The sequence below is a fragment of the Capricornis sumatraensis genome, chromosome 3 (assembly GCF_032405125.1).
Source record: "Capricornis sumatraensis isolate serow.1 chromosome 3, serow.2, whole genome shotgun sequence".
Taxonomy (NCBI): domain Eukaryota; kingdom Metazoa; phylum Chordata; class Mammalia; order Artiodactyla; family Bovidae; genus Capricornis; species Capricornis sumatraensis.
In genome coordinates, this window is record NC_091071.1 from 16,139,565 (window position 1) to 16,261,460 (window position 121,896).

The window sequence follows — 121,896 nt, forward strand, 5'->3', positions numbered from 1 at the left end:
AAAAGGACAGTCTATGGAGAGGCTCTTCTGTCCATGAGATTCTCCAGGCAAGAATACTGGAGTAGATTGCCATTCCTTTCTCCAGGGGATCTCCCCGACCCCAGGGATCGAACCGGCCTCTCTTACGCCTAACCTGCATTGGCGAGCGGGTTTTTTACCACTAGCGCCACCTGGGAAGCCACCTGGGAAGCCACCTGGGAAGCCACCTGGCGCCTTGGGGCAGCACCAAACACCTAGGGAGTTCCTCCGCGGGCCCCGCCCCCTTGGCTCCAAGTCCCACCTGCAGAGCAGGCGTTGCTGGAAGCCCCCCAACCCAACCCCACTTACTTTTCGTGATGGCCGCGGTCAGGGTGGTCTTGCCATGGTCTACATGGCCGATGGTACCCACGTTCACATGGGGCTTGTCACGCACATAGGTCTTCTTGGCCTCCACAGCCAGGCCACGGCACAAGATGGGCAATGCTGGGGCCTTCAGCTGCCGCAGAAGACCCTGCAATAGTGGTGCTGGGCCGGCGCCGAGACCTGCCGGGGCAGATGCCTGGAAGTCACGGCGCAGGTCTGAGCCCGGCCGCTCCCGACGACCCCCATGTGAACCCGGGGCGCCGTGGCCCTCCCCGCCCCCTCACCGCTGAAAAGGGGCGTCGCGCGCAGCAGGGTGGCGGCCGCCATTGTGGTCGTACTGGCGCCGTAGAGAGTACCGGGCACGGGGACCGGCGCGTGCAGCTGGGAAAGGGCAATTGCGGATGGAAGTCGCTTCCGGCGGAAGTTAGGACCGAGAGGGCAAGTCTGGGCCCCTCTAGCCTCCAATCTCTATGGCCCTGTGAACTTCCGGGCGCGCGACAGCACCCGTCCAGGAAAGTGCTGATGGTGGTAAGGTGGGGAAGCTTTCCACGGCGCCCTCCAACCTCGCGGGCTCAGGAGCCACGCAGTTCTCTCTGGTGGCGCCGGGAGGCGATGTGGAGCATCTCATAGCGCGCCTACGGCCTGGAGGCTCATGGGCGTTGTAGTTCCCAGGGCCGTGAGCTGTACGGGCACGTATCGTGGCAGGGCGAGGCCAGGTCCGGAGGGACGGTCCAGGCCTTCTTGAAGCAGAGGCAGCGGCCCCGGCGTGGATGACTCCGGAACGTCTTGGCCCCGAACCACTTGGAGTCCAGTCCGACTCGCCTCGCGGGTCTGACGACAGATCTGGCGGCCTTGTGTCGCAGCTGGAGGTAGGACCAGCCGCTGCGGCCAGGCTGAGGGAAGACCTCCCGGGAACCTGTTGGGGGTGGGTCTCTAGTGTGACCCACCTCTCTTTTATGCCTTTGTTTTCTTATCTGTGAAGTGGGAATAGTATCTACTTCACAGGAAGATCCTGGCTTCTAGCTCTGAGAGGAAATGAGCTGGGCAAGAGGCAGAAAAGGGGTCCAAAAGCCTCCGGGTCCTACAGTCTTTGACACCCTCCCCTGGCTCAAATGCCCTCCCCCCTGGCTCACAGCCTGCGGGGACAGAGTTTCCTGTCCACCCCTGTCGCCCCTCAGCAGGCCAGAGAGTAATTCTCTGGATCGTCGGTCAACCCACCCGGTTTTACAGATGACCTGGTGAGAGACCAACTTCTTGTGCCTTTAAGGGCAGCCTGAGTCTGTCTTGTTCCCGCTGTGTCCCTGGCACCTACCACAGGGCGGGGCACTCAGTGCGTGCTCAATTAATGTCTGTTGACTGAATGAATGAGTGCAAGGATAGTAAATGACCTTTAACTTTCACATCCATCATCTCATCACCGTGGGATGATAATAACAGCTGCTTAACCTTGATTAATGTTTCCGAAACTCATCAGCTCCTAAGACTCAGCTGATGGTGTCTGTTTCAAATAGATTCCTTAATTCCTCCCTTGGAGATTATGATTCAGTAGTGTCTGGGTACAGACAAGAAAACCATATTTATTTTTAATACTCTTCTTAAACTCATAGTAGTTTGGGGGACTCAGAATTAGAGCTTTTCATGGTTCAGGCGTTGTGCTTAATGTTGCTTCACATTCAGTATCACATTCAATGTTATCCTGTGTGATAGGACCCCATTTTACTAGTGAGAAAACTGAGCATCATGGTAATTAAGGAACCCAACACAGCTAAACTCCGAAAAAGTGTGCACTTAGCCACTTCACCGAACTATAATTTAACTGTCATTTTACAATGAGAAACTTGCTAAGTCTTCTGTCTTCCTGGCCCTCTAAACCCATCAGCTTTGATGAGAAAGGGCTTGTACAATATGAAAGGGTTCTCCTTGTCCCCAACCTGAACCTCAGTCATTCCACTTCTAGAAATTAATCCTAAGACACTATCAGCCACTAACCAGGATATGAAATATTGGGGGCTGGTACTTAAATTAATGCTTTCTTTTTTAGTGATGCTGTATTCATTTTAATGTGTATTAGTTTGAAAGAAAGGCTGGCATTGTAAATGTTGTATTTAAAAAAATGTTGAATCAATTAAAAAAAACAACACTTGGTAGATAAAATGGGTGATATGAATATATGGCAAATCTGGGGAGAGGTGTATGTGAATGACTGAAATTTGCAAAACACAGTGCTCAGAAAAGAGTCCAGAGGGAGAGAATTTTTGTAGAGCTTTTGCCTGTTGCACCCTATGTCACAGGAGTCTGGATTTGCAGATAACAGAATTACATGGGCGGGTTGGAAAACTGTGTCAAGGTGGTAGGCAGCCTACAGAATTGTGGAACGGGCTGGAGAAACGGATCCTAAGCCATAGGTCTGATCTGACCTGATAAGAAAACTGCTTCTACTGACACTGCCACCAGACACTAAATGCCAGGACTTAGGCTTGTCTGCAACAGCTGCTGCTCATGGTCCTGAAACCGCTTCTACATCAAGAAAGTGACCTTTGGGACTTCCTGGTGGTCCAGTGGTTAAGAATCTGACTTCCAGTGCAGGGGACTTGAGTTCAAGTCCAGATGGGGAACTAAGATCCTACATGCTGCAGGGCAACTGGGCCTATGTGCCACAACTACTGAGCCGGTGGAGTGCTCTGGATCTGTAAGCCACAACAAGGATCCCACGAGCCACAACTCAGACCCGACACAGCCATAAATGAATAAATATTTTAAAAAGAAGGAGGAGACAGACCACCTTCTGACTCTGGGAGTTGTTGGATCAGGATGGGAAGCCTGGAATTACCATGCCCATCATGCTCCCATCCATGGTGAAGCCAAAAATCCAGAAGTGGGCAAAGAGGATCTTAGAAGCCTGGACTCTACATGGTGTGAGATGACAAGTGTCTTTATTGTTTAAGGCAGATGGTGTTAGAGTTGTCTGTTACTTAAAGCCAAATACACCCTAACAGATAAGTCTGCCTTACAGCACTTGGACGTATTTCTGGGTGTCACTTGTCTGAGACTAAGTGACTTGAGTCAGGTGAGGACTGGGCTTCCTTTATCTCCATATACTGTGTGCCTGGCCATAGCAGGTCTCTGTGCATACTTGCACTTGAACTGTTCACGAGCCTTCCAAATCGAAGGGTGCTACCACTGTGATGCTATGAACCTAACATACCCCAAACAGGACACTTTGTTTCTCCCATACTCTCTTTACATATCTGAATAAATGGCACCACCTTTGTCCTTTTCCCCCAAACCTACATCTGTCTATTACCCAGTCCCACTGGTTCTCTCTCCAAAATAAATCTCAGTGTAACCGCTTCTCTCTCTCCCCTGTCAACACTGGGGTTCAAACTGGGATCATCTCTTGCCTAAGTTACCTCTCCAGTGGGTCCTCCAGCTTCTGTCCTTACTCTCAATATCTGTCAAATCCATCTTCCACACAACCAGATCAGTCTTTAAAATGTGAATCAGAAATGAATCCTCCCTCAGTGACTCCTTAGTACACGTGGACTAAAATCCAAACTCCTACTTATTTAAATGGGTGAATTGTATGGCAGGTAAATTATATTTCAGTAACATATATATTTTTGTCAGTAAACATTAAGAAAAAAAAGTCCGACATCCTCCCTGGGGCCTGTGGTCTGGCATGGGCATGATCTAGCCCCTGTCCACCTCTCTGATCCCCATTTGGTACTTTCCTCTCTCTCACTCCAGCCACACTGGGCATCCTTCTGTTCCACAAACACCCCAGGATTGCTTTTACCTCAGGGTCTTTGCAAATGTGCTTCCGTCTTCCTGGAATGTTCTTCCCTGGAGCTTTCCCCACAGCTTGTTCCTTCTCGTCTTCCAACCTCACATGTCACCTCTTCTGACACCCTCTTACCAATGGTCCTCTTATTTTCTTGATAGCACCTAAATATCCAAAATTATCTTAGTAGTTTGCTTGTTTGTTGGGTTTTGTTTTTTGTTATTTTTTTCTCTCTCACCAGCTCATGATACTAAGAACTTTTATTTTTTATTTTAGGAATAGTGTCTAACACTTAGGTCAAGAAACATTTGTTGAAGGAAGAATTTGTTGAATCATTTCAGTTGATCATTCAGTGAAGCATTGTGTTGGGCTTAAGTTTCTGTGTTTTCAGTGGAAAGCAAATTTTGTATTCACATTCATTTAAAAAATACAAGCGAATCACTAGAACTTCTGAGGCCTCTGCTTTATAAAATGGGGGGAGTGAAGAGGTAAAGCTTTAGGATCTGTAAGGATTTTTTTTGTAGCTGTAACTTCTAAAAGGAGGTGGGGTCTGCTGTAATTGAAATGGGTTCTGGGCTGACCTATAACTTAGTGGCAAATTGGGGACTAGGACTTAGAGCCTTGTCCTTGGTACCACTCAACAGACTTATTGGAAACTCAGGGGCATCTTTCACTCTTTTTAGGGGCTCACAAGTTACAGACACTTCTGTCACTCAGGATATTCCAGCCAGCCTGGCAGTGTCTCCTCAGAAATCCCTCTGGACATTCTCCTTGGAATTAACCCCACTGCACTGCCTTGGCTGGGTCAGCATCACCCCCCTCCTGGACCACTGCACCCATCTCCTCTCTATGTCCAGTCTCAACGCTCCCATACTGGCCCTGAATATCCTTCCAAACACAGAACTCATGTCACTCAGATGTGACTGGAGACATTCCAGTTGGAAACACTCTGTGAAGCTCACACAAAAGCTGCTAAACAAAAGGCACTTGAGAGGCTGCCTCAGTGCCTTGGCCTTGCATAGCTTCTTAGAGGAGGCTACACTTTGGCGCCTGAAACCAGAGGAGGAAGACTGGCAGAAGTGGGGGAAATGGCGTGTGTAATACCAGAGACAAACCTAAGTGAAGGTGGAGTATGTTAGCTGTCAGAGTGTTCTGATTGAGCAAAGCATGATTTGCTTGGAAGGACAGGAAGTTCTGGCCAAAACACTTAAGGCTGAATTTGACATCTCCATCTCTTGGGGTGGGGGAGGGTCCAGATGACCTCCAGAAGAAGCCGGTAAGCAACCAATTCCCCCTCAGTGAGAGACTCTGGTTTTCGTTTGAAGAACCACCCTCTGCTGTGCTCAGCCCATGGAGTTTGATTGGAGCTCAGCCCATCCCAACCTCAGGTGATTGATCGGTCCATGATCCAGTGTTTACCAATCAACCTAATCTATCCTTCACGGTCACAACTGTCCATTCAGGGTTAGTATTGTGTTTCAGCCCCCACTGGTGACCTGAAGTTCAGTTCTGGCACTTACTGCCCAGAGTTAGCAGAGACCCCACAAGGTAAGGGCTCACTCCACAAGACTGCCCCCACTTCAGATGCCAGCTGCAAGTGGGGTCCCCTGGCCATCTATCCTTGGCAAGCACCTACAGATCCGGGAGTGTCCATGGGCCCCCTGAGGCTTGATAATTTGCTAGAACAATTCACAGGGTACAGGAAAGCACTATACTTACATTTTAGTACAGTTATGATTGTATTTTATAATTAAGGATACATCAGGAAGAGCTAAATGAGGAGCTACATAGGGAGAAATCCTGGAGGGTCCACGTAGACTTGGGGCATAATACTCTCCCCACACATCAGTGTCTTCACCAACAAGAAGCCTCACTGAGCTTCAGTGTCCAAAGTGTTTACTAGGGGTTTCACTACTTAGGCACAATGGAGTAAATCACTGCCGTGTGACTGAGCTCAATCTTCAAGTCCCCTTCCCTCCCTGGAGATCAAACTGGCTCAAAATCCCAACCCTCTAATCATAAAGTTGGGGCTTCTGCTGACCAGTCCCCATGTTGAAGCTATGTAGAGGCTTGCTATTAGTGATTTCATCAGCAAAAACTCAGGTGTGATCGAGGGGGCTCACAAGTAACAGACACTTCTGTTACTCAGGAAATTCCAAGAATTTTAAAAGCTCTGTGTTAGGAACCTGCAACAAAGACCAGACAAATTCCTTATTATACAAAAGATGGGCACTGGGTGACCCAAGCTGAGCTGATGAGGTGCAGCCCTACTGCACTTGAGCTAGAATTATTGGAAAAGCTATGATCTGTCTCTGCTGGGACCATGAAGCTAGTAGAATGTAAACTTGGGACTCTGGTGGCCATCTTGCTCCCTGGGAGAGGGCAATCTGCTTGAGAAGGAAGATAACCGAGAGGAAAGCAGAGCTAAGAGACAGGGCAAGTTCACATGGACCCTGTTTGAGTCTCTGGCTCCTGGCATGCCTCACGTCATTCTATCTCTGATTTTTTTTTTTGCCATGCCACATGGGGTCTTCCTAGACCAAGGATGGAACCATGCCCCCTGCAGTGGAAGCACGGAGTCTTAACTGCTGGACTGCCAGGGAAGCCCATACCTCTTACTTTTTAATTCTGTGAACCAACAAACTCCCCCTCTTTTAGGACCTTAAATGGAGTATGGGAGGCGGTGGTCCGATTACTTGTAGCTGAAAGCATCCTGAATGTTACATCCCCTGTTCCTAAGGAGGAAGAAGTGTTTTACTTTTCACATTAACAGCTTGCTTAACTGGGCTCTGGACCCATCCTTCCCCTGGGGTGGTAATTGAAACTTCACTCCTTCAATTTCCATCCCTTCTACTGGATCCTCTCTCCTAAGACTTCAGACAGAAAATCCAGCTTCCCTCAGGATATAAACAAACAAGCAAACCTTTCCATCCTCTACAATCCTCCATATCTCCTTCCCTTTTTGGCCAAAATGTGTAGGATAACTTTACATTCCTACCCCCACTTGTTAACCTTCCATTCATCCCTCAGTCTGCTACCATTGGCTTCTGCTTCCTTCACTTCCCTAAAAATGACTCTCAACAAAGGCACTAAGCAATCTAAGTCAATGTTTTCTATAGGAGACAAAGGCAAGGCCCAGTCCCATGGATCCCTTGTCATTTGTGTATAAAGTGTTTGCTCAAACCACCCCACCCCACCCAATTTACACGCATGCTCACACGCACAGGCTCTTATTACCACACCCCCTGGTCTCTGGTGTGTGGTGTTTTTTCATACAATTAGACCTCTAGATGTTTTTTCTTTTTCTTGAGAACTGTCCTGTCCTCAGGCTACTGGAAGCTTTGCCTTGATGAAGTGCCTGAGAATTGACATCTCCCAGGGGAAGCCCTAGTTAACAGCTGAAGAATGTTGGTACAGGAAAGGTCCAGCTCCCTTGTTTCTGGATAAATCTGAGTCACAACTTACATCCAGAACTTCCCTGAGGAATCAAGCTGAACTCTCACACATTCTCTGAGATCACACGTTCTCTCAGTTTCCTCTCCTGCCCCTCCCACTCTTTTACTAGTTTCTCCTGGTAGCACTTTAAAAAAAAACATCATTTGCACACAAATTCTCATCTCTGGGTGTGCTTCTGGAAAACCTGATCCAAGACATCCCGGCACTTTCTACTTTTTTTTTTGCCTGCCCGTTAAATGTGGTTTCCCTAAATTAAGTTCTAGGCTCTCTTCTCTCTACAGGTATTACCAGGACAATCTAATTCATGTCCATGGCTTTAAACACTACTTGTGTCTGATCACGGATCACACTGCTGAGACTGTAGATCTGTCTGCTGGACAGCTCCACCTAGTTGTCCTCAGACATCTCTTACACCAATACAGTAAGTCATTAGGCACATGTGACTATTTTAATTAACTAAAAAAACCCTTCAGTTCCTTAGTCACACTAGCCACATTATAAGTGGTCAAAACCCACATGTGGCTAGTGGCTACCACACTAGGCAGTCCTGATAGAGAACATTTCAGTCATTGCAGTTTATTGGACAGTTTAGACAATATTTCCAAACCTAATTCATCATCACTAGCCCCTTTCTGTATTCCTCACCTTGTCTCTCTTCTGGACAACAATGGGCCAACTACAGAGAAAGGGTGTGTGAACCTGTCAGGGAGGAGGGGGGTGATCACAGAACTAGAGTCCTTTCCACTGACATCTTCTGAATTGGAAAGACGGATGGATGAAGATGGTGACGAAGACCTTAACAAAGGCCATCTGGTGAGCTGATGCTAATACGGTTAGAGCTGGGGGAGAGATGGGGACTAAGACTGGCTAGGCCAAGACTTTGTGTTTCAGGAATAGCAAGCGATCCAAGCCAATCAGCTAAAGTCAGTTCTGGAAATTTTACTGCAAATCTCAGAGGAAAAACATACCCCTACAAGAGTTGCTAGGCTATTAGGACTTAGGTTTGGAGCTACAGAAATCTATTTTGCCACTAAGAGAGGCACGGGGAGAGCTCAGTCTAGAGGTGAACCACAGGTTCCTGATATCTTTTGGCCCTTTTATTCAGCTGTTCCTGAAGAAACTTGATCCATTCTTTTCAATGGCTAGAGTCCAAAGAGTCCCTTATTGCTTAGGCCAGTGGAGCTGGGTCAATGAGAGATCTGAGTGACTAGGATCTCATCGTGCTCATGATTTCAACTGCCCTCTACTACACCTTAATACCGTCTCAATTTCTATATCTGGCCTTGATGTCTCTCCTGAGCTCCAGACTGTATGTCCAACTGTCTCCTGACGTCCCACAAACACGCCCAAAACTGACCTCATTGTTCCTACCGCCCCCACTTCCATTTCCCAAGCTGAGAGATGGAATCTCCTGGAACATCCAGTACTTTGTCAAAGAAACCACCAAGGTCGTAAGTTCAGGCTCCGCCTCCTCTCAGGGCCTCACCAAGGTCACCCGCATCTTCCCTCCCCCAGCTCCTTGGGGGCGGTGCCCTCGAACCCCTCAGCGGCCCAGGACGGCGCTCTAGGCTGCGGCGGGCCCTTCAAAAACCCTTCTCAACTCGCTGGTTTCCGGTACCTGGCTCCTCTAGCCTCCGTCAGGCCCTCGAGACTCTACTCCACTAAAGTCCCTTCTCTATGGTTGACAGCTCTCCTTTGTCCCGACTTTCCTCCGGGAGGATGTTCTGGTAGGACCCAACCCTTTCTTATGGCTGTTCCTGCCGACCCTGGTAGGTGCAACTGGAGAAGTCACTGAGCCCTCCGAGACTCCTACTTTCAGCTCTGGAAGGGCCGCACGCTGTGGGAGGATGGCGGAAGTGAGTATGAAGGTGCCCTTCCTTCTCCCCGCTCTTCTCTATGGTCGCTTCCTACGGTGACGGGAAAAAGGGGGTCCCGGCGCCTGCGCAGAACCGGGCTGGGAGCTAGTCGCGGAGTGGGGGTGGGGCAGGAGCGGGAGCTGCCGCCGCCGCCGGAGCTAACCGCGGGGACCGAGATGCAGGTGGGACCGGAACCGGAACCCCCCTCTTCAAGTCCCTCTTCCCTCTCCGCGACCCGGCCCCGGCGCTTGCGGGGACCCTTGGGTGGGGGCGGGCGTGGGGGGTGGCTAGAGGCAGGAGGGGCTCTCGGCCCCAGAGAGTGCAGCAGACAGGGCTGCTTGCTTGGGGGCTGCGGCCCCGGGGAATGGGCGGGTAGAGGGTGTCCGGGGAGGAGGGTCGGGTCGGAGTGGATTGACCACCGGGTCCGGAGGGTCCGAGCCAGGAGCGGAGCCTGCACCCTCCACCACCCGCCCTTCGGGAAATATCAGAACTGAGCCAAGAGGCAGGTGCAGTGGGAAAAATGTATCTGAGTCCCGCTTGACGAAAGAGAAACTGACTCACCAGCTTAGGGCCCGCAGGGTCAGCGGGCCTGAAGGGGGGCTGTGTCTGCCTGTGGTGCAGAGGGTTGGGTGGGCCGGTGTGAGCTGAGGTGGCCTCTGCCTGGAGATTGGGCTCTCTGTTGTGTGTACACCTCTTGGCTCGGTTCCCCCGTGCTCCATGACTCTTTCATCTCCTGGCGTCTTCTCGTTGGTTTGGAATTGCCCCTGTGGTTGGAGCCATCTGAGTGTGTAGGGTCCAAGCCAAAGAGAAAGGGGAGGGGGCGCTGACCTGGGTCTGAAGAGGAGTCTGGAGTTTGGGGAGATTCGCCTGAACTGCCTCCACCCCCTTGGTGCCAGTCATCTTCAAGTATAACATGGGGGAGGAACACTAACAGAGGAGCCATGGGCTTGTAAATTCCCTGCCCAGCTTTGCCACTTGCTAGTTGTAAGACCTTGGGAAGGCTCTTCCCTTTGCTGATTTCTCTTTGAGAAAATCAGAACCCCATAAAGATAGTAATAACGACTGTCATTTGTTGTGTACTTACTTTGTGTCAAGCCGGGACACGTCCTGTTTAATTCTACCAACAGTTCTAGGGGTTAGGGATCATTAGTCCTGTTTTATAAATACGAAAACCAAAGCTCAGAGAGGACGTGTAATTTGTGCAAGATCACCCAGCTAATAAGTGGCAGTGATGGAATTTCATCCTAAGTCTAACTCCAGAACCTATGGCCTTAACCACCAAGCTAACCAGCCTTTAGGGCACACTCCTCTGTGAGAGAAGAGGAAGGTGAGAAACCCAAGGCCCCAGCTCTCTGTTTTACCTTGCGGCCAGCAAAGACTCGCCCAGACCCAGCCCACACTGCTGTTGCCTCTGGGCCCCAGACTGGAGGGCCACCCAAGAAGTGGGCTCTGGCCCTTCCAAGCCTTCCAAGCTTTCCAAGTACAGTGCTTGGGTACTGGGCCCTGGGGTTGGCTTTCATCGGTCTGTCCTCAATGAGCAACCTCCGTCCTCAGTGATGGACCATGGGAGGCAGGGTCTCTTAAGCTCCACAGGCCTGGCTCCCCTGCAAGCTGGGGCAGTGAGGGGCAGTGACTTGAGACGGGCACAGTCAGTGCCTGGGGACGAGGGCTGTGCCATGGGAAAGACAGGAGACTTGGAGTTCTGAAACTCTCTGAGCTCCGGGTTCCTCTTCTGTTACAGAGGTTGTTAAAACCTCTCGCAGGGAAAGGTAAGAGCGGCAACTAGGAAGCAGGTGATAAATATCGAAGGATCATTTTAGAGAAGGGAGGGAAGGTGAAACAGATTCCTGTTTAGAGGAAGGCGCTGTCCAGCCGTCCATCACACCTGGAGCTGAAGCCAGGGAATGTGGATCAGGGAGGCAGCAGGAGGAGGGGTGCAGGCTAGACATTGGAGTCGGGGACAGGTGGGGGTGGGTGGTTGGCTGGGGCCTGTGGGGCGCAAGGACTTGGGGAGGGGCAGGGAGGCAGTGTGGTGTGTGTTCCCAGTTGCGCTCAGAGGAGGGGGTCTGGCCCCGTCCCACCTCAGCAGTGACTCCATATATGTGCCTCTTCCTTCTGCAGCTGCTGCCGCTCACCCCGTGTCTTCTGGCCGCTTCTCTCTTTGCCGCCCCTCCCCACAAGCTCCCCCTCTCCGCCTCCTGGGGGCCATCATGAATGGTGCCCCTTCCCCAGAGGATGGGGCCTCGCCCTCCCCTCCCCCGTTACCCCCACCGCCTCCCCCGAGTTGGCGGGAGTTCTGCGAGTCCCACGCCCGGGCGGCCGCCCTGGATTTTGCCCGCCGTTTTCGCCTCTACCTGGCCTCTCACCCCCAGTATGCAGGGCCAGGGGCCGAGGCCGCCTTCTCCCGCCGTTTTGCCGAGCTCTTCCTGCAGCACTTTGAAGCGGAGGTGGCCCGGGCCTCCGGCTCCCTGTCGCCACCCCTCCTGGCTCCTCTGAGTCCTGGTGTGGAGGTCCCGCCACACGACCTGTCCCTTGAGAGCTGCAGGGCGGGCGGGCCCCTGGCTGTGCTGGGCCCTTCTCGATCATCTGAGGACCTGGCCGGCCCCCTCCCTTCCTCGGTCTCTTCCTCTTCTACGACCTCCTCGAAGCCGAAGCTCAAGAAGCGCTTCTCTCTCCGCTCAGTGGGTCGCTCGGTCCGCGGTTCGGTCCGCGGCATCCTGCAGTGGCGGGGGACCGTTGACCCGCCCTCTCCAGCAGGGCCCCTGGAGACAGCTTCGGGGCCCCCAGCGTTAGGTGGGAACAGCAACTCCAACTCCTCTGGCGGGGCTGGGACTGTCAGCAGGGGACTGGTCAGCGACGGGACGTCCCCCGGGGACAGATGGACTCACCGTTTCGAGAGGCTGAGACTCAGTCGGGGTGGGGGGTCCTTGAAGGATGCTGCAGGCATGGTGCAGCGGGAAGAGCTGTTGAGTTTCATGGGGGCTGAAGAGGCTGCCCCTGACCCCGCAGGAGTGGGCCGGGGAGGAGGGGCAGCGGGGCCTACGTCAGGGGGAGGGGGTCAGCCTCAGTGGCAGAAGTGTCGCTTGCTGCTTCGAAGTGAAGGAGAAGGAGGAGGAAGTCGGCTGGAGTTCTTCATACCCCCCAAGGTGAGGCTCAGCGGAGGTGGGGTGGCTGGGAGCAAGGGGTTGAGCAACCAGGGTGGTGGCTTGGCCCACATACCGAGCTATGCTTATTGTTTGTTTTTTTAAAAAATTTGTATTTGTTTATTTGGCTGTGCTGGGTCTTCGTTGCTGCATGGACTTTGTCTAGTTGTGGCAAAGGGGGGCGACTCGTGGTTTGCAGGCTTCTCACCGCGGTGGCTTTTCTTGTTGCGGAGCCCGTGGCTCTCGAGCGCTCCGGCTTCTGTAGTGTCGGCTCGTGGGCTCTATAGAGCACAGACTCAGTAGTTGTGGCGCACAGACTTAGTTGTCCCGCAGCATGTGGGATCTTTCCGGACTAGCGATCAAACCTGTCTCCCCTGCACTGGCAGGCAGATTCTTTACCAATGAGCCACCCAGGAGGGCCTGGGTTTTTTAAAGCTAGCTCCTGACTCTGGGTTAGTCGCTGTGGGCACGACAGAGAAAGCAGTGTTACTTGTCTAACGCCCTTTGGGTGTGGAAGGAAGGCCGAATCCCTGGAGGGAGGGGAACGATTGTCTCTCCGCACCAACAGTCTGGGTCTTGTTCTCGCTCGCGACCTAGGCGTCTCGGCCTCGACTGAGCATTCCCTGCTCCACCATCACCGATGTGCGGACGACCACAGCCCTGGAGATGCCTGACCGGGAGAACACCTTTGTGGTTAAGGTAGGAGACCTGGGCTCCCTGCCCTCTTGGAGCACTCACGTTAGAGAGAGAGCTCTTTTCAGACATTGAATCAAGGGATACACGTACAAGGAAGGTGCCTTGAGAATGTGTCCCCAGGGCGGTGGCTTTTCTGGGAGGGGTGTGAGCAGGAGAATGTCCTTGCTCCTGTTAGGGGTGCATTAGGGCCTCGAGACCTGGAAGTGGCCTGTGGGCCTCCTCTTGTCCCCATAGGTGGAAGGCCCCTCGGAGTACATCCTGGAGACAGCCGACGCGCTACATGTGAAGGCCTGGGTGTCTGACATCCAAGAATGCCTGAGCCCAGGGTGAGGAGCCCGACTTCTGTCACTGAGGGGCCCAGGGGTAGGCTTGGGGAGCAGCTGTCTGCCTCTCCGCGGTGACTTGTCCTCCCAGCACAGTTTTCCCTGTCTCTGCAGACCCTACCCTGCTACCAGTCCCCGCCCCATGACCCTCCCTCTGGCCCCCGGGACCTCCTTCCTGACGAGGGAGAATACAGACAGCCTGGAGCCGCCCTGCCTGAACCACTCGGAGAGTCTGCCCAGCCAGGGCCTGCTGCTGGGACCCAGTGAGAGCAGCGACCGCCTTTCGCAGGGTAAGGGTGGGGCCTCAGAGAGCTGAGGACCCTGGGACCTGTTATGTAAGCCCCTGGCCGGCAGGCCCGGGCCCTGGCCCTCTCTCCAGTTTCCGCTCAGCTGCCACCCACCAACATTTGACTTTTGTCCCTGAACAGACCCAGCCACAGTTTACCAGTTAGAACCGTCATCATCACTGCCCCGACCCAAGCCCCAAGCCCACCCTTCTCCAGCGTTCTATCCCCGCCCTGTCACCTTCTCCTTCACCACTTTGGCCAGAGATAATGGTTCTCTTCTCCAAGCTCGCAGAACGCTGTGCACATCTTTGTTGTTTTCTTGCTCTGCATCTCCATGCATATGTTGATGGTACTAGGATTTCTTTTGAGTCCCAACTTTTAAACACACACATACGCTGTCCGTACACATAGACACAAAAAGATGTGTCTACCTGGCCCCAGCTCACCTTTCTAGACTCGACTACACTCTTCTGATCCTCCATTCTGAGCTTCAGTTTCACTGTACCTTGCACACAGCCTGTGTAAACAAATGTATTAAAGAATCTAGAGGCCAGAATGGACCTTACCAGGTCTTCAGTTCTGATCGCCTCATTTCTCAGGCAGCTAAGAGCAGAGAGGAGAAATGGCTTTTCTGAGGTCATCCAAGGATCACTGACAAAGACAAAGGCTATGCCAACTTGATCCTGAGCCACAGTGCCCTGCACCCCGCATATTCCTGTCCTCAGCACTAATATGTAGGACGCACCTGTAGGCTCCTGCCTGCTGCTCAGCAGACACTCAGGAACTCCTAGTACCTCCTCGACCTAGGCTAGGCTCTGGGCAGGATGAGGAGCTCAGAGCTGCCCTGTGGGCTCACGGTCTAGCTGAGTTGACATCACTCCTAAAATACAGGGCTCCCACCTGGTGAGCCTGAACAGGAGGCCTTGGGAACTGGGGAGGAAGAGAATCAGGGAAGGTGGGCTAGATGAGGAGTTCTGCACAGGGGAGGAGAAAAGAACGTGGCTTGGAGAAAGGAGACGGTGTGAGCAGAGACCTGAGGTGGGGAGAGCCCTGGACATCTGAGAAAGTTAGGCGGGATAATTGGGCTAAATCAGAGGACACGGGAATACAGGGTAACTTGAAGATCAGGCTGGTTAGGTTGACGGAATTCACAGAAGTAGAATCTTTGATGCCACTGAGAGTTGAGGGCTTTGTCCTGTAGACAAAGAAAGTACCTATTTTTAATGTGAAAATACTTGAGGGGTTCTACCCCCCAATTCTGCAACTATAGAGTTGCAGTAATTTCAACTGTTGGTTCAGAAGAGATGTGGGCACATTTGGATTCTAAGACCTTGTTGATATCACTGCAGCCCTTTCAGCAGTGTGTGAAGTATAAGTTAGGAGCCACCGATGAGAACCATCAGGCTCAGTGCCTGAAGAAGGAGCCAGCATTTCGGCCAGCTGACGCCAGTGCCCACAGGGTAGCCTGGCCGCTGGGGAAGTGGGTCCGGCAGACCAGTCCTCCCAAAAAGAAGCTTCAAGTTCTCAGTTTTACTCTCCCCTTTTTCTTCTAGGGGCCTACGGGGGCCTGTCAGACCGCCCTTCGGCATCCATCTCCCCCAGTTCCGCCTCCATCGCCGCCTCCCATTTTGACTCAATGGAACTGCTTCCCCCAGAGTTGCCCCCACGGATCCCCATTGAAGAGGGACCCCCAGCAGGGACCGTTCATCCCCTCGCAGCCCCTTACCCACCCCTGGACACTCCGGAAACAGCCACAGGTACCAGAGGTGTGAGTGTGTGTCTGCTTCCAGGCCTGGTGCCCACCTACCTAAAACTCTTGTCTTGGGATCCTCAGGGGTCCGACCTGGGGGGCTCGGGAGTAACCCATGAGGGAAGAGCAAGACTTCTCTTCTCCTTGGGATCAGGGTGGCTTCCCTGACACCTGGTTTCCTCCCCTCTCTCTTTCCTGAAGGGTCCTTACTGTTCCAAGGAGAGCCAGAGGGAGGCGAGGGGGACCAGCCCCTCTCAGGGTATCCTTGGTTCCACGGGATGCTCTCTCGACTCAAGGCCGCCCAGCTAGTGCTGGCTGGAGGGACTGGCTCCCACGGGGTTTTCCTGGTACGTCAGAGTGAGACAAGACGGGGTGAATATGTCCTCACGTTCAACTTCCAGGGCAAGGCCAAGGTGAGTGCCTGAGGAGGAGGCTCCATTGCAGGCAGCGGGCCTGCGGGTCGAGTGGGGGGATGCTGCCATCGGGGGAGGAGGGTTGTGTGACTGGTAGGGCTCAGGCTCCCGTTTTATCCCACTCGTCCCACCCTCAGCACCTGCGTCTGTCGCTGAATGAGGAAGGTCAGTGCCGGGTCCAGCACCTGTGGTTCCAGTCCATCTTTGATATGCTCGAGCATTTCCGGATGCACCCCATTCCCCTGGAGTCTGGAGGCTCCAGTGACGTTGTCCTTGTCAGCTATGTCGTGTCCTCCCAGCGACAGCAGGGTGAGCAGAGCAGGTCTGCAGGGGAGGAGGTGCCCGTGCACCCAAGAAGTGAGGAGGTGTGTGTGCCAGCAAGACGGGGTGGGGGGCCCAAGGAGGAGAGCGGGGGCAGAGGAGATGCCTGTGTGTTGGGTCTCTCGGGGAAAAGGAGCCCATGGGGACGTAGGAAGGCACCAGGCTCCATGCTGGAGCCGGGAGGAAGTGGGGAGCTGGGTTTCGCGCATTCCCATTCCATCAGCCCGTCTGTTCCATCGTCTGTCTGTCTCCTAGACGCGTCCTCCCTGGCCTTGTCTTTGCCCTCCATCACAGCCTCGCCTTGGGCCTGCCCTTCTTGGGGGTGCTCGGTCTGATCCCCCTCCCTCCTCCCTTGGTGTCTGATGTCCCTGTCTGATCTCTCCCTTTTCCCCACCCCCAATGTCCCATCTGTCCCCACGTTGCCCCTCCCCTACCCCCCCAGGCCGGGAGCAGGCCGGGAGCCATGCAGGGGTGTGCGAGGGAGATCGATGCTACCCCGATGCCTCCTCCACCCTCATGCCCTTCGGAGCGAGTGACTGTGTGTAAGTGTGGTCCTCCTCTCACCGCCGCCCATGATCCATCTTCCATGGATGGGGGGATTGCTCAGGAGACGGGATCTGGGGGAGATAGCACATGGCTCCAGGGAGGGGATGAGCGAAGGGGAGGCTGCTCCAAGAGCTTGCCTCCCTCCACCATCAGTCTGTCTTCTTACCGTTCCTATCCAGAACCGAGCACCTCCCATGACCCACCCCAGCCCCCTGAACCCCCTTCATGGACAGATCCCCCACATCCTGGGGCAGAAGAGGCGTCGGGGGCGCCAGAAGTGGCGGCAGCAGCAGCCGCAGCAGCCAAAGAGAGGCAAGAGAAAGAGAAAGCGGGCAGTGGAGGGCTCCAGGAAGAGCTGGTCCCCGTGGTTGAGCTGGTCCCCGTGGTTGAATTGGAAGAGGCCGTAGCCCCAGGCACAGAGGCCCAGGGAGGCGCTGGATCTGCTGGGCCCCCCGGGGTGACCCTGATGGTGCAGCTCCAGCAGTTACCACTAGGGGGCGACGGAGAAGAAGGGGGCCATCCCAGAGCCATAAATAACCAGTACTCCTTTGTGTGAGACACCCTACCCCACCCTCTCTCTTCTTGCTCCCCAGCCCTCAGTTGGTGAGATTGGGGCTGGGCTGAGACACAGAGGAGCAGTGAGAATCCCCTCGCCACATGCTTCCTGACCCTTGACGGCCAAGGGCATGTATGTTGGTACAAAAAGGTTCAAAAGCCCTAACTCCCCAGTTCATACACTACAGGTGCCCCATCCCCTGGGCAGGGGATTCAGGCTCCATTACCTCCCTAGGGGCTCTTACAGTCAGCCCCATCCCTGGGGGCCATTTCCCCATTAACCACCCCTCAGCCCAAGGAAGGGTGAGGGGGAAGGGCTGTCAGTTATATTAAGGTGGTTGTTCTTGTTGTTTTAAACAAAATGGAGAAGCCTAAATAAATAAAAGGGTTTATCTCAGTTCCATTGTGATGGCTGTGGCCAGTGTTTGCAGTGGGGGGCTGGGACTGGCGGGTCAGGAAGGTAGCCCACTCAGTGTTGCCAGCTTCAGAGCTGAGAGGCCAGAGGTCTGGGTCATCTTGAGTCCCTGTTGCTTCCAGACCTGAGCTTTTGGCCCATTGCTCCTGGGGGGACTGTCCTGTTTCTTGAGGGTTAAGTGCGGAGCCAAATGGTGCTTCTCAGGGTCTCCAGCCAAGTTCGCTTAGTGGGACAGGACCATGAACAGCAGGATCGATGATCTCCAATCAGTACAGACCTTCCTGCTCTGAATTCTTCAGTTAAGGCTTCTTACCCTGGGGAGAAAACAGGCCAGGAGAGATTGTGAGGGGCTGGGCTAGGGGCACGGTGGCTGTGTTGGGAGATTGAATGTGGCCACCACAGCCTAGCTGCAGAGAGCCCCAGGGGCAGGCTGACCCGCCCCTCTTCTCAGAGCCAAGCTGGAAAGCTGAAGGCTGGATGATAAAGAGTGCTGGCTTCCACTCTTGCCTTTGCTTCTCATTTGTGGTATGTCCTGGGCAAGGTGTAACCTCTCCAGGCCTCAGTAGCCTCATCGGTAAAATGGGAAGGTTCATCTAGGTTGAAGCCACTGACATGATTTACTTGGCCTGGATGATGTTTCCATTGGAATTTCACATAAAAGTTCAGATCACTGGTTCTTCCCAAAAGTCAGAAGATCCAGCCTCATGTGGTACCCGCCTTCCACATCTGCTCCACTCCCACTGGCCCATTTTGCTCAAGGAGGCTCCTAGCTGGGCCTGTGAGTGTTTGAATTTGCGACGTCTCCCTCTCCTCCCTGTACCCCTCCCCCACAGCACCCAGGCTCTGCTCTCTGGACTGAATTGCGGCTGTGCCTTCCTCCAACTGAGGGCACCCCTGGGCTTCCCAGCTCTGCAGGTGCCAACAAGGAGGAGCTGGGTTCTGAAGAATCCCACCTGTTCTGTTGGCCCTCTCCCTCCCCACCTCCATCTGGCTGGGCCCCTTCCCATTCTGCCTCCCACTTCCCTTCCCAGGCACTGTGGAGGCTCCACGCTCACGCCCCTCAGCCTCTGCCCCCACCTCCAGGAGGCCCTACCCACGCTCATGACCTTGCTATTCTGGGCCTTGCGTCCTGTTGGGAGATGGACAGGAGACAGCTGGGCTCATGGGCCACCCAGCCTGGGGGCTTGCCGGGGGAAGCTCTCCTGGTTTCGTCTCATCCTTGGGGCTCCCCCAAACCTGGGCCTAGGGAGCCTGGGGATAGAATTGGCCTTGCAGAGGGAGGGAGATGGATTGGGGATCTGGATGCTGTGTTCTCCGAGTGAGGTGGTGAGAGAAAGCTGTGGCGCCCTAGGGTAAGCAGGAGCTCATCGTCTCCTAATCTAGCAGCAACTGCTGCTGTGAGGCTCCCCCTCCCCGCCCCCCTCCAAAGCCTGCCAGCCTTCAGGGCCTCGCCTTCTGAAGGTGGGTGGGCAAAGGGTACCAGGACCCCCTCATTCCCCCTCCCCCACCCCCCCAAGATGTGCATATCTTGGCTGGAGGAGCCTAAGATACTGTTTCCCTCTAAGCCTGTCTACTGATGTTTCGGCCGAAGTTCCGAACTGATGGGGAATGGCCAGGCCATGCCTCAGTGGTCCCTTAGAAGTCCACCGCTCCCGTTCTCAGCTCCAGCCCTCAGGATGGGATGAACACCTTCCAAATCTGGGCCTGGAGACCCTGGCGTAATGGTGTGTGTGTTGGGGCGGTGCTCCAAAAGAGCATGCGCCTCCATCCCAGTTCACACCCAGCCTCCCTGACGGTGATCCTTTTGCAGCTCTTGGCTGGTGGCTTTCCCTTCCTGGCTGCCATTTCCCCTCTGGGAAGTTGAGGGAGGCAGAAATGAATAACCTTAAAGGGCCTCGTTGGCAGCAGTGCCCTGTAAAGCCTGCGTCCTTCCCTCAGCCTCATGGTCTGAGTCCCTTGAAGCCACGGTCTGTCCAGTCTTCCCCTTCTCCATGTTTGGGCATTCCTGCTCCTTTAAGACAGTGCCCCTGTCACTCCTCCAGGGGGTGGCGGGGACAGGCCAGCCAGCACCAAAAGGCTTGATACTGGCCTAAGAAGGTAGGTGCTCGGCCAGGTGGAGGTGTCTGGCAGTGTGACCCCCAACACACATGCCTCCTTGCCTGAGCCCCCCAAACTCCCCCAGGTCATCGCAGGATTCTGCTTCAGGGAGGGATTTATTGGACCCATGAAGTGGGGGAGGCAAGGAGCACCGTGTCCTTAAGTCACCCGAGAAGCCACCCTCCCCTCCAAGTGCAGGCAGAAGAAAGGATGAGCTGGTGGGGGCAGCTAGATCCTGCAGTGCCAACCACCCCTGCTGGCCTACCCACCCCCCAAAGTGGGGCTCCCCTCTCCTTTGCCCCACCGTCTGCTATACCACTGTCTGCTTGGGAACGTGGGTGCCAGACAGGGAAGCAACCGTGAGAACTCTTGCAGCGGTCCATGTGCCTCACTGTGGACTTAGGAAACTGAGCCCCAGACAGAAGGACTTTAGGCCAGGGCTGCTTCCACGAGGCTGCTGCTTCACCTCACTGACCTCGCACCATTCTCTCATGGAACCTTCCTCTTCTCTGCCCCCATTTCCTCCCCTGCCCACGCCCCAGGCCACCCTCTGTCTGCTCCTCCTGCTGCCCTAGTAGTGACCAACAGACGCCCCTATCCCAGAGCAGGGGTGGGGGTGGGGGGTTCGGAGCAGCTGCTTCTCCAAGGAAGCTGACACCGAGGCCAGCCGCTCAGCAACAACTTGTGGCTTTGCACCCAGCTCTGGGCCCCCACCCACCTGGCTGCCGCCTGCCAGCTCCCTGCTGTCCATTTTCCCCACTGCTCCTCAGACTTCCCTCTGACCCTGGCAGCCTTGTCTCTAGTCCCCCAGGTCTGTCTGTCCTTATTTCCCCTAGACCTGTCCCCATCAATCTGCCCGCGTTCATTCCCTGCCTCTGGAGCCTCTGCTTCCCCGGCCCCTGCCTTTGATGCCCCTTCCGTCGTGCCTCTGCCCATGGGGTATGCCCAGCGCCTGAGCACACAGTTCCATCTTCTCTCCCCTTGAGCACAGCTCCTTCGGGGCCAGGGTGGAGTGCAGACCACATGCCATCCAGGGTCTACCATGTAAACCCTGTGGATTGAAGAGAGCACAGCGTGGGACGAGGTGACCCTCATTCCATGACTTGGGGTGACCCCTGCCCCCATTCTGAAACTTTGATCCCTCTCTGTCTGCCATCAGCACATTCTGTAGGCTCTTGGGTTTCCCGGCTGCCTGGGTATCCCATTTTCTTGGGGGGGGGGATTCCCTCTCAAGGATGGGGGGGCCCTGAAGGCTCTGTTCCCAGAGGTTGAGTTAGAGCCATGGGGGGGGTGTGGTGGTTTAGGGGAGAGACAAGCAGTCCTGGCTCTGCTCACCAGGGCCTGGACACTAAATCCCTTGTTGATGGCTGCAGCAACCCCTCCCTAGGGTAGGGTTACCATCTTCTGCCTTGTCCCCTTGACCCTCTCCCCTCCCTGATTCCCCTTGTCCCTCTAGAGCCACTTCCTCTGGCCCCCAAAGGATGTCTTCCCCCTTTTCAGCCCCCTGAGGGCTGGGTATCTCTGCTGCCATTTCAACAAACTCAGTAAGGAAGGCTGAGACTGCAGCAGTAGAAGTAGGTTCAGAGGGGATGAGATGGGAAGGGGGTTCGAGGAAAGGGAATAGAGAGAAGTGGGCTGAAGGGGAGAACTGGAAGGGGTGACTCTGTAAGAAATTCAGTGCAGCTCAAGAAGTCAGGGCAATTGGGGAAGGGCTCAGCAGCAGAAGACAGAAATTGAGGTCTCTCCCTGCCCCCTTCCCTGGGGCTGGGGCCACCTTAGCTTCCCTCATGAGTGACATCTCAGGCTGCAGCCCCACTGTTCCCCCTCGTCAGCAGAAATATCTCTCTCTTCTGACCCCTCCTGCTAGAGTCCCAGCCAGCCAATCCCTGGTCTGAGGGAGGGGGGAGCCTGGCCCCCCCCCACTCCCTCATAAGGACCAGCTGGGGGCTGGGGGGGTGGCCGGCTGCTGTAAGTGGAACGGGGGTCAGAGCTTCGTGAAGGGAAGAATAACCTGGGGGGGGGAAGGAAAGAAAAAGGAAGAAACCCAGACAAACAGGCAGGTGGATACACTGAGGAAGGCCCCCGACGTGTGAGAACCCCCCCAGAAGGAAGACACCGCCCCCTGGCCCCCAGGAAGGGAGCACCATGGAGGCTGCGCACTCCAAGACCACAGAAGAATGTTTGGCCTATTTTGGGGTGAGCGAAACTACAGGCCTCACCCCGGACCAAGTTAAGCGGCATCTGGAGAAATATGGCCATAATGGTAAGTGTTCCCTGGAGGAAAAGGCTGGTAACACCCTCCTACATCCCTACAACATACACACACAGACACACACACAAAGAGACTCACTTACACACACTGACACACACACTCTAAAGCCTCTCCCTCCAGGGTATCTTAGGGAAGAGGCAAGACCTGGTCACTTGAGGGCAAGGGAGGGGAGGATACTGAGAAAGCAGGATCCCTGAGTCCCTGAGTTTTGGCAAGTTTTTTGGGACAACCTCGGTGAACCTCAGCTTTTTGGTGGCCTGATTCTCTTACCTTAGTCACAAAGTCCTGGTTGTGGGTGGCATTAGACTGAATGCCAAATGAATAATGTCCTTTTCTTCTTTTTCCCCGGGCAGAGCTCCCTGCTGAGGAGGGTAAGTTACTGGAAGCCCTGAGCTCTCACAAATGACACCTCCTTCCCTCTGGGCCCCACTCCCTTCTCCCTGTCCTCTCCTTCCAATTCCTGGGGCAGATGTTCCTCCCCAAAGGTTAGAGTCTGGCTGGGGGCAGAAGTTTCCAGGCACGTTCTCCTTGAGGCATCCAATCCTTGAACAACTGCCCACCACTTTGAGGAGCCTGTTTCTGGACTTCGGGCCAGCTCCCTCAGCCCTTTTCTCAGTACCAAATGGCCTGCCCATCACCCTAGACCTTTCCTGCTCCAGGCTGGACTCCAGCCTGCACCTGGAGTCCCTGCATTCATCCGTTAGACCTTAACACCGCCCCCCCCCCACGCCCCACCTCCCTCCCCTCCCCTTGCCTCTGCCCTCAGGGAAGTCCCTGTGGGAGCTGGTGTTAGAGCAGTTTGAAGACCTCCTGGTGCGGATCCTTCTCCTGGCCGCCTGCATTTCCTTTGTAAGTGTGCTGCGCGGTGGTGCGGCGGGGGAGGCGGGGCGGGGGGTCAGGGGGTGTATCTAGGGGCTGGCCTGAGCTGTGGATTGGGGGGATCTGGAGAATCTGCTCGTGGGCAGCCCCAAATCAGAGGCTCCTTTGGTCCAAGCCCTCAGCATCCTGTGCTACAGACTAGAACTGAGGGAGAGGGATGACGCTGACTTGCATACTCCTCTGTCCTCCCCCACACCCCGCAGGCAGGTTTTATTTTAAGCTTTAAGGATGTTCTCAGCCAAAACATTGAAGCTAAGCCGCCCCCGGAGCTTCAAGGGCTCCGAGGGCTCGGGTTACCCCCCCAGCGCCGGGCTCCGGGGCTCAGATGCTACTGCTGTTCCCAGGCCACCACGGCTCCCAGCATGCCCCGGGGCTCACACACGGCTCCGCCAATCCCCGAGCGTCCCGGAGCTCCTGCCCCTCCCTCCTGACGCTGATTGGTCGAGACAGAAACTCCCTCCTAGAGGCGGGAAAGAGCTGCTGGTGGGAGGGGAACTCCAAAGGCGCTCAAAGGCGCAGACCCCTCACCTGTCCCTGGGCCTCACCTCCCAGCTCCCCCTATCAGGGCTGGAACTCCAGGGACCCCCTTCCTCGTCCACTTGACCTGACCCTCCCCTTCCTCCTCAACCTCAGGGCTACCCCCACCCGCCTCCAAAGGGCCTGCCTCGGCTCCTGCCCTGGAGCTCCCCTGCGCACCTACCAGCCTAGCAGTCCCGCCTGCATTTTGGACTTCCTTTCTTAACATCGTAGTCCTCCTGGAAGACAGGACTCTGGAGGCAAAAGCGTCTCCTTGTCCCCTGGTCTCTGTAGTAGAGGCCCCGCGGGCCTTTGAGTACTAGCTGGCAGAACCCCACTTCTCCCTTCTCAGATTTGCTCCTTGACATTTGCCTGTGGCTGTTGCCTGGCAGTGGCAACAGCTGGGGTGGGGTGTGTACAGAAGGCCCCGTAACACTATCCCCTCCTCCTGCTCCCTCATGAAATTGGAGCTTCCCTGCCTCAGGCTGTGGGGGAGGGCTGTGGGTGGGCAGGGCGCCTGCGAGGACCACAGGGTTTTTTCTGTCGGGTTTTGGCTCCCGAGGGATGGATGTGGCTTGAGGGTAGTTGGCCTGGGTGTCCCCTGAGCTTCGTTTACAAGCCAGCAACTTGGTCAGGGAAACCTGAAAGCATTCCCAGCTAATCCCCGAGCTGTGCATGTCTGTGCCCGCCTGTTCTCGCTGAATAACAGCAGTGGCTGCGCTTGTGTGAGTTAAAGGAGTGGACCGTGTAGGCACTTAAAGGGATGTGGGGCTGCAGTGCCTCCGTGATGCCCCGCCCACTTGTTCCTGCACGTGTTCTCATCTCTGTCTGCTCCCTTTAACCACCTGAGGGGCTTTATTATCTGTTGATCTCCTTCCCTTGCTCCCCAGGTGCTGGCCTGGTTTGAGGAAGGCGAAGAGACTGTCACCGCCTTTGTTGAACCCTTTGTCATCCTCTTGATCCTCATTGCCAATGCCATCGTGGGGGTTTGGCAGGTTAGCTTTGACCCCACCCCACCCCATTCTTTCACAACCTGACACTGGACCTGAGGCCAGCCTCCCTCCCTGTCTCCTCCTCCATCACTTACCCTGGGCTTGCCTAGTATCTGGTCCTTTTGCCCAGTCCAGGAGACTTGGTATTCCCACTTTCACTTGCTGGTTGTTCAACCCTGGGCAGGTGCCTTCATCTCTCTGAGTCTCAGTTTCCTCATACATAAAATGGGACTCATAATCCTGTCCCTTGAGTTGTGGTGAAATTTAACAAGATGATGAGTGTGAAAGTACCCAGCCCTGTGTCTGGCATGTAGGAGGATTTCAGTAAATGCTCATTTGATATCCTTCTTCCTCTTGCTTTCTACCTCCCTCTGCTTTTCCTATCCCCTGCTTCCTGATTTTCTTTGATTCTCCTTCTTTCTCTTCCCAAAACCCCTGTAGTAGTAGTAGCAGTGTTAGTTGCTTAGAGTTGCAAAGAGTTGTCCAACTCTTTGCGACCCTATGGACTGTAGTCTGCCAGGCTCCTCTGTCCATGGAATTCTCCAGGCAAGAATACCAGAGTGGGTAGCCATTCCCTTCTCCAGGGGATCTTCCCAACCAGGGATCAAATCCACATTGCAGGCAGATTCTTTACTGTCTGAGCCACCAGGAAAGCCCCTAAACCCCCTTACCTATTCTCAGCTATGAGTGATGGTATCCTCACTCATCATGTGAAGTTTGTCCGCTGCTGTAGGCCAGGAGCCAGGACCACATAACCTGCCTCCTTCTCTGTGATGCCGCAACTTCCCCCACGACTCTGGCCCCTGCTCCTCCATCTCTACCCCACCCCATCCTCCTTGACCAGTCCCTTCTCACTCCACCACCTTCTTTTCTCTGCTGACCCTCCTCTCCTCAACCCTATTCCCCCCAGGAGAAGAATGCAGAGAATGCCATCGAGGCTCTGAAGGAATATGAACCCGAGATGGGGAAGGTCTACCGGGCTGACCGCAAGTCAGTACAGAGGATCAAGGCTCGGGACATTGTTCCCGGAGACATCGTGGAGGTGGCTGGTGAGTGATGGGAACGAGTGGTCCAGGATGGGTTTTGAGGCCAAGAAGATGTTGGGGGTAGGGTGGGGGTGGGGGCCGCTCAGCCCCGATCCCGTGTCTAAGAGGTAGCCAGGATGGTGTCTGGTAGTCTTGGCTTCTCCTTCTCAGACTCCTCGGGGGTCACTCCAGGGCACTGTGGCCACGGCACATCCTCTCCACCAGAGTCTGAGCAGGAACAGCCAGTCCTGTCCCCGAAGCTGCAGGCAGACCCCTTGTTCCCCCTCCTCTCAGCCAGCCCTTGCGAGCGACAGGTGGAACCCAGTCCCTGCCAAGGGCCCCGTCTCCACCCCCTCCTGAGGCCTGGCTTCCCTCTCCTTCCACCCACCCCCAAGCTTGGTCAGCTTTAAATCTTGACCTCTCAGTGCCCTTGAGGCCTCTCAAAGGGGAAGGAGCGACAGTAGAAGGGAAGGGGGGGCCAGAGGCTCGAGCCCCCGACCATGTAAGGGAAACTCAGGCCCCAGCAGAGAGCACGGGACCTGGAGGAGGGGAGCTCAAGGAGGGCCCCGCCTCTCCGGCGAGGGACACTTAATGCCTGACCAGGGAGGGGTGGGGGCCAGGAGGCTAAGATTACTGGGATTCTGCCCCCTTCAGCGGTTTTTATATTTGCCCCACACCAGCCTTCCCACGTCTCCAGGCCCCTGGCATAGGGAGCCGTGTCTTTCTAGGTCCTGCTTCCCTCCACCAGACACCCAAGTCTCTACCCTGGGAAGCTTGGAGAAAGGGAGGGCGGGTGGGCTGAAGACCCCAGTGCTGCATCCCAGGGCCCATCTGCCACCGTGACACTTTGGAGTCAGCGCCATGAATGTCTATAAATATCCCTTTGGCTTGGGTGACAGGGTGTCCCGCCCAACTCCATGCTGACCTCCTCCCTTCTCCGTCAGCTTCCTCTGGCACGGGAGGAGGAACCTTGGGAGCAGGGAAAGGAGAGCAGTCAAACCCCATCCCCGGGACCAGCCTTGGGACCAGGCAGGATGAGGCTAGGGGGCGGTTCTCTTCCTTGGAGAGGTCTCCAAGTCTGGTGGGGCATCCGCCATGTCTCTCAGGTGGTTTCTTAGGCTGACCCCCTCTTTCTGTGCCCATCCCTTGGCCTCCCCCCACTTTTCTCAGCTATCTGCTGTCTATGGCTCCCCCCTGCCCCCCCACCCTGCTGAAGCCACCACCACTGCCTTGTTCCCTGCAGATGCCCCTTCTCCCCAGCCCATCTCCCCAGCTCACTCACGCTGGCTTCCTGCCTTCCCTTGATGCTCAGACCATGGCCCAACAGGCTTCTGATGTGCATCCATCCCCTCTATGTGGGCCTGGCGGGCCTGCACCCTCTGCTTCCACCGCTGCCCCCTGTCCTCCTGTATCTTCGCTTCTCACACTTCCCTCTCCTGTCTTCTTACTCCTCCTTTTGTCTGGGTTGACACTGATTTTCTCAATTCCCAATTTTTTTTTTCCTGTTTCTTGCTACCTTCTCCAGCTGTTCCACTTTGTTCTCGTCCATGGATACATGTCTATCTGACTTACCCTAGTTTTGGGGGGTCGGGGCTGCCTCTTGTGGTATGTGGGGGTCTTAGTTTCCCAACCAGGGATTGAGCCCGCAACCCCTGCATCAGAAGCATGGAGTCTTAACCATGAGCTGCCAGGGAAGTCCCTGACTCATCCTGTTTACTCTAGTTCTTCTCATGCCTGTCCCTCCTCGCCTTTCTCCCTCTCGTTTCCCTCTCTGTTCTGCTGTCTCCTATCCTCACTTTGAGAGCTTCCCTGGTGACTCAGTGGTAAGGGACCTGCCTGCCAATGCAGGAGACTCAAGAGTCGTGGCTTTGATCCCCGAGTCAGGAAGACTCTCTGGAGGAGGGCATGGCAATCCACTCTAGTATTCTTGCCTAGAGAATCCCCATGGACAGCAGAGCCTGGTGCGCTACAGTCCGTGTGGTCGCCTAATAGGGAGAGGAACATTTGGCAGGGAGACAGTGGGAGCGAGGGTTAGAGGGATATCCTTGCTAGGATGATAGGAGCATAGTCCAGGCGACCCCCTGAGACCTGAAGGAGGAGGTGAGGTCTTCAGACGAAGATGGGGTTTTCTCCCTTCTCTGCTGACTTCATGCCCCTCTTCTCTCTCCACAGTGGGGGACAAGGTCCCGGCAGATATCCGCATCCTCACCATCAAGTCCACCACCCTCCGGGTCGACCAGTCCATCCTGACAGGTCTACTGGCCAGGGGGCTGGGGGCGGGTGGTTTGCATCACAGGAGGATTTGATGCGGGAGGAACTGAGAGGACAGAGAAAAGTGACCCCTGGCCGTAGGGACCCTGTCCTGGCCCCATCGTGGCAGCGATGTTTGCCCTGGTCAGCTCTGCTCACAGCCTGAGCCTGGAACATGGGGTCACAGGAGACAGTGGGATGTTTGTGCCCATCTCCAGATGGCCGATAACTCACCCCTTCCACACAGATATGTGGGCACGGTCACCCAGAAAACCATCCTGCCTTTTCAAAAGCCCCCAAGTGAGGAAGCATAGGTTCTAGGATCAGATACAGGGTTCAGATCCACTTAAAACCTCAGCTGCTTCCATTTCTGCCCTGGGAGAGAGAGGAGAGAGCCAGTGAGCTTGCTCTGTGGTTCAAGGAGGCCAGCTGGGCTGGCTCAGGGTGATTGCCTGAGCTCCTGCCCTTCTGGTGAGGGAGAAAAGGTCCCCAGGGTGGGGGCCTCTCCCTTCCACGAAAGTGCTCTCCAATTGAGAGCGCACTTCCACGTACATCCGCTTATTTGATTTTCACCAAGACTGTGTTCTGAAACGTACACGTCATTGTCCCCATTTCACAGAAGAGCAAACCGAGGTTAAGTCATCCAAAGCCATGCAGCTCGTGAGTAGTCAGGCAGGGATTGGGGTCAAGGCCTTTTTTCTCTAAGGACAATGAGTTTCCCATCTGCCTCCAGGGGCTTCTTTTCAGAGTCCAGACTTCCTCCAGGATTGTTGCTTGGTCCTTCCTAGGCTGAGAAGAGAGAGAGTTAGGGGTGGGAAGTCTGAGAGAAGGACATGACATCATCTGAAAACCCCTCCGGCCCTTCTCCGCAGGCGAGTCTGTCTCTGTCATCAAGCACACAGAACCTGTTCCCGACCCCCGAGCTGTCAACCAGGATAAGAAGAACATGCTTTTCTCGGTGAGCCCTTCAGGGCCAGCTGTCCTGTGCTCCAGCCAGGGGGCCTTGGTCTGGGAGAGATGTGACGGCAAGGGAGGAGATGAGGCCCACAGCTGGGGGCGGGGGGTGTGCTGCAGCACGAGGGGCGTTGTCCGACTCCCTGCCTCTTTTTTCCCTTCCCAGGGCACCAACATCGCAGCCGGCAAGGCCATCGGCATTGTGGCCACCACAGGTGTCAGCACTGAGATTGGGAAGATCCGTGACCAAATGGCCGCCACAGAGCAGGACAAGACCCCTCTGCAGCAAAAGCTGGATGAGTTTGGGGAGCAGCTCTCCAAGGTCATCTCCCTCATCTGCGTGGCCGTCTGGCTCATCAACATCGGCCACTTCAACGACCCCGTACATGGGGGCTCCTGGATCCGTGGTGCCATCTACTACTTTAAGATCGCCGTGGCCCTGGCTGTAGCTGCCATCCCCGAGGGTAGGGCGACCTCTCTGTCTCCTCCCGTTTGCTCCTCTCATCTGCAAAGACCTTTTATCCGAATAAGATAACATTTACCAGTCCCAAGGATTAGGACCCGATATCTTTGGGGGCTGCTCTTCAGCCAGGTGGCACAGCTGTTAAAAGAATCTCTCTGCCAGTGGAGGAGACGTGATGAGACGTGGGTTCAATCTCTGGGTCAGGAAGATCCCCCTGGAGAAAGAAATGGCAACCTGCTCCAATATTCTTGCCTGGGAAATTGCATGGACAGAGAGGCCTGGTGGGCTTCACGGTCCACAGGGTCCCAAAGAGTTGTATACGACTGAGCACGCGTGCATGCACACACGCGTGCGCACGCATGCACACGCACACACACACACGGGTCTCCCTCTGTCCCCCAGTTTAGTTCCCTCACCCCCTCTTTTACCCCACAGGCCTTCCTGCAGTCATCACCACCTGCCTGGCCTTGGGCACCCGCCGGATGGCAAAGAAGAACGCGATCGTGAGGAGCCTGCCCTCCGTGGAGACTCTGGGCTGCACCTCTGTCATCTGTTCCGACAAGACGGGCACCCTCACCACCAACCAGATGTCTGTCTGCAAGGTCAGGGCAGGGTGGCAACTTCCACTCAGATGGCAGGTGAAATGGTGGGGTGACTCCTTCATCACGGGCCTGAGAAATGCTCAGAGGGCACAGGGCGCCATCCTGCCAGCTATGAGAGGGAGCAGAGTAGCCCATGTGTCCTGGGCAGACAGCTCTCTTGGCCCCCATCCATGTGCCAGACACTGCCGTGTGTTATCTCTAATCCCCCACAGCTGCCCCAGCAGGGGAAGGTTTTGTTACCTAGTTTTCCAGAGGAGGAAACTGAGGCTCTGGGAAATTCCATGCACAGTTAATAAGGAGCAGAATTGAGTTTCAGACCCAAGTCTGTCTGGCCTGGAGTACCTGCCTGTGCACCAGACTACCCTCCAGAGTGGTCCTGTGTGACGGGGCAGGAGGAACCTGGTCACATGAATCCCAAATGGCATTTCCTAAACCAGGGCCCTTGATCTTGGGCCTTGGACCCTTTGGCCATCTGGACCTCTACATTTAATATTTTCAGTGTATAAAATAAAACACACAAGATCCTGTTTTAAAAATACACTGGATTGGGAATTCCTGCCGGTCCGATGGTTAGGACTTGATGCTTTCACTGCCATGGCCCAGCTTCCATCCCTGGTCGGGCAACTAAGATCCTGTCAAGCCAGGCAGCGCAGGCAAAAACAGAAATAAAATGCACTGGATTACAGAGGAAACCACTGATTGAAATACAGCAATCAAAATATTTTAAATCGTGATTTGATAACACATATGCTCCTTTAATAATGTATTAAGTAGCAAGTCCAGCAGTAGTTCTCATAAGTGCCGTAACGCTGAGGCAGGGATGAGTATAAATGCTATTTTGAGAGCCCTGAAACAATGCAACGTGATAGGAGAGTGTTTATGATTTTATTGGTAGCCAAGTCACAGGTTTTGCTAATGCTAACGTGGTACATTGCCCACATTCATAACTGGACGGAAATGCTAAATATCAGAGAAAAAATGGAATGTAATTTTAAATTTTTTATTCATTTTTAATTGAAGGATAATTGCTTTACAGTATTGTGTTGGTTTCTGCCAAACATTAACATGAATCAGCCATAGGTATATCTGAAAAAGATGTTAGTTTTGTTTTGCCATCAAAATTCACAAATCCCTTGGTCTGTGGGGTCATCCATGGACCCGAGGCAAAGAACCCCTGACCTAAACACAATTCTCTAGACTAGCATGTCTGTGAAATAGAAATTACTGTCCTAAGAATCAAGGCCTCTCAGACCAGGCACAGAAAGGCTGTACCATAGGCCTGCTGGGATTTGAAAGCCTCGGAGAAGGCCGACTGTAGAGAGGGTGGATTTCCCTCTATTTAACCCAGATTTTCCCAGACTTTGCTGGCCGCAGAACCATTTTATCTTGGAATGTGTCTTAAGCCCCATCCCTTCCACACTTGCTCTGGTGCAGGGTGGGCTTCTCACCTCTGTGCTGCGTGACCTACATTCCCTCCAAAGCACAGGCATCAAAGCCAGGCCACTGGGCTCCTGTCATGTTTCATAAAAATGAACTCATTGCCCCCATTTGAAAAGTTAAGAGATTTCATAGAAAAATAACCTGAGTTTCTAGTTCTTCCTGCAAAACTGGAAGATCTCGCTGCAAGAGGCTGGAGCTGTAGATGGGTCACGTGCTGACACGTGGACCAGTGGCCGCAGTCCCCAGAACATCTTGTGATGCACCTCTTATTTTACCAATTGATCTGGAGGGACCTTCAGTGTGACCGGCAATAACCTTAAAAAAATAATAATTTTATTTATTTATTGGCTGTGCTGGGTCTCTAGTTGTGCGAACTTTTCCCTTGTTGTGGTGAGCAGGGTCTACTCACTCATTGCAGTGTGCAGGCTTCTCCTTGTGGTGGCTTCTCTTGTTGCTGAGCTTGGGCTCCATGGCATGTGGGCTCAGCAGCTATGGCTCCCAGGCTCTAGAACACAGCTCGACAGTAGTGGCACACGGGCTTGGTTGCTCCGTAGCATGTGGGATCTTCCTGGATCAGGGATCGAACCTGTGTCTCCTGCATTAGCAGGCGGCTTCTTTACCACTGAGCCACGAGGAAAGCCGTGCAATAATTTAAAATATATGTATATATTCATTTTATTTATTTGTCTGCGTGGGGTCTTAGTCATGGCACCTGGGACCTTTGATCTTCACTGCAGCATGTGGGCTGTCAGTGGCAGCACATGGGATCTAGTTCCCTGACCAGGGAGCCAGTCCAGGCCCCTGCATTGCGAGTGTGGAGTCCTAACCACTGGACCACCAGGGAAGTCCCGTAACTTATAAGGCCATGGACACAGAATAAGAAAAATGATTTGCAAGGGAGTGGTGGGAAAGGGGAGGATGCAGGAAGGAAAAAGGAAGAATGAGTGGGGGGATGGTGAGGGGAAGTTGGGTAAGTGTGTGCAGCTGGCCGGACAGGGATACTCGTGGCCCGGCCCTCACCTCGGTGCAGACTGCCTTTGGACACAAGGAGAGTTAGCCATGTGTGCGCACCCCCTTCTCTGCAGATGTTCATCATCGACAGGATAGATGGGGACCTCTGCCTGCTGAACGAGTTCTCTATCACTGGCTCCACTTACGCTCCTGAAGGAGAGGTGTAAGTCCCCCCAAAGGTCGTCTTCCGTTTCCCTGTGCCCCTTCCCCACCACACACACAAGCACACAGACACACACACACCTCCTCTCTCCCCCGGGGCCCTCCCTCTAGTTTTGTCTTCCTGTTTCTCTCCTGTTCTTCCCTGGCCTCGTTCTCTCTCCCACCGCCGCGCATCACCACGTTGGTGCCACCTCCCCCGTCCCTCGCTGCTTTCCCCATGCTCTCTCTGCATCTCATTCCCCGTCTTCTCTACCTGTCTCTTCCCCTTCCTTCCTCCCTGCCCCGCCGCCAGCCTGAAGAATGATAAGCCAGTCCGCTCAGGGCAGTATGACGGGCTGGTGGAGCTGGCCACCATCTGTGCCCTCTGCAATGACTCCTCCTTGGACTTCAATGAGGTAACCTCTCCTCTCCTGAAGCGGCCCCTCCTTCCCCCTCGAGCTGGCTGCGTCCAGGCCTCCCCGACAGGCTGCAAAGAAGGGGTCTGGGGGAGGGGGTCCCTCGTACCAAGCCTCTCCTGGGTGTAAGGGGAAGAGACTAGTTTGCTCCCTTCCCGTTCTAGGTGGAAGGTGGGAGCAAGGGGCCAGGAGCCCAGGGCACCTACTTCCTCTTCCTTCTCTGCCCTCTCAGACCAAAGGTGTTTATGAGAAGGTGGGAGAGGCCACTGAGACAGCCCTCACCACCCTGGTGGAGAAGATGAATGTATTCAACACTGAAGTGAGAAACCTCTCGAAGGTAGAGAGGGCCAACGCCTGCAACTCGGTGAGTCTGGGCGCTCCCTCCCAGTTGTCTCCACCCTGTACAGGCCAGGACCTAAGGAACCTCAGGAGATGGGGCCCCGCAGGACCTTGTGCTGGGAGCCAGCCCGAACAAGCAGCCGGCCTGACCGCAGCTTTCCTTGGCGAGGCTGACTTTGGGTGGGGCCTCCTGACCCTCACTTACACCGCTCTTCTGGTGCCCAGTTGGAGCATCCCTGGATGCATGGACAGTCACCTTCTCCACCATGTTCCTAGTGGAAAGGGACTGAGCGGGTCCCAGAAACCATGAGTGACCCATCCTGGGACAGCCCAATGTCAACTGCTACCAACTGCCTCTAGGAACACACTCATTTTTTAAATCAGATCTCAAGACTTGATTTGCGGCTTCCTTGTGGCTCAGATGGTAAAGAGTCTGCCTGCAGTGTGGGAGACCCCGGGTTCAATTCCTGGGTCGTAAAGATCCCCTGGAGAAGGGAATGGGTACCCACTCCAGTATTCTGCCCTGGAGAATTCCATGAACAGAGGAGCCTGGTGGGCTACAGTCATGGGGGCGGGCTACAGTCCATGGGGCCGCAGAGTCAGACACGACTGAGTGACTAACACGTTCAAGACCTGATTTAGGATTTGAGAAATATGACCACCTCATATGTTCTGCTTCCCTGATACACAAGTCAAAATCTGAGATTATTACTCTAAGTTCCCACTGTTAATATTTACTGAATGTCTATATTGATTTCCTCAGTGTTGTCTTATATTTCCCACACTGCCCATTCTTTTTTTTTGTTTTTGGTAAAGGCAAGATGCTTATTGGTGTTTTAATATAACAAAAATATTGAAAGCCACCTAAGTGGCTTCAATCATTTAAAAAAATTTACAAATGATAATATGAACATCAACATATTTTTAGTCTTATTTACTGTTGCTATTATTGTTTTGTGGAGAAACTTTCAGACTGCATTTGGCACATTGATTTTATGAGGTGCTTAGTACTGCATGCCAGGCACCAGCTCACCACTGTCTAACAACACACAGACCCATACATGTGGTTGCTTACATTTAAAATATTAAATAAAGTAAAAACTCAGTTCTTTAGTTGCACTAACCACATATCCTGGACTCAGTAGCCACTGTTCAGTTGCACTGCATTCGACCACCTCGATTATTAAACATACTCCTCATTCTGGAAGGCTCTACGGACAGTGCTGCACTACGTCATCTTGTTTCTATTGTGCTTTCAGTTGGACAATAAGACTGTAGCACCACTAGCCTTGGAATTCTCTCCATTTCTGCTGTAGGTAGCAGACTCAGCTTTATCTCAGACTCAGCTTGCGGTCTGCTCTGACCTCCAGATCTTTTCTGGCTATGCTTTTAGGGGTCTGGGACCCTTCTAGCACAGCATCATCACTCTTTCCCCGTCCGTCTCAAGTCTGGCCTCTCCCTCCCTGTCTCCTCTCTCCCAGGTAATCCGCCAGCTAATGAAGAAGGAATTCACCCTGGAGTTCTCCCGGGACCGAAAGTCCATGTCTGTCTATTGCTCTCCAGCGAAATCCCGGGCTGCTGTGGGCAATAAGATGTTTGTCAAGGTCAGGAATTTCCGAGTGTGCCTTGGCCCCCCTTCTTCCTAATCCTGAGCCCTTCTCTTCGCCCGTGCCGCTCACCATGTGCTGGAAAGAACAGCCGTTTCTGAGTGTTGTTCTGCTCCACTAGGGTGCCCCCGAGGGGGTCATCGATCGCTGTAACTACGTGCGAGTTGGCACCACCCGGGTGCCCATGACAGGGCCGGTGAAGGAGAAGATTTTGTCGGTGATCAAGGAGTGGGGTACTGGCCGGGACACCCTGCGCTGCCTGGCGCTGGCCACCCGGGACACCCCCCCCAAGCGAGAGGAGATGGTCCTGGATGACTCTACCAAGTTCATGGAGTACGAGGTGAGTCACCTGCCTCACCCTCCTCTGCCACCCTTCATGTCCTACCTCGTCACGGGGCCTGGAGTCACAGGACGTCAGAGTTTGAAAGAATCTTAGGAGTCTTCCAGTCCAGGCCGCTTGGCCTGTGGTCCATGGACTCATCTGATATGAGGGTGAGGCACTTGTTCCAGAACAGAAGCCAGCTGGGTCACTGAGCACACTTGGGTTCAGCTGACGTGTTTCCACAGTGAGGTTTTGTGGGTTTTTTTTGGGTCTTTATTGAATTTGTTATGAAATTACTTCTGTTTTATGTTTTGGGATTTTTTGGGCCCCGAGGCATGTGGGATTTAGCTCCCTGACCAGGGATCAAACCCGCACCCCCTGCATTGGAAGGCAAAGTCTTAGCCACTGGAGTGCCAGGGAAGTCCCACAGTGAGGTTTCCTTAAGAGGTGCATCGACCTGTATCCTGGCACCGGCTCTTTATCTTGTAGCGGACCTTCTCTGAGTAGCACAGAAGTCCACTCCATTTTACAGAGAGAACAGTGTGGCCTGGCAGATAACACTCAAAGCTGGAGACCAAGCAAGTGGCCCAGCTGAAAGCAGAAAGCAGTTCCCTCACTTCCAGGTCGAGTTCTTTCTATGAAAGACAGGATCTGCCACCTACGATGGCAGCCCCTCATGGGAACAAGGAATGTTTCCTGCCCCTGAGCTTAGAGGCCTGGCTGAAGTTTGAGCACCAGGCGTAGACACAGCTCTCCCTCCCACCCCCGCCAAGCCTCCTCCCCTGAGCCCGTCACTCTGCTCTGTCTCGCTAGACGGACTTGACATTCATTGGCGTAGTGGGCATGCTGGACCCGCCCCGCAAGGAGGTCATGGGCTCCATCCAACTATGCCGAGATGCCGGAATCCGAGTAATCATGATCACTGGGGACAACAAGGGCACGGCCATTGCCATCTGCCGACGGATTGGCATCTTCGGGGAGAACGAGGATGTGGCCGACCGGGCCTACACTGGCCGGGAGTTCGATGACCTGCCCCTGGCCGAGCAGCGGGAGGCCTGCCGACGCGCCTGCTGCTTCGCTCGTGTGGAGCCCTCCCACAAGTCGAAGATCGTGGAGTATCTGCAGTCCTACGATGAGATCACGGCGATGGTGCGGGGACCAGGGCACATGGGATCTGCTCGGTATCTGTTGAGATGTCGGTCTTGGGAAGCTAGGGGCCCAGGGAGGACATGGCTGAGTGGGCCCCCTGCTGAGATGTGCAGAGGGGAGGAATTCGGACCCAGATGGAAGTGTCAGGAGAGTACAAGGAAGGGGCCGGCTCCCACCTTCTCTCTCTCCCTGCAGACAGGTGATGGCGTCAATGACGCCCCTGCGCTGAAGAAGGCGGAGATCGGCATTGCCATGGGATCTGGCACTGCCGTGGCCAAGACGGCCTCTGAGATGGTGCTGGCCGACGACAACTTCTCCACCATTGTGGCTGCCGTGGAGGAGGGCCGCGCCATCTACAACAACATGAAGCAGTTTATCCGCTACCTCATCTCCTCCAACGTGGGCGAGGTGGTCTGGTGAGCAGCGGGAAGGGCTATCAGCGGGGAACCTGTGGCTGGTGTGGGAGACAGGGCGACCACAGGCCTGGGAGGCAGGACAGACCTGTGACCGCCTGCTTCTGGCAGCATCTTCCTGACAGCCGCCCTGGGGCTGCCTGAGGCCCTGATCCCTGTGCAGCTGCTGTGGGTGAACCTGGTGACTGACGGGCTCCCAGCCACAGCCCTGGGCTTCAACCCCCCAGACCTGGACATCATGGACCGACCCCCCCGGACCCCCAAGGAGCCCCTCATCAGTGGCTGGCTCTTCTTCCGCTACATGGCCATTGGGGGTGAGCAAGACGGAACGTCAAGCTTCTTCCCCACCCTCGGCTTCCCCACGGCAGCCACCCTGGCTGGTGGGCCCTCTGCCTGCACCACTGTTCATGGCCACCAGGCCCTCTCAAGCCCTCCTATCTTCCCAGCCCTGACGCCCCACCCCCCAACTCCCATCTCTCCACCACAGGCTATGTGGGTGCAGCCACCGTGGGAGCAGCAGCCTGGTGGTTCCTGTATGCTGAGGATGGGCCTCACGTCACCTACAACCAGCTGGTAGGGCAGGACCGAGGCGGGAGGAGGGGCAGTGAAGGAGGGTGGTGTGGAGGCTTCTGGGGGATCCCAGCTTCTCCCCTCGCCCTCGGCAGACTCACTTCATGAAGTGCTCGGAGCACAACCCTGACTTCGAGGGTGTGGACTGTGAGGTCTTCGAGGCCCCCGAGCCCATGACAATGGCCTTGTCTGTGCTGGTCACCATCGAGATGTGCAACGCTCTCAACAGGTGGGCCCCCACCCCCTCCCCCTGCCTGTCTGGAGGCCACCGCCTTTGTCCTCCGGCCCTCCTGCTCATCACTTCTCTCCCCTGTGCGCCCCCCACCCTGGCTCTGCCCGCCGCCCGCTTGCAGCCTGTCTGAGAATCAGTCCCTCGTGCGGATGCCACCCTGGGTGAACATCTGGCTGGTGGGCTCCATCTGCCTCTCCATGTCCCTCCACTTCCTCATCCTCTACGTGGACCCTCTGCCGGTGAGCCTTCTTCTGGCCAGGGGCCACCTGCCCCCTCACCCACGGGGGCCTCTTCAGGGATGCAGAGGGAGGGATAGTCAGGCTGGGGCAGTGGCAGCTCTGCGGGCTCCTTCTCACTGCCCGTCCCGCCTCCCCCCAAGATGATCTTCAAGCTCCAGGCCCTGGACCTGTACCACTGGCTCATGGTCCTCAAGATCTCGTTACCAGTCATTGGGCTCGACGAAATCCTCAAGTTCGTTGCTCGGAACTACCTGGAGGGTAAGAGGCTCCCCGCCTCCGAGCCTCATCCGCCCCCCCAAGCCCCAGCACAGCCCCTCCCTCCGCGCTGCGAGGGCGCCTGCCCCCCTCTCCTTCCTTTTCAGGTGGGTGAGTTCCTGGGGTCCGCCAGCCCGTGCCCTTCGTCAAGCGGCCCACCCAGCCCCTTCCCTCCTTTCCCGCGGCTCGCCCCTCTGAGCCCCATGCAGACATGGTCTCCTAGGCACCCTCACAACCTCCCCAGCCCTCTTGGCCCCTGTGCCTGCCTCCCTCCCTGGATAACGGTGTCTCTCTGTCCTCTCTGGCCATAGGATAACCCGTTTCCCCCTCCTCCATCTCTTTGAACCGTGTCACAGGTATCACCCCTCTTCCTGCCCTCGCCCCAGCTGCTGTGCCCCTTGCCCGCCCCTCTCCCTTCAGGTGGCGCCGAGGTCACTTATCCTCGCAGCTCCACCTGGAGCCACTGCCGCCGCCACCGCCGCCGCCGCGCTTCCTAGTGGGGCCGGGTGTCGGGTACCACTGTCTGCTGGGCTGCGCTGCGTTGCGCTGGCTGGGGGCTGAGCTGTCTGCCGCTGGGGCTGCAGTGGTTGGGAGGAGGGGGGCTGGGGACACAGGTGAGTGCGGGGGTTGCGGGGGGGGGGCCCTCCAGGTGAGTGTGCAGGGAGCTGGGAGGGACTGTTCTTCTCGGGTCCCGCTCCACCCCCACCCCCACTAAGATGAGAAAGTCTCATCCTTCCCTTTCCCCTTCCAGATCCAGAAGATGAAAGAAGGAAGCAACCAGGCCTTTTGCCCTCCCTCCCCACCCCATAGTGACGCATCTTCGGCCAGAGCTGTGGCACAGGCCCCTCACCCCCCACAATGTTCCCTATTCCTCCCGCCCTGACATTCTTGTTTATAAACACAATGTCCCCTTCACTTCTCCTTCCCCCTCAGCAACCTGTCCCCCTTTTGCCTTGTGAAACTTCCCCTCCCCAACCCTGTGGGGCTCGCAGGGACAAGGTGACTGATTGAGCTGAGCTGCTTATTTATTGAAAATAAATGACAGAAAAATCTGGCCTTGTCTCCATGCACACATCTTGGGGCCTGGCTCGGGCCCCTGGGGACAAGCATCTTAGTGTCAACGCAGTCTGGGAAGCAGCCACCTGCCCAGGGCGCGGGTGTGGAGGGGCCTGGGGATGCACCCCAAGGCTCCCGGCCACCACTCGCAGCTGTCCCTGGGGGAAGGGGACGTGAGGTGACAGGTGTGGCTGTTAGTCTGGGTGGCAGCGAGCGCAGGAGGGTTGGAACCCAGGAGGCATCATGGCAGCCAGAAAGCCACAGGGCCGAGCTGGCTCACGGCGGGGCTTGGGACCCTCGCACGGGTGTCATCTTTGGAAGCAGAAGGCCCAGCCGCCCTTAGGAGGAGCGCTGCAGGGGACAGGGCAGCGGTGGCCCCATCACCTCAACCCCGGCCTTGGAGAGGGTGATGACTCCATCCTGAGACCACCCGCCTCAAGCCTCGGCCTCACAGTTCAGGAGTGAAGGGAGGTCTCCAGGGTGGGTGGGCGCCGGCCCCTCAGGTGTCCTTGATGTCCCTGACATCCCGAAGGGGCGCCTCGTCTATGATGCTGCGCACCTGCTCCAGGCTCCCTGCCTGGCGGATCCGTTCCAGGCGCACCTGTGGGGGCCGGCAAGGGAGGCAGAGGGCCCTTGGTGGGAAAATGCAGCCTCCACCCCGCCGGCCAGCCGTTCCCCAGCCACAAGAAGCAAGGGCTCAGGACTCCTCCTCCCCCAACCCACAGTGAAACTGGCTTCAAGGGAAGAAGTAGGTCCTCAGACAGCAGGCCAAGGAGGGGCGGGCAGGGGCAGGCGGGACTGACGCGATGAGCATGCGGCATGCCCACCAGCCAGGCCCTGGGCGACGGGCTTCGCGTGACTGAGAAACACGGACACACGAGATCGTCAGTGTTTTTTGAGCAACAGCTCAGAGGAAAAGACCATGCCGGCCCCAGGGGGACGAAGAAGACTCCTCTTGCCGGGGGCCTGTCCTTGCAAGACCTAGGACAAGTCGCCAGGAGTCGTGCCAGCCGGGTGGGGAAGGGACACGCCGTACCTGCAGGGCCTGGGACAGTCGTACGAAATCCCGCTGCACCTGCTCACTGGTCTCCAGCTCCGCCTGCAGCCGCAGCATCTTTGCCCGCTGCTCTGAGAGCAGGTCTGTGAGCTGGGCCTGGGGGCACAGGACATAGAGCTGGGGTCCTGCATGGGATGTCTGGACAGGGTTACCCCTTCAGTACCAGCCCGATCCTGACCTCTTCTGTGCAGCCCGAGCCCTGTGACGGCCTGAGGACCTCCTGCCGCTTGGCCTGAGGGAGACAGAAAGGGCAGCAGGGACTGGTGAGGGTCTTGTCCACGCTGCCAGCCTCCCCCGTCACCCCGGTCTGGCCCGGGTCCTGCCTCACCTTGCTCTGTTCCTCCTGGACGCGCTCCATCTCCATCCTCAAGCTGCACAGGGAGGCTGGGGAGTCAGGCAGGGCCAAGACGTCAGGCCCAGACCCTTGCTCCTTCCCCTCCCATCCTGGCAGCGGGGACAGGCTCCCGCCCATACTCACCCTCTAACACCTCTGTGCGGGAAGGAAAGAAAGACAGGTCAAGGCTCATCCTTCTTGTCCTGCACCCTCTCACCCCTCCCAGAGCCCAAGGCTGGGGGGGGGTCCTCATGGGAGCTGGCCTCCTGGGGAGGGAGTAGGGGTGGCTGGCACCCTCTCTCTCACCTGTCTCCTCCCGCTGCACCCTCAGCTGCCCCTCCAGGCTGGCCCTCGCCGCTGTCTCCTCGTCCAGCGCCTCCCGCAGAGTCACGATCTCAATCCGCAGCCTCTCAGCCTCGTGCTCCTGGGCCTGCTGGCGGGCCCGCGCCTCCTGCTGCGTGCGGCGCACCAGCTGCTGCAGCTCCTGGGAGGAAGCAAGTCACCGGCTGGTTTCAGGGTGGTGTGTGTGGCGGAGGGGAGGAGGGGCAGAGGCCCTGGGGGCCAGGGACTCAAGGGGGATGGTGAGGAGGGTGGACACACACACCCTTGGATGGCTGCTTCCTGCAGCACAAGCCCGGGGAGGAGGACCCTCAGGACCACTCCCAAGTGCAAGTTGAGTGCAAGTCCCAGATTACTCAGAGCAAGATTTGGAGCTCTTGTAATGCTCAAAAACAACTAAAGTTATGAGCACTCCACAGTTTAGGCAGACGTGTGTATGTGTATGTGTTGGGTTGGCCGAAACACAACACCCCTTCATTCGGGTTTTTCTGGGTGCTGTTATGGAAAAACCGGAACGACTCTTTAGGCCAACCCAATAATAAAAATGACACCAAAGAAGGGCAAAGGAATGATAAAGCTGGGGACGGCAGAAGCAGAGCCAAGGAATGTGGGGCAGGGTCGCACGTAAGATGTCAGTCATAGTTCTCAGGGTGGGAAGGGTTCCAGGTGATGTTCATATTCTTAATAAAGTCAATTGACGGATGGAGGCCATGCACGGATCAATGATGATAGCTTTCAACAAACCAAAGATTCTGATGAATTCAATTTGGTGGACCTCCTGTCACTTAAAAATAAGTCAGGGACTTCCCTGGTGGTCCAGGGCTTCAGAAGTGGTGCTTCCACCACAGGAGGTGCAGGTTCAATCTCTGGGTGGGGAATTAAGATCCCGCATGCTGTGCGCTGGGCTTCCCAGGTGGCACTAGTGGTAAAGAACTCTCCTGCCAGTGCAGGAGACCTAAGAGACATCAGTTTGATCCCTGAGACGCGAAGATCCCTTGGAGGAGAGCATGGCAACCCATTCCAGTATTCTTGCCTGCAGAATCCCGTGGACAGAGGGGCCTACTGGGTTACAGCCCATAGGGTCCTAAAGAGCTGGACGTGACTGAAGTGACAGCACACAGGCTTGCTCTATGCAGCCCAAAGAATTGATAAAGTAAAAATAACAAGCCAAATGCCTGCTTCCTTTGTGTCAAAGTGAAAGTGTTAGTCACTCAGTCGTGTCCTACCCTTTGTGACGCCATGGACTGTTGCCTGCCTGCATTACGGGCAGATTCTTTACCTTCTGAGCCACCACGGAAGCCCCTCTTCATGTCAAGCACTCTGTTAACTCATTTTCTTTCCATGCCAATGCTGGGAAGGGTTGTGGCCCCATTTTGCAGAGGAGGAAACTGAGTCTTAGCAAAGCCGCATGAGTTGACCACGGTGATGCAGCTGAATCAGCAGCCTGGGCCTGTCCCTGAGTCCTGTGGCCCCAGGCCAGTGCTTCGCTGCATGTGGAGAGGAAGGGCGCACACCCCCCTTACCGGCAGCGAGCTGGGCAGCGACTCCTCCCAGCCCTCATCCTGCTCCAGGACCCGGGGAGCTGAGGATGGTGGCTGCTCAGCGCGGAGCCCTTGGTTCTCCTCCGTCAGGCGCTTTACCTCGTGGCTCAGGCACTTGTGGGAGTTGGCCAGCTCTGCCTGGGGGTGGAGAGTTTAGGACGAGGCGATGAGGGGATTGGCGTCTCCTGTGAGGCCAGACCCTGAGCCCTCCTCCCAGACACTGGAAGGAGAACCAGGAAGCCCACACCCTCCTTCTCAGCTGAGAAAAGAAGAAACACCCTTCAGTAAGCGTCTTTGGCTCCCAAGCTCATTATTTTTTTTTTTCCCTTGTTTGCTTGAGGGATCTTAGTTGCCCAAGCATGTCAAGCTCTTTCTACAGCCTCCTCGATGATTTTGAGGTCACACAGTGGCAGCCACAGGCCACATCGGTTTTATGTGGTCCCTGGATATTCATTCAAGGACTGATGATGAAGCTGAAGCTCCAGTACTTTGGCCACCTGATGCAAAGAGCTGACTCATTAGAAAAGACCTTGATGCTAGGAAAGATTGACAGCAGGAGGAGAAGGGGATGACAGAGGATGAAATGGTTGGATGGCATCACCGACTCGATGGATGTGAGTTTGAGCAAACTCCAGGAGACAAAGAAGGACAGGGAAGCCTGGCATGCTGCAGTCCATGGGGTTGCAAAGAGTCAGACATGACTGAACGACTAAACAACAACTTTAAAACCTGGGAGACTACACACAAATATCCGGATCTGGCTTCTCTTGACAAATGAGAAAACCAGGCAACATGAAGCCTGAATTCCCACGTGCCGCAGTCAGCAGAGTTGAGGGGCATGAAGCCCCCTTTACAGGGTCTGTTTGCCTGCTGCTCCCTCTGGCCGTACACCAGACCTTGTTCAATCATTTGCCTCTCTTGTCTCGAGAAGCATCCGATTTTGCAATCTCTGCTTTTCATCCTCATGACTCTGCAAGCTAGGACCCATTATTGCAATTTCACCATGTCGAGGCTGCGGCTCTGGGCTTGTGGGACTAGCTTAAAGATCACTGAGTTGAGTGTGCGGTGGGCTCTGTCTAAATGCGGTACTGGGTGCCCTGGAAGCCCTCTTATCAGAAAGCCTTACCAACTCCAGGGTGAAGCCAGAGCAGATCGGGGTGGGGGAAGGCTGTAGGACAGGTGTCTCGACTTTCCACGTGGGCCTCAACCAATTCCCCTCCCACTCCTCTCCTGGCCCCCCTGGCCCCCCGCCCTCACCATCTGCAGTTGAACGCGCTCCTGCGCCTGGCTCACGGTTCCCTGCAGGGTCCGCAGCAGCTGCTCTGAGTTCTGGACCTGAGCCAGGAGGACTTGCATCTGTGGGTGGAGGTGGGGCGAGGGTGAGGCGGGGCCAGAAGGAAGCCGGGAGTAGAGGCCCTGTGGGGCTGGAGCTGAGGCTGAACCCACCTGCTTGGCGCAGTCCTCATTGCTCCGTCTCAGGCCCTCCTGCAGCTCGTCCCGCTCCCGGCTGACGCTCTCCAGGTCCTTCTGCAGCTGCTGCCCCTGCCATAGATCCCGGCCTCAGCCTCAACGGCCAAGGAGAGGCCTCCCTCCTCTCCAGGCCTCTCACACCTTGCCTCCTGCAGCTCCTTGGGCAGTGCCAGCATCCACCCAGTCGTTCCAGCTGTAAGCTCGGAACGGACGTTGACTCTTCTCTGTCCTCCACTACCCGGGTCCGGACCACCAGCAGGCCCTGCCCGGCAGCCTCCAGAATGAATTCCAAATCCACTCATTTGTCTCCATCTCGGCTGCCACCTCCTGGTCCCAGTCACCACCTTCCTCTAAACTACATCAAGCGTCACCCTTCCAACCAGCCACCTTGCTTCTCCTGTTACCCCTTCCCCAGATTATAATCCATTCTCACCTAGAGAGACCAGTGACCCATGATGAGCTCAAAGCAGAGCAGGCCTCTCCCTGCCTTAAACTCCACAGAGGCTTCCCACAGCTCCTGGTCTGAAACGCAAACTTCATGGCTGGCCCCGAAGCTGAGGCCGACCTCCTGTGGCCCCTGCCTGCCTTTCTGACCTCATCTCTCTTCCCCTCCTTGGCAGCCTTCCAGCTCCTCAGACACACCACAGTATGTCTATCCTCTGGGCCTTGGAAGCTGCAGATCCTTTGGTCTCTGATCTTCAGAAAGCACCTCTCTTGCCAGCTAGGAAGATCTCCTGCCCTGCCAGTCTCTACTTCATAATCCTAATTTTTAAAAAGATTTTTTTGGTATGTTGATCATTTTTAAAGTCTTTATTGAATTTGTAGTGTTACTTCTGTGGTTTCCGTGTTCTGGGTTTTTAGCCGCAAGGCATACGGAATCTTAGCTCCCTGACCAGGGATCGAACCTGTGGCCCCTGCATTGGAAGGTGGTATCTTAACCACTGGACAGCCATGGAGCTCCCTCCACAACCCTGTTGAGTTTTGTGGTGGGAGTCTCCCCCTATGATGCTGTCTTCCTCATGGGCCCATGTGCATGTCTGGGCCTGGATTCCTCACTAGAGGAAGCTCCAAGAGGGTAGGAGTTTTCTTCTTCACTCCAGGATGCCTGGCTCTAGCTCAGTAAGGACTTGAAGGGAGAGATGGATGGATGGATGGATGCGTGCGTGTTGGCAGCCCGCCCTGCCCTCTCCACTCACCTCCAACTGCAGCTGCTCCCACTGGTTGTCTGGGACCAGCTGGTAACCAGGAGGGGGTAGGTAGATGCCTTCAGGGACCAGGGTGCCCGTGGACACCAGAGAGGCTGTCTCCTCCTGCTCGGGGCTCAAGCCCTGGCGGCTGCGGGGCAGGGAGGCGCTGCCGCTGGGCCCCCCGCCAAGGGAGAAGGAGGAGATGGAGGCGCTGTCATCACAGTTGTGGGCGAAGGCCTCAGCCGCTGGGCCCCCGTCCTCACTCAGCTCCTCAAGAGGCTCCAGAGGGGGAGATGGGTCCCGGGACAGGAGCAACTCCGTGGAGCCGTGCAGGGAAGGGGGATGCCGGGGCCGTCTCTAGGGAGATGGGGCAGGGAACAGGCTGAGGGGCTGGGGTCCCGCAGCGCCCCTGCCTCCCTCAGCGCCCCCTGGCCACCCCCTCACCTGGATCTCTTGGATCAGCTCCTCCGCCCTCAGCAGTTTCGCCTTCAGCTCCTCGATCTCCTGCTCCATGGGCAGCACGATCTCCCGCAGCTTCTCCGAGTCCTCATGGGCCTGGAGAAGGGGAAGGGGCATTGGGCAGTGACAGGCAGTCCTCCCGACTGCAGGAGCCTCAGGCCTGTCAGAGTTTTACCTTCAAGCACATCAGTTGTTCTAATCCTCCCAGGCACGTGGTATCACCCCCATTTTAGAGAGGGAAACACAGAGGCTCGGAGCGCTTACAAGGCTTACCCCAGGTCACATGGTAGGTGGCTAAAGTCACAACCGCCTTCTTGTTGCCCACTTGTAGAGGGACATACTTTTCTCCCCCAATATTGTGTGTCCCTTTTTTACATCATAGAGTCTCACATTTTCAGCTGGGCTTGTGACCTGAATCCTAGAATACCATCTACATTTCTCAGCTTCCCTGTAACTAAGCATGGTCATATGACTAAGTTTCAGCTAATGAGATGTAGGCAGACGTGCTGGGTGTAACTTCCAGGTCAACCCCTCAGGGGGAAAGGCTGTATTTACTCCTCCTTCTCCTCCTCCTTCTGGCCGGCTAGAATGCAGACGTGATGGCTGGTGCTCAAGCAGTCATCCTGGACCATGAGGCAGTATACTACCTATGGCATACCAGCAACATAGGAGGAGCCTGAGTTCCTAATGACTTGTTGAGCTGCCACATCAGTCCTAGAATGTCTACTTCTGAACTCTAATAAAAATAAAAGTGAAAGTTGTGTCTGACTCTTTGCAACCCCACGGACTATATAGTTCATGGAATTCTCTAAGCGAGAATACTGGAGTGGGTAGCCTATCCCTTCTCCAGCAGATCTTCCAGGCATAGGAATCGAACCAGGGTCTCTGTATTGCAGGTGGATTCTTTACCAACTGAGCTATCAGGAAAACCCAAGAAAAATACATTTCTACCTTATTTAAGCCCCTGTTGATCTGGGTTTTCAAACTTTGTCCTACCTGTTATGTCTTCCCACACTCCCATCGTCGCCATATTGCTGGCTGCTTCTCTTTTGCTCTCTTTTCAGGTTTGGGATTCTGTTGAACTTGTACAGTCAACAGCCTCTGGACACCTCAACTTGCGGGTTGGACAGGCTCTTCTGTCCTTGTACAGCCAGTCTAAACCAACTCACACTGCCATTTCTCCTCTCGTTAGCACCAGGTCAACAACAATGACCCTGCTATCCACTCAGCTATCCAAGGCAGATATTGGCCAGTCATCCATCCTCTTCCAATTCATACAAGTTCTGCCTCTTGAGTAATTCAAAAACCCATCTCAGACAAGTTCAGTGTAAACCTCCAAATGTCTTATGTGAACACTGCCAATAGGTGGGGTAAGCCTGTATGGCCCAAACAAAACACCTCTGATCCCATCTGAAGCCCTGAAATACATGCTCTGCAGATGCCCACACAGTGGATGAATGACGGCTGGATGCAGGGCCAGGACCAGAACTTCCTGACTCTGGGCCTGTGCTTCTTTCCACCGTACCTGGCAGATTTAATGTAGCAGACCCTTTCTCCTTCACCACCCTGCATAACCACTCCCTGAGGAACACTTAGAATGCAAGTATAGTGGCAGTCCCTGCAGGCAAATTGTGGGTGGGAGGCCTTCCTTTCTTGTGCTCCTGTTTAGATCTTTGTCCTTCTCACCAGGAGATTTACTCCATCTCCCTGAGCTTCACGTATAAGGTGAGCCTCACATTCCTCATGTATAATGTGAGTAAGTACCCACCTCACAGGGCAGCTGTGAGGCTCAAATGAGGGAAGATGTGAACTAGCCCTGAAAGGTGAAGAGTTTGGTAATATGTGTTTCCTATGATTGTTTATGACAGCAGGAATAAAAGTGATGGTGCACCATAGAGATTAAGAACAAAGCTTTAGAACTAGGCTGCCTAGATTTTAAAATCCCAGATCTGCCCCTTTTTTTTTTGACTGTGCTAGGTCTTCCTTGCTGAGCATGGGCTTTCTCCAGTTGCAGCGAGCAGGGGCTACTCTCTAGTTGTGAGAAGCAAGAGCTTCTCATTGTGGTGGGTTCTCTCGTTGTGGAGCATGGGCTCTAGGGCTCTTGGGTTTCAGTAACTGTAGCACATGGGCTTAGCTGCTCCGCAGCATATGGAATCTTCCGGGACCAGGGATCAAACCTGTGTCCCCTGCATTGGCAGGAGGAGGATTCTTAACCTCTGGACCACCAGGAAAGCCCCAGATCTGCTCCTTTTTATGCGCATAACCTGGCGAGAATGACTAAACTTCTTTGAGCCTCACCTTACTCATCTGTTAAATGGATCTAATGGACCTGTCTTTTACGGGAAAGACTGCAGAGACTGAGTCTGTCCACAGTACCTAGTATGTAAGCGGTATCCTTAAATGTTAGGGGCCCCCACACATGACTTTTCTTAATTTTTCTGAGTCATGCCACACAGCATGCTGGATCTTAGTTCCCCAAGCAGGGAATGAATCTGTGGCCCCTGCGGTGAAAGCAAGGAGTCTTAACCAGTGGACCACCAGAGAAATCCCAATTTTCCCGTGCTGAGTACAGGGTTAGTACCTAGAATTATCTCTGGGTACTGAGTACAGGGTTAGTACCTAGAATTATCGCTGGGTGTCCTGCTCCCAGTGACGTGGCAGTGGGACATCAACAAACCCTGTGCCCCAAGGTCACCTTTGGCTGCCTCAACATCTTCTCAAGTCCCCGGGGAGGGGGCAGGTAGACTATCCCAACCCCAACCTTTTCCATCTGCTTCTCCAAGGAGTCCAGGGGGTGAGCCCGAGACAGCAGCTGCTTCAGGCGCCCCAGCTCCCGCTCCTTCTCCTCACAGTCCTGCTGCTGCTGCTGCCGCTCCTGCTTCAGAGACGTGATCTGGGCTTCATAGCTGCTGATGGAGTCTGGCAGGGCAGGAAGGGCAGAGGAGAGGGAGGTCAGTGCGTCAGCCCTACCTGGGGGCGAACAGGGAGCTCTCCATCACTGCTGCTCTCTGCAAGGCAATTTACCATAGCGGTGATGACAGTAGGCTTTGTGGTTGGACTGAGGAGATGGCAACCTACTCCAGTATTCATGCCTGAAAAATCCCCACGGACAGAGGAGCCTGGCGGACTACAGTCCATGGGGTCACAAAGAGTTGGATATGACTGAGCAACTGAACACAGCACAGCAAGCTCCTGGGCAATTTGCCTCTCTGCATAATGTCCTCAGCTAATGAAAACCCTGCTGGCTTGTTATAGGATCCAATGACATGATATTGGGAAGGGCTTTAACCCTCTTCCTGGTGCATAATAAATGCTAAAGATAGGCTATCTGTTGCTATTAATACATAAGAATAACAAGCAATATCTAATAATAGTCATAAATATTCATTCTGGACCAGACTCTGAACTGGGCTCTGGAAATAGAGAAATTAATCAAACACAAACCCTGACACCAGGAGCCCACAGTCCAATGAGAAAGACAGCCGTGGAAAGTTACAAAGCAGTCTGAGAAGACCTTGTGAGAGGACCACTCCTGGCCTTGGGGGTCCCAGAAGAAGGAGACCCTCGCTCTGAAGCGAGTCCAGAAGGCAGACCCTGCCTGCCTGGCCAGGAGAGACACCAGCAAGCGGTGAAGGACAGAAAGGACACATTAAGTAACGGGCGCAAAGGCTCACGGGTGAGAAAGTGGATGGTGCGGCTAAGAACAGCAGTGAAGATGCAGAATGCCATGCCGGGATTTAGAATTCATCTTAACAGGTCAGTGAGAGTTAAAGGTGACGTTGAGTGGAACATGGTCATTTTTCATTTGCATAGTTACTTATTTTAACATGTACTAACATCAGAAGTAAAGGTTCTGTTGTCAGACTGCCAGGGTTCAAATCTTCTCCTTTCCAGCTATATCACCTTAGGCAAGTTATCTAACCTCTCTGAGCCTCAGAGCTTCCTCTGTAAAACGGAGATGGATAACAGGTCCTACCTCATAGAAATTCTGATGAAGATTAAATACCCATCAAGTATTTAGTTCAGTGAAAGTGTCGGTCGCTCTGTTGTGGCCGACTATGCGAACCCACAGACTCTACCCCACCAGGCTTCTCTGTCCATGGAATTCTCTAGCCAAGAATACTGGAGTGGACTGCTATCCCATTCTCCAGGGGATCTTTCCAACCCAGGAATCAAACCCAGGTCTCCTGCATTGCAGGCAGACTCTCAACCATCTGAGCCACCAGTGAAGCCCGGCACTCAATAAATGTTGGTTATCGTTATTATTTAGGACACAGTTTCTTAGATGGATAGGAAGTTCCCTTTAAAATAGATGTGTGTAAGTTTTTAAAAAGTGGATCTATTTGAAGAACAAACATCAAGCAGATTACAAGGTAAGTCATATAAGGAGACAACCACATTGCACAGATGGGACACGGATGCCTAAAATGTACGAAATATGGGCCCAGAGAAGTCTGGAGCCAGGAGTGGTCGTTAGAAAGGGGAATGACACGGTGGGATGGGAACTGTAAGAAGTTTAATCTGGAAGCCAAGGTCAAGGCCAGACTATGGAGGGAGACTTTTAAGAAGGCGCAGGCAACATTATGCAGGAGGGGATAGAGAGCTCCGTTACAGCAGTAGCCATGGAAGCAGAGGGGTGGGACGTGACTGGAAGCTATTTCAGAGAATCTGGCCTCTGACTAGGGGAGAGCAGGAAAAGAGGAAAAGATGCTGGGTGATCTGGAACAAGCGGAGTTGATGTATCCCAAGTACAGAGGACGTGAGGGAAGAGGGAAGTTGGTGCCTGTTGGGGGAGGCGGAGGTTGTGCGAGGATGTAGGGGAGCTTGGGGAAGCAAGGAAATCAGATAATGAGATTTACAGAGATGAGGCCCAGGGCTGAGACTCAAACGAGTTCTCAGGGAACTGAGAAACTGCTCACTTTCAGGGTTGATCAGTCATTAGTGAGGGACAAGAAACGACATGAGGCCAGGGAAGAGGTAGCCTTCTGAGCTAAACTTAGCTGGAACTGACAGAGCTGCTGCTGGAGCCCAGCCTGGGGTTCTATGCAAATTAAAAAAGCATGCTTCTGTTTCTTCCTCTTGAGTCCGGAGCCTGCCTGTGCTAGGCAGTCCTGCTAAACTACCCCATGGGTGTAGGTCATGACCCCTTTCTTGTCATGCACTCCCCCTTATGGGGCCGAGGGGGTCTGGGAGGACCACCTGCCTCACCTTTCAGGATGGCTTGCAGCGAGGCCACCTCCTCCTGGCATTGCCGCTGCACCGCCGCCACAGCCTCGGCTTTCGTGCTCTCGCTCACCTCGGCCACAGCCTTCATGGTTTCCATTTCTGCCAGGGCGCCTGCAAGCTCAGCCCGAAGCCGCTCGAGCTCCCCGGACTCAGCCTCAACTTTTGCCCCCTCCTGGGGCTGGATGTCCAGCGCTGTGGAGGACAGGGATCAGCCTCTTTTCTCATCACTCTCAGATTCCCAATATTCCCAAGGTATCAAATCCTCAAATGCTGCAACTTAGTACTACCGCCAAGGTCCCTGTACCTTTACCTAACCCCGCCCTGCTCACCTGGCCCCGCCCCTTCCCCGCCTCCTCCTCACCTGGCTCTACCTCGTATTGTCTAGAGCCCCGCCTCTTTCTCCCTCGGTTCACCCAATCCCCTCTTTTCTGACACGCCCCCTCCCTTCCAGTGGCCCTGCCCCTTGCCCACCTGGCCCCGCCCCTCCCCTCCCACACTGGGCCCCACCTCTAACCAGCCACTGGCCCTCCACCTTGCATCGCTAGACCACGCCCCCTCCACCTTTTTTTCCTGGCGGCGTGGTCCCGCCCCTTTCTCCAGGCTCCCCCCACTTCCCCCCCCCATCCAGCGACGCCGAACTCGGCCCCGCCTCCGGCCTCACCGCCCTTCGCGTGCACGGACGAGCCCTCACGTACCGGCCCCTGGCAGCCGCCGCCGGCCATCCTCGCCCGCGGCCGCCGGCGCAGCTGCCGCCATTGCCTCCGCGCAAACGGCGGGTTCCCGCACTCCCTGGTGACGGCGCTCACCGCTTCCGGGTCTTCTCGGCTGTTTCCGGATCCGCTCGGCTGTTTCCGGATCGGCCCTGAGCTCGAGGCTGAGGCCGAAGTTAGGGGGGCGGGGGTGGCCGAATCCCAGCCGAAGATTGCCGAGTGGACGCCCTGGGTCCCGCCGCTCCCCCTCTTCTTTCTTGAGTCCCACTGTTGGACGCCTACCCTTCAAACCCTGAGGTAGCTCTTTCAACAAAGGCCTCGTGCGTCTCCGCGTGACCTTGGAAGCTCTGCTCAAATTACACGTCCTCCGGGACGCCCGCCGGCTTCAGCCTAAGGAGGACAAAGTTCTCGCGGTCTCGCCCAGTCCCCGGAGCTGACCCTTTTGATCGGTCCCTGGCCGCCCTTCCGCCGGAGCTTGGCTCAGGTTACAGCGAATTGTGGTCGAGCCTCCCTGCACCTCCGCTTTCGTGGAGCGTCCCTCCGAGCAGGGCTGCTGGGTCGACTTCACTTTTCTGGGCGCCTGGGCCCCCGCGTCGTCAGTCGTGGAAGTCAGAAACTTCCATGTCCCAACCCCAGTTTGCTATTCAGCCAGTCACCGCTTCCTGCTAATCTTCCCCTCCCAGTGCCGCTCAAATCCCTCCTTTCCTCTGTGGGCCACTGCCCTAGGTCAAGCCCTCATTATCTGTAACCTCTCCCTCCAACAGCCGACCTGAGATCTCCCCTAGTCACTGACAGGCAACTCAGACAAGTCTAGAGTCGTGATTCCCCTTCTCCCAAACCCGCTTCTCCTGTAAAGTAATATTCCAGGAGCCTGCAAGTCTTGCAAGCTCTACCTCCAAATGACTGAATATTCCAGAATGGGTCCCTATTTCTGCATCTTCAGCGCTGACACCCAGCCCCAGTCCCCATCATCTGTCTCCTGAACTTCCACACTGCCTCCTGCTCCGCCTGTGTCACCGTTTGGGCCCCTTAGTTAATTCTCAAAGCAGTTAAGAGTGATCTTTGTGAAACAGATCATGTCTTATCCCCGCTTAAAATCTAGTTCAATCCAATTTGAAAATGGGCAAAGGACACGAATTTCACTAATGTAGGTGGCAAATTGAGCATGAAAAAGGATACCCAACCTCATTAGCCATTCAGTTCAGTTCAGTTCAGTGGCTCAGTCGTGTCTGACTCTTTGCGACTCCATGAATTGCAGCACGCCAGGCCTTCCTGTCCATCACCAACTCTCAGAGTTCACTCAGACTCGCGTCCATCGTTAGAGAAGTTCAAATTTCCTATTTGCACACCTACCAGGATGGCTAAAATTTAAAAAGAGTAGTAATATCAAATGCTGGTGAATAGATGGAGAAACAGTTTCTCAAGTACTCCTGATGGGAATGTAAAATGATATAGCTACTTTCTGGAAGGGTATGACAGTTTTTTTAGAGACTAAACATGACCTTGCTTGAACACACCAAGCTTTCTTCACCCCAGGTCCTGGCTCAGAAGTTACCTCCTCGGACCTCCCGGTGGTGCAGTGGATAAGAGTCCGCCTGCCAATGCAGGGGACACAGGTTTGATTCCTGGTCCTGGAGGATACCACAGAGCAGAGCAACTATGCCCATGAGCCACAACTACTGAGCCCAGATGCTGCAGCTGCTGAAGCCCAACTGCCTAGAGCCTGTGCTCCACAACCTTAATGAGAAGCCCACACACTGCAACTAGAGAGTAGCCCTCAGTCTTCGCAACTAGAGAAAGCCTCCACATGGCAACAAAGACTCGATACAATCAAAAGGAAGAATAAATAATGTTTTTAAAAGTCACCTCTTCAGTGAAGCCGTCCCTGATCACGCTGTCTTAAGTCACCAGCTCAATAATCTGTCCACCATTAAATCACGTTAGAGACGTCTCACCATTTGTTTATTGGTTAATAATAAACAAATCAGTTGTTGATTGGTTCACTTTATTACTTGGCCCCCTTTAGCCTTCTGTGGCCCCAGGACTTGAATCAGAGCTCCATGAAATTAAGAATCTTGTCTTTCTTGTCCCCTGTTATTTCCCAGCACCTAGCACAGTGTCTCGGAGAAGGCAATGGCAGCCCACTCCAGTACTCTTGCCTGGGAAATCCCATGGACGGAGGAGCCTGGTAGTGGTAGGCTACAGTCCATGGGGTCGCTAAGAGTCAGACACGACTGAGCGACTTCACTTTCACTTTTCACTTTCATGCATTGGAAAAGGAAATGGTAACCCACTCCAGTGTTCTTGCCTGGAGAATCCCAGGGCTGGGGGAGCCTGGTGGGCTGCCATCTCTGGGGTCACACAGAGTCGGACACGACTGAAGCGACTTAGCAGCAGCAGCAGCAGCAGCAGCACAGTGTCTGGTAAATAAACAGTAGTAAACAGGACTTCCCTGGCGGTCTAGTGGTTAAGAAGCCGCCTTGCCTTTCAGGGGACATGGATTCCATCCCTAGTCTGGGAAGATTCCACATGCTGTGGCACAGCTAAGCCCGTATGCCACGATTGCTGAAGCCCAGGTGGTGCAACTACTGAAGCCTGCTCACCCTAGGGTTCATACTCCACAACAAGAGAAGCGACCGCAATGAGAAGTCCGATATCCACAACTAGAGAAAGTCAGCACAGCCAAAATAGTAATAATAAATAAACCGTAACACTGACTGTTAAAGTAGTAAATATTTGGTGAATGAATGAATGAATGAACACTTCCCTTTCTGATCTCTCTGGACTCCCTCCAACCCCCTCCTCTGCCACTGCGGCAAGAAGAGTTTTAGAAAATATAAATCTGACCAGGTCAACTCCTAGCTTTCAAATCCCCAAGAGCCTCTTGCCCTCAGAATAAAGTCCAGATTCCCTGTATATGCGGCAGGGTTTCTTGGGAAAGGCATGAAATGAGGGCACGAAATGATGCCTGTAAGTAAGTCAACTATCAGGTTTGGATTTTAACCTGAAACCCTGGGAGTCATTGAAGGTTGTTGAGCAGGGGAAGCACACGGCTGATCCCAAGGAATATCTCTCTGTGAGCAATATGGATGGGAATTAAAAGGTAGAGGACAGAGAGCCCAAAGGAGAAGCTGTTGAGGGACTTTCCTGGTGGTCCAGTGGCTAAGACTCTGAGCTCCCAATGTGGGGAGCTGGGATTCAAGTCCTGGTCAGGGGACTAGATCCCGTGTGCTCCAATTAAGACCCGATGCAGCCAAATAAATAAACGAAGCTGTTGAAATTATTCTGGTTGAGAAGAGTCCAAAATAGGGGGAAACTGACACTAGAGTTATTAAGGATCAGAAATAGACTAACTTTGGTGACTTTGTACATGGGGGAAAGAGAAAAGTTTTCTGTCACTCTTCCCAACTTCCTTTCCTTTTCATTTTTAAATTTTTTATAATTGATTTACAATATTGTGTTAGTTTCAGGTGTATGGCAAAGTGATTCAATTATATACATATATTTTTTTCAGATTATTTTCCAATATAGGTTATTACAAGATTTTGAATAGAGTTTCCTGAGTTATACAGTAAATCCTTATTTCTTATCTATTTTTTGTATAGCAGTCGTATCTGTTAATCCCATACTCCTAGTGTATAACCCCCCTCCCTTTCCCCTTTGGTGACCATAACTAACTTCCTTCCTTTATATAACCAACACTTAATGAGCACCTTCTGGATGTCAGTGAAGTAAAGACCCTTGTTGTAGCAGAGCAAATAATCTAGGGCAGGAGGCCAATGAGAAGACTTGAAAAATAAACAAGTAGACTTTGGGACTGGGGCAAATAAATGCTGGGAAGGAAATAAAAGAGGTGTGAAATTAAAAGTCCCGGGGGTGGGACCTCCCTGGTGGTCCAGTGGCTAAGATTCCATGCTCCCAATGCAGGGGCCTTGGGTTCGATCCCTGGACAGGGAACTATTAATAGATCCCGCATGCTGCAACTAAGAGTTGGCATGCCTAAACAAAAGATCCCACAAGCAGCATATAAGACCCAGCTCAGCCAAATAAATAATTTTTTTAAAAAGTACCTGGGGTGTCAGGGAAGGTCTCTGGGAGGAAGTAAGGTTTGAACAGAGACTTGAGTGATGGAAAGGAGCCAGTGGAGCGCAGAGCCGAGTGTCGTTCCAGGAAGAAGAGCAGCAAGTGCAGAGGCCCTGAGTGGGGGCAGACTGTCAGAGGGCTGAGACAGCAAATGTAGTCATGGGTAGCCTCACTCAGACCTTTGGAGGCCGTGGTTTGGAATGTTGACTTTAGGCAGATGACCGTCATTGGAATGTTCTAAGCAGGGGGCTGACAAGCTTTAGCAAGAAGACTCGGCGTGTGAGGCAGCTGAGTAGCCAGTGAAGGGATTAGAGAGATTCTGTTGAATGAAAGGCACACGGACTCCTGCTCCCTCACCCTCTCCATTCTCCCAATGCCCCAGTCTTTCCCCTGCAGCCATCCCAACCCTACCAAAGGGAAGTGGGGGGCCTGGCAGCTGGAGGGTCCCCTGAGGTTCAACTCAGGCAAACAGGAAGCCACAGCCCAGTGAGACGGGCCTGGGAACCAGCAACTGAGAGAGCCGGTCTCCTGGGTCCCTGGCCCTTTTCCCTGCGTGACTGCAGCAGTGATAGACACAGAGCTTCACATGCAGGGGTGGGGCGAGGTGAGAGAGAGAAGAAAAGCAGGGTGGGAAGAGACGGGGGTTTGTGTGAGACAGAGAAAAGATTTAAGAGTCAAGACTCCTGCCTTCTGATGTCTAAATATACCACCAGCGGAATTTGTGCTCTTAGACACACCCTGCCCTTTGGGGGGGGCCTCAGTTTTCCCATTTCTGAATGGGTTCCTTCCATAACTGAAGCAAAGGCTTCATGGGGGGAGATCTGGAGACAAAGGGGCATTAACTATCAGTCATTTCTCAGGACTGCGGCAAAGGAGCCCCAGTGGCAAAATGACTTGAACCCTTAGCTCTTAATGGACCCCATCTCTCATGGACAAAGAGGGCTTGCTATGTGCTGTGCTGGGCTACTGCTGTATGTATATCATCCGGTTTAATCTCCACAGATAATATTTGGATAGTACTATTATTATCCCCAGTTGATAAAGAGAATGAAGCTCAGGCTTGGAAAGATGAGGACATTTAGCCAAGCGGCAGAGGCAGAGGATTCACTCAGGTCTGCCGGATCCCACCTTATTTGTGATAGGCTGATTGTACGGAGGTGGAAGAAGACCCAAGAGATGTTGGTTGAATGAATGAAGGGGGTTGGTATGTGTGTGTGAAAGGAAATGAATTCAGAGCCTGAGGTTGAATGAGGGAGGAGGGGGAGAAGAAAGGAGTCTGAACCCACTCATTCAACAAATATTCCTTGGGCAACTATAGCATGCCAAGCCCTGTTCTGGGGCACCATGTGTACAGTCTGAACCGGACAATCTTTGTCACAAGAGGCTTACATTCGAGGGGGGTGGGGGACAGAAAGCGATCAAATAAGGAAACACACAGACAAGGTCATTCACATGGTGGTAAGTGCTGAGATGGAAATAAAACGGGGTAGCAGGGAGGAGGCGAGTTTTGTGGTTCTGGAGGGGTGCATGGAGACTGGGCCTGAGGCGTGACCACCCCTTCCTCTCTGGGGGGACTGCCCGCCCGCCCCCACAGACGCCCATGGTTCAGTGCCCACCGGGTCCCCGCCTGCCCCAGCATCCCCCGCGCGGCGAAGCCGGGCACCCCGGGGAGTCTGGCCACCATGCCACCTCCTCTCCTCTTCCTCCTCCTCTTCCTTACCCCTGTGGGAGTCAGACCCGAGGATCCACGCCTAGTGGAGGCTAAAGGTATGTCCGGAGGGCAGAGGTGGATGGAAGTGTTGGAAATCTGGGTTCCGGCTGGGTGCCCTTGGCCGAGTCACTTACCCTCTCTGGGCCTCCATTTTGTTATCTGTAAAATCCAGGGGAGGATTGGAAAGACTCTGAGGACTCACCCACTCCCTGCTGTGGGGATTAGGGGCTCCTCACCCAGAGTGAGGAGTGAAGGGGGCTGGGGGTTCCTTTCTCCCCGCTTCCACCCTGCCACCCCATCCTGTCTCTCTCTCTCTCTCTCTCCACAGAGGGAGGCAACGCTGTGCTGCCATGCCTCGAAGCTTCCTCGGCTGGTCCCCCTGAACAACTGGCCTGGTTTCGGGGCTCCCAATCAACACCCTTCTTAGCATTGACCCTAGGGTTACCAGGCCTGGGCATCCATGTGGGGCCTCTGGGCACCCTGAAGGAGCCCCAGGGAACCATGCTGTTCCTCTTCAATGTCTCCAAACATATGGGGGGCTTCTACCTGTGCCAGCCAGACCCGCCTTCTGAGCAGGGCTGGCAGCCCGGCTGGACGGTCAGCGTGCAGGGCAGCGGTGAGGTCCGGGCTGGGGCAGGGAGGGCTGAGTGAGAAGAGGGAGGCCCACCAGAGATGGAGGAGGTCCAGCAGCTGAAATGAATCCGGAGGGAGGGGCCGGAGGGGCCGAGAGACAAGCTGGGAGCTAGTTTTAGGTGGCTTCTAAAACCCCCTGTGGCTTTATGACGTCAGCGCCGTGTGGCTCTGTGTTTTTCACTCTTTTCTCTGAGTCGCTCTTTCTCTGTCTCTCTCTGGGTCTTTGCGTCTGCCTTTCTGGGTCTCCGTATCTCTCCTCCTCTCCTGGATGTCTCTGTATTCTGGTTCTGGGTATCTTCCCAGGGAAACTGTTCCGGTGGAATGCTTCAGACCTCAATGACCCGAGCTGTGACCTGGGGAAGGGCCCCAGGCCCACTTCTGGTCACCCCACAAAGTCCCAGCTGCATGTGTGGGGCAGGGACCACTTTAAGGAGATCTCACACACAGACCGGGCCTGTGCTCCACCTAACAGCACATTGAACCAGAGTGACAACCGTGGTAAGGTGATGGGGGGTGCCAGGAAGAGGGGGGAAGGTGACTGGGAACTGGATGATCTGCAGGGGAGGAGGACTCCCCACCCCAAGGATTACACCTTCCTAGCCGTGGCTCTCCCTGCCCCAGACCTCACTGTGGCCCCGGGCTCCACGCTCTTGCTATCCTGTGGGGCCTCCCGTACCTCCCTGGTCAGAGGCTCCGTCTCCTGGATCCACAAGCATCCCATGAAGCCTGAGGTCAAATTGCTGAGCCTATATGTGAGCGAATATGCCCAGCTCAGAGAGATGTGGGTCATGGGCACCCTTGGGGGAAAGGTGGTTCTGTTACTGCCCGAAGCTACAGCTCGAGATGCTGACATCTATCGTTGTAACCACGGCAACAAGACCACCCAGATGCAGCTGAAGGTCACTGCCCAGTCAGGTAGAGTTTCTTCCAACTGTGGCTCATCTGAGTGGCTGGGGCAAGGAGGGCTGGCTGAGGAGAGGGAAGAAATGGATGCTAGGCAACCTTGGCCCCTTGACCTGAGACCTAGTACCAGCCTCATCATCCCAAACTCCAACCTCTACACTGAACACCGACCCCAACTCTTTTCCTCCCTTGCTTCCGAGACACCCACTTTTCCCTGTCTTCTCTTACCACTGGTTATTTCTTCCCATAAACTTCGGGGGAGTTTTCCTCCCTCCCTCACGCCTCACTGTTGAAGCCCTGAGCCCCCTTCTTATGTCTGTCTACACTCCCACATCCTATTTGACTTCCTACTCCCATGCCTCTTTAGGCCACCATGCCTTGTGACTCAGTTTCAGGCTCCATCACACCCCACACCCAGCCAACACCTGGAATTGCCATTTGATATCCCATGGACAGTGCAAGCTCAACTTTTACAAAATCAAACTCGATAGTCTTCTGGGTGACCCTGTGTAAGTGAAAGACACCTGCCCACAGGCCCAAGCCAGGAACCTGGGCATCCTTCCTTTTTTCTTACCCGTCCATCAAATTGGTCATAATGTTCTGCCCATTCCGTCTGCCTTCATTCAATCCTACTGTGCTACTGCAACCACAACTCTCACACTCAACCTGAATTTTCCCTGCTAACTTAACCTCAGCACATGGCACATCCCACCTCTAACCTTGTGAACCCCACTCTGCCCTTCACACTGACCATAGCTGTTCTTAGCTGCAGCAGGAAGCTGATCATCTTGCTCCTCTAAACCCTAACATAGCATCTGACGATAGTCATAGTTTGTCAATGGTTTGCTTAACAGATGCCGCTCCAGGCCCTGTGTGAGGTTCCGGGTCCTCAGAGGGAGGGAGGAGAGCCCTCCGTGTAGCTTGGGGTGTTGAGGATCTATATCCGGCCAGGGTTTCTCAGACCTATGGCGCTTTGAGGAACTGAGGCTGAAAAGCAAGATGCCAGCCTGGGGTCTTCATCTCATAGCTCCTTCCCCCTACCAGTATGGCATTGGCTGCTGGAGACTGGTGCCTGGAAAGTCCCTGTTGTGACTTTAATTTATCTGATCTTCTGCCTGACTTCCCTGGTGGGTTTTCTTTATCTTCGAAGAGGTGAGTCATGTTTGTCTTCCCAAGCCTTACCCCTCCTTCCTCAGGAGAGCCCACTCTGGCCAGTCTGACAACCATTTTCCCTCCCACACCTCCCCAAAAGACCTCAGAGTCCTGCCCTCCCTCCTTTCCTATCCTCCCCAAACTACCCAAGCCCTTTGAAATTTAAACTCCTTTCTCCTCCAAGTTATCTCCCCAGCATCTCCCAAATCTTCACTCTTGAGTTTCTCCTCTGATCATTGCCCTTAACTCCCATCAGCCCTGATCCTGAGGAGGAAAAGAAAGCGAATGACAGATCCCACTAGAAGGTGATTATTCCAGTGCCCTCCAGGCTCTCATTCCTACACTTTCACTTTATGCTTTGCTCTCAGTTTCCTCCATCTCTACGGTTGAAATGCTGCCCAGCCTTCAAAGACCAGCACCAAATCGACCTCCTCTGTGAAGTCCTCCTTGGATGATCACAGATCCCTCTGTAGGCTATGTCAGAAGCTGCTGCTGCTAAGTCGCTTCACTATGTCAGAAGAGAGGTGCTAACTAATAACAAGTGATCACACTTTTTTTTTTTTTTTTTTGCTTCACTGGGTCTTAGTTCAGGCATGCAGGATCCTTGATCTTCCCTGTTGCATGCGGAATCTTTAGTTGTGGCATGCATACTCTTGGTTACAACATGTGGGATCTAGTTCCCCAATCAGGGATGGAACCTGCCCCCCTGCACTGGGAGCACGTCTTAGTCACCGGGCCACCAGGGAAGTTTCAACAGGTGACCACGTTTTAACCTCTAAGGGTTCAGCCTGAATCTTTTTTTAAAATAGTTATATTTATTTATTTTTGGCTGTGCTGGGTCTTCATTGCTCTGCGGGCTTTTCTCTAGCTGCGGAGAGTGGGCGCTACTCTCTAGCTGCGGTGCCCGGGCTTCTCATTGCGGTGGCTTCTCGTTGTGGAGCACTGGCTCTAGGGTGAGCAAGCTTCAGCAGTTGCAGCGCGAAGACTCAGTAGTTGCGGTTTGCGGGCTCTAGAGCACAGACTCTATAGTTGTGGCGCACAGGCTCAGTTGCGGCATGTGGGATCTTCCAAGATCAGGGATCAAACCCGTGTCTCCTGCATTGGCAGGCTTATTCTTTACCACTGAGCCACCAGGGAAGCCTAGCCTGAATCTTGAGGCCTGGCCTCAAGTGCAACTCCCTTTTCCTCCCCCAGGTTCTTCAAAGTGACGCCTCCCCCGGGAAACGGGGCCAACAGCCAGTACGGAAACATGCTTTCCCTCTCCATGCCCCACTCTGGCACGGGTAGGTACCTGACCCAGAGCGGCATCCCACCCATTTTCCTCCAACCTCCTGAGCTCCAAGTCTTCCCGAACCCGGAGCGTCGCCCTCAGTGAAGAGCCCGCCCCCGCGACGCTGAGACCACCCACATCTGAGACCCGCCCCCAGGACTAAGGCCCGCCCTCAGAACTCATATCCCCGCCCCCAGGACTCGAGACCCTAAGTCTGGTTGAGAGAGCAGAACCTCGCGTCTATATTTAGGTCCCGCCTTTGCCCTCGCTCAAGGCTGGGTACCAAGACGCGGAGTCCTTCAGCAGGGCCCGAAAGCATCCTCGGCCCGTAGCCCTGACCGCCTCCATCTCTTCTCACCCGCCAGGACGCGCCCTGCGGTGGGCTGCGGGCCTCGGAGCCGCCGCGCCGTCCTATGGAAACCCGCGCAGCGACGTCCAGGAGGCCAGAGCCGCGGGGTCCCGGAGCCCGCCAGGAACTGGTGATTGATGGGGGTGGTGATTACTCACATGAGAGGTGTCGGAACGGTCTGGGGTAGGAACAGTAGACTGGGGCCTAGAGGAGGGGGGCCCGTGACCCGGTTCCCACCTCCATCCCCGAACCCCAGGCCCAGAAGAAGAGGAAGGGGAGGCCTACGAGGAGCCGGACAGTGAAGAGGGCTCCGAGTTTTACGAGAACGACTCCAACCTTGGGCAGGACCAACTCTCCCAAGGTAAGACTGCCCTCCCCCATCCTCACCTCCTCGGGGCCGTGGGCTGTGGGCCGTCGTTGGATGCCTCTCCTTTCCCACCAGATGGCAGCGGCTATGAGAACCCTGAGGACGGGAGTTTGGATCCTCAGGATGAAGACTCCTTCTCTAACGGTAATCTGGAGACGTCGTGGGGCCTCAGAGACTCGGGAGAACCCACGGGGCTGGGAATCCCCTGCAGGAAGGAGTGGTCCCTGGAGTTCTCTTTTTCCTGCAGGAGCTGAGTCTTATGAGAATGAAGATGAAGAACTGGCCCCGACCGTCACCAGGACAACAGGTGTGTGTGAGGATGGTCACGTTCCTGTGGGGTGGGTGGGTGTGTGTGTGACCCAAAAGCCAGAAATGACTTCCCTCTTCCTTCTCCAGACTTGCTGAGCCCCCATGGATCAGCCTGGGACCCCAGTAGGGAGGCAACCTCCCTCGGTGAGAAGTGCTTGGGACCTGCCTGTCTTGCCCAGATTGGGTTGATGTGGCCCTGGCTCTGAAATCAGGCCCCACCTTGACCTTGGCACTGACCCCCAACCCAGGCCCAATCCTGACCTTAGACTGGACTCCTAACCCTAACTTCAGCATTGACCCCATGGCCTATCCTGAACCCCAGTATCCACCCCCATCCCTATCAACAGCAGCCCCAGTCTCAATGCACTTCCAGCCTGGATTTTGACCTCCAGCTCACCCCAGCCCCAGTGCAGACCTCAGCTTTGACCCAAACTCTCTCTACAATCTCCTGACAACTCTGACTCTGATTCCTTCCAGTTCTGTTCTTGACTTTTTCTCTGACCATGAATGTAATCTAACCCACATGTGACCAAAACTTACAATGAACAAGGGCCCAGAACCTGGTGCTAACCCTTCCTAGCACAATATTGCTCAAGTCTCTAAGAGCCCCCTCCATATCTTAGACTGTACTTTCCTTCCCCAAGTCCCCAGGATGGCTCCTAGGCCTCCAACTCTCTGTGCCCTGCCCACACAGGGTCCCAATCCTATGAGGATATGAGAGGGATCTTATATGCAGCTCCCCAGCTCCGCTTCGTTCGACCCCAGCCTGGTGCCAATCATGAGGAAGGTAGGTGCATCTTCTGTCACCTCCTGTGGTCCTCCGAGACTTCCTCCCTCTTGGCTGACTTCAGGCTCTACTTCCATCTTACTCCTTCCTGGTTCTGACCAGATGCAGACTCTTATGAGAACATGGATAATCCTGATGGACCAGAACCGGCATGGGGAGGAGGGGCTCGAATAGGGTGGAGCACAAGGTGATTCCCTTCAGGTGAGCTGGGAACTGCCCTCCAAGGATGCGAAAGGAGGGAGATGAAAAGGGATGGAAGTGGGGTGCTCTCTGCTGCACCCATTTTCCATCACCCTTTCTTCTGCATAGCCTGGGCCTCTTCAGGGCCCTGAGGTCCTCACCCTACTTTGAAATCTGGGACCCCAAGAAGACAGTGTCAGCTCTGGAGTGAAGTTATGTCAACCTTTGGATGCACATAACTGTGTGTGTGTGTGTGTGTGTGTGTGTGTGTGTACAAGTGAAACTTCAGCCCCCTTTGCACTCCCCAAATAAACTGTGTGTGTCTGCGTGCTCAGTCACTCAGTCATGCCTGACTCTTTTCAACCCCATGGACTGTAGCCCGCCAGGCTCCTCTTTTCATGGATATCCCAGGCAAGGATATTGAAGTGGGTGGCCATTTTTCTCCTCCGGGGGATCTTCCCGACCCAGGGATCGAACCCATGTCTCCTGTGTCTCCTGCATTGGCAGGCAGATTCTTTATCACTGAGCCACCTGGGAAGCCCAAACTCAGTGAGCTCTTCCAGTCCTGGGACATAGTGCCCTTGTCGGGGAGGGAAAGGGAAGATGCGAATGCTTGTGCTCCCAGCCCCTCTGGAATCCAGCGAGAACTGTGTCTTGGGGACCACAGGGCCATTCCCCCCATGACTTGACTTGTACTCATCTCCTTTACTTGCCTGCCATTCCCGCCATTCAGGCATTCAATCATGGTTCATTCAACAGTCGTACGAGGGGCGCCAACTGAAGAGGAAGCAATCCAGGAATTGGCAGTCATCACTACCATTTATTATTTTATGTATTTGGCTGTGGTAGGTCTTAGTTGTAGCACTCCGGATCTGCAGCCTTGGATGCGGCATGTGGGCTCTCTAGCTTCGGCATTTTCCCCCTCTGCTATGTAGGCTCTTCACTGCGGAGCATGGGCTTTTCCTGTTGCAGAGCATGGGCTCTAAAGGGTTCAGTCTTTGCAGCACATGGCTCTCTTTAGTTGTGGCATGTGGGCTTAGTTGTCCATGGCATGTAGGATCTTAGTTCACTGACCAGGGCTCGAACTCTGGTCCCCTGCTTTGGGAGCACAGAGTCTTAGCCATAGGGAAGTCCCATCACTGTTAGCTACTGAGTGTCTGCTATAGTCTGACATCAATGAATGCATTTAATCTTTCCAGTCACCTCACAAGATTATTGAGCTCTTATGTGCCAAGACTGTATTAAAGTATTTTATATTTATTACATGTGTATGTATGTTTCTGTATATTAACTCATTTTGCCTTCACGAACAACCTTATTTCATAGATGAGGAAACTGAGGCAGAGACACTAAATTACGTGCTCAAGGCTTGCCTAGTTAATAAAGATTGGGGTCAGGATTTGAACTCTGGCAGTCTAATTCCAGAACCTATATCATTCTTGACACCCTCCCTTCCTAAGTGCAGTTTTGTAGATGGCAAACTGAGAGTCAGAGAGGCCAGGTCACATGACTAGCATGTCACAGAGCTGAATCCAGAAACCTGGCTCCTGTTCTATTACCTGGTAAACTGCCTGTGATGTAAACCACAAACACAAAGACTTCAGAACTAAAAGTCTCCAGGCTCTGAAACTACGATGTAGCAAGCTCCACCACACCCAGATTCCTGTCTCAGGCAAAGATGGACTCGGTCATTGACAGTTTTGGTATCTTCTGCCTGGCTGCCCCAGCTCCAGTGCTCTTCTGAAAATTGGTATCTGAATCCTAGTCCCTCTCCTGCTCTCTGTAAGGCTGCCTAGACTTTTTCAATACCTACATTTTTATTTCTAGAGTTCCTTTTCTTTTTCAATTAAACTTTTTGTTTTGTATTGGAGTACAGCTGATTAACAATGTAATCGTTTCAGGTAGACAGCAAAGGGACTCAGCCATACATCTTTTTTTTTTTAATTTTTTGTTGCACTGGGTCTTCGTTGCTGCAAGCAGGCTTTCTCTAGTAGCGGTGAGTGGGGCTACTCTTCATGCGGGTGTGTAGGCTTCTCATTGCAGTGGCTTCTCTTGTTGCAGAGCACAGAGCTCTAGGGTGCATGGGCTTAGTTGCTCTGTGGCATGGGGAATCTTTCTGGACCAGGGATCGAATCTGTGTCCCCTGCATTTTCAGGGGGATTCTCAACCACCTTAACCACAAAGGAAGTCCTAGAATTCCTTTTATTAATACTCCAGTTCTTCATAATGTCCTATGTTTATTGTTGAGACTCTGTTCTTTCTTGTCTCTGAAACTTTAAAACTTACTTTTTCCCTCGTGGCTCAGACATTAAGAATCTGCCTGCAATGCAGGAGACCCGAGTTTGATCCCTGAGTTGGGAAGATCCCCTGGAGTAGGAAATAGCAACCCACTCCAGTATTCTTGCCTAGAGAATTCCATGGACAGTGGAGCCTGGCAGGCTATAGTCCATGGGGTCGTGGTGTCGGGCACTACTAAGCAACTAACACTTTGATTTTAGCTGTTTTAATATACCTTCCTCATAGGATGATGTATCAGGCATAGTTCTAATATTAATAAATGCTTTACAAGTAGCATCTCGTTTTATCTTTATGACAATCCTATGAGGAAGGTAAACTAAAGTTATTATTGCCTTAAAGCCGAGAAGACTGAGGCACAGAGAAATTAAATACTTTAATTGCTAACTGACTTTAAGTAACTTACTCAAAATCACTGACCCTCAGTGTTCCCAGTTATAAAGTAGGATTAGGGAGGAGGTGATTACTGTCATCTGTACATGGCGATGTCACCATGGAAGCATTCTTCCTGTTTCTCCTGCAGGAGTCCTCTGAGTTCCCTGGGCCCCACTCACATCTCCTGGGGCCAGCTTGATTTGGCTTCTGCCACAGTTTTACAGGCTACACAGGTTTCCTATCATTTTATTCAGAGCAAGCTTTTACCCTAGAGGTTTGGTCTGAATCCAAACCCATACTCCGATGGCTCCGGGAATTCTGATGACTTTTTCCAAGCTGTATCCCAAGGTTTGTGGATGGATTTTTTCCCCCCTCTGTCTTCTGTGCCCAAGACATACAGTCTTTTCTCAGCTCCCAGCTTTGTGCAGGGGGCTTAGTTTCAGCTCACTGCTCTTCCTGAAACTGCAAACTTGACCGCTGTCCCCAGGTGGTCATTAAAACTCCAATCTTAGGGACCCTAGCATTCCAATGGGCTTCTGTTTCACTGCTGTGACTTTGATTTCCTTCTTGATTTCTAGCACTGGGAAAATTCTGTCCTGCATTTGAGCTCAGGTATGTACTAAGAGAAAGAAAAGAAAGAAAGTGATACTTCCTGTTATATTTGCATAGTGTATATTTGGAGTGTGGGGGTTGGGAAATGAACCTTCAGCATTTCCTTGGGCTTCCATCTTGGGACACAGTCCATGTGGCAAAAAATAAAATAAAATTCCCACATCTAGCTCAAGATTCACCCTCTCCCTAACTTATCCTTCAACTAATATAAACTTTCCATATTGCCATAGTCCCCAGCATTCTCTATTGCCTCTCACCCAGCATGCTTCATTCATGTAGGTTTCCTGTCTATGCCTGAAGCATGTAAATTTGTGACTCCTGGTGAAAACATCCTTCTTCCTTGAGGGTGAATTCAGGTCTTGGTCTTCTCTGTGCCTCTGATACCCAATCAGAGGATGGCAAAGATGAAGAAATGAGTGGGAAAGGAGGAGTGAGTGAAGGACTCTGGCAAGTCCTGAGATTTGGGGGACAAAAATAGGAGTCTTGTGAGCTCGGTTACCTGGGGAATGCTTGGGGGAAGAAAGGAACCAAGGTGTGCCAACTCCAGCCCAGTGCTCTGGAATCAGACTACCTAGGTTTGATCCCAGACCCACTCTATTCTGACTGTGTGACTCAAGCTCTCTGGGCTGCAGCTTCCTGGTCTGTAAAATACCCATCGTAATGATAGCTACATTAATGAGCCTTAAGTGAAATATGAAGCATGTGACGGTGGCACAGTAGTCACTCGAACATTGGCTATCTTTACTATTATTTTTAAAATATGTATTTACTAATTTGGCTGTGCTGAGCCTTAGCTGTGGCACACGGGATCTTTGATCTTTGTTGCACCATGAGGAATCTTAGTTGGGGAACTTGGGGGTCTAGTTCTCTGACCAGGGATTGAAACCCGGCCCCCTGCATAGGGAGCATGGCGTCCTAACGACTGGATCACTAGGGAAGTCCTAGCTATTATAATTATTTGGCATTTATTAAGGGCCTCTGTGTCCCAAGAGCCAGAGGCCACCCAGAACATTTGGGTCAGGACTTCCTCCAGCGTAGGGACCTGCTCAGAAGACAGCCACGCTCCAGAGTTTCCCAACTTCCCACCCCATCATCTGTTTCTTTGGCAGGTGCTGGACCACTTATATCTCGTGAACAGGATTTAGGGAGACAGGCTTGAGGGAAATTTCAGGCCCTCAGAGTCACCCCTAGTTTGCAGGAGCCTCTCAGGTAGGGAGGGGCTTCCCAGGTGACACAGTAATAAAGAATCCGCCTGCCAATGCAGGAGACACAAGAGACGTGGGTTCAGTCCCTGGGTTGGGAAGATCCTCTGGAGGAGAAAATGGCAACTTGCTCCAGTATTCTTGCCTGGGAAATCCCATGGACAGAGGAGCCTGGCGGGCTACAGTCCATGGGGTCGCAGAGTTGGACACGACAGAGGCTGAGCATGCTCAGGTAGGGACCAAGGTGGCAGAAAGACTTTTGGTGCAGTCTCTATTCCAGCTTTGCTGCAAAAAGATGATTTCCTGGGAGTGGGAAGTCCTTGGAGTCCACACTGCCAGAGCCAGAGTCTTTGTCCCTTGGGAAACAGCCCCACCTGCTGGGCCTGTGTGACTTCAGTCTTGACTTTGGCTGAGTCTATTTGGAGGACTTCAGATGTTGGGCTAACTTGAGGTTTATGTGTAGTGGATATCAGTGTGGTAGAAGAGGGGGATGGGATAGGATGTGGGTGGATGTCAAGATGCTGTATTGGATGGGTGTGTGAAGCACAAGCCACGTGAACCCTATGTGTGTGAGAGACAGGTGGTATTGGCTGTATGCTGGGTGGGCGTTCTGTGTGAAATATGGTGTGGCATGTATAGTGTGAGGTGTCAGGGGTGTGAAAATTAATAAAGGGAACCCTCACTAAAATGCTTCCCTCGTGGCTCAGAGGGTAAAGCGTCTGCCTGCAATGCAGGAGACCCAGGTTTGATCCCTGGGTCGGGAAGATCCCCTGGAGAAGGAAATGGCAACCCACTCCAGTATTCTTGCCTGGAGAATCCCATGGACAGAGGAGCCTGGTGGGCTACAGTCCACGGGGTCGCAAAGAGTCGGGCACGACTAAGCGACTTCACTTTCTCCAAAATGCAATTGAAGGGGATGCTTTCATCAATTACAGGGACCGTTGTCAGTTGAAGACACTCATCATCAATTACAGGAAGAACTGTTAGTTACAGACCCTAATGGAAGAACCATGGACCAGGAAGAATCATCAGTTACAGGTCCCAAGAGGAAAAGATGGACATTTCATCTCCTAGAAAAACCATTACCCTAGCAACTCGAACAGTGAGAAACCATCATTACCCTGAACTCTTACTTTTCTCCAGTGGACATTCCTTCAAAACAACCCCTCCCAATATCTTCCCTTTTTTTCCTATACAGTAACCTTCTCTGTTTGTTGGCCTTGCCTATGGCTTTTGGTATAACTTCCTTGTTCTCTGCTATTCCTGAATAAATCTATTCTTGCTGGTAAAAATAACTGACTTTGGTTTTGTTTGTCTTTTTGGCTGTGCCACTCCCCTTGAGGGATCTCTAACCAGGGATTGAACCCCGGCCCTTGGCAGTGAAAGCGAGAAGTCCTAACCACTGGACTACCAGGGAATTCTCTACAATAACTGACTTTTATTTAGGTCAACAAGTGTCATGATAGGAGGTGTGACGTGGGAGGGGGTGTGTCTGTGCTATGTGTGTTGGGGTGCATCTGGTACAGGAGTTGTGAATACTGTAGTGTGTGGAGGGTAGGTAACCTCTGAGGGACGCAATGTCATTGCTGGGTTGGTTGGGAAAATATAATGAAAAAACAAAACCTTCCAACCCAGAAAACCTCTCTACAGAGGTGGCAGAGACAGAAAACCATTTTATTATTAAATAAGCGTTAAACAGAATGTGATGCATGTCACAGGCAGTCCCCTAAGAGACTGATTGCAAAAGCCGAAAGAAATCTCACACTTTCGTATAAGCCAAGCAGGTATAACCCATTATCCTCTTTTCAAGATAAATATTCAAAACCATATCCTGTTTCCAATGACTAGACCTCAAGAAGGGGACTTGACTTCACCTTTAAGACATACGTAGTAGATCACCCTTTCTCATGGCGATTGGCTTTTATCCAAGGGTGAAACAAGCTTCTAGCATCTTTCAGATGGTAGGTGGTTTTGTATATTGCAGGAGAACTTCTACAAGTTAGGCCGTTAGTCTCCCGTTGGAGCTGGAGCTATTTCCCCTGACACTTGGCTTTCAAAAAGATGGCTCCAGAACTTATTTACAGAACAGAAACAGACTCACAGAAGAAAAAACAAGTTCATGGTTACCAAAGGGGAAAGGGTGCGGGGTGGGTTGGGATCAATTAGGAGTTTGGGATTAGCAGAAGCAATTACTATATATAAAATAAATAAACAACAAAGTCCTATTGTATAGCACAGAGGACTACAATCACTATCTTGTAATAAAGTATAATGGAAAAGAATTTGAAAAAGAAAATATATATAAAACTGAATCAAGGACTTCCCTCGTGGCACAGTGGATGAGTCTGCCTGCGTTAGCAGGGGACATGAGTTTGATTCCTGGTCTGGGAGGATTCCACATGCCACGGAACAATTAAGCCTGTGCACCACAAATACTGATCCCATGAAACCCATGCCTAGAGTCTGTGCTCTACAAGAGAAGTCATCCCAGTGAGAAGTCTGGGCACCACAAATGAAGAGTAGCTGCCAGCTCCGCCCCTCCCCGCACTGCAACTAAAGAAAGCCCGCACAAAGCAAGGAAGACCCAGTCCAACCAAAAATAAATAAAATGTTGATGTAAAAAAAGCTAACCTTAAAAAAAAAAAAACACACAAAACTGAATCACCGTGTTGTACACCAAAAACTAACACAATGTTTTAAATCAACTCTACTTCAATTAAAACACACACACACACACACACACAGATTTACAAATTCTGAAAAGATGCAAGAAAGAAATTCTGAAAGAGTGAAGAAGTCATGATCCTTATTTTCAACATGGAGAATTAAACCTCTTATTTTTCATTTGTGTTTGCCGTTCCAGGTTTTTTGCGAGGCGGGTGTTCTTAGGTGTATATCGAGGGACAGTGTTGCAAGAGTGCATGTTGTGTTGATATGGCCCGTGTAGTGTCTTGTCGGGACGTCCTGTGTGAGGAACGCTGTAGGAGGGAATTCGGAGAGTTGTATGGTGTTGAAGTGTGGCTCCGGGTGTGTGTTGCGTGGATTCTGTACATGAGGAGGGGCGTATGCGAGGTTCGGCGTGTAGTGTAATTACTGAGCCCACCCCGCAGTTGGGGGAAAGGAGAAAGCGGATACTCATGAGATCCGCGGTGTCTAAAAGCTATTGTCAGCCCGATTTCCTCTACACTAGCCTGAGGGTTTGCGGACTATAATTCCCAGGATGCCTCACTCCTCCACCAACCAGGAAAAAGACTCCATTCAGTGGGCGGGCCTTGTAGAAGGCCGGTCAGGCCAATGGGTGAGCCGGACCGAATCGAAACCTACGACGATTGTGCCGAGGTTGATTGGAATATTTGGCGCCTTGGTTTCAGTGGTGAATGCGTGATGGGCGGATGCAGCGACCAATGAAAAGGCGGAGAGGTGGAGCCAGAGGGCGTGGGCGGAGAGAGGTGTTGACTAGCAGGCGGTTCGCCCAATGAAGGGCGGAATCCGCTGGAGGGGGCCGGGCGAGTTGACCAGAAGCTGGCGACTGTAGACAGCCGGTGTGTGCCATGGCGGAGCCGCTGAGGAGACCGGGCCGTCCCAGAGGCGGCGGCGGCGGCCGAAGGGCTCGGGGATCCCAGGGCGGCCGGAGCCGATGTCCTGGCGCCCAGCGATCCCCAGCTCGACGCACCTTGGACTCGGTGCTCGTGGACTTGGTCAGCGACAGCGATGAGGAGGTCTTGGAGGTCGCAACTGCGCGCGACGCCGCGGCCGAGGTCCCACTCCCTGAATCCCCCGTGCCGGCAGCGTCCCGGGACGACAGAGACAGTGACAGCGAAGGGGCGGACGCAGAGCCGGGTGGAGCCCCTCGGGTCTTGGTCAGGCGGCGGCGGCGGCTGCTGCTGGATCCTGGGGAGGCACCGGCGGTTCCAGTGTACTCCGAGAAGGTGCAGCCGGGTTCCCGGGAGGGTTAGCGCGGAGGGACTGGGTTTAGGAGTGCTGAGGTAGAGTTCTAGGGTTGGTCTTGGGAGACGAAATGGAAGCAGGGCCTAGGGTACTTGAGGCAGAAAGATGCAAATTGGGGAGGCTGAAGGGGTTTGGAGTGTGCTTGGAGTTTGGGATTCCCAGGAGCTGGAGTGTCGCGGGGGGCGGGGGGGCGTATAGGGAGCCTAAGGGGTTGGGATCCCTGATGGTTAAGGGAAGAGCTGGAGGACCTAGGGCTGGGATTTGGGGCATGTTGGGTTTCTCGAGGCTAAAGATTCAGGAAGATGGGGACGGGGGTCCATGGAAATTCAGAGAGGACTGGGGTCCCCACATGGTATGGTGAGCGAGGGGCCTGAAATTGCCAAGGATCCTAAGACAGCAGGATGGCTAGCTCCTTCCTAAGAAAGGAGAATGAAACTTGCATCCTTAGAGTGCATTAGGAAAAGGGTGCTCCTCATCAGAGTACTCCTGTATTTTTTAAATTGAAGTGTAGTTGATGTACAATGTTGGATTAATTTCTGCTGTACAGAAATTGACAAAGTGAATGTGGCAAAGTGACTCACATATATGTTCAGTTCAGTTCAGTCGCTCAGTCGTGTCTGACTCTTTGCGACCCCATGGAGAACAGCACACCAGGCCTCCCTGTCCATCACCAACTCCTGGAGTTTACTCAAACTCATGTCCATTGAGTCGATGATGCCATCCAACCGTCTCATCTTCCGTCATCCCCTTCTCCTCCTCCCACCTTCAATCTTTCCCAGCATCAGGGTCTTTTCAAAAGAGTCAGCTCTTTGCATCAGGTGGCCAAAGTATTGGAACTTCAGTTTCAGCTTCAGTCCTTCTAATGAATATTCAGGACTGATTTCCTTTAGGATGGACTGGTTGGATCTCCTTGCAGTCCAAGGGGCTCTCAAGAGTCTTCTCCAACACCACAGTTCAAAAGCATCAATTCTTTAGCCCTCAGCTTTCTTCACAGTCCAACCCTCACATCCATACATGACTACTGGAAAAACCATAGCCTTGACTAGATGGACCTTTGTTGGCAAAGTAATGTCTCTGTTTTTTAATATCCTGTCTAGGTTGGTCATAACTTTCCTTCCAAGGAGTAAGCGTCTTTTAATTTCATGGTTGCAGTCACCATCTGCAGTGATTTTGAAGCCCCCCAAAATAAAGTCTGCCACTGTTTCCCCATCTATTTCCCATTAAGTGATGGGACCAGATGCCATGATCTTTGTTTTCTGAATGTTGAGCTTTAAGCCAACTTTTTCACTCTCCTCTTTCACTTTAATCAAGAGGCTCTTTAGTTCTTCATTTTCTGCCATAAGAGTGGTGTCATCTGCATATCTGAGGTTATGTGTGTATATATATATATACTTTTCCATTATGGTTTACCCTAGGACATTGACACTGTGCTATACAGTAGGGCCTTGTCCGTCCATTCTGTATGTAATATGCATCTACTAACTCCAAACTCCCAGTCCATCTCCCACCCCACCCCCAACTTCCCCCACCTCCCTGCTTGGCAACCACAAGTCTGTTCTCTAAGTTCTGCTTCCGAGATGGGTTCATTTATGTCATAGTTTAGATTCCACATACAAGTAATATCATACGGTAGAGTACTCCAATTTTGGATCCTGGTGAAGCTGAGCTCCTGAGTTCCTCTGGGAGAGTGGTAATATCTACAACCTCGGGGTGGACTTGGGAGCTGGAGGAGGCTGGACGTGAGAGAATTGACCCGAGTTTTCTCTGTAAGTGGAGGGAGCATTTGGTACTGATCTACTTTTTCTTTGCAGGTGAAAAGCAGCCTCCATCTTATCCCAGATAACGTGTCCCTCCTGAAATTATGTCCCCCAGAGGCTGAGGAAGGTAAGGAGGGCTTCTAGGGAGAGGTGTCCACCGCTGGCCTCTCTGAGAAGACTTTCTGGAGTTTACATTCCTGCAGTTAGTTGTTTCCTGAGGCTCAAGAGGAGGACATGAGAGAGGCGACTTCTGCATCCTAGCCAGAAAAACCTCCAGTCCTGAAAGGAGCTGGCTTGTTAACCAGAAGACTCAGAAAGTGTTGTCCAGACACCTTCCCCTAGCTCTAATAAGCATCACAATGTGCTAAAATTTTTTTGGCCACATTGCGTGGCTTGTGGGATCTTAGTTTCCTGAGCAGGAATTGAACCTGGACCCTCAGCAGTGAAAGCACCGGAGTCTTAGCCGCTGGACCACCAGGGAAGTCTCTCATATACAGGTTTCCAGGTGTTATCCCCAGAGACTCTGATTATATAACCTTGGGAGCAGTGGAAGGGAGAAGTGTTGAGAATTTGTAACATCTTTTTACATCTGTGGCAAGTTTCTTGGGAACACTCTGAGCCAGCAGGTTGTTCTCTGAATCTTATCAGGGCTGCCCAGCCTTTGTCCTCCTGCAGTGACGTGATTTTTTGCAAACTGCTCAAGGGCAGTGAATAGAAATCAGTCTACTAGGGAAGAGATCCAGTGAGCAAATGCAGACCTTGGACTAAGACTTTTGTGCCATGAGGGAGTATGGCAGGGTGATGAAGAGCTGATTTAGGAACCAGCTCTCCCCCTTAGTAGCTGTGTGACCTTGTGCAAGTTAATCTTTTAAGGCTTCAATTTCCTCATCAGCCAAATGGGGATAAATAATGGACCTGTGTCAAAGGATTCTGGTGGAAATTAATCAAAGAGAATATATATTAATAGAAAGCCCTCCTCCCTTGGGCTACATATATGGTTTACATATATGGTACTTGGAACTATATATGTATGTGAAAGTCGCTCAGTTGTGTCCTCTTTGCCACCCCATGCCACCCCACTCTTTGCCACTATACAGTCCATGGAATTCTCCAGGCCAGAATATTAGAGTTGGTAGCTGTTCCCTTTTCCAGGGATCTTTCGAACCCAGGTCTCCTGCATTGTAGGTGAATTCTTTACCAGCTGAGCCACCACCAGGGAAGCCCAGTTAAAGAAAATATGTATTAATAAAATGTTTCCCCTCCCACTTTGGGCTGCATATATGGTTTACATATATGGTACCTGGAATAGAGAAGTACCAAGGCACCTCTGTCCTTGCCACTCAAAATGCAGGGCCCAGGGACTTCCCTGGTGGTCCAGTGCTCGGAATTTCACCTTCCAATGCTGGGGGTGCAGGTTGAATCCCTGATCTGGGAGCTAAAATCCCGTATGCCCTACACGGAAAAACCAAAGGGTAAAACAGAAGCGATATTGTATCAGATTCAGTAAAGACTTTAAAAATGGTCCATATAAGAACAATCTTTAAAAACAAAAATGTGGGCCCAGGAGTGTTGGGTATCTCCCAGGAGCTTGTTAGAAATGCAGAGTCTCAGGCCAATGGCAGCTCCTAGGACAGGGTTTCTCACCCTTGGTGCTACTGCATTTGGACTGGATCCTTCTTTGTGTGGGGCTGTCCTGTGCCCTGTAGGGTGTGGAGCAGCAGCCTGTCCTCCACCCAGCAGATGTCGTCATCTCCTGCAACTCCTTCCTCCCTTTGCTGTGACAGCCAAAATTGTCTCCAGACACGGCCACATGTGCTCCGGGAGGCAAAACTGCCTCTGGTTGAGAACCACTGATCTAGGATTTATCATTGTTTTGTATTCACAGTATTTATTTATAAAAATAAATAACGATGGTTAATGATCTGGTGGCAGGCAAACGGAAAAGAGCTTCTATGGTCTAGAATAATACCTGGTTTCCTTTTCTAAGACATTTAAGTGAAGATGAGTGATTTAAAGAAACATATCACGTAATACGGAGATATGGCAAAATAAAACAATGACACTCACATGAATGACATTTGAGAAGCCTGGACTTAGAGGGCCTGTACTTAACCTCTTTACCAAAGACCCTCCCAGCCCCCACCCCAGACACGTCTTCTTTGTGCCCACCAAATTGAGTAGGGGCAGAAAACAAGAGAAATAGGGGGAGAAAAAATCATCCTTTGATAGCATTTGTTTTACTGTATGGTTCATAACATATATAATGGTTTGTACATGTATAGTAAGTGAAAGTGAAGTTGCTCAGTCGTGTCCGACTCTTTGCAACCCGATGAACTGTAGCCTATCAGGCTCCTCCGTCCATGGGATTTTCCAGGCAAGAGTGCTGGAATGGATTGCCATTTCCTTCTCCAGGAGATCTTCCCGACCCAGGAATCCAACTCGGGTCTCCCGCATTGCAGGCAGACGCTTTACCGTCTGAGCCACCAGGGAAGCCCATAGTAACATGTATTAAGTACATACATGTTTCTGGGTTGTGTGCTCAGTGTTTTTGATTTGTGAGGTGCAGGTGATCACAATGAGAAGAGCGCGCGTTAGTTGGGGTGAGCCACTTTCCATGAGTCCACTCTTGCCCCTGTGTCATGCACTAGTGTGATGTGTGGACACTTTCCTAATCTCATCTGTCAGACTCCAGTTCATGCCTCTCTCTAAGGCTCCCCCTTCCTTTTTTTTTGGCCACACACATGTGGGATCTTAGTTCCCTGACCAGGGGTCAAACCCATGTCCCTGCATTGGAAGGCAGAGTCTTAACTGCACCACTGCAGTGTTGCTGGGGAAGCTCTCTAGGCTTTTCTCTTGATTCGTGCCCCCAAACCCTTCCCCAGTGGTCATGTGTGTCCGGGGTCCCCTAATCTCCTCCTTTTTCAGAACCTTCTGAAGCCCCTGCCTTGTCTCTCCTTGGTCTCCCACTGCCTTCTCTTGGCTAACCCTTTCCACTTCCTCCTCCCCTGTCCCCAGAGGCAGATGTGGAAGATGCCAGCAGTCCTCATACAGTGGATTTTCCATGTCCCAGTTCCCCCTGGAAGAAGAAGCTGAGGAGTAAGGATGGAGAAGAGAAGAAAAAGATGTTACTGTGAGTGAGGCAAGAGCACTGGGGCCACAGGAGCAGAACGGGAATCGGAAGGGTGGGCTGAGGCAGGCAGGACCCTTGGGTGGCTCCTGGAAGGGTAAGAAGTTTCCCAGAAGGCAGCCTGAGGCTTGGATGAGGAATGAAACTCTTGGGAGAAGCACTGAGTCCCACTGGAGGATGACAGCAGATTCTCTAGACTGGCCAGGAAGTGGAGGGGCTCCATTTTGTGTCTAAGAAGGTAGTGATGTGGAGCTGAAGGGTGTGGCTCTGGAGACTGCCCTGTGCTTCAGACCCTGTCTTTGGGCCATCCTCTCTCTCTGTTTTGGCTGCAAGGGGTCTTCGTTGCAGTGTACACGCTTCTCTAGTTGTGGCATAAGGGCCTAGTTGCATGTGGGATCGTAGTTCCCCAACCAGGGATCGAACTTGCGTCCCCTGTATTAGAAGGCAGATTTTTAACCACTGGGCCACCAGGGACTCCCTGGCCATCCTCTTTGTGCTTCAGTTTCCTCTTCTGTAAAATGGAGATAATAGTGATACTTGGGTTAGAATTTTAGGGTTAATGAAGAGTTAAAACCCTTAGCATGCAGTGTTTGGTGTCATTTGGATTTTATCAGATATTCACCTGGAAACCAACTTATCTTAAAAGTGAGGCATTCTCCCTCATATTTGGGCCATATAAGTATAAAAATCGTGACTCAGGTTTTCCCTGCCTTCCCCACCCTCACCCCCTCCCCACCCCAGTCTTCCAGTAAGATGGATGTCACCAGAAGTGCTCCCACTTGATCCCCGGTCCCCCTCTGGTGCCCAGGGGCCCCTTGGAAGGAGAGGTGTGGGTGGGGCTGGGGTCTCATCTTATTTCTGTCCCTCTCTTCTGTCTGCAGGGCTCAGGACACCTCGCCTTTGCCCTCGCCTCTGCCACGGACCAAAAGCAGGAAGCATACTCAGGCACTCCGGAAGCTAAGGTACCAAGGGCGGGGGTAGCGGGCTGTGCTCTGCTCTGGGCTAGATGGAAGAAGGGGCAGTCGGGAGTGGGCCCACTCTGACTGACGCACAGTCCTTTCTGCACCCCAGGGAGGTGAACAAGCGTCTCCAAGATCTCCGTTCCTGCCTGAGTCCCAGGCAATCCCAGGGCCAAGCCCACTTGAGCCAAGAGGATGAGGTGGTCCTAGTGGAGGGGCCCACTCTCCCAGAGCACCCTCGACTTCTGCCACTCAAAATCCGGTGCCGAGCTGACCTGGTCAGGTTGCCCATCAGAATGGTAAATGCCTGAAGGGTCTGGGAGCAGGGTCCCAGGAGCTGCCTGTGGAGAGACGAGTGTCTTCCTTTGCACATCTTGCTGTCTGAAGCTGCCCAGTGCGCTTTCAGCCCTCGGCACCTTTGCACTCGCTATTCCCTTTGTGTCCAGATCTTTTCTTCCCTCTGCCCTCTCTATCTGGCAAGCTTCCCCCCCATTCTTCAAGGCTCCACTAAAACATCCTAAGAAACTTGGCTTGGTAGGCCCTCCCCAGGGGGCATCCCTCCCTCCTTCCTTCCCTTGAACCCTGTACTTCCCTCCTGTGCTTGTTCTGACTGCCTCGGACACCCGTGGGTCACTTGGTCCTTCCAAGCTCCCCCAGCTTCCTGGTGAAGACTACTATTATAGGGATGACCCTCATTCCAAAAGAACAGAAATGACTACTTATTGAGTAGCAACCGTGCATCAGACAAGCAGCTAAGCCAGAACTTGCCAACTAGCAGCCTCTGACCTTGTCAACAGTGCATCTTCTTTTTTTTTCTGTCCATGCGAGATCTTAGTTCCCCAACCAGGGACTGAACCTGTGCCCTCTGCATTGGGAGCGGGGAATCTTAACCACTGGCCCACCAGGGAAGTCCCATGCATCTTCTTTCGAGCTGTATGGTGATTTTAAAACCAAATAGTTTATTGCCAACCTTTGCAATGGGTGATTGGGGACTGAGGTCCAGATTTCTGGCTTCTCTTAAATAGGAAGATGCAGTACCTGGCCCATATTCCCACCTGGTACCAATTAGCCAGAGCTGCGGAACAGCTGCCCGGGCTTAGATGGGGCATATCCGGTTCTGGTTGGCCACAACCCCCACCAACTCCCTTTTTTCCCTCTTAACTCATGGCTGCTTCGTGTCTGTGTCACTTGCCTGAACCTCTTATTGACATGATTTTATTTTGTGCCTTTCCAGGTAAATATGATGAAACTCACTGCTGAGGAATTCAGCGAGTGGTTAAGGCCAGAAATTGGGGGTGGGGGTGGGGGTGGGGAAGCAAGTCAAGGCGGGAGTGCCTTCTTTACTTTCTGTCCCCCTCCTAGTCGGAGCCCCTTAAGAGTGTGGTGGACCACATGGCCGCCCACCTTGGGGTGTCCCCAAGCAGGATCCTCTTGCTGTTGGGAGAGACAGAGCTGTCCCCTACCGCCACCCCCAGGACCCTAAAGCTCGGCGTGGCTGACATCATTGGTGAGGGGAAGGAGGCCTGAGGAGGCTTTTGCCACAGGGAGGGGTTGTGGGAGAGGCCCAGAGGGGGCCCAGCTTCCAACCCTCACTTAGGCCTGGCTTCCCTATCTTGCCTGCCACAGACTGTGTGGTTCTAGCAAGTTCTCCGGAGGCCGCAGAGACGTCGCCACTGCTCCAACTTCGAGTCCAGGGCAAAGAGAAGCACCAGATGCTGGAAGTCTCGCTTCCTCCCGTGAGTGGGGGAGCCGGCTGGCCATGCCCCTTGCCCTGTTGGGGTCCCTGCCCTCTGCGGTTGATCCTAGAGAGTTTATAAAGTTCAGTGTTCAGGTTCCCTACCCCTTCTTCTGGGAAGCTGGCTCTGGTCTCCTAACTCCTGGTTAAAGCGGAAATCACCCTTGAATAGTGACCAGTAAGACCAATCAAAAGTACAACAGAAGTGACAGTCCCTGTGCTAAGGCTAATTACTTCACATTCAGGATATTGAAATTCACAGCAATCTTGTATGAGAAAGCACCCTCATTTAACAGATACGGAAACCAACATCTGTAGAGGTGGAATAACTTGCTTTATTTGTTTCTGAGAGCTGCTATAACAAACTACTACAACTAGGTGGCTTCAAACAATAGAAATGCGTTCTCTCCCAGTTCTGGAGGCCGCAGGTTTGAAATCAAGCTGTCAGCAGGTTCTTGCTCCCTCGGAGACTCTGGGTCCTTGCTTCCTCCTACCTTCTGCTGGTGGCCAGCAGTCCTTGGCTTGCAGCTGCATCCCACCTCTTTTGTCATAGGACGTTCTCCCTGTGTATCTCTGTGTGTGTCTGTTTTCCCTTCTTACAAGAACACTAGTCCTGTTGCCTTAGTGCACACCAAACCATGACCTCATTTTTTTTTTAAGAGGATTAAAAAAAGTTTTTTTAATGTGTATTTATTGAGCTGCACTGGGTCTCAGTTATTGCAGCATGCAGGATCTTTAGTTGCAACGTGTAGCATCCAGTTCCCTGACCAGGGATTGAACCTGGGCCCCCTGCGGTGGGAGCGTGGAGTCTTAGCAGCTGGACCACAGGGAAGTCCCAGCCTCATCTTATCTTGATCATATCTTCCAAATGAGGTCACATGCACATTTCTTAAGGGTTAGGACCACACGGTATGTTTTTCGGGGGACACAGTCAATCCACTGTCATTCAGTCACTAAGTTGTGTCCCAGTCTTTGGGACCCCATGGACTGCAGCACACCAGGCTTTCCTGACCTTCACTATCTCCCGGAGTTTGCTCAAACCCATGTCCATTGAGTCAGTGATGCCATCCAACCATCTCATCCTCTGTTGCCCCCTTCTCCTCCTGCCCTGAATCTTTCCCAGCATCAGGGTCTTTTCCAGTGAGTTGGCTCTTCTCTTCAGGTGGCCAAAGTATTAGAGCTTCAGCATCAATCCTTCTAATGAATATTCAGGGTTGATTTCCTTTAGGATTGACCTTCTTGCTGTCCAAGAGAATCTCAAACCCATAGCACTTGGCTAAGGTTACACATGTAGTTTAAGGCACCTGGCCCCCACCTTGGGTCATGCTCACTCCAGAGCCTGGCTGGCTTCCTCCTTGTGCTTCACGCCTCCATGTTACATAAGGAGACCGGCTCTGGAGAATGTATCCGATCCAGAGCCAGCATCTCAGCCCTGGGCTCCATGGCCCAGCTCCCTAGAGAAAGGAACCAGCTAGCTGCTGGCTTCTTTGTCCACTTGCGTCCCCCTCTGTGGGCTGCAACTTGACATGTTCCCTTGTCCTCCCTGTCCCAAGCTCTCTGTCCCTACAACTTCTCTGCAGTCTCTCTTTTCAGATTCTCACGTCTGTGTTTTTTTCTTCTCCACCCAGGATTCTCCTCTCAAGACCCTCATGTCCCGCTACGAGGAGGCTATGGGACTCTCCGGCCACAAGCTCTCCTTCTTTTTTGATGGGACGAAGCTTTCAGGCAAGGAGCTGCCGGCTGACCTGGGAATGGAATCTGGGGACCTCATCGAGGTCTGGGGCTGAAACCCCTCCCTGTTTGGAGGCCCAGCCTGGACTTGAGGAGAATGGGCTGCCCCCTTTTGGCCCGTAAGGGCTTGCTAGCTGCAGCTGAGTTAGAACTCGTCTTCAAGCTGAAGCAAAATCCAGAAGTGATCTTTGACTCCCTCTCCTTTGACCCCAGTTTCAAGCCGTTAGCTGCTGCTGCTGGTTTAATTGTGTGATGGTCTTTGCTGCCTTAGGTGGACTGTGGCTCCATCCACAGGGTGTGCTGAATTTTACCACCCTCTGGGACATGGAGAAAGGTATCCCTCACCTTCACCCGTCCACCATCACTCACAGAAATGTCTCGTATATGAAACTTCTCATACTGAAAGAGTGAGTTGAAATTAGTAAGGGTTGGGTAGGGGACTCCAGGCCTCGGAATTCTGCCACATCTGGGACCAGCTGTGGCCTCAAGGTCATCGGGGGATGGAGGTGAAGTTGACTTGAGGCACATACAAGGGTGTGGTTCCTCTGCCCGGCCGGAAACTAAATGATCAACCTCACAAATGCATTAGCTTCACCAGAGGCAAACAGTGGGTTATTATTTTGAAGAGTACAGTAGATTCTCAGGCTTGGGTGTCTTCCACACCCTAGGACCCTTTTGAGCCACCTTCCCGATGCACACATGTTGTTTAAAGCATAATTGAGCACCTTGAACCTTTTGGTTTTGATCTCAGGATCGCAGTCCACACAAGGCTTCTTTGGTTTTATGGCTTTTTCCCTTCACGTCATCCTCTCCTGTAAACATCCATTCAAATGTGTTGATTCCATGTCTTTGAATATGAATGTTTCCTTGAACATCCTGTGCTGAATGTGTGCGTCTACTTTGCCCACATGTAGTATAATGCTGTCGATCTTGTCCTGTTGCTTCTCTCACTCAACATGGGTTGCTTAGGCTACATCAGCTTTATTTCTTTGAGCTGCTCTAAGATACTCTATGGTGGGTGTTAAGTGCATTGTTTTTAGACATTTGCTAAGTGGTAGACACCTGGGTTGCCTGCAACTCCTTGGCCCATATGCACGGCCACGGTGAACATCTTTTCCTATGTCTCCTTCCGTACTTTATGGACAGTTCTCCAGCAGAGTTACCCAGGATGGGATTATGCATCAGACAGATTAATTTCTCTATTGTTTTTTTAGAATGATCTTTGACTCTCCTGCTTAAAGCTTCCTATTTCTGCTCATCCCCACCAGCATTTATTACTGTCCAACTTTCTAACTTTTGCCAGTCTCTTGGTTAGAAAGTGGTGACGTGTTTTAATGTACATTCATCTAGTCACCAGAAATTTGAGGAATTTCATTTTCCTGTCAGCCTTTCTGGTGCCCCTTTCTGTGAATTGCTAATTTATCTTTGTTCCTTTTCTCATGGGGGCTTCGCACCTTTTTTTTTGTTTACTCTCAAAAGTTCCTCGTATATTCCTGGGAAGTTGCAAAAACTCTGAAGATGGCGCTTGTGTTTGTATAACCAGGGGTGTCCTTCACTGAACAGACATTCTTAATTTTAATGTAGGTGAATTAGCTATTTTGTTATATCATTTGTTGCTTTTTTATTTCTTATTTAAAAATAGTTAACAATATTTTGCAGTTTCTTCTATTAGTTTTATTAGCTTTTCTTTCACATCTAGGCCACTAAATATTGGGCTAAAGTCCAGCCAGTACATGCTGGTATGTGTACTGGCTAGCATCTGCCCTGCGTGGTCAAATATTTGTTTTCATTGCTTGATACCAGGCTGAAATGTTGAATATTAAACTATTTAAAATTCACCTTTGTCTGTGAGATCCAAGTTTTGGTTTCACTGTATAATGAGCCAGTTTTCTCAGCGCCATCTACTAATAAAGCCATGAATTTTCCACTGATACGTGGTATGATTTTGGCAAAAGCACATCACTCTCTTTAAAAAGTTTTTTTAATTGCTGTTGGAATGTAGCATTCGTTTGAACTTATAATGTGGGAAATATAGAAAGAAAAATTTTAATATTTAAATAATCCATGATATGGTATAGCTCATTTTTTCAGATATGATATGTCCATTAATAAGTCTGAATACATTAAAATGATAAGTTCAGTATCAACAGAATAAACGGGAATATATTAAACTTGTGTATATTTGAGGATTTCTGTCTCTGCCCCCACCATGTGACCCACCCCCCCACCATGAATCCCGTGGCTGAGACCATCAGTTGTCCCCTCACATCTGTTCTTCAGAATCCCCGGTTTTTAGCAGAGCACAGAGTGTTCAGGGTGAAGACAGTGCCTGCCAGCCTCCATTGTAGCCTAGTGTGGCCAAATGCCAATATGGGAATGGGGTTTGACTTCCAGGATCAGTCCTAAGTGGGCAGCATGTGCCCTTCTCTTTGGCTTTTTTCAAGCTGCTGACTGGAGGTGGAGCATCCCTGTGGACACCCAGTGACCCTGGGGAAGGAAGCCACGCAGGGCAGGACAAGGAGAGGAGGCACCTGGGTCTCAACTTCCATATGGCATCTTACTGACCTCTGGATTTGGCAGGAAGGGGAACGTCCTGTCTTATTTAAATCACTGCTATTGGATGGGAATTCTCTGGCAATCCAGTGGTTAGGACTCTGCACTTTCACTCCTGGAACCTGGGTTTGATCCCTGGTTGGGAAACTAAGATCCTGCAAGCCATGTGGCAAGACAAAAAAAAAAATCCCTGCTTTTGGAGGATTTCTGTCATTTGTAACCAAACCCCATCCTAGCCCCAGGATGGTGCTATTGCAAGCAGTGTTGTAGTGACCCTGAGTGGGATTTCCTCAGGTTTATATCCAGGAATGGAATCACGGATCCTCAAATGTGCACCTACACATTTTCACTTGAGTACAAGTGGCTGGACCTCTTCATGATAAATGCATTAGCAGGTACTAGAAGGTTCCGGTTTCTTCTTTTCTTTCTCAGCACTTCATCTGGGGAGGATTCAGGAAAGATTCCTCATTGTAAAAGGATTTGCAGTTCTCTGATGAGACTGATTATTCATCCTTCTAATCAAACAGATTGATCACCTGTCAGAACATCTTTCTAACACTTTCCCAATGAGAAACCTTCACAACTTGAAGGAGCCCTAACCTGGTGCCACATACCAAGCTCAGCGCTTTTCCTAATCACATTCATCCTCAGGGCGATCCTGGGAGGTAGGTGTGATACTTCCCACTTTACAGAAGAGAAAGAGAAGCTTGGATGAAATAACCTGTCCCAGGCCACACAGCCACAGAATGCAGAACAAGATGGAAAACCAGGTGGGCCTGTTGATGACTCAGTTAAGGAGCTATGTGCTTTTCACACTTCCGTGTGCATGCAGATCAGGTGGGGAGCTTGTCATGATGGAGGTGGGGGACCCACAGTTTGGGGGTGGGGCCCGAAATGCTGCATTTCTGGTTTAAAATGATTTATTTTTGGCTGTTCTGGGTCTTCTTGCTGCATGCCACCTTCTCTAGTGGTGAGCGGGGGCTACTTTTTGTTGCAGTGCTTGGGCTTCCTATTGTGGTGGCTTCTTTTGGAGCCACGGGCTCTAGGTGCGTGGGCTTAGTTGCCCTGTGGCATGTGGGATCTTCCTAGACCAGGGATTGAACCCATGTCCCCGGCACTGGCAGGCATATACTTATCCACTGGACCACTGGAGAGGTCCGATGCTGCATGTCTAACAATGCTCCCAGATGCTGCCACACTGCTGAGTGGCAAGATGCCATTTTCCTTTTTTGTTATAGCTTCACATTTTTAAGGTGACCTGGTGGCTCAGACAGTTAAGAATCTTTCTGCAATGCAAGAGACTTGGGTTCGATCCCTGAATTGGGAGGAGCCCCTGGAGAAGGGAATAGCAACCCACTCCAGTGTTCAAAATCCCATGAACAAAGGAGTCTGGCAGGCTACAGTCCATGGGGTTGCAAAGAGTCAGACACGACTGAGTGACTAACACTTTCACTTTCACAACTTTAAAGCTTCCCATAATTCACCCTTCCCATTCCCTCCATAAAAACCCCCACAGGACTGGTCATGTTATCTCCTATGTGTCCCATCTTAGCCTGGACCAAGGATCTAGCTCAAAACTCCTGAGCTGTCTTTCTTGGTCTATGTCTTTCATCCCTACTAGACTGTAAGTTCCTTGAAAAAAATACTGTATCTTGTTTTTCCCAAAGATTCCCTAGCTCTGTGTCTGACACATAGAAGTTACCTAACAAATGTCTGTTGAATAAATAAATAAATCCTTTGTCTCAAAGAATACCATTACCATTCATGAGCCCCAAACCTAAGTCTCATTCTTTTTTTGGGCTGTACTACACGATTCCCTGGTGCCTAAGACGGTAAGGCGTCTGCCTGTAGTGCGGGAGACCCAGGTTTGATCCCTGGGTTGGGAAGATCCCCTGGAGAAGGAAATGGCGACCCACTCCAGTACTCTTGCCTGGAAAATTCCATGGATGGAAGAGCCTGGTAGGCTACAGTCCATGGGGTTCCAAAGAGTCAGACACGACTGAGTGACTTCACTTCACGCAGTATGTAGGGTTTTAGTTCCTTGACTAGGGATTTAACCCAGCCCCCACTGCAGTGGAAGCATGGAGTCTTAGGAATTTTAATCACTGGACTGCCAGGGAATTCCCTAAGTTTTGTTCTTTTTTTTTTAAGATTAAAAAAAAAATGGACCATTTAAAAAGTCTTTATATTGAATTTGTTACAATATTGTTTCTGTTTTATGTTTTGGTTTTTTGGCCACAAGGCATGTGGGGTCTTAGCTCCCCGACCAGGGATTGAACCCCAACTCCCTGCATTGTAAAGTCTTAACCACTGGACTCCCAGGGAAGTCCCTCTAAGTTTTTCATTCTTAATACCTCTTTCATGGGGCCACACTCAGACGGTAAAGAATCTACCTGCAATGCAGGAGACCGGGTTTGATCCCTGGGTCAGGAAGATCCCCTGGAAAAGGGAGTGGCTACCCACTCCGGTATTCTTGCCTGGAGAACACCATGGACAGAAGAGCCTGGTGGGCTATATACAGTCCATGGGGTCTCAAAGAGTTGGATACGACTGAGCGACTAACACACACACCTCTTTCATTCCCATAGCTTCTCCATCACCAAATCAACTGCCCCAAAGCAAGTTCACTTCCCTGCCTCTGTCCCATCCTGGTACAGGCCATCACAGCCTGCAGCCTAGTGCCACGGGTTGCTGCACCTCTGAACCCTTCCCATCCAGCCAGAGTGATTTTCTCACAGGCAAATCTGACTTAAAATGAAGGAAATCCTTAAACACGGCCCGGGCGCTGCCCAGCCTGCTCCCTACCTGCTCCCTAGCCAGCCTCCTGCTCTCACTGCCCTCCACGCTGCCCTTTCAGATCCTTGTGTTCATTGTGCTTCCTTTTGTGACAGGGCAATTGCACATGCTCTTCTGCTGCCTGACTCCTCCCCAACAACTGAGGTTTTATTCAGGAGCTTACTGAGAAACTGCTCCAAAGAGTGAGCAGGCAAGGTCAATTTACATGTATATATTTTGGTCAGGAAATACAAGCTGTCAGTATGCTTTTTGGTAAAAGCTTACTGCCAGTCACAAAGAACAGATTTCTCAGGGACTTCCCTGGCGGTCCAGCAGTTGGGACTCCATGCTTCCACTGCAGGGGGCACGGGTTTGCTCCCTGGTCAGGAAACTAAGATCCTGCATGCCCCAAGGTGTGGTCCCAAACAAACAAAAACAGAAAACAAGAACAACAAAAAACAAAGAACAGTTTTCTCAAATTAATGATTATAGTACTTTTCTATGTAAGGGAAGATGCAACAATCAGGGTTCATTAAAATTCTTCTTGAAATGAGAAGAAGCATACCTAACAACCTGTTTATTCAAATCACAGCGCATCCTATTATCCTCAATTTCTTCTGTCTGGAGTACAAAGTGCTTCACCTGACTATCAACTTAATCTCTTCATCTGAAGCACCGAGTGTGCTGTTGGTCAGCAGCTGCAGCAGCTTAGTCTTTGTAAGATGTTGAGCAAAATGCCTTTTTTTTTTTTTTTTTTTTTTTACTTTTTCCCCGCTGCAGTAGGTCTTCAGCGTGGCCCACAGACTTTTCTCTAGTTGAGGCACATGAGGACTTCTCAAGTTGTGGAGCATGAGCTCTAGGCTCGAAAAGTGAAATCAAAGTGCTAGTCCTTCAGTGCTATCTGATTCTTTGTAACCCCATGGATTGCAGCCCATCAGGCTCCTCTGTCCAGGGGATTTTTCAGGCAAGAATACTGGAAAGGGTTGCCATTTCTTTCTCCAGGAGATATTCCCGACTCAGGGATCGAACCCGGCTCTCCCACATTGCAGCCAGATTTTTTTTTACTGTCTGAGCCACCAGGGAAGCCCAGGCTTGAGGGCTAAGTGCTCTTATTTTGTTTGCAGAGCTCAAGGACCACTTCCTCAGAGAGGCTATCAAACTTCCCTGAGCAGGTCAAATGCCCCTGTTATCAGGTCCTTATAACACCATATGCCAGACTTTATTGGGACACTTGTCATAGATGAACTTTTTTCCCCAAAAAATTCCACATGTACTTACATTTCACAAACCACAATTTTCAGAGCAAAAAGTTGGGGTCCAGTTGAAACCAATAGACCTGTATGGATGTATTTATTTATCTGACCTTAAAGGAATTTTAATCTTACTTATCTGACCTTAAAGGAATTTTAATCGTCACATCCATAAAATTAAAGGACAGCTGGGGGAACTCACTGGCATCCAGTGATTAGGACTCCTCACTTCCACTGCAGGGCATGGGTTCAACCTCTGGTTGGGGAACTAATATATCCCATGGCCAAAAATAAAAGGTACCTGTACTTGGTGAAGAATCAAATATTTTTCCCATTTGCCAAAACCAATTAGCATCAAAATATTTGTCTTTATAACCAGAAAGTTTTATTTTCATTCATGTCCAGAGGTGCTTAATGGGATTTAATTTACACATCTAAGCGTTTACTTATTTTAAATCTACAGTTCAATGAGTGTTAACTTCCTGGGTAGCTAAATGGTAGAGAATCCACCTGCAATGCAGGAGACTCCGGTTCAATCCCTGGGTCAGGAAGATCCCCTGGAGAAGCCCCAGTATTCTTGCCTGGGAAATTCCATGGACAAAGGAGCCTGGCTGGCTATGGTTCATGGGGTCACTAAAGAGTTGGAAACAACTTAGCAACTAAACAACAAGACTAGTTTTACGTAGAGTGTATGTTTATTAACTGTAGCTTGGCGACTGGGGTGAGCAGATGCTTAACAACCAGGCTGTTTTGGTGCCAGGGCTCTGTTGTGTTCAAGTCCCCTTGGGGCTAGGAGTCTCCTTGTTGTTGTTTATTCACTGAGCCATGTCTGCACTTTTGGACCCCATGAATTGCAGCACACCAGGCCTCCCTGTCCATCACCAACTCCTGGAGTTCACTCAAACTCATGTCCATCGAGTCGGTGATGCCATCCAGCCATCTCATCCTGTGTTGTCCCCTTCTCCTCCTGCCCCCAATCCCGCTCAGCATCAGAGTCTTTTCCAATGAGTCAACTCTTGGCATGAGGTGGCCAAAGTATTGGAGTTTCAGCTTTAGCATCAGTCCTTCCAATGAACACCCAGGACTGATCTCCTTTACAAAGGACTGGTTGTATCTCCTTGCAGTCCAAGGGACTCTCAAGAGTCTTCTCCAACACCATAGTTCAAAAGCATCAACTCTTCAGCGCTCAGCTTTCTTCACAGTCCAACTCTCACATCCATACATGACCACAGGAAAAACCATAGCCTTGACTAGACGGACCTTAGTTGGCAAAGTAATGTCTCTGGTTTTGAATATGCTATCTAGCTTGGTCATAACTTTTCTTCCAAAGAGTAAGCGTCTTTTAATTTCATGGCTGCAATCACCATCTGCAGTGATTTTGGAGCCCCCCAAAATAAAGTCTGACACTGTTTCCACTGTCTCCCCATCTATTTCCCATGAAGTGATGGGACCGGATGCCATGATCTTCGTTTTCTGAATGTTGAGCTTTAAGCCAACTTTTTCACTCTTCTCTTTCACTTCATCAAGAGGATTTTTAGTTCCTCTTCACTTTCTGCCATAAGGGTGGTGTCATCTGCATATCTGAGGTTATTGATGTTTCTCCTGGCAATCTTGATTCCAGCTTGTGCTTCTTCCAGTCCAGCGTTTCTCATGATGTACTCTGCATAGAAGTTAAATAAGCAGGGTGACAATATATAGCCTTGATGTACTCCTTTTCCTATTTGGAACCAGTCTGTTGTTCCATGTCCAGTTCTAACTGTTGCTTCCTGACCTGCATATAGGTTTCTCAAGAGGCAGGTCAGGTGGTCTGGTATTCCCATCTCTTTCAGAATTTTCCACAGTTTATTGTGATCCACACAGTCAAAGGCTTTGGTATAGTCAATAAAGCAGAAATAGATGTTTTTCTGGAACTCTCTTGCTCTCTTGCTTTTTCCATGATCCAGCAGATGCTGGCAGTTTGATCTTTGATTCCTCTGCCTTTTCTAAAACCAGCTTGAACATCTGGAAGTTCACGGTTCATGTATTGCTGAAGCCTGGCTTGGAGAATTTTGAGCATTACTTTACTAGGGTGTGAGATGAGTGCAATTGTGTGCTAGTTTGAGCATTCTTTGGTATTGCCTTTCTTTGGGATTGGAATGAAAACTGACCTTTTCCAGTCCTGTGGCCACTTTTGAGTTTTCAAATTTGCTGGCATATTGAGTGCACCACTTTCACAGCATCATCTTCCAGCATTTGAAATAGCTCAACTGGAATTCCCTCACCTCTAGTAGCTTTGTTCATAGTGATGCTTTCTAAGGCCCACTTGACTTCACATTCCAGGATATCTGGCTCTAGGTGAGTGATAACACCATCGTGATTATCTTGGTTGTGAAGATCTTTTTTGTACAGTTCTTCTGTGTATTCTTGCCACCTCTTCTTAATATCTTTTGCTTCTGTTAGGTCCATACCATTTCTGTCCTTTATTGTGCCCATCTTTGCATGAAATGTTCCCTTGGTATATCTAATTTTCTTGAAGAGATCTCTAGTCTTTCCCATTCTGTTCTTTTCCTCTATTTCTTTGCATTGATCGCCGAGGAAGGCTTTCTTATCTCTCCTTGCTATTCTTTGGAACTCTGTATTCAGATGCTTATATTTTTCCTTTTCTCCTTTGCTTTTCGCTTCTCTTCTTTTCACAGCTATTTGTAAGGCCTCCCCAGACAGCCATTTTGCTTTTTTGCATTTCTTTTCCACAGGGATGGTCTGGATCCCTGTCTCCTATACAGTGTAAGGAACCTCTGTCCATAGTTCATCAGGCACTCTATCAGGTCTAGTCCCTTAAATCTATTTCTCACTTCCACTGTATAATCATAAGGGATTTGATTTAGGTCATACCTGAATGGTCTAGTGGTTTTCCCTACTTTAAGTCTGAATTTGGCAATAAGAAGTTCATGATCTGAGCCACAGTCCTTATCCCCTGCCTATTTCAAGTGAGACCATCTGAGGGCGCAACGACCTTGGTCTCGCTGGGAGGTGAGGAAACACTGGCTCCAGAAGCCGCGGCTGGAGTGTGGGGACGCTTTCAACACCCGCTGGGAAAGTTCAGGGGTTTACCGGTAGCTGGGTTGGGGAACTGGAAAAGTAGGGACAGGGTCGCGCTGTTCACCACTCATTCATTCATCCAACAGGTATGAAAGCCCCAACCTGGACACCATGGGGGAGAGAGTCAGAGCTGTTTGTTGGCACGTCTAGAGGCTATGGGGTCGCAAAGAGTCGGACACGACTGAGTGACTGAACTGAAATGTGAGATGTTTACTATTTCCAGAAGCTTTTAAGGCGCCATTATCTCGTTAGATCTCCTTCGATAAGAGGTCTGCCCAGTAGCGCTGCAGATAAGGAAGCCAGAGATTCAGAGCGGGGAGGCGCTGCACCAGTTCATCCAGACACCTTTAGGTCGCTGGTCACGGCGGGAACGCAGCCGGCGGAGGACCCCAGCGAGCGGCAAGAGTCACCTGATGTGGGAGAGGCTGCGAAGCCGCAGGGGCGCGCTCGGCCTCCGTAGCCGCGGTGGGGCGCCAGAGCGTCTACCGCCCCAGCCCCTACTCCAGGGTCACATGACCAGCTCTTAGGCAACATGGCGGTGGCCGTATTGCAGCACCCTGGCTGAGTGACCGCGACTGCAAGTGGGCTCCTACCCGGGGCGAGGGGTGGCCTCAACCGGGGAGCAGAGGACCACAAAGTCTCCTCAACCCGTTCCTGTCTCCGATCTCACCCGAGTTCCACTGGTCCCCTCCGCGCGGTGTGTCCGCCGGCGCGGGGACGCATGATAGAGCCCGGCTGCCATCCCCCGGCTCTGTGCTTCGGGGCAAGCTCCTCTCGTGTGTCCAGGCACATCTCCTTCGCCTGGGTTCCCTCCTTTCTCCAGCCTCCTCCCCTCGCAGGTGGGATCGTCGGTGGGACCGTAGCGCGGGCGGGCGCGGCCCACCGGGGCCATGTCTGGGTCCGACACCGCGCCCTTCCTCAGCCAGGCGGATGACACGGACGACGGGCCGGCGCCCGGCACCCCAGGGTTGCCGGGGTCCATGGGGAACCCGAAGTCCGAGGATCCCGAGGTCCTGGACCAGGAAGGACTGCAGCGCATCACGGGCTTGTCTTCGGGCCGTTCGGCTCTCATAGTGGCCGTGCTGTGTTACATCAATCTCCTCAACTACATGGACCGCTTCACCGTGGCTGGTACTGACTGTTGGGAGAAAGTTAGAAGAGGGGAAGGGAGCGGGGTCCTGAGTGGGGCTGCCTCGGACGGCCCATCCTGAGTCTTCTCCTTCCCAGGAGTCCTTCCGGACATTGAGCAGTTCTTCGACATCGGAGACGGTAGCTCCGGCCTCATCCAGACCGGTAAGTGGAGGCTAGGCAGAGGCAGCGGCTCTTTCTGTCCTGCCCTCCTTGAGGCCACATGCTGGCCTGCCTGGGGCCTCATTTTTGGGAGGTACTGTGACCAGAGCTAGGGGAGATGGCCTCGACTCTACCCTGAAGCTGTCCTCTTTGAATAGGACACTACATTTAAAGAGATTTCAAGAGGGAGTCAGTTTAGTGTGATGGTATTTAGGCAGACATGGGTTTAAACATCAGCTTTTCACTGAATGTGATGGTAGGTAAGGCCCTCAGTTTCTCAGCCTCACTTTCCTTGTGGGTGAGATGGAACTCATAATAACCAGACTCACCTCCTAGGGCTGATGTGAGTATTAAATGAGGTAATGCCTGTGAAGTGGCTTGTGAAATGTGGGCAAATGGTAGGCACCCAGTAAATAGTGGCAGGAGGGGAAGAGGTGAGTGTTACTTGTTCAGAACTTTGGGATTCATGGGAGAGGCAAAGCCAAGACCTACTCCTCTTTACCTTCCTTCCCTCCTTCATTCATTTCTGAGCACCTACCTGTGCCAGGCAGGAAGTGCTGATGACATCCAAAGAGCATGGCAAGACCTTGTACTCTTGTTGTCTTCTAATCCTTTTTATCAGCCAAAGAATCTGGGTTATTATTCTTACTTTATAAAGGAAGTAGGTAGTATTTTTATAAAGAAAAAATATTTTTAAAGCTATACTTTTATAAAGGAACTGAGGCTTGGAGAAAAGTTAAGACTTGCCTAGGGTCATACAACAAGTTTGAAGCAGAAGAGGAGTTTGAAACAAGGTCTTGCAGTGTTTTTTGCTCCACTCCGGGCCACTAAGGAAATGGAGATATCTAAGCCAAAGTTGGATGGAATGAGAACGGGATCACAGGTCCAGTTCTGCCCAGCTCTGAAGGGTTGTTGAGTTAGAGAAGAAACAGGTCTTTCTTGGCAACCTTGTTCACGTTTTCTTTCAACTCATGTTTGCTGGGCACCTGTTTTGTGCCAGGCATTGTGTTAAGGGATGGAAACACAGTCGTGCCCATTACAGGCAAGGTCTTTTTCTTCTGGGAGCTAACATTTTGCTGTGCATGAGGGGGCAACAGTCCCTAAACTACAATGAGATAGTGTTCTATAGGAATAACTGTTATGTCAAAGAAGACAGAGTAGGTGAGATAGAGAGAGATTGGATATGTGGTGGTTGGGAAGGTTTCTGAGCCGAAGGTAAAGGAGCTGAAGTCTGTGAAGCTCAGGCGAGAGGAGAGATTGTTCAAGATGGAGAGGACAGCATCTCCATAGCCTTCAATACCAAAGCCTTAAGTTGGTACTGAACTTGGCAGTTGGACCATTGGGGTGCAGACTGGAAATGTGGATAAGCGTGAGTTTGGAGAGGTAGGGAGGGGCTGGATCAGATAAGATTTCGGGCCAGGGTATGGAGGATAGGATAAGTCAGCTGGGCCATCCATTCTACAGTGGAAGATTTGAAAGACATTATAGATGGGGTTGGACAACTACTCCCCCTACCCCAATCCATCCACACCCCAAAAGGAAGCTGTGATGGTTTCAGGATCGGGAGTTATTCTATCCCTCTTCATACTCCCAAGCTGGGGTGGAGGGTGGGGTAGGGGTACTGAGGCTGGGCTGTGACTCTCTGCTTCCCCCCAGTGTTCATCTCCAGTTACATGGTGTTGGCACCTGTATTTGGCTACCTGGGTGACAGGTACAATCGGAAGTATCTCATGTGCGGGGGCATTGCCTTCTGGTCTCTGGTGACACTGGGGTCGTCCTTCATCCCCAGAGAGGTGAGGTCCCATGCTGGTTCCTGCTTCCACCCCCTGCCCCCACCCCCTGCCCCAGCCCTCCCATCAGTCTTTGCTGCTGCTCTTTGGAGTCACTGCAGAGTGGGCCTGGGGAGCTTGTGTGCTTCCCCTGGTCCTTACCATCTTTTATCCCTTGCCTGCCTAAATCATCTGCCTATCCCATCCTCTCCCCTGTTCTTCCAGAACCTTCTTCTGTCCATCATCCCCTCTCGCCCTTTGACTAGCGATTGACTCCTTCCACTACGTACCAAACGCTCCCGTTCCTCTGCCATGGGAAAAACCTTACCCAACTGCCCTCTGTTTGTCTTCCTATTCCTAGCCAGACTTCCCCAAAGGACCCCTTACCCCAGCTCCAGTCTGGGTGAAGGGGCAACCGGTCAAAGGCTCTGCTTTGCCTGTACTTCCTCTCCTCACACTCCCGCCTTGAGCACCGCTGGCTTACCTGCCCCCACCACTCCATTGCCAAAGTCAACAGGGCCCTCTCAGTTGCTAACTGTAGCTCCCAACTTCCTAGGCCTGTTCTCCCTTAATCTCCTGGGAGCCTCTGGCTCAGTTGACCCACTTCTTCCTTCCAGAAACTCTTCTGACTTCTCGGACTCCCCTCTTCTGGTTTTCGCCCCGCCTCCCTGGCTGTTGCTTCTTTACAGAACTCTCCTCTGTCTGTTGTCACTCTCTGCCCTGGGACTCTGTCTCCTCAGCCCCAGACACTATGTACTCTCCTTGGGTGATCGTGCCTTGTCCTTAGCTTCTGGTGTCTTTGGCAGACAAATAACCCCCCACCTAAGATCATTATTCATTGCTGCGGTGTCTTGGATGGGTGGATGAGATAGAAATAAAGATTTATTTTGCACCAGTAGGTGCAAAATAATGAATAGACCTTTTGTGGTCCAGTTCTCACAGTAGTTATGTGAACAAGTTATTGTTATTATCCCCTTTTGCAGATAAGGAAACTGAGGCTCAGAGAGGTTAAGTTGCTTTCTCAAAGTCACAGCTAGTAAGTAGTGGAGCCATGATTCAAGCTCAGGTCTGTTTGCTTCTGAAACCCAGGCCTCTCCTGCTATCCCCGCCACCTCCCCAGAGCGGGCTGGTGAGATTGGCGGGGAGGCTGGCCGCAGAGCGGGGTGCCACCTTCCCCATATCTCATTCCCCAGCGATTCTGGCTGCTCCTCCTGACCCGGGGCCTGGTGGGGGTTGGGGAGGCCAGTTACTCCACCATCGCGCCCACCCTCATCGCTGACCTCTTCGTGGCAGACCAGCGGAGTTGGATGCTCAGTGTCTTCTACTTTGCCATCCCAGTGGGCAGGTGAGTGGACCTCGAGCCTGATAGAGAGGCAGGAGGGCCTCACCTGGGACGTGACTAACCAGCTGTCCCCTCCCCCACCCTCTTTCCCCAGTGGTCTGGGTTACATTGCAGGCTCCAAAGTGAAGGATGTGGCCGGAGATTGGCACTGGGCTCTGCGGGTGAGTTGGGTCACAGCCTGGGAGAAGGTCAGCAATATGCTCACTGATTCACCCTTTTTTACCTTCAGGCTCTCCCCCCTTTTAAGGCATTGCTCACTCTGCTAAGCCTGCGGGAAACCTGCCCTCACCATGAAGCCACACACTAGATAAAACTCTTGGTTACAGGTGACAGAAGCTGTAAACTGTAAGCCCCTTAATGGGACTGTATTGGAAAGTCCCAGGGTGAGCTTCAGATAAAGCTGGATCCAGGACACCACACTATCCCAGGAACTTGCTCATCTTTTCTCTCAGCTCTGCTTTCCCCTGTGTTATCTTCATTCTCAAGCAGATGAAAGCTCCACATGTTTATCTTCCCATTTAGAAACTTTAGCAGCCTGGGTCCTTGAGCAGTAGTCCTGGATGGTGTCTGATTAGTTGAATGCAGGTCACATGCCTTCCACTGAATCAACCACCAAGGCCTGGGAGGTTAACGTGACTCTTGTTGGCTAAGTCTGGGTATCAAGCCCCACCCTGTTTGAACCAAATAGGGAGTGGTTTCCCAAAAGAAAGTTAGGGAAAGTCCGTTGTTACCGAGGAGGGAGCAGTTAGGCTTGAAGAAACAGGGTCCATTGACAGTGACAGTCATCCCTCCCCTCAGTCACAGGTTTAACTTCCTTGAGCCAGCACTCACTGGTTGTTTGAGGTCTCGGGCCCTGAGTTGCCTTTACACATGCTTATGGTCTCTCATTCCCCAGGGTTGAGCACCTCCCAGCCTGTTCCCTTCCTGAAGCCCACTCTTTCCCCAGGTGACGCCAGGTCTAGGAGTGCTGGCTGTCGTGCTGCTGTTCCTGGTAGTACGGGAGCCACCAAGAGGAGCTGTGGAGCGCCACTCAGACTCGCCGCCCCTGAACCCCACCTCGTGGTGGGCAGATCTGAGGGCTCTGGCAAGAAAGTGAGTTTCAGTTCAGTCGCTCAGTCGTGTCCGACTCTTTGCGACCCCAGGGACTGCGGCATGCCAGGCTTCTCCGTCCATCCCCAACTCCCGGAGCTTGCTGAAACTCACGTCCATTGAGTCGGTGATGCCATCCAACCATCTCATCCTCTGTCGTCCCCTTCTCCTCCCGCCTTCAGTCTTTCCCAGCATCAGGGTCTTTTCCAGTGAGTCAGTTCTTCAAATCAGGTGGCCAAAGTATTGGAGTTTCAGCTTCAGCATCAGTCCTTCCAATGAATATTCAGGACTGATTTCCTTTACTGGAAACTGACTGGTTTAATCTGAGTTTAGATGGAACCTAACATCTGAGGCCCCCAGGGAGTCCCTGGGGTCTGTTTTGAGATTTACATGGGTGTGGTCTTTGTTGTGTTCTATCCGATGACCCTACCCCAAGGCAAGGAATGCTTGGCCCCTTTGTGGCAGCTACCTGAATTACAGGCCCAGATCCTGGAGCTGGAACCACCATTATACCCAGTGCCCAGGCAATTCAAATAAGCCAGAGAGGGAAAACAGAGGTCTCTGACCCTGATGCCTCAGTGGAGTCTAACTTCCTCCCTCCCGATTGTCCGCAGTCCCAGCTTCATCCTGTCTTCCCTTGGTTTCACTGCCGTGGCCTTTGTCACGGGCTCCCTGGCTCTTTGGGCCCCTGCTTTCTTGCTGCGTTCCCGTGTGGTCTTGGGGGAGACCCCACCCTGCCTTCCTGGAGACTCCTGCTCTTCCTCTGACAGGTACCCGGATGGGGACTGGGCTGGGGGGCCCTGCAGGTGGCAGGGGATGAAGTGGAGAGGGTCTGTGATTCAGACTCAGGCAAGGAGAGTCTGAATCCTGACTCCACAGCTACTTCCTCTCGCAGAGTCTCAGTTTCCTGGTCTGGGAGTAGGTGTCTTCCTCTTGGAGCTTTGTATGCCATAGGGTTCTGTGCCTAGATAGACCTGGGTTGTGAGCATGGCTGCGACGGACCATCTCTGGGCCTTGAGGGTGAGGCTAGGGGGCTTGGCAGGCAGAAGGACTAGCCCCCCTTTTCCTCCCCCTCCCCTAGTCTCATCTTCGGACTCATCACCTGCCTCACTGGCGTCCTGGGTGTGGGCCTCGGCGTGGAGATCAGCCGCCGCCTTCGCCGCACCAACCCCCGGGCTGACCCGCTGGTTTGTGCTGCTGGCCTCCTGGGCTCTGCACCCTTCCTCTTCCTGGCCCTCGCCTGCGCCCGTGGCAGCATCGTGGCCACCTATGTGAGTATCCAGGAGGTGTCTAGGGGGTGGTCTAGGTCCAGGGTGGAGGGATGGTGCACTGAGGGGCAGGATTGGGGTCAGAGCCGACTCTGGAGCAGGAATGCCTGGATTTGCATCTCAGCTTTGGCCATTCTTAGCTGTGTGACATTGGGCAAGTGACTTAACCTCTCTGTGCTCAGTGTCAACTGCTGTAAAATGGGAATGCTAGTAGCACCTGTCTCCAAGGGGTGTTGTGAGGGTCAAAGGAATTAATAGAGGGGCTTGGTACCTGGTGAGCCCTCCACATGTCTGCTCATGTTGTGGTGAGACCCACCCCATCCCCCCTCCTTCACCACCTACCTCCCATCCTCCAGATTTTCATTTTTATTGGAGAGACACTATTGTCCATGAACTGGGCCATCGTGGCTGATATTCTGCTGGTAAGTAGGTGTCTGGCCCAAGGTTACCCCAGTGGCTGATGGGAGCGGGCGGTGGGTAGGAAACCTCATGTGTGCTAAGTCACTTCAGTCGTGTCCGATTCTTTGCGACCCTGTCAACACTGTACCCCTCCAGGCTCCTCTGGCCATGGGATTCTCCAGGCAAGAATACTGGAGTGGGTTGCCAGGCCCTCCTCCAGGGGATCTTCCTGACTCAGGGATTGGTCTCTTATGTCTCCTGCACTGGAAGGCGGGTTCTTTACCACTAGCGCCACCTGGGAAGCCCCATAGGGAACCTCACTTGTCTTGAATTGTAGTGGTCATCCCTTTTTCAGAACCTAGCCCTGAGACTGACTTCCAGCCCCAAGTGGGCCTGTAGTTTGGGCCTGCCCTGCCCTTCATCCTAGCCACACCTCTGAGCTGTGGTTCCCCTGATGCCAGCCTAGGGTGTGCCTTGCTCCTCTCCTTACCCTCTGCCTCCTGCTCCTCTCTCCCACCAGTACGTGGTGATCCCCACACGACGCTCCACTGCTGAAGCCTTCCAGATTGTACTCTCCCACCTGCTAGGTGATGCTGGGAGCCCGTATCTCATTGGTTCGGTGAGCAGGACCTCTTGGCCAGGCCTGGGCTGGGCTTCAGGGGGACCCTATGTTCCTGGCACCAGCCAGTCACCAGCGGCCAAATTAGAGGGTCCAGTCCAAGTGAGGCATCCGAGTCCCTGTGCCAGGCACCCCTCACCTCGAAGCCTCAGCTCAGCCGGCAGGATTTTGTCTTGGTAGATTTCCACCGGTGAGGTCCTGGCTTAAGTCTTCTTCATTCTTCTGGAGTTTGGGGGTTTCCTTTCCATGCCTCTTCCTTCTGACTTTTCTTTTCCTTCTTCTTTTTTTTTTTTTTTTTTAAGATTTTTTTGATGAAAAATTCTGCAAAGTCTTTGTTGAATTTGTCACAATATTGCTTCTGTTTTATGTTTTGGTTTGTTGGCTGTGAGGCATGCGGGATCTTAGCTCCCCGACCAGGGGTCAAACCCACGCCCCCTGCGCTGGAAGGCCAAGTCTTAGCTACTGGACCGCCAGGGAAGTCCCTCTCTTGACTTTTCTTTCCCTGTCTCCCTGCAGATCTCTGACCGCCTGCGCCGGGACTGGCCCCCCTCCTTCTTGTCCGAGTTCCGGGCCCTGCAGTTCTCACTCATGCTCTGTGCCTTCGTGGGGGCACTCGGGGGCGCGGCCTTCCTGGGCACCGCCATCTTCATCGAGAGCGACCGCCGGCAGGCTCAGCTGCACGTGCAGGGTCGGTCGGGCCTCCCCTCTGTCAGTCCACAGTTCCCTGTCTAGCTTCATGATAATGCCTGCTTGTCTGTCTGTCTGCCCTCCCAGCCCTGTGTACCTGGCCTCTCTCAGTCCTCAGCCCTCCCCTTCTTCGGCTTCGGGGCTGCCTGACCCATGAGCTCATGTCCTGCTGTGTGCCCATCTCTGCTGCCCTGTCCATTTGCCACTGCTTGTTTGTCCCCTTCCTGGGCCTATGTCTGTCTGCCATCCAGCCCTGGCTCTGATTCTCTTCCCTGGCAGGTCTGTTGCCTGAAACCGGGCGTACCGATGACCGGATCGTGGTGCCCCAGCGAGGACGCTCCACCCGGGTCCCTGTGTCCAGTGTGCTTATCTGAGGGATCACCGCTTGCTATCTGCAGACCTATCACAGCTGGCCCTGGGCCCACCCCAGGAGGTGCCCAGGCCCCAACTCCTCGGCTAGCCCGTTTTCCGGGAGGGGCCTTGGGCCGTGTTCCAGCTCCCACACACTACATGGGTGGCCAAGTGGGGACACTGGGGGCTCGGGACGGGGGAGCCCCTGCCCCTGGAGCAGCCCTGGGGGCTCGGTGCTATTTGTAACTGAATAAAATTTGTAGCCAGAACCCCAAGTGCCTGTTGGAGTCTCTCTGGGTTAGGGACCTCTGATCTCTGGATGGTGGGGGATGCCCCCTCTCTACCCCCAGGGTCCCAGCAGCTGTCGGGTGACCCCCGTGGGCCCTGGGGCAAAGCCCTGTCCTTCTGGGCCGGTGAGCATTGGGGTGGAGTGAGCTGGCTTTGTGTGACCGTGAGTCATGCCCGTGTCTCCCCTAGAGCCCGCCCTCCTTCGCAGGCCGGCCAGCGCGAGGTGGGGGTGGGCACACCCAGGGGCTCCTCAGAATTCCCGGTGTTGGAGCCTCTCCTTGCTGCCTCCATGAGCCACAGCTGCGGAGGCTGCGGCCGCTGGCTGACCTGGAAGCATCTTTCCCTCCTCCCCCCGCTATGAGTTGCCCCTTGCCAGGGAGACCAGCTGACCCTTCTGGAGGGCCCAGGGTAGCTCCTGAGGTGGCCTCCTCCCCCTCCTCACTGGCTGAGTGGGGGTGGGAAGGGGGCGGGTGCAGCTGGCTGAGCCCCGATGATTTCCTGCCCTCACCCGGCGCTCACCACAGCTTCCTGCCACAGGCAGGCAGGCGCTGAGGAGAGGCGGGCGCGGAGCGAGGGGCAGGTAGGGCTGGGGCACAGGGTCTGTGTAGGGGTTGCTGGTGCCCCAGACTCCAGCCCAGGCCCTGGCCTGACCACCCTGGGGTCCAGGGTCTTCCAGAGCCAGCGCTGACACCTGCTCAGCCGAGCGAGGGGAGGGGATCCAGAGGAACCCCTGCCTTCAGGCTCTCAGCCGGCCGCCGGTACCCTTCCCGGCCTGGCCCTTGCCCTGCTGCTTCTCTGTGTGGAGGGGTGTGCAGCGAGCAGCTGGGCCTGGTCCAAGCAGATGGAGGTGGTCAGCCTGCCTGTCTACGTGCTGGGGTCCCTGCTGCTGCCTCTCTTGGCCGTGTTGCTGATGGCTCTGTGTGTGCGTTGCCGGGAGCTGCCAGGTGAGTGGGTGCCGGTGGGTTGACCAGATGCCCAGACACACTGCCAGGGATCCTCACTCCATTCTCTGACCTCTTCCTTCCCTTTAACTGTCTGTAACTCTTTCTTGCACGCGGAGACGCAGAGAGCCCCATACTCCATCACCCTCTGCCCTCGTCACCCTCTTTTCCTGCCTCACGGGCCCTCTCTTCCCCAGGCTCATACGACACTGCCGTCTCCGATAGGTGAGTCTGCCTTGTCGACCCCGTTCGACTCCCTCAACGCCCCGTGTGGGGCTGGGCCCCTGGGGGCCTGGGGTGGGGTCCAGGGCCTCTCCCAGCTGCTGACCTGAGCTCTGTCTCTCCTGCCAGTTTGACCCCAAGTAGCATCATGATCAAACTGCCTCGTGAGTACATGAGTGTCCCCTCCCTTGGGTGCGGGGAGAGGGTCCCCTGGCCTGGGAGAGCGTGTGCTTTTGTTCATTTCCCTGCTGTGGCCTCCCACATGGCCTGAGCTGGGGGTGGGGAGGGAGATCGTGTCCCCCCTCCCAGGACTCTCCAGGGCCCTGGGGGTGGCAGGGGTCAGTCTGCCTTTCGAGGCCTTGTCCAGGGTAGGGGCGTGAGGTGTGGAGTCATTCCTTCAGCTTGGTCCTGTGTCCTCAGCCACACTCGTCCCACGGCCATCGACCACTCCCTACCCGCTCCCGAGCCAGCCAGACCTGCTCCCCATCCCGTAAGTACCAAATCCCCTCTTTTACCCCCTCACCTCCTTGGATTGGGGGCCTCTTGCCCTGTTGCTAAGCCCTCTCCCCCTAGAGCCCCACCCTAGTATGACCTCTGACCTTTGACGCCCAGAAGGTCCCCGCAGCCCCTCGGAGGCTCCCACCGTATGGCGTCGTCCCGGCAGGACTCAGATAGTGGTAAGCCTGGAGCGGGACCCACAGGGCTGGGACCACTGGGCAAAGGCCCCCTCCGAGCTGACTCAGTCTCCCTCTTGCGTTCTCTCTGCAGCCAACAGCGTGGCCAGCTACGAGAACGAGGGTGTGACTGGGACCCCTGTGGCCCCGGCTGGGAGGCGGCTGAGACCCGTCCTGGGCTCCGCTGACCCTGTGTCGTTACCCCCAGAGGCAGCCTGTGAGGATGCGGACGAAGATGACTATGACGAAGACTATAACAACGAGGGCTACTTGTGAGTGGCCAGGTGGGAGGTGGGGGCCGAGGCCAGGGCTCCTCGCTCACCTGACCCTTGACTCCCGCAGGGTGGTGCTTCCTGACAGGGACCCAGCCACCAGCACTGGCAACGCCGTCTCACCGGCTCCTGCGTCCAGCAAACCTGGCCTCCGAGACAGCGCCTTCTCCAGTGAGTCGGCCGTCTGACCACTCCCTGCCCCTCCGTGCTGCGGCCCCTCGGTCTTCCCTCTCCTCCTGGATCCTTGCGCCCCTCCATCTTCTCGCTTCTCTCTTTCTAGCCCTCCTGTCCTTCAGCTAGGGGACTTCCGGCTCCGATCTTCTTTTCTTTTCTCTCCTCTTCCTTCTTGATCGTTTGCCTTTTTGTCTGCAGGATTTCCTTGACTCTATTCTTCTTTTGGCTCCGAGCTTTTGTCTTTCTTGTCCAGAAGCTCTTTCTACATCTCTGAATATTCCTTTCTCAGAGCCTCCTCTCTTGTCTTATGAAGGTGATATCATCTTGAAAATCTCGAAGGATAGTGATGATCAGCTGTCTTTTTTGGGTTTCTTTGGAAAGTTTTCTTCTGCTTCCAGTGTTGTTTCAGTTTCCTTTGGGCTACTTTTCGCTCTTCGTTTTGGTTTCATCCTGCCTCTTGGAGGCTTTTATCAGCGTCTTGTGATCTTCAGTGTCCGTTACCCTTTTCCTTCTATGCTTGCTCTGTGCCATCGTGTCCACACCCTGGCTTTATTTGCCATCCGCGTCATCCCTAACTCATGGCCTGTCTCTTGGGCCCCAAACCATCTGTCCAAGAGCTTATTTTCATTCATTCATTCACTCACTCATGTTCGTCCATCCACTCACACAATTCATCCATCATACTTACTGGTTGCCCCTGAAATAGTCACTGCTAATGAGTCTGAGTGAACTCCGAGAGATGGTGATGAACAGGGAGGCCTGGCGTGCTGCGATTCATGGGGTTGCAAAGAGTCGGACACGACTCAGAGACTGAACTGAACTGAACTGAATGAGATACAGTCATGATTAAAGCAGCTCGCATTACTGAGGACCTCATACATGCGCAACTAAAGAGTTTTATGTGTATTTGTTGTTGTTATCTAGTCACTAAGTCATGTCTGACTCTTTTGCAACCCCGTGGACTGTAGCCCAGCAGGCTCCTCTGTGCACAGAATTTCCCAGGCAAGAATCCTAGAGCGTGTTGCCATTTCCTTCTCCGGGGGATCTTCCCAACCAACTTATTAATATTAAACCTCACAATTCCCAGGGGCTTTTGAGCTTCTCCCTTCCCCTCCTGCCTCTCACTTATCCCATCTATACAATGATTTGTGTATTTAACAGAAGCTTGGCAGCACTTACTGTAGGACAGACCTTGTTTTATTTAACTCACCATTTTCACAACACCCCTCTGAGATGGGTACTGTTCCTCACCCTATTTTACGAAACTGAGGGCTGGAGTGGTTTAGGTAGATCATCTGAGGTTAGTTAATGCTGAGGCTGGACTTGAACCTGGGCAGTCTGGCTCTGAAACCTGCCTGTCCACAGCCTCATGGAGAAAATAAGTCAACCCCTGAAAGAATAAGATGGCGTCAATGGCGCGAGGCACCAGGAAGGGACGAGGACAGGGGAGGGGGTCAGGGCAGGCCTGGCGGAGGAGGAGGAGCCAGTGGGGCTGATGACGCCCCTGACACCACCCAGCCTTGCGTGCTGTCTCCTTCTCCACACGTGTCGCCCTGCCCCGCCGCCCCGAGCTGCTCCCTGTGTCCCTGCTCACCAGCCTGGGGGACGCGCTGGGATCTGTTGCCTCTCCTCCCACAGTTCTCTTTCCTCTGATCAGTTCTGGTTAAGTTGCCCAGGTTCTCTCCACGGCCATGGGCGTCACAGGGCCGGCCTCCCTGTACCACTCCGGGCTGACGGTGGGCGTGATCTCTGGTCGGGGGGAGTCTGTGTGCAGGAGTCTCGGGCTGGTTACGTGGGAAGTCTTGGGTGTCTGCATTTGGGGAGTCTGGGTAACAGTGCCCGGGGCGCCCATGCTTTTCCTCTAGTGGAGTCGGGGGAAGATTACGTGAATGTTCCTGAGAGTGAGGAGAGTGCCGACGCATCTCTGAGTGAGTGTGGGCGGCCCTCCTGATGCCCTCCTGGGGTCTGCCATCCCTTGCTCCCTCCCTCTTGCCCCCTACCCCATCCTTACTCCCATGCCATCCTGGGGTGGGTGTCTCCAGTCCCCTGCCCCCCTTGTGGCTCCCTCGCCCTCTGCCTGGGTGCCCTCTTGCTCTCTCATCCTCTGTGTGACCTGTCCCTCTTTGGGTGTGGCTGTCCCTCCTTCTGACCTGTCCCCACAGATGGGAGTCGGGAATACGTGAACGTGTCCCAGGAGCTGCAGCCCGGGGCGAAAACCAAGCCTGGTGTGTGTCTGTGTGTGTGTGTGTGTGTGTGTGTGGAGGGGGTGGGGGAGGTGGGGCAGACCCTGAGGGAGCCGTCTTGGAGATAGGGGTGGGTTCACTTTAGGAGCTGAAGAGGAGCCTCCCCTTCCTCACAGACACCCAGAATTCCCAGGAGGTGGAGGACGAGGAAGCTCCGGATTACGAGAATCTGTAGCTGAACTGAGGGCCTGGTGAGAGGTCCCATCCTACCCAGCCCTGCCCTGCCCTGGGCCTGCAGGCCCTTGACCCTTCCCACCCTCTCAGCCCTCTCTGTCTGACTCTGGGGACCCCCTCTGACCCCACCGACGACCTCCCCCCTGACTCACAGCCCCTCCCCATATCTCTGTCCTCTTGTGTTTCAGCATGCGGCCGTGCCTGTTCTGGAATCAGCCTCGCCTGGGAGTGCTGAGCTGGGAGGCTGGCGGTGGCTCTGCGGGGCCCTACTTGGCACCCTGCCCCGGCTGCGGCCTGACAAAAGCCTGAGAATTTTCCCCCTAACTTATTGTCACTTTGGGGTCCAGTCTCTGTGGCCCCCGAACTCTGCACCTTCTGACGCAGCCTGAGAGTGAACCACCCCGGCCCCAGCCCTCTTCTGTCAGAGAATAAAGGCTGGTGCAGTCTGCAGTACTCTTGGCTTTGGCTGGCCAGTGGGTCCGAGTCAGGGTTTGGGTGGGCTGTGTCTGAAGGCTTGTGTGGTTGTGTGAATGCATGTGTGTTTCTGGATCTCCATTCTCACAGGCCCCTCGTGCTCCCAAAGGTCCCGACCAGGTATGTGTGAGTGACTGCATGAAGCCTGGGGCTCGTCGCCTTCTGAGTGAGGCTGTTTCTGACCCCGGCTGGCACTCTTGGGGCTCGGACATGTCTCCCCACAATAGTCCTTGGAAGGGGCTGGCGACGACTGTGATGATGGGAGAAGGGGGTGTGAGGAAGCACTGGGTGGGCGTCTAGAGCAAGACTTTCCCCACTGGCTCCCAGTTTCTCCATCTTTAAAACAAAGGAGTTAACTCACTGACCTCAGAGGACCTTCTTAATTCTTAATTTTTGTGGTTCTTAATAAAACAGAACTTTAAAAAATTGTCTAAGTGACTGAAAATGTTAACGGGCAGCACAGTCTTCTTCAGGCTTGGATGTACAAACGGGGGGTTTTGCTAAAATGCAGATTCAGATTCAGTCAATCTGGGATGGAGCCTGGGTGGACTCTGCATTCCTAAGGAGCTCCCAAGTGGTGGTTCTACGACTGCTGTTCTGAGACCCTGTTCCAAGTCGCAGGGTCTGGTGGATACCCTGGTTGCTGTGACTGGCTTCCCTGCGCGAGCGTGTGACAGCCTGGCCAGAGTGAGGCCCAGCGCTGGATGTGGGCGAGAACCATCAGGAAGGAGGAGCTTTCTTGTTCATGGCAGTCGTGGAGCAGGGAGAACGTGGCCCTGGAGCCCCCCCACCTGGAGAGTCTCCCGAGAACGAAGCCAGCGTGGAGGGGAGAGACGGCCTGGAGATGGGCAGGGCTGGCTTCCTGGTGGTGTCAGAATGCTTGGACCCAGTCAGAGCTGAAGCAAGACATCCCCTCCAACTGCCAGTTACTTGGGCCAATAAATGACCAGCTTCCTTCAACCGGCTTGATGGTGGGTTTCTGTCTCACACAACTAGAGTAGGCAGAGTCGTTGGCATCCTTTGCAAAGCTGTGGGCTCCAGAGGTGATAGTCACAGCTCCTCTATGGAGCGCCTGTTTCATCTCCAGGCTTATTTTATCATCATCATGCCCCTGTTGTCAGTGAAGGTGCCTATCCCGTATCCCCATTTTGCAGGTGAGAAAAGGCAGGCTCAGGGAGGAAAAGTGGTTTGCCCAGAGGCACACAGCCAGAATGGCAAATCTAGGGTTAGATGTTTGCCTGTTGGTCTTCAGAGTCATTGCTGGCAACACCTTTGCTCTGGGTGTTATACTAGCTGCTGGCTGCCCCAGGCGGGGAGGTTGTGAGAGGCCCGTTATAAAAGTGGAGGAAGGAGGTCTGGGGAGGGGCTTGACAAGCTAGATGTCAACAGGTGGCATTAAGTCATTTTGTTTGGAGGTAGTTAAAAGGAAGAAGGGTACTTCCCTGGTGGGCCACTGGTTAAGACTCTGGATTTCCACTGCAGGGGGGCATGGGTTCGATCCCTTGGTCTAGGGACTAAGATAACCACAAGCTGTTTGGGGACTAACATCCCACATGCCATGCGGCATAGCCAAATAAATAAATAAATGAAACAACCCAAACCTGAAATAATTCCAAATGCCATCAAAGGGCAGAGGCACCTTCCTGCCTGGGCTGAGGCACAGAAAGAGTTTACCAGAAGGTTATGTTGGTGCGGTCACCCTGAGGGTCATCTAGCAGCATCTGTCAAGCTGAAGACGGTGTGTCCCCTTGCTGAGCAAATCCCTGGATATAAACCTGCACAAACCAGCACGTGGGCTAAGGGGGTGGGCCCCAGGGGCTCAGGGCAGGTTGTAATGGCCCACAGTGGACACGGCAGAGGCCGTCACTGGGGGAGTGGACGGTGGAGGTGCAGTCTAGTGACACGGTGGAAACCCACCAGCAGAGAAAACTGGATTGGAAAAACATCTGTCAACTCCAATGAATATCACCAACAGGATGTGGAGTGGGCAAAGGAAAACATTGTTTTATTTATATAAACTTAAAAATGAAACATGAAAGATCTGTATATGTTGTCCAGAGATACACATATATGCAAAGATACCAAGATAGGCAAACGAGGGAATTCTTGGGTGGTCCAGTGGTTAAGGTTCCATACATTCACTGCTGTGGGCCTGGGTTCAATCCCTGTTCAGGGAACTAAGATCCCACAAGCTATTCAACCCAATCAAAAAATAAAAGATAAACAAAGGAATGAGGAATACCGAACTCAGGAGAGTGGTTGTTACCACAGGCCAGAGGGGGAGGGTTCCTGGGAAGGGGTTCAAGAAGGCCCTCGTGATATGTGTAATGTCTTGTTTTGAAACAATATTGGATACATAGGTGTACCATATGTGAGCCTCTCAAGTGTTTGCAAGTCTGAATGATTTTATAGTAAGAAGAGAGACCTAGGCTTAAGGGGGAAATGGATGGGGGCAGAAAATAGGGCAGCTTTAGGAGGCAGAGAACAGGAGGCTGAGAGGCACCAGTCTGAGCCAAGTAGGTGAGTTGCATATGGCACTCCAGGCCTTACGGTCAGCGAAGGCAAGGCCCTGAGGTGGGATCAGTGAGGCGGCTGCTGGATTCATCTACATGAGAAACGGCGGGCCAGCTGAAGAAGTGGCAGGGACAGTGGTGAGAGAAGGTAGAATAGGAAATGTTTGAGAGGCAGAGGCAAGGGACATGGTGATGGGTTGGTCATGGGGTGTGAGGCTCAGGAAAGCCCAAGGTGACTCTGGTCCTTGGCTTGGTGGATTGTGGGGGGCGGGGGGTAGGTGTTCCTGGAGGGACTGAGCAGCTTCCCATTGATGTTTCCTGGATCAGCAAGAGAATGTGGCTTTGCTTCCACCAACAGGTGAGCCGGGAAGAACAGACAGTCAAGGCCAGGAAGTCTGCAGTGCTGAGGCTAGGGTTCCCACTTCACACCGTGGGGCTGGTCAGGAGGTAGGGTCCTAAAAGCTGGGAAGCAGAAATAATTTTTTTTTTTCCTTTTAACTCTGTTGGAGGAAAGGTAGATTTAGTGGTAAGTCAGAGAATGTTTTCTAGAATTGCTGGGGAGACAACTGGGTGTTTTAAAGGCCTTTGGGGACTTCCCTGATGGTCCAGACTTCCCTGATGACTAAGACTCCAAGTTACCAATGCATAGAGCCTGGGTTTGACCCCTGGTCGGGGAACTAGATCCCACATGCCACAGCTAAGATTCCCCATGCCTGAACTGGAAGACTCCGAGTACTGCAGCTAGAGATCCTTCATGCCGCAAGGAAGATTAAAGAGCCTGCATGCCGCAACTAAGGTCCGGCACAGCCAAACAAATATAATTAAAAGTCTTCAGGGAAATCCGGCCGTCAGGAAAATATATAAGATCCACTGGAGTAGGGAATGGCAACCCACTCCAGTATTCTTGCCTGGAGAATCCCATGGACAGAGGGGCCTGGCAGGCTACAGTCCATGGGGTTGCAAGAGTCAGACATGACTCAGTGACTAAACAACCGCCACCATAAAATTAAACATTAAAAAATAATAATAATAAATTAAAAGAAAAAAGGCCATCAGGAGGTAACAACTCTCTTGATTTAGGGTCAGAAGCAGTCCTTGAGACAAGGGTCCCAGTGAAATTGTTTATTTGGGAGATGGTCCCAAAAACAATGACAGGAAAGTGAGATAGGAAAGAGATGGCAGCTAACAAAGGGTGCATGAAAGAGCCAGTTACCCCTGCAGTCACAGCCCGGTGAGAAGAGGAGCGGGGGCAGGCTGGGAGCCTAGTGGAGTGGGTGGGTGTGAGCCATGCTGCCCCGGGAGGGAGCTGCGGTGTTTGACAACATCTCCCACTAGTTACCACTGAGGGAAGTTCCAGGAGAGGCGGGGGCTGTTTATTCTCTAGAACTTCTGGCCTCCCACCTATGTGGACACAGTGGGCTCCATGGCCCCAGCAAGCCTGGAACAGAGGAAGGTAGGTTCTGGCAGGTGCGTGGGCCACTGCACCCTGAAATGGTGAGGAGGTGCAGACCGACAAGGCATTGTCAGTGCCTGCTACAAGAACTTAGGCTGAGACGTCCCTGGTGGTCCAGTGGTTAAGAATCCACTTGCCAATGCAGGGGACACAGGTTCGATCCCTGGTCCAGGAAGATCCCACATGCAGCAGAGTAACTAAGCCCATGCGCCGCAACTATTGAACCTGTGCTCTAGAGTCTCGTGCCCTGCAACAGGAGAAGTCACTGCAGTGAGAAGCCTGCTCACCTCAGCTAGAGGGTAGCCCCACTCACTGCAACTAGAGAAAGCCTGCGTGTAGCAACAAAGACCCAGTGTAGCCATAAATAAAGAGCTTGGGGCAATCCCGTTTTTCTCAAAATGCACTGTGTGGCCCATGAATCCTGGGAGAAGCTCCTCGAGAAAGCATTCTGCATTCAGAAGAGTTTGGGAAAACCGCCTTCTCTGAATCCTTCTAGCAGGGTCGGATGAGTTCCTGGCTCTGAGGGCGCCTATGACTCTTTGTCTAACTTAGTACTCCCCAAATATATTTGCCTTCAGAACCTTAAAAAAAAATTATTATTAGCATTTTGCTGGGCACTTTTTTAACATCTACAGAAGACCTCTTTTGTCTTTCCTTGTCTGTATCCATGCCTTCTTCTTTCAATGATGCCACCTGGATTTGAAATGTCTATGTGGCTCAGGTGGAACTGAAGTCTTAGATGTGCCTATGACCCAGAACTGGCCAATCATTCATTATATCCCACCCCCTGACCACACCCATTGGTTGATAGAAGGGCACATGCCCAAATTTAGGCCAATGAGACACATTCCTGAGACTTTGGGTAGAACTAATGTGGAAGAGTTTCTAGTAGGTTGTCCACTGGGGATGTTAAGCCCATAAGACATAGACCTAGAGTTTTTGCAGGCTTCCACTTGGAAGGAGCCTGCCTGAGAATGAAGACTCCGGAGAGGAAAGCAGAGTCAACAGAAATAAAAATAGAAAAATTGAGTCCTAACAGCTGTATAAACTCCCACATCCAATGATCCATTGTGCCTGAAGGCATTACTCCTTGATGAGTCTTTTTTTTTTTCAGTTAAGCCAGTTTGAGCCTGGCTTTCTTTCACTTGCCACAAAACGATTCCTAGTGGATAGCCATGGCTCCTCTCATTTCCACCAAATCCCAACCACAATCAGGCCAGCCTAGGCCGGTGATCAATGTGTGAAACTCACCTTTTTCGTCACCTTTTAACTATCCCTCAGAGACACCTGGGTGCACACTTTATGGCTGGTAACCCATCTGTCCTGTGCCTATCTCCCTCCTCAACCCTGTAGGGAAATACTTCTGTATTTTTCTGAACTTTTTCTTTACTTACTTGGTATTATTAGTCTTAGAGCTGATGAGCAAGAATTCCAGAAAAAGAACCAAGTTTGGTGGCAAGAGCACTGGAATACAAGTGAGAAGACTGAAGTTTGAATCCTAACTCTGCTACGAGATTTCTGGGCTTTGGGAATCCTTCAGGATGTTGAACTTAAGTTTTGGGTTTTTTTAAATATAAATTTATTTATTTTAATTGGAGGCTAATTACTTAAAGCATGATTTTTTTTAAAAAAAGAACTTATTTATTCATTTGACTGTGCCAGGTCTTAGTTGCGGCATGCAGGAATCTTTTTAGCTGTGTCATGCAGAATCTTTAGTTGCAGCAGGTGAGATCTATTACCTGACCAGGGATCGAATCCAGGCCCCCTGCGATGGGAGTGAGGAGTCTTAGCCACAGGACCACCAGGGAAGTCCCGAACTTAAGTTTTAAAACCTTCTCATTCTGGGGTCCCTAGCCCCACAAGGTGTCCCTGAAAGTAAAGAATGGAATCCCTTGTTGCTGAGAAGGGCTTCCCTGGTGGCTCAGATGGTAAAGCGTCTGCCTACAATGCGAGAAGGTTGGAACTCAGGTATGGCTGGAGTCAGAGGCCTAAGTATCACCACTAACTTCTAGTTCCTCTTCATCTCTCCTTTCTCCACTGATTTTGTTTTCTCTCCCTTGTGGTCATGTGATGATTCGAGCAGCTGCAGGGAATATGTCTTTCCAGTTTCCAGCCTTGGGGCAGTGGCAGGGTGGGGGGAGGGGAGGGATGTCCCAGCATCTCCAACAAAAGCCATAAACTTACTCTAATGAACTTAGCTTGGGTCGCAAGACTCCCTGGTCTTCCCAGGTGGCACTTAGTGGTAAAGAACCTCCCTGTCAATGCAGGAGACATAAAAGACATGGGTTCAATCCTTGGGCTGGGAAGATTCCCCTAGAGAAGGAAATGGCAACCCACTCTAGTATTCTTGCTTGGAGAATCCCATGGACAGAGGAGCCTGGCAGGCTACAGTCCTTGGGATCTCAAAGAATCAGATATGACTGAAGCAACTTAGCACACACATACGAGACTGCCTGAATCAATCATTGGCCGGGAGAATGCCATAAGCTGACTGATTTGGGCCTGGGTCCTATGCTCCTCTCTGAGGGATTGGAAATGCAGAAGGCGCCCAAAGAAAATTAGGGGCTATTGCTGGTAGAAGGGAAGATAGTGGTTGGGATGACATCTCACATTTGGGGTTCTCACATTATTTTGAGAACCGCACTCATGATTTCACTGAGTCTCACAACACTCAGTGAGGAAGTGAGGTATGAGGTATGAGGAAGCCCCTCTTGTAGAGAAGAGAAATAGACTCAGGGAAGTTAAGTGATTTGCTTCAGGTCACACAGCAATCCCAAAGTTACTTATGAAAGCATGGCCTACTTTGGAAGGGAGGGAGGGAGGCCATATTAGAAGTTCATGTCTGAGCCACCAGGGAAGCCCCTAAAAGTTGATGCAGAAGGTGAAAAGAGAGAGGCAAACCAAAGGAGAAATTCCACAGAGAGTAAATCCTGCTTGGCAGGACTTCCCTGTTGGTCTAGTGGTTAAGGATGCACCTGCCGATGCAGGGGACATGGGTTCAATCCCTGGTCCAGGAAGATTCCACACGCTGCAGAGCAGCTAAGCCCCACAGCTACTGAGCCCGAGTCCTGCAAGTACTGAAGCCCATGTGCCCAGAGCCTGTGCTCCACAACAAGAGAAGCCGCCGTGATGAGAAACCTGTGAACCGCAACAAAGAGTAGCCCCCGCTCGATGCAACTAGAGAAAACCTGCTCACAGCAAGGAAGACCAGTGCAACCTAAATAAATAAATAAAAGTAATCATAAACATCATTGGCATAGGGACTTTGGCCAAAACTTTTGGAACTAAGGCTGTCTCTTTCTCTCTCTCCTGGGACCCCTCAACAGGGAGGATGTGGGCTTGGAGCTGCCAGGGGCCACCATGTGAAGGGCACCTGTGAGGGAGAAGGCAGTGCAGAGGTGAGCAGCACCAGGCAGGGGGAAAAAGGCTTCTGAGACTGTGGGTTGAGGTCCTGGATCCATTCGTTCCTGAAACTGGCGCCACCCATGAACTGCTCAGTTACAGGAGTGAATAACCACCCCTCACTTGGCTCGGCTCCAGCTGGGTTTCTATCATTTGCAAATGAAAGGGCCCTGACTCATCTAGACAGGATGCTGTGGATCTTCGACCTTCAACAAGGCCCACCTGCAGGCACTGAATAGGCCACTCGAGATGCCACACACTTCACATATGTTCGGTGGCTTCTGTGACCCCTGAGTAAGTTCTGCTCATTATCACCATTTTACAAATGAGGAAACTGAGGCTCAGAGAAGGCAGGTGGCCAGACCAAGCAGGGGATTGGCCGAGTGGTCCAAGCAACCCCTGTTCCCGAGTGCCTCCATCTGTACCCACCAAATGCCCCCTCGGCCTCTCTGTCCACCTCTGTCTCTCAGCGGGTAGACGAGGCCACTCAGAACTCACTCCCTGGCAGGACTTCAAATGGGCTGCTAGCTCTGGGGCTGTGAGCAGCTGGGCCTGAGCTGAGTCCTCTTTTCGAGGACACGCAGACTACGTGAGCCTGAGGAGTGGATGCTTGGAGCATCTGTGGCCCTGTGGAGGCTGGAAGTCCTCTGAGCTCTGCGCGAGAGGGGGGCTCAGAGCCCCTCCTGCCTCCAGCGTCCTCGTGCGCCCTGGCGGGGCCTCTGAGCACTTCTCACCCTCTCCCACTGGCTCTCAGACCTGCCTCGTCGTTCTGTTTCCAGGTCTCCCCCAACACCCTGCACCCCAGGCTCTGACTCTGGCCCCCTGTCTGCCTGTGCCACTTGCCACTTTCCTCTTACGCCCTCCCGTCTCGTCTTGGGTGCTTCTGGGTCCCTGTCCCGTGTCTCTGCAGGCCTCAATCTGTTTTTCTGTCTTGAAGCTGTTCTCTCTCTCTGTCTCTCTACCCTGTCTCTCTCTCTCTCTGGTTCTCTGTCTCCCTCCTCCTCTCCCTGCCCCTCCCTCCCCACATCCTGAGTTGTCTTTGGGGAACCGGAAATTTGGGGGATCAGAGAGATACCAGGAGGCTCAGCTGCTGCCGCCTAGAGATAAAGTGCGTGTGGGGGGCGCGGGCTGGATGGGGGATGGGGGATGGGGGAGCCCAGAATCCACCGCGTCTTCCTCCCGGCCCTGCTGCACGCAGAGACTGACAGGAATTATATCACCCCTTCAGGGCTCAGCCCTACCCTCTGGGGACTGGGCCTGATAACCCGCCCCCCTTTCGGGGTTCCTGTGAGAATTCAACCAAGTCTCCTGGCTGGAGCAGGGGCTTGGAGTTGGGGGGCAGGAAATGGGGCCAGGGAGGGGGATAGAGAGGGCTCGGGGTGGGGTGAGGCTGGCTGGGGCTGGTGAGGGGCTGAGGGAAGGGGGCTTCCAGATGCTCTGAGCTCCTCCATGCCCCTACCTGCTCCTCAGGAGTCCCGCCTATAACACGGTGGACTTATCTATTTCACAGGGATTTCTCAGCCCTTTCTCTAGCGCAGGTTTTCCTATTCACGGCTTTAATCTTCACAGCACCCTGAAGAAGTGGGTTCTGTTATTTATCCTATTCTAGTGAGGGGGAAACTGAGGCACAGAGAAGTTGAGTGACCTGCCCAAGGTCACTCTGAAGGAACTGTTGACGTGACAGGACTCTGGTTGGATTAGACTGGTCGTTGCCAATAGCTAGGTGCACTGCATACGCACCTTTTTAAACAGTGGCAGCATTGTCCTTGTTTAGTCCCTAAGTCATGCCAGACTCTCTTGCAACCCCATGGACTGTCGCCTGCCAGGCTCCTCTGTCCATGGGATTTCCCAGGCAAGAAGACTGGAGTGGGCTGCCATGCCCTCCTTCAGTAGCGTCATTAACTCACCTTAAATCCTGGGGAAAGAGAGTAATTTTCTTCTCAATTCTGATTATGGCTATGGAGAAAGGTTAATTATCCTTAGACACTTGATTTGTTTGGTCACGTCGGAGTCTTTGTGACCCCATGGACCATATCATGCTGGCTTCCCTGTTTTTACTATCTCCCAGAATTTGCTCAAACCCATGTCCACTGAGTCGATGATGCCATCCAACCTAGACACTTGCTAATCTCCCTTTTGCAGTGAGAGGAAGCCTCAAGCTCCATGCCCTGTGAAGACAGCTGGATAGAATTTAATCATTTTGATTTTGATGGATTTGTCTTTTAGGGTTTCCTTTTGTTTGAGGAAATTAATACAGGTTTTCCACTTAGGAATATAGCACATAGTTGACTTTTAAACGAATTTGAGTTTTTTGTTTTGTTTGGGCTATGCTGTGCAACTTGTGGGATCTTAGTTCCCCAATCAGGGAATGAAACTGTACCCCCTTGCAGTCCAGTACCCCTTGTAGGGAGTCCTAACGCTGGACCACCAGGGAAGTCCCTGAAATTAAGTTTTAAAAGGAAGTCATTTTAAAGAAAAATGGGAAGACTGAATCCAGGCAGTTCTGGATACGGTAAAGATCCTTAATGTGGGTTCAGAATTTTAGGAAACCCAGAGCCAGTCAGTGACTGAGAGCCCTTTACTTGCTCTGCCAATGTCCCTCCGAGCCTGGCAGAGCCCGAGGTTGCCTCTCCCAGACCACGTAGCCAGTCAGTAACAGAGCTGAGACCCAAGCAGCCGTTGAAGGGGCTACAGGACTGATGATGGAAGCCCCGCAGCTTGGGAGACCCTCTAGATCATGCGGAGTTCCTGACAACAAGCAACAGAACCCAAGGGAGACTCTTGGCTTCAAAGAGATGCACTAGACGGGGTGCCAAGCCCAGAGGATCATGGGAGAGGGCCGAGGCGGGCTTGGAAAACCAGCAGGAAGTGAGGGGAAGGTCTAGGCACAAGTGGCTGTGCTCAGACACTCCCAGCCCTGCCAGCAGGCCACTAGCTTGACGCTCAGCTGTCCCTCCCAGGCCCCACACTCGTGCCCAGGCTGCGGGGGTAGGTGAGGGAGAGGTTTCTCCCCATACTGGAAGAGGGTTCAGGGCCCTCCTGTGTCCCACCACTCATGGCTCCTACCGTGAAAGTAAGGGTCATAGGCTGTGGCCCGCATCCTCTCCCGTGCCCACCGAGCCCACACTGGGGAGAGGTGTGCCTTACCTTCAGGCCTAACTCCTGCTCTCCCCTGGCCTTACTTGGAGTTCCTTCTCTGCTCCGGGCCTCAGTACACCCAGCGGTTGACTGGGGGCAATGGGACCCACGCAGATCAGTGGTTTTTAAATTTTCCCAAGGAACTAGTTCAGAGATTCAGCAGACAGTGGATGTATTGAGGTAAACAGCAGACTTTGAGGGGTGTCTGTTGACCCAGTCTTTCTCTAAGACAAAATTATTGTTATAATTTATTTTTGCCTGGTATTTTTGTTGTTGTTTTAAATTTATTTTTAATTGAAGGATAATGGTTTTACAATATATATTTTTACCATAAAATTTAATGATATATCTGAACTCCCAAATCAAGTTTATGCTGATTTTTAAAAAGAGTTTATGCTGATAAAACGCTGCTTTTTCTCTGTTTCGTATACGTGGGCTTGCTGCCAGTACTTTAACCATTCACCTCCCCCTTGCTGTCTGAGTCAGTCACGCAGCCTTCCTGCCTCATCCTCCCCAAACAGGCCACGCTCATTTCTGCCCCTGGGTCTTGGCACTTGCCCTTCCTTCTGCCAGGAGCCCTTCTCCCATGTCCTCACATGGCCCCCTCCTTCCATCATTCAGATCTTCAGGTAATCATGTCCCCCCTCAAAGTCACCCTGGTTCCCGTCATCCCCCTGAGTTGGCTGAAAAGTCAGTAACACTGATCTTTTTATGCAGTTGGCGTTTATCATTTGTCCCCTCTCTAGACTGTGAGCTACTTCATCTCTGTCACTCCAGGGCCTGGCATAGATACTGGCACAGAATAAGTGCTCAATTAGTACTGTTGAATGAATGAATTAAAAGGGAGCTTAAGGGCCTTCCCTGGTGGTCCAGCAGTTAAGACTTCGTCTTCCCACGCAGCAGGTGTGGCTTCAATCCCTGGTCAGGGAGCTAAGATCCCGCAGGTCTTGTGACCAAAAACCCAAAATATAAAACAGAAGCAATATTATAACAAATTCAATAAAGACAGACAGAGAGAGCCTCAGACAAGCATATGCGCCCCTAAGAGACAAGTTCCCCACGGCTCTTGCAGTCCTAATACATCCAGCCTCAGGGAAGCACTATCTAGGAGAAGGATGGCAACCTGCTGACCCTTTACAGTGTTTATTTTTTTAAAAAACTTGTAGTTAAAAAAAACAACCATGTAACAGAAGGTTCACCATCCTAACCATTTCTAAGTGTACAGTTGAGTGGTGTTAAATAAATTCACGTTGTTGTACAACAGGTCCCCTGAACATTTTCACCTTGCAAAACCGAAACTAGGCCCATCAAACGACTCCCCATTCCCATTCCCCCAGCCCCTGGCAACCACCAGTTTACTTTCTGTTTCTATGCATTTGACTTGAGCGATCTCATATCAGTGGAGTCATACAGTATTTGTCCCTCTGGGATGGTCTTATTTTACTTAGCGTAATGTCCTTGAGGTTCATCCACGCTGTAGCATGAGACATGATTTCCTTCCTTTTTTTTTTTTTTCAATAATTGTATTTATTTATTTTTGGCTGTGCTGGGTCTTGGTTGCTGAGAGCTCTTTTTCTGTAGTTGTGGTGAGTAGGGTCTGCTCCTCCGTGTGGTGTTTGGGCTTCTCATTGCGGTGGCTCCTCTCGTTGCACAGCACAGGCTCTAGGATGCGTGGACTTCAGTAGCTGCAACACGGGGGCTCAATAGTTGCAGCTGCTGGGCTCTAGAGCACAGGTTCAATAATTGGGCCTACAGGCTTAGTTGCTTGAGGCATGTGGGATCATCCCAGACCAGGGATCGAATCCATGTCTCCTGTATTGGCAGGCGGATTCTTTACCCCAGAAGCCCTTGATTTCCTTCCTTTTAAAGCCTGAATTATATTCCATTGTATGTATACACTACATTTTGCTCATCCGTTCATCTGTTGATGGATGGTTGCTTCCCCCTCTTGGCTATTGTGAATTGACGGATCATATGCTAATTCTTGGAGAAGGCAATGGCAACCCACTCCAGTACTCTTGCCTGGAGAATCCCAGGGACCGGGGAGCCTGGTGGGCTGCTGTCTATGGGGTCGCACAGAGTTGGACACGACTGAAGTGACTTAGCAGCAGCAGCAGCATGCTAATTCTATTTTTAATTTTTTAAAGAACTGCCATATTGTTTTCTATAATGGCTGCACCATTTTGCATTCCTACCAACAGTGCATAAGGGTTCCAATTTCCCTACCTCCTCCCCAACACTTATTATTTTTTGTTTATTTGTTTGCTTTCTGGCTGTGCTATGTGGCTTGCAGGAACTTAGTTTCCTACCAGGAATTGAACTGGGGCCCGTGGGCAGTGAAAGCACCAAGTCCTAACCACTTGGACTGCCAGAGAATTCTCTATTTTCTGATTTTTTAAAAAAATCTTCTTTATAGTAGCCATCTTAATAACTGTGAGCTGATATCTCATTGTGATTTTTCTGCATTCCCCTAATGATTAATGATGCGTATTGGCCATTTGTGTATCGTCTTTGGAGAAATGTCTATTCAAGACTTTGGCCCATTTAAAAAATCTGGCTATTGTTTTTTTGTTGTTGAGTTGCGGGATTCTTTATATATTTTCTCCCATTCTGTAGGTTGCCTTTTCACTCTGTAGATTATACCTTTTGAGACGCTGAACCTCTGAAGTTTGATGTAGCCCCTTTTATCTTTTTTTTTTTGCTTTTGTTGGTGTGCTTTTAGTGTCCCATCCAAGAATTCATTGCCGAATCCGATTCATGAAGCTTTTCCCCTATGTTTTTTTTCTAGGAGTTTTTACAGTGTTAGGTGTTTTACCCAGTTTGAATGAATTTTTGTATATGGTGTTATGTAAGGGCCCAACTTTATTCTACTTCTTAAAAGATTGGTGTTTATTTATTTTTGACTGTGCTGGATTTTCACTGTGGCAGCTTCTCTTTGTGGTGGCTTCTCTTGTTGCAGAGCATGCACTCTAGGCACATGGGTTTAGTTGCCCCTTGGCTTGTGGAATCTTCCTGGACCAGGGATCAGAACTCTGTCTCCTGGATTGGCAGGCGTATTCTCAACCACTGGGCCACCAGGGAAGTCCCCAATTTTATTCTTTTGCATGTGGATATCCACCTTTCTTAATACCATTTGTCAAAAAGACTATCCATTTCCCATTGAAAGGTCTTAACAACTTTGTTGAAAATCATTTGCCCATATATCTGAGGACTTATTTCATTTCATGGAAATATATGTCTGTCTTTATGGGAGTACCACACTGTTTTGATTACTGTAGCTTTGTAATAAAATTTGAAATCAGAAAGTATGAGTTTTCTAAATTCGTTCTTTATCAAGATTGTTTTGGCTATTCAGGGTTCCTTGAGATTTCATATGAATTTTAGGGTGGATTTTTTTCTATTTAATTTTTAAAAATTAGTTGCTGGGTTAGTTGGATTTACAATTGATTGAGACCTGACTATAGTAGCTTAGGCAAATAAGAATCTAATTCTTTGTGCAAATTAGAGAATGATACCCCATTCTCCAAGACTGTTTTCCACTTGTTGAAAGACATTGTTGTGATTATGCTGATTTTGTTCAAACAAGACTTTCCACTATTGTAGGCTAGAAAATGGTGACATGCACATGTGAACGTGCCATGTCTGCTATGTGAATGTGCCCTACAAGGCAAGTAGGCCCAGTCCAAGTGTGTGTGCCAGCTCCACAGTATTATCAAGAACCCAGCTTCCCGCTGTATTTCTGTGTTACCATTCTCAGCTCTTGGCTCCATCCTCAGAGTCACAAGATGGCTGCCAGTGCCCACATCTGTGCTTCAGCAGGAAGAAGAAGAGCTGGGTGAGGCAAAATGGGCACCTCTCCCACCAGCTCAAAGCCCCTATTCCAGATTTTGTGTATCTCCACTCAGGGAGACCACAGATTCTATTTCACTAGCTAATCCTAATGGCAGAGGAGGCCAGGAAATACTTTTTTTTTTTTTAATGTGATCACGTCGTGACTTCAAATCAGAGGTCTGTAACTAAGGAAGAAGCAAGTAATGAGAGTGTCATAGTGGGCTCTGCACTGTTGCCACCATGAAGAACACAGGTAATTTCCATACGAAATTCAGTTCCAACTTCTTCTAGAAGCATGACAGGTCTAGCAAGACTGGCTTTGCGTTACTGTGTGGCAATCACAGGCCAGAGTTGGGTAGAGCCTCCCCTGTTTATTTTATTTTCAAAGTTTTAAAATAAAAATTTAATATGTTTTTAAAAATAGGTATTAGATACATATACATGTAGGGCTGAGTCCCTTCTCTGTTCACCTGAAACTATCACAATATTGTTAATCAGGTATGCTGCTGCTGCTGCTAAGTCGCTTCAGTCGTGTCCGACTCTGTGTGACCCCAGAGACGGCAGCCCACCAGGCTCGCCTGTCCATGGGATTCTCCAGGCAAGAACACTGGAGTGGGTTGCCATTTCCTTTTCCAATGCATGAAAGTGAAAAGTGAAAGTGAAGTTGCTCAGTCGTGACTCCTAGCGACGCCATGGACTGCAGCCTACCAGGCTCCTCCGTTCATGGGATTTGCCAGGCAAGAGTACTGGAGTGGGGTGCCATTGCCTTCTCCGGTTAATCAGGTATACCCTAATACAAAATAAAAAGTTAAAAAAAAATAGGTATTAGATTTCTGTGCTTCAAAATCCCAAAGGTACTAAAGGGTATACAGTGGAAAGTCTTCCTCTTTTGCCCCATACCCTGCCACTAAGTTCTTGACACAAGGCATGGTAGGTGTTATGTTACCCGGAGATCTTTCACACATATATAAGCAAATACATGTATGTGCATATTATCCACCCCTCCTTTTTAAAATAAAGAGTATAATTCTATATGTTCTTTGTATGTTGCTTTTTTCATGCAACAGTGTATTAGAGATTGTTCTGTGCATATCCCCAAATTTTGCTCATTCTTTGTTGGTTTTTTTCTTTTAACAGATCCATAGTTTGTCACTATATGGATGTACTTCAGTTGTTTAGTGATAGCCACTTAGATTGTTTCCAGTAATTTACTTTACACACATTGAGAGGCAGTAACGATCTTATTCCTGGGAGTATCTCTGCATAACAAATCCCTAGAAGTGGAGTCATTTGATCAAAATGAACGAGCAAGTGTGATTTTGATAGATATTGCCAAATTCCCCTTTGGGGGAGGAGGGCAGTTGACACTCCCACAAGCGGTATCCACAGCGCCTATCTCCCCACATCCTTGCCAACTCAGTGCGATAGAACCCTTTCATCTTCTGCCAAACTGTCAGTTAAAAATTGGCATCTAACTGTAGTTATAGTTTGCATTTCTCTTATTATAAGAAAAAGTTGAACATCTTTTCATATGTTTAAGAGTCATTTGTATACTCTTTTCTGTGACTTGTCCATTGCCAAATTTTTGAGTAGTCTTTCTTATTTGTTTCTCAGAACTTTTTACATATTGGGGAAAGACACTTCATCTATGATATGAGGAGCATACATGTTGTCCCGATTTGTCATTTCCCTTTAAAAAAAAAAAAAACGTACAACATATTGTGCTGTACTGGACTTAGTCACTCAGTCGTGTCCGACTCTTTGGGACGCCATGGGCTGTAGCCCACTAGGCGCCTCGGTCCATGGGGATTCTCCAGGCAAGACTACTGGAGTGGGTTGCCACGCCCTTCTCAATGTATAAAATACTTGGTGTTAAATCAGAAGTGTGCAGCTTGATGAACCTTCACAAAATGAGCCACCTGTGTCCCCAGTTGTTTATGACATTCATCATCATTTATCCTAGGCTTTACCATGAAAAGTTTCTTATTGTTACACAGGTGAGTTTATCCATCTCCTATTTTATGACCTCTAGGTTCTGTGTCATAGCAAGATCTTTCCTACACTGAGATAAAAACATTTTTTCTGACGATATATTTTAGTATTGTTGATGTTTTATTGTTTCCACTTAAATCTTGGATGTAATTCATGCTAGTGTAAGGTATGAAGTATGGAGCAGTCTCATAATTTTTTTCTAGGTGGCTAAATCTTATCCCCATGCCATTTATGAAATAATCTATTTTTTCTGTCTATGGATTATACGTATAATCTGAAATTGTGCCATATCTTATACTAAATTCCCTGGGCCTGTTTCTGGATTTTTGGTCCACTTGTTAACATCTTTCTTTTCCTGGGCCATTCAGGTGGTGATTCCTGATGTGGAGGTTTTTTGAGCACTTCTGTGCTATGCGGTTTACACATAAGAGCCCTGAGCCCTGAGCCCTGAGCCCTGAGAATTACTGTGACCTCAGTGACCTTGAGTGAGTGACTTCATCTATCTGCCTCAGTTTGTTTCTTTCCTTTTTTCCGACCATGCTGCACAGCTTACAGAATCTTAGTTCCTCAACCACGGATTGAACTCAAGCCGACAGCAGTGAAGTGCTGAGTCCTAACCACTGGACCACCAGGAATTCCCTCTGCCTCAGTTTCTTCCCAGATCCTGATGCTGGGAAAGATCGAAGGCAGGAGGAGAAGGGGA

At 52.2% G+C, this 121,896-nt stretch overlaps 8 protein-coding genes across 18 annotated transcripts in view; 6 read left to right on the forward strand and 2 right to left on the reverse strand.

Annotated features, from left to right (window-relative positions):
• The window catches only part of TUFM (Tu translation elongation factor, mitochondrial), a 3,919-nt gene extending 3,181 nt beyond the window's left edge, over positions 1-738 (reverse strand). The window contains exons 1-2 of the mRNA XM_068968537.1: positions 627-738; positions 328-522 (exon numbers count right to left, since the gene is read on the reverse strand). Coding sequence (XP_068824638.1) covers positions 328-522; positions 627-669 — 238 coding nt within the window. The 5' untranslated portion in view covers positions 670-738. The remainder of the gene's footprint in view (positions 1-327; positions 523-626) is intronic.
• Positions 739-9,558: 8,820 nt separating this feature from the next.
• SH2B1 (SH2B adaptor protein 1) lies at positions 9,559-17,824 on the forward strand. 3 transcript variants are annotated; one of them, XM_068968112.1, is made up of 10 exons: positions 9,559-9,617; positions 11,557-12,581; positions 13,176-13,277; positions 13,509-13,600; positions 13,712-13,887; positions 15,438-15,641; positions 15,836-16,047; positions 16,185-16,356; positions 16,811-16,910; positions 17,094-17,243. In XM_068968112.1, the coding sequence occupies exons 2-10, from the start codon at positions 11,646-11,648 to the stop codon at positions 17,110-17,112; spliced, it is 2,013 nt and encodes a 670-aa protein (XP_068824213.1). In that variant the 5' UTR covers positions 9,559-9,617; positions 11,557-11,645; the 3' UTR covers positions 17,113-17,243. The 3 variants fall into 3 exon arrangements, with proteins under 3 accessions (XP_068824213.1, XP_068824212.1, XP_068824211.1); XM_068968111.1 differs by having other exon boundaries at positions 16,185-16,412; positions 17,094-17,222; XM_068968110.1 differs by lacking the exon at positions 16,811-16,910 and having other exon boundaries at positions 17,094-17,824.
• Positions 17,825-22,126: 4,302 nt separating this feature from the next.
• Positions 22,127-38,878, forward strand: ATP2A1 (ATPase sarcoplasmic/endoplasmic reticulum Ca2+ transporting 1). The gene is made up of 22 exons (XM_068968385.1): positions 22,127-22,244; positions 22,607-22,624; positions 23,020-23,102; positions 24,539-24,643; positions 25,551-25,689; positions 27,838-27,918; positions 28,788-28,873; positions 29,036-29,333; positions 29,768-29,934; positions 32,460-32,548; positions 32,840-32,942; positions 33,175-33,306; positions 34,763-34,885; positions 35,010-35,228; positions 36,024-36,359; positions 36,555-36,775; positions 36,884-37,086; positions 37,260-37,345; positions 37,438-37,571; positions 37,696-37,813; positions 37,954-38,071; positions 38,820-38,878. The coding sequence occupies exons 1-22, from the start codon at positions 22,127-22,129 to the stop codon at positions 38,876-38,878; spliced, it is 3,036 nt and encodes a 1,011-aa protein (XP_068824486.1).
• Positions 38,879-39,139: 261 nt separating this feature from the next.
• On the reverse strand, positions 39,140-52,045 carry RABEP2 (rabaptin, RAB GTPase binding effector protein 2). 3 transcript variants are annotated; one of them, XM_068968122.1, is made up of 14 exons: positions 51,433-52,045; positions 50,720-50,929; positions 48,273-48,430; positions 45,497-45,607; positions 45,062-45,409; positions 43,842-43,937; positions 43,653-43,751; positions 42,378-42,533; positions 40,822-40,999; positions 40,660-40,671; positions 40,510-40,565; positions 40,360-40,413; positions 40,161-40,277; positions 39,140-39,725 (listed from the first exon to the last, which is right to left on the reverse strand). In XM_068968122.1, exons 1-14 carry the CDS (start codon positions 51,491-51,493, stop codon positions 39,624-39,626), a joined length of 1,758 nt encoding a protein of 585 aa, XP_068824223.1. In that variant the 5' UTR covers positions 51,494-52,045; the 3' UTR covers positions 39,140-39,623. The 3 variants fall into 3 exon arrangements, with proteins under 3 accessions (XP_068824223.1, XP_068824222.1, XP_068824224.1); XM_068968121.1 differs by having other exon boundaries at positions 39,613-40,277; XM_068968123.1 differs by lacking the exons at positions 39,140-39,725; positions 40,161-40,277 and having other exon boundaries at positions 40,387-40,413; positions 40,510-40,552.
• A 5,167-nt stretch (positions 52,046-57,212) lies between these two features.
• On the forward strand, positions 57,213-63,202 carry CD19 (CD19 molecule). The gene is made up of 14 exons (XM_068968386.1): positions 57,213-57,297; positions 57,570-57,857; positions 58,178-58,372; positions 58,496-58,789; positions 59,822-59,929; positions 60,186-60,234; positions 61,124-61,212; positions 61,565-61,678; positions 61,805-61,909; positions 61,991-62,059; positions 62,166-62,222; positions 62,312-62,368; positions 62,919-63,011; positions 63,114-63,202. The coding sequence occupies exons 1-14, from the start codon at positions 57,213-57,215 to the stop codon at positions 63,200-63,202; spliced, it is 1,692 nt and encodes a 563-aa protein (XP_068824487.1).
• An 8,024-nt stretch (positions 63,203-71,226) lies between these two features.
• On the forward strand, positions 71,227-83,077 carry NFATC2IP (nuclear factor of activated T cells 2 interacting protein). 4 transcript variants are annotated; one of them, XM_068967841.1, is made up of 8 exons: positions 71,227-71,604; positions 73,435-73,507; positions 76,396-76,510; positions 77,389-77,469; positions 77,579-77,765; positions 78,829-78,973; positions 79,093-79,202; positions 80,830-83,077. In XM_068967841.1, exons 1-8 carry the CDS (start codon positions 71,227-71,229, stop codon positions 80,986-80,988), a joined length of 1,248 nt encoding a protein of 415 aa, XP_068823942.1. In that variant the 3' UTR covers positions 80,989-83,077. The 4 variants fall into 4 exon arrangements, with proteins under 4 accessions (XP_068823942.1, XP_068823943.1, XP_068823944.1 ...); XM_068967842.1 differs by lacking the exon at positions 77,389-77,469; XM_068967843.1 differs by lacking the exons at positions 78,829-78,973; positions 79,093-79,202.
• An 8,006-nt stretch (positions 83,078-91,083) lies between these two features.
• On the forward strand, positions 91,084-99,646 carry SPNS1 (SPNS lysolipid transporter 1, lysophospholipid). 4 transcript variants are annotated; one of them, XM_068967563.1, is made up of 13 exons: positions 91,084-91,427; positions 91,511-91,719; positions 91,816-91,881; positions 93,535-93,671; positions 94,841-94,992; positions 95,084-95,150; positions 95,936-96,081; positions 96,693-96,848; positions 97,160-97,349; positions 97,703-97,768; positions 98,266-98,364; positions 98,881-99,052; positions 99,331-99,646. In XM_068967563.1, exons 2-13 carry the CDS (start codon positions 91,569-91,571, stop codon positions 99,423-99,425), a joined length of 1,497 nt encoding a protein of 498 aa, XP_068823664.1. In that variant the 5' UTR covers positions 91,084-91,427; positions 91,511-91,568; the 3' UTR covers positions 99,426-99,646. The 4 variants fall into 4 exon arrangements, with proteins under 4 accessions (XP_068823664.1, XP_068823663.1, XP_068823665.1 ...); XM_068967562.1 differs by having other exon boundaries at positions 91,084-91,719; XM_068967564.1 differs by lacking the exon at positions 96,693-96,848 and having other exon boundaries at positions 91,084-91,719.
• An 885-nt stretch (positions 99,647-100,531) lies between these two features.
• On the forward strand, positions 100,532-104,699 carry LAT (linker for activation of T cells). Its single transcript, XM_068969457.1, has 11 exons — positions 100,532-100,634; positions 100,829-100,856; positions 100,983-101,017; positions 101,274-101,343; positions 101,466-101,530; positions 101,622-101,799; positions 101,870-101,970; positions 103,839-103,901; positions 104,136-104,198; positions 104,333-104,407; positions 104,579-104,699. The coding sequence occupies exons 1-10, from the start codon at positions 100,532-100,534 to the stop codon at positions 104,389-104,391; spliced, it is 765 nt and encodes a 254-aa protein (XP_068825558.1). The 3' UTR covers positions 104,392-104,407; positions 104,579-104,699.
• The last annotated feature ends 17,197 nt before the right edge of the window (positions 104,700-121,896 follow it).

Coding starts and splice junctions, on each gene's coding strand:
- NFATC2IP (XM_068967841.1), top strand. CDS start 71,227: ATGGCGGAGCCGCTGAGGAGACCGGGCCGTCCCAGAGGCGGCGGCGGC. Junction 76,511..77,388: donor GAGAAGAAAAAGATGTTACT/GTGAGTGAGGCA, acceptor TTCTGTCTGCAG/GGCTCAGGACACCTCGCCTT. Junction 77,766..78,828: donor TCAGGTTGCCCATCAGAATG/GTAAATGCCTGA, acceptor TCCCCCTCCTAG/TCGGAGCCCCTTAAGAGTGT.
- CD19 (XM_068968386.1), top strand. CDS start 57,213: ATGCCACCTCCTCTCCTCTTCCTCCTCCTCTTCCTTACCCCTGTGGGA. Junction 58,790..59,821: donor GAAGGTCACTGCCCAGTCAG/GTAGAGTTTCTT, acceptor TCCCCCTACCAG/TATGGCATTGGCTGCTGGAG. Junction 61,910..61,990: donor GCAGGACCAACTCTCCCAAG/GTAAGACTGCCC, acceptor CTTTCCCACCAG/ATGGCAGCGGCTATGAGAAC.
- LAT (XM_068969457.1), top strand. CDS start 100,532: ATGGAGGTGGTCAGCCTGCCTGTCTACGTGCTGGGGTCCCTGCTGCTG. Junction 101,018..101,273: donor CATCATGATCAAACTGCCTC/GTGAGTACATGA, acceptor CTGTGTCCTCAG/CCACACTCGTCCCACGGCCA. Junction 101,531..101,621: donor CCGGCAGGACTCAGATAGTG/GTAAGCCTGGAG, acceptor TTCTCTCTGCAG/CCAACAGCGTGGCCAGCTAC.
- ATP2A1 (XM_068968385.1), top strand. CDS start 22,127: ATGGAGGCTGCGCACTCCAAGACCACAGAAGAATGTTTGGCCTATTTT. Junction 29,334..29,767: donor TGTAGCTGCCATCCCCGAGG/GTAGGGCGACCT, acceptor TTTACCCCACAG/GCCTTCCTGCAGTCATCACC. Junction 37,346..37,437: donor ACGTCACCTACAACCAGCTG/GTAGGGCAGGAC, acceptor CGCCCTCGGCAG/ACTCACTTCATGAAGTGCTC.
- SPNS1 (XM_068967562.1), top strand. CDS start 91,479: ATGTCTGGGTCCGACACCGCGCCCTTCCTCAGCCAGGCGGATGACACG. Junction 91,882..93,534: donor CTCCGGCCTCATCCAGACCG/GTAAGTGGAGGC, acceptor GCTTCCCCCCAG/TGTTCATCTCCAGTTACATG. Junction 95,151..95,935: donor ATTGGCACTGGGCTCTGCGG/GTGAGTTGGGTC, acceptor CTCTTTCCCCAG/GTGACGCCAGGTCTAGGAGT.
- RABEP2 (XM_068968121.1), bottom strand. CDS start 51,493: ATGGCGGCAGCTGCGCCGGCGGCCGCGGGCGAGGATGGCCGGCGGCGG. Junction 41,000..42,377: donor CGCTGCCCAGCTCGCTGCCG/GTAAGGGGGGTG, acceptor GCTTCCTCCCAG/GAGCTGCAGCAGCTGGTGCG. Junction 40,278..40,359: donor GCTCGGGCTGCACAGAAGAG/GTCAGGATCGGG, acceptor CTGTGCCCCCAG/GCCCAGCTCACAGACCTGCT.
- SH2B1 (XM_068968110.1), top strand. CDS start 11,646: ATGAATGGTGCCCCTTCCCCAGAGGATGGGGCCTCGCCCTCCCCTCCC. Junction 13,888..15,437: donor CAGCGACCGCCTTTCGCAGG/GTAAGGGTGGGG, acceptor TTTTTCTTCTAG/GGGCCTACGGGGGCCTGTCA. Junction 15,642..15,835: donor CACTCCGGAAACAGCCACAG/GTACCAGAGGTG, acceptor TCTTTCCTGAAG/GGTCCTTACTGTTCCAAGGA.